The sequence below is a fragment of the Bubalus kerabau genome, chromosome 13 (assembly GCF_029407905.1).
Source record: "Bubalus kerabau isolate K-KA32 ecotype Philippines breed swamp buffalo chromosome 13, PCC_UOA_SB_1v2, whole genome shotgun sequence".
NCBI classification, from domain to species: domain Eukaryota; kingdom Metazoa; phylum Chordata; class Mammalia; order Artiodactyla; family Bovidae; genus Bubalus; species Bubalus kerabau.
The window spans coordinates 40748194-40878724 of NC_073636.1; the positions used below are offsets into that span (position 1 = coordinate 40748194).

At 43.7% G+C, this 130531-nt stretch overlaps 1 protein-coding gene across 4 annotated transcripts; it reads left to right on the forward strand.

The window, feature by feature from the left end:
• The first annotated feature begins 19999 nt into the window (after positions 1–19999).
• KIZ (kizuna centrosomal protein) lies at positions 20000–111998 on the forward strand. Of its 4 annotated transcripts, XM_055544103.1 has the most exons (15): positions 20000–20210; positions 27812–27874; positions 29918–30071; positions 34854–34946; positions 43194–43839; positions 44222–44537; positions 67888–68001; positions 74717–74867; positions 84481–84646; positions 85522–85581; positions 97004–97108; positions 99129–99225; positions 111408–111451; positions 111541–111694; positions 111850–111998. In XM_055544103.1, the coding sequence occupies exons 1-15, from the start codon at positions 20104–20106 to the stop codon at positions 111866–111868; spliced, it is 2289 nt and encodes a 762-aa protein (XP_055400078.1). In that variant the 5' UTR covers positions 20000–20103; the 3' UTR covers positions 111869–111998. The 4 variants fall into 4 exon arrangements, with proteins under 4 accessions (XP_055400078.1, XP_055400080.1, XP_055400079.1 ...); XM_055544105.1 differs by lacking the exon at positions 67888–68001; XM_055544104.1 differs by lacking the exon at positions 111541–111694 and having other exon boundaries at positions 20001–20210.
• Positions 111999–130531: the final 18533 nt, after the last annotated feature.

The window sequence follows — 130531 nt, forward strand, 5'->3', positions numbered from 1 at the left end:
CTCTACGATCCACCCTCCCCCGAACCCCGCCCCGCCGCGCTCCCCTCCCGAGACCCACTGACCTTGGTAAGGCGCGGACCAGCCTCTCGCCGAGCCTCGCCAGGCGCAGCGCGGAGGATGAGCGCGGCTTTGCGCTCAGCGGGGACCCGCTCACTCCGCGGCGTCGGCCTAGACTCCCCTCCCCCACGCCTTATAATTTAATCACACGCGATATTAAATGATCAAGCCGCTCATTAATCATCCTGCAAGTTATTGGGACCCAACACGCCGCCGCGTGTTTTGCCAGCCTAGAAATCCTTTCGCGGGGTCGGGGTGTGTCTGCGTTTGAGGGACGGGGGAGGGTGTTGAACCACTCGAGAAACACGGCGAGCCCCACGCAGGCTGGTGGGGTCTCTTGCCTGGAAAAAGGTTTGGAAAAGCACCGGCTGGCCTTCCGAGTTTGGTCGAGGGTTTGTTTAGAGCCCAAACGCAACCCTCCCGGGCCCCTTTCCTGACTATTTGGATTTTGATCACGACGATTAAGACAGCCGATGGCGTTATCAATCAACAGCATCTTAATTTGCAGTTTTTCCGGAGGGTGAATTTGACCTGAATCTGTGCATCTTCATTACCTACTGTGGACGGTCTGAAATTAATGCGTTTGAAATACAGATGAAATCATATCCCTGAAGTCATTTCAAAGAATAACTTTCTCCCCAACTCAAAGGGGGCTCTCTCTTGCTTTTTGCATGATTATAGTTGTGAAGAAAAGAAAATAAAGGATTTTTTTCAATTAAATCCTTAATTTGAGGTTTTCTTTTTAAAAATAATCCATGTGTTTCACGCTAAAGTTTTTAGAAACTGGTTTTATTTTCTAGTTTTCCTCCTTCTATTTGATGGATTTTTTTTTTCAAAAAAATAAACCAATTAAATGAGTTCATATGATTTGATTCCATACAATGAAAGAAAAAAAGGCTCATAAAAAGTTGGCCTAGTGGCACAAAGGAGGGTAATTAGTTCTCAGCATTCAGGATCAAAAACACCGCAGAACAAGAAACAAAAGAGCGCCCCCCTGCCTCTAGAGCGGGTGGTGTAGGTAGGAATCTGTCAACCAGCATTTAAAAATTTTTCAGTTTGAAACTAGTCTTTGAAAGAAAGGAAATTCCCAAATGAAGTCCTTCCCACTGTGTGAGCATCAGCTAAGGCAAGTGTGTATCAAGAGAAGGCCAGCTTCTGTAGGAAAAGGCTGTGAATATAGTTTAGTTGGCAGTTTTCTAAACAAATCTTAGATACATGAAATTATTTCCCTTTTAAAAATATAAAAACAAATATCAAACCCAGGGCATGTTCAAAATCCTTAGCAGGTAAATTGCTTTTCACCTTTTCTACCAGAAATTGTGATCAATTTAGTAAGCAAATATGTACATACATCTTGACCCTGCAGTTATGCTTTACCATAGAATATTATTGATATTATTAAATGTATCCAAGACCTTTCTTGAAATATTTTCTCTCCTGTTAATACATTGTCTGAACATTTCTACCCTATGAACACAAAGAGATAGGTATCAAAAACTCAACACACACAAACACACACACACACACACTGCTGGGTGAAATTCATAAATCTTAAAAAAATTAGTAAAGAGAAAAATGCACCATAATATGGTGTGAGTTTTTTTTTTTTAAATAAGCCAACAGAGGAAAAAATTGTCTTGAATATCTGTATCCAGAGAGTTCATGCCTACCTATATATTCTGCTATTGAAACAATTATTGTCCGGAGTGAGAGTTGACCTTCTGTTCCAGGAGCTCTTTCTAGCTACAGTGGGCCATTGGCAACTGCCTGCTGAAAATAAAATCTGAAGACTTGGTTTTAAAACTGGAGACTTCAGTATAACCTGAAATGATCCTGACAGTGTGGACAGGTGGACTGGGCAATTGACTTACTTTTGAAACACAGCAGGAGGACAAAGAGTACATGGAAACTTGTGGAAAAAAAACTAAAACACAAGTATTTTCTTGAATGGATCCACTGGAAATGAGAAAAATCAATTCCTTCCATTCAAGTATTTTTATTCACGAAAGCTAGTAGCTCGTCTGTAAGGAATCTGCCTGCAATGCAGGAGACTTGGGTTTGATTCCTGGGTCAGGAAGATTCCCTGGAGAAGGAAATGGCAACCCACTCCAGTATTCTTGCCTGGAGAATCCCATGGACAGAGGAGCCTTGGCAGGCTTCAGTTCGTGGGGTCACAAGAGTTGGACACGACTTAAGGACTAAACCACCATTCACGAAACTGTTCTTGCAGACATGATCTCATTTCAATCCCATGGGAATGCACAGATGAGACTGGATTCCTGCCCAGTCCCACCCACTCTCCAACCTCTGTGCATCCACCAAGTTCTTTCACCCAGACCATAGAAGGGCAGTTGAACAGTTTCCTTCTAAGCAGAGTCATGGATGATAAGCCCTGTAATAAGTCTTGAAATCAGCCCTACTTCAACTTTCTTCTTTTTAAAGTTATTCTGGCTATTCTAGGTCCTTTGCACTTCCATATGAATTTTAGAATCAGTTTGTCAATTTCTATTTTTTTAAAAAAAAGCCCACTGGAATTTTGATTGGGATTCCACTGAATCTATAAATCAATTTGGGGAGAGTTAACATCTTAAAATTGTTGAGCCTCCTGACCCATATTTCTCTTCATTTCTTTAGATCTTCTTTAATGTCTCCTGGAAAAATATACTGTCTTCAGTCTACGGAATTTTCACATCAATTGTCAGATTTATCTCTAAGTATTTTATACTTTTATGCTGTTATAAAATATTTTTTTCAATTTTTTATTTCCTATTATTTGTTGCTGGCATATAAAAATGCAATCATTTTTTGTTTATTGATCTTTTATTCAACAACTTTAATAAAGCTCACTTGTTAGTTGAGAGGCAGTAGAAACCAGAGATCAGACACAACCTTAATCTGATGAGAGGGTATTGTCATGTCAATGACATGTCAATGGGTGGACCTCTATTTCTCTATCAGCTGTAGGACAAGAGGATCAATCTCTTTGAGCTTCAGGATAATAATGCCTACCTTGCTATACTATCTTAGGGTCCATGGATCATGTGTGTTAAAGAGCAAATACTCAGTGCCTGCTGCATATTCTAAGCTCTCTATGGAAATTTGCTTTGTGCCTCCATGCTAAGCACTCTTTAGGCCCTAAGTAAGTGCTTGAAAAGTCCTTATTTATTTACCGATCAAGAAGTACTCTCCATTAAGAGCCAAAGGCTAAGTTCTTAGTTAATGTATATGCTGTTTTTAGACATAGAAGAGTCTGTCAGAGTCCATTTCCCCTTGGTCCACCCTGGAATTTACCTTTATGGCTTCTTTCCAGCCAAAGGCATCCTGCATCCCTTTACCTGAGGACGTTCTCTGGTTCAGGGGCTGCTTGGAAGAGCTCATGGAAGATTGGAACTAATAGGCAGCTAACATCCCAGTGGCAACTCCATATCCCCCCATCAGCATGATTTCATTCTTTTCTACACAGTCCCTTAGGAGTCCCTGCTGAATTGTGCCCACAGTGGTCACTGGCTGATATAGGCACACAGACCTGGCTTCTTCTCTCCTCTGTGTCACATCCTCTCTTTCTCAATCACTTCGAGGAATCACCTCCTCAATTAGCTATTTGTGCCCTAGAACATCACATGAGATCTGCTTTGGGGAATGGAACCAAGGCAGGTCGTTTGACAAATGATGAAGAAAGTTAGAAGCAGAGCTGGAGTTAGAACCCAGGTCTTCTGAATCTAGACTATATCCTCTAGTCCTAGCGGGTATGGAGCGATACACTTGACACAATGATAACACAATGTCAAGAAGCATTTAGCTGGACACCGACAGAGCAGCACTGACTCCGTCTGCCTGCCTCCTAAGCCTGGTTTTACCAAGTATGAGCCTGACTGGATGTGGTTTCAAGCAGCAACATAAACAGCTAACAATTGAAGGAGGGGCTCAGGTTCTGGTCACTAAAGCCGGGGAGGGAAATTTATCTAAGGTAATGGAATAGTTGTGGTAAGGGGTATTTTTAAAAACTCTGCTAAAGCTGAAACTCCAATCCTTTGGCCACCTCATGCGAAGAGTTGACTCATTGGAAAAGACTCTGATGCTGGGAGGGATTGGGGGCAGGAGGAGAAGGGGACCTCAGAGAATGAGATGGCTGGATGGCATCACCGACTTGATGGACATGAGTTGAGTAAACTCTGGAGTTGGTGATGGACAGGGAGGCCTGGCGTGCTTCGATTCATGGGGTCGCAAAGAGTCAGACAAGACTGAGTGACTGAACTGAACTGAACTGAATGAAAACTGAGAGAGGAGGCTTAAGGCAGTAGAGCGCATCCGGACATATGACTTAATAATGCAAGTTTTTAAAATCCCAGAAGTAGGTATCAGCAGCGTCTCCTGGAGTACATGTTTCCATAAGCAGGGCATGTGTACCCATCTGACCCATTGGTAATGGTGGGTGTGGAGTTTGATGGTGTTCTGGGGTTCCAGAAAGATGCCTATCCCCATAACATTATTAAGTCAATTTTTAGAAAGTAAACAGAAGGTGCTACATTAAATATCACCACTGTCAATAGCATAGTATACTAAAAAAAGCAGGAAAGAAGTGATGGATTTGCTTCTTATGCAGTACCATATGGCTGCATATAGAATGAGGTAGAACTATGGTCCTATGGATATGACACAGAAAGATCTCTAAGACATATATATTAAGTGTAAATAGAAGATGCAGAAATGTGAAAAGAATATTACCATTTATATATTAAGTGATACAGTAGCTAGAGATATAGAAATGGAGGTGGAGAATAGTATGAAAATTCCTTAAAAATATAAACATAGTTGCCATATGATCCAGCAGTTCCACTCCTGGACATATATCCAGAAAAGACAAAAGCTCAAATTGGAAAAGTTTCAGGCCCAATATTCATAGCAGCACTGTTTACAATACCCAGAACATGGAGGTAATCTAAATGTCCATGGACAGGTGAAAATATAAAGAAGACTGTATACACACACACAAATATATACAATGGAATATTACTCAGCCATTAAAAAGAACAAAATACTGCCATTTGCAGCAACATGAATGGACCTAGAGATTATCATACTAAGTGAAGTAAGTCAGACAAAGACAAATATCACATGATATCACTTATATGTGAAATCTAAAAATATATATATAAATGAATTTAATTATAAAATAGAAATAGACTCATATACATAGGAAAACTTATAGTTACCAAAGAGGAGAAAAGGAGACAAGGGGATAAATTAGGAGTTTGAGATTAACAGATACACACAACCATATATAACACACATAATCAATAAGGACCTACTATATAGCACAGGGAACTCTACTCAATATTCTGCAATAACCCACATGGTAAAAGAATCTAATAAACAATGGATATAGGTATAACTGAATCACTTTGCTGTATACCTGAAACTAACACAGCATTATAAGTCAACTATACTTCAATTTAGAGAAAGAAATACAGAAACATACATGAGTTCCTGATGGAAAGGAACATGGAGACTGTTATGGGCTGAATTGTGTCTTCTAAAATTCACATGTTGAAGCCCTAAGCCCTTGTACCTCAGAATGTGACTGTATTTGGGGACAGAGTCTTTAAAGAGGTGATTGAGGGGCTTCCCTGGTGGCTCAGTGGTAAAGAATTCACCTGCCAAGGCAGTAGACCCGGGTTTGACCCCTGGTCCGGGAAGATCCAAAGACTGTGGGGCAACTAAGCAGGTGCACCACGACTACTGAGCCTATGCTTGAGAGTCCAGGAACCACAACTTATGAGCCCATGTGCAGCAACTGCTGAAGCCCGAGTGCCCTAGAGCTGTGCTTGGGAAGCCACCTTGATGAGAAGCCCACATATGCAACTGGAGAGTAGCCCTGCTCACCACAGCTAGAGAAAAGCCCGAGCAGCAATGAAGACCTAGTTCAGCCAAAAATAAATAAATAAAAAATTTAAAAAATTGATTTAGATTAAAAAAAAAACTTGATTGAGGTAAAACGAGGTCACTAGGGTGAGTGGGGTTAATCCAAAATGACAGGTGTCCTTATAAGAAAGGAGATTGGAATACACATGTGCACAGATGGAAAATCACACGAAGACACAGGGAGACTATGGCACATCTGAGCCAAGGACAGGTCTCAGAAGAAACCAGCTCTGCCCAAACCTTGATCTCAGACTTCTGGGCTCCAGAACTGTGGGAAAAGAAAGTTCTGTTCTTTAAGCCACCCAGTCTATGGTACTTTGTTATGGGAGCCAGAGCAATTAATACAGGGCCACCAGAGAAGCCAGCTTCCACACTGACCATCTAGTCACACGGAGAAAATAATACCTTCTTCAGATAAAAGGCTCAATTCAGTTCAGTTGTTCAGTCATGTTTGACTCTTTACGACCCCATGGACTGCAGCACACCAGGATTCCCTGTCCATCACCAACTACCGGAGCTTACCCAAACTCATGTCCATCAAGTTGGTGATGCCATTCAACTATCTCATCCTCTGTTGTCCCCTTCTCCTCCTGCCTTCAATCTTTCCCAGCATAAGGGTCTTTTCCAATAAGTCAGGTCTTCTCATCAGGTGGCCAAAGTATTGGAGTTTCAGCTTCAGTATCAGTCCTCCCAGTGAATATTCAGGGATGATTTCCTTTAGGATTGACTGTTTGGATCTCCTTGCAGTCCAAGGGACTCTCAAGAGTCTTCTCCAACACAACAGTAAGCATCAATTCTTCAGCGCTCAGCTTTCTTTAGAGTCCAACTCTCACATCCATACATGACTACTGGAAAAATCATAGCTTTGAGTATATGGACCTTTGTTGGCAAAGTAATGTCTCTGCTTTTTAATATGTGATCTAGGTTGGTCATAGCTTTTCTTCCAAGGAGCAAGCATCTTTTAATTTCACGGTTGCAATCACCATCTGCAGTGATTTTAGAGTCCCCCAAAATAAAGTCTCTCAGTATTTTCATTGTTTCCCCATCTATTTGCCATGAGGTGATGGGACCAGATGTCATGATCTTAGTTTTCTGAATGTTGAGCTTTAAGCCAACTTTTTCACGTTCCTCTTTCACTTTCATCAAGAGGCTCTTTAGTTCCTCTTTGCTTTCTTCCATGAAAGAGGTAACATCTGCGTATCTGAGGTTACTGATATTATTCCCGGCAATCTTGATTCCAGCCTGTGCTTCACCCAGCCCAGCATTTGGCATGATGTACTCTGCATAGAAGTTAAATAAGCAGGGTGACAACACCACAGTTTAAAAGCATCAATTCTTTGGTGCTCAGCTTTCTTTATAGTCCAACTCTCACATCCATACATGACTACTGGAAAAACCATAGCCTTGACTAGACGGACCTTTGTTGGCAAAGTAATGTCTCTGCTTTTCAATATGCTGTCTAGGTTGGTCATAACTTTCCTTCCAAGGAGTAAGCATCTTTAGGGGGTGATAAATGTTCTAGAATTAGATAGGTGTGATGGTTGCACAACTTGATGGGTATGCTAAACACCACTGAACTGTACACTTTCAAATAGTGAATTTTATCTTCTATAAACTATACCTCAATTTTTGGGAGGTTTTTATTTTTATTTTTAACTATTTTTTCTTATTGAAGTAGAGTTGATTTGTTAATACAATGTTGTGTCAATCTCTGCTGTACAGCAAGGTGACTCAGTTATACACCTATGCATTCTTTTTTTTAATATTCTTTTCCATTATGGTTTATCACAGGATACTGAATATAGTTCCCTGTGCTAATATACCTCAGTTTTTTTAAATGGCTACATTGTCCCATCAGCCAGTATTTTGGGATGGTTCTCTGGGCTGGGTTCTGGTCCCAAAGCTGGGCTGAAGAATTCCAGAGAAATAGATGCCAATCTCTCTCTCTCTGAAGAAGACTTAAAGTTGACTTATGGTAGCGAACCATTGCTTTAAAATACTCACTGTGCATTATTTAACTAGCTGAAGGACTTCGCTAGTGTTTGAGTGGTTAAGAATGTACCTTCCAAAGGAGGGGACTCAGCTTCAATCCCTGGTTGAGGAACTAAGATCCCATATGCCACTGGGCAACTAAACCCACATGCTACAGCTAGAGAGTTCGCATGCCTCCATGAAGACCTAGCCCAGCCAAAAAAAACAAGATTCCATTTGAGTCCAACCCCAAAAAGTCCATTCTAAGAAGAAGCAATGCCTCTGTCACACCTCCACACACCCATGCCAGCTTCTGCTCCACGGGGCAGCGGCCCGTTCCCTCCTATTTCCCTGCACCCACAGACACTTGCCATTGTGAGAAGCCGGGGAAGACGGAGGCTGAGAGCTTGGGCTCTGTGCTGTCTGGTGTGGGTTGCAGCACCATACCTCCTCTCTTGAGCTGTGTGGCCTTGGCTGGATGGCTTACCCTTGCTGTGCCCCAGACTCCTCGTCTGGAAAATAGGGATGATGTACGTAAACAGCTAGGAAGAGCCTCTGTTCATTTGAACTGTATGATGCTATTTACCAGTGCACGCACACACACATGCCGGGGACCAGCCCCGGCTGATCCAGGGTATTCGAAGGAGAGACGGCTAGGCGAGGGTCAGGGAATAACTGCTTAATTACACTTTAATTAAGGATACAAAGAGTAAAAGAATAAGGATAGCTCAGTGAGGAAATTCAGTGGAGAAAAGCGGCTGAAATAAGGATAGCTCAGTAGGAAAATTCAGTGGAGAAAAGAAGCTGAGTGGCTTGGTTTACACGGAAAATCAATATAACCCGTGACACCAGGTTAGCTCTGACCACGGAGGCCGCAGGCGCCCTCTCGAATAGCGGAAGGTGCCCCACCTTAGACACCTTCTCGAGTGGGTCTTAAAAGCCAAGGCAAATAAATGGTCGCAGAGGACATCCGCGCTCCAGATGGACACTCAGCTAGAAGTTAAAGGGAAGAATGACATGGGGAGACCAAGTTTCAGTGAACAAGGCCCGCACTTTATTTTCCAAAGTAGTTTTTATACCTTAAGGTATGCATAGAGGATAATGGGGGAAGGGGTAGAGTCATGCAGCAAGCCAGGCTTTCTTCCTGCAAACTTATCATATGCAAAAGTTCAGGTGATTGACATCATCTTCTGGCCCGGAGGCCTGTTAACATTTTAAGAAACTTATCTTTCTCTAAAGGTGATTATTCCAAAGTCAGGCGCCAGCCTTCCAAAAAGCATTGGACAAAGCGGCATTTTACATTTCTATACACCCATTATATCAATCAATACACTGCCAAGGACACAGTAGGTAAGGAGTATGGAGACTTAGCAGCAAACATTGGCCCAACAAGTGAAAAACCCTTCACCAATACATTTTCTAATCAATCTTTTAACTACTCAAAGGAATCTGTGTTTAGGCAGTTTAGAACATCTCCTGCCTCTCACAGTTGGGAGGCTCTGAACAATCACATGTGGCCGGAAAAACCTATTCAGGCAGGCTAGAGGATTTCCAAAGGAGTTTGTAGGTTAAACACTGTCACACCCAGGAATTATTAACTGGAGCTGTAAGCTAACTCTTTTTCCAGAGACAGGTAGTGGGAGACAGCCCCCCGTAAAGTCAGAGGTGTAGGTGAAAGCACAAAGCAGAAAGTAGGCAGACTCTGGTTTTGGGGGTAGATGCTCGAGAATTTCCAGGGGGACTCCTGAGGCTCGATCCCGCCTTTGCGTATGCCGAGCCTCCTTCCTCATGACCTTTGTCATGGGCGGAGTGCCTCACGCTCCCGGCAGTGATAGAATTCCAGTTGAGCTATTACAGATCCTCACTCAATATGCAATATGCCGGCTCCCAGCACACACACACACACACACAAAATGAAGCAGTCGCCATTCCACTTTGGTGACATGGGAAAGTCCTAGGAAAATAGGAATGTTCTTTGTCCTCTAAGAGATGTGGGGACTATTGCTTAATGAATGTCTTCTATGGGCCAAGCCTGTTCTAAGAGTTTCTCAAATGTTACTTCCCTCTTGCCACACATATAAATAAAAGAAATCAATAAAAATTATTTAAGGGAAGCCCTAATAAATAAAACTATGTATTAATTTATTATTTATTAAGCAGAATTTTATGATAAACAATTTATTACTTATCAAACACATATTTATTAATAACTTATTATTTACTAAGTAAAACTTTTTAATACATAATATATTATTTACTCAATAAAAGTTAAAGTAGAATTTAATTTTTAATTGTCTACTTCTAGGCTATTTTTACATTAGAAATTAGCTTATTACTTATTAAATTATAACATTTATTGAATAAAAATTCAGTACTCTCACTTTAAATCAGCAAAGTGAAGTATTTAAGATGTTAAGAAATGTCACAGAGCTGCATAGCTGATAGGAAGCAGTTGTTGTTTAGTTGCTAAGCCGTATCTTTGCATCAGGTGGCCAAATTATTGGAGTTTCAGCCTCAGTATCAGTCTTTCCAATGAATATTCAAGGTTGATTTCCTTTAGTATTGACTGGTTTGATCGCCTTGCAGTCCAAGGGACTCTCAAGAGTCTGTCACTATCACCATTTTGCAAATGAGGAATTTGAAGTACAGCAGGGTTAAGTAAGCTGCCTAAGGTCACACAGCTTGTAAGAGAAGGTGATAGTATACAGCACAGAGGGGAGCCCAAACCCTCAGCCTCTGTATTCTGTGTCTTTTCTAGGACACAATAGCAAGTGTTTATTGCCTCAGGGAGGGTGTTCTGGGTGCCAGTCACCATCCAGGTGCCCCAGGAATGAATAAAGCCGACGTTTCTACAGAGACACAAGGCATGGATAATTGCAGACAATATGAAGAGTAGAGCATTCTATACCCAGTGCCCCGTCACCTGGTAAACACGATCACATAGTTATCAAACTCAATGGTAGTTATTATGGAGAATCCTTTGGTTTCAACCTGTCTTGAATTTTAAGAGCAGCGCATCCCTTTGTTTCCAATCCTTGTAGTTAGGAGTATTGTTGAACCTTGGCAAGAAGTGCATCCAAGTGGCATACAATTATGAAATCCACCAAATGAATTTTAAGGAGATTCTCAGGATTCAAAGATAGTTCACATGCGCAACCAGGGATACGGATAATCCTCAGCCAGGTGGAACCAAGCCACCATTCAGTCCTATGGTGCAGGGTTTGTCATTCCAAATCTATCGCCTCTGATGACTGCTTTGTCAACAATGGGAGGATCCTTGAAACCTCATGGAAGCACAAATTCAGGGATTTCAGGGAAACCCTAGGTTCGCAAGGGCTATGGGGCAGAGGGAGCCCAGTTCCTTTAAGCACCAAGTCTCTAGTACAGCCATTCAGTCACTCTGTTATTCTATTTTTCAGTTGTTATTTAGCTTCCATAGAATTTACATAATTTAGAGACTTACACGTTAATTGTTGTTTGACATGATATGAAGTCAAATGAGGAAATCTGTGTTTTCTTTACTGGAATTTGAACACAATTCTTATTATTTTCAAATTAACTACTACTAATGCCTTAGAACCAAATGCTCTTTCTAAGTTCATATATTGCTGTGTTAGTCAGGCTTTTCCAGAGAGACAGACCCAGTATGATAGATAGATAGGTAGATAGACACACAGACATGCCTCATTGTTCTGTGATTCACTTTATTGCAATTTGCAGATACTGGGTTTTTTACAAATCGAAGGTTTGTGGCCCCCGGCACCAAGAAAGTCTATGGGTGCTATTTTTCTAGTAGTACTTGCTTATTTTATGTCTCTGTGTTAAATTTCAGTAATTTTCTCAATATTTCAAAATTTTAAATTATTATATTTGTGATGGTGATCTGCAGACAGTGTTCTTTCATGTTACTATTGAAAAAAATTATGACTCACTGAAGGCTCAGATGATGGCAAGCATTTTTTTTAGCAATAAGATATTTTTAATTAAGGTATGTACATTTTTTTTAAGATATAATACTGCTGCACACTTAATAGACACCAGTAAAGTGTAAACATATGTACTGGGAAACCAAAACACTTGTTTGACTTGCTTTATTGCAATACTTGCTTTATTGAGGTTGTCTGGAACTGAACTTGCAATGTCTCCAAGGTGCACTTAAATCTGTACCTAGACAGAGTGAGAGAGAGATGAATATATTTTAAGGAATTGGCCTATGCAGTTATTGGGACCAGAAAGAGCTAAGTCCATTGGGCAGGCCTGCAGACTGGACATAACAACAGAAGATGATGTTGCAGTCTTGAGTCTGAACACAAACAGTCTGGAAGCAGAATTCCTTTTTATTCTGGGGACTTCAGTCTTTTCTCTGAAGACCTTCAACTGATTTAGATGAGGCCCACCCACATTATTGGAGAAGGAAATGGCAACCCACTCTAGTATTCTTGCCTGGAAAACTCCATGGACAGCGAAGTCTGGCAGGCTACAGTGCATGGGGTCGCAAAGAATCAGGCACGACTGAGCAACCAACACTTTCACCTGCATTATGAAGAGCAATCTGTTTTACTCAAAATCCTCAGATTGAAATCTAAAAAATACATGCACAGCAACATCTAGACTGGTATGTGACTAAACAAGGAGCATTATGGCCTAACCATATGCAGATATGCAGATGACACCACCCTTATGGCAGAAAGTAAAGAGGAACTAAAAAGCCTCTTGATGAAAGTGAAAGTGGAGAGTGAAAAAGTTGGCTTAAAGCTCAACATTCAGAAAACGAAGATCATGACATCTGGTTCCATCACTTCATGGAAAATAGATGGGGAAACAGTGGAAACAGTGTCAGACTTTATTTTGGGGGGCTCCAAAATCACTGCAGATGGTGACTGCAGCCATGAAATGAAAAGACGCTTACTCCTTGGAAGGAAAGTTATGACCAACCTAGATCACATATTAAAAAGCAGACACATTACTTTGCCAACAAAGGTCTGTCTAGTCAAGGCTATGGTTTTTCCAGTGGTCATGTATGGATGTGAGAGTTGGACTGTGAAGAAAGCTGAGCGCCGAGGAATTGATGCTTTTGAACTGTGGTGTTGGAGAAGACTCTTGAGAGCCCCTTGGACTGCAAGGAGACCCAACCAGTCCATCCTAAAGGAGATCAGTCCTGGGTGTTCATTGGAAGGACTGATGCTGAAGCTGAAACTCCAGTACTTTGGCCACCTCATTCGAAGAGTTGACTCATTGGAAAAGACCCTGATGCTGGGAGGGATTGGGGGCAGGAGGAGAAGGGGATGACAGAGGATGAGATGTTTGGATGGCATCACCAACTCAATGGACATGAGTTTGGGTAAGCTCCAGGAGTTGGTGATAGACAGGGAGGCCTGGCGTGCTGCGATTCATGGGGTCACAAAGAGTCAGACACGACTGAGCAACTGAACTGAACTGATGGCCTAACCAAGTTGACACATAAAATTAATGACCACACTTCCCCTCTTGATCACTATTACCTTCCACCAAGGATGGCATCTCTCCTTCTACTTCCTACTTCCTGATGAATTATGACCTCCACCTCTCCCCCACCATGCTTGACCATCTTTCTACTTTATTTCTAGATCTTCACTGTTCTGTGTAGAAGCCATCAGATACATGATCCTAAAATATTAATTTTAACAAATTAAAATAAAATGAGATTCAAATTTCAGTCCCAGGCTTGCACTAGCTACATTCAAGTGCTCAATAGTCACATGTGGCTGGTGGCTACCATACTGGACAGTACAGAGTAGAACATTTCCATCATTGCCAAAGGTCCCAATAGGCAGAGCTGCTCTAAATGTTTCTTCACTCTAGCTTTGCCTTTGCTATCTAAGCCTCTCTCCTCAGACACTGACTCTCACTGAATCTCAGAGTTCTACTTTTGCCATCTCCTTTTCCATCTGGAGAGTCCTTTGAGTGCCCTGCAAGTTTAAGCAACTGGCCTAACATCACACTGCCACTTCAATTCCCAAGTCTATCCTTTCTTAGCCTCCATTCTACATGGCCTTGAAACTCACCTTAGTTACTTATCTTTTTTAATTTTTCTTGAAAGAGATGTGTAAAGAATATACTATGTGACCCAGAAGGGTTTTTATATATACATAGTTTATTGTTTGGGAAAGCAGTATTCTATATGGCCTTGAAACTCATCTTAGTTACTGATCTTTTTTTATTTTTCGACACTACCACAAGTTTATAATTTTGACACTACCAACAGCTGGCCAAGAACATGGTGGCAGTGTGATGTTAGGCCAGTTGCTTAAACTTGCAGAGCACTCAAAGGACTCTCAATAAATTCTTATTGAGGATGTTGCAGAAAGATAGTTTGATGCATCTGTGTAATTCTTGCATATGGAATGTTTGTGTATGGGTTAGGATGAGTAATGCTAGCTGCTGAAACAAACAACCCCAAAAGATCAGTGACTCAACACAATAAAGGTTTACTTCTTGCCTAAGTTACAGTCCTATGCTCTTTATAGCCATTCACTCTTCTTCCAGGGCCTCTGATCTCTTGTTTTGCATCCGACTGGTCACCTAGTTAAAAGTGGGGAAGATAGTACAGGATCTTCAGGTCTGGAAGTGGCTGCATCTCTTTTGCTCAGTTTTATTGCCCAGATTGGGTCAAATAGACCCAACTCACTGCTAGAAAGAATGAGAAATGTAGTCTTTCTGAAGGCTAAGAAGGAAAATTAACACAATGGCAACCACACAGTGATCTATCACAGTATGTAGAAGAAAGCATTCTATGTCAAGGAATACTGCTTTCCCAAACAATAAACTATGTATATATAAAAACTCTTCTGGGTCACATAGTATATTCTTTACACATCTCTTTCAAGAAAAATAAAAAAAGATCAGTAACTAATGTGAGTTTCAAGGCCATATAGAATGGAGGCTAAGAAAGGATAGACTTGGGAATTGAAAAAGTCTGTGTTTGAATTTCGACACTACCACTAACTGGCCAAGAACATGGTGGCAGTGTGATATTAGGCCAGTTGCTTAAACTTGCAGGGCACTCCAAGGACTCTCATGGGGTTTAAATGAGGACTCTCATGGGTTTGCACTGGTGTAGGCACTCAGTGGCAGGAGTGGCTAAAGACATAAATATATATATAGTGGCTAAAGATGTATATATATATACATATATATATATATATATATATATATATATGATGCTGAGGACTTTCTCCCACTTTCTATTTTTTGAGTCATCTCTACTTACAAACTGTGCAGTGATTGCAAAATGATACTTTCCTGTGTTCATGTCTGATATGGGTTGAATCGTTTACTGTCTAACCATGCCCCCAATTTATATGTTGAAGTCACAACTCTCAGTATCTAAGAATGTGACTTTCTTTCAAAGTAGAGTCATTGCAGGTATAATTAGTGAAGATGAGGTTATACTGGAGGAAGGTGAGCCCCTAATCCAACATGACTGGTATCCTTATAAAAGGGGAAATTTGGAAACACACATACACACAGGGGGAATGCCATGTGAAAATAAAGGCAGGGATCCAGTGATGCATCCACAAGCCAAGGAATGCAGAAGATGGCCAGCAAGCCACGGAAGCTGGAGGAGTGGCATGGGATAGATTCTCCCTCAGTGCTCTCGGAAGGAATCAGTCCTGCCAACACCCTGATCTCAGACTTCTCACTTCCAGAACTATGACACAATGAATTTATGCTATTTAAGCCACCCAGTGTGTGGTACTCTATCATGGTAGCCCTGGGAAACTAATATAATGTCCAAGCAGTTATTGACTCAAATACAGAGAATTTAATTTTAAAATGTTCGCATGGTGTTCACATTTTAAAACGTATAATGTTAATTTCAGCATATTTCTGAAATCAATTTTCCATCCATTGATTCAACTGTTTCAGAGCTACAAAAACGGCAACTTCCTAAGAGTCACTCTAAGATCTATATGACTAGCAGGATTAGAGAGTGGCTTTTTTTGCTGTTTGCTTAATGGGACTATTAGGGAACCATCTTTGGAACTAGCTCATTAATATTACATAAGTGACTGACTGCATCACCTTTGCCAAGTCCCTTATCTGACCCATACCTTTCTCCACCTCTGAAAAACAAGAACCTGAGGCTACATTCCTCAACTAATTTCCAACTAAGAAATTCTGTGGCTTTCCAACAAGCCGTTCTGTGGCTTGTAAGAAACCTTGCCCATCAATGAAGACATGATGGCCTGTCATCCACATAAGCTAAGAGCAGAGCTGCTTACAGAAATCAGCTCTCCTAATATAAAGGGACTTAAGAGCAATAGTAAAGGAGAGTGCTCCAGAAAATTAAATATTCAAAGTGAAGAATGGTATATTAAAAGTCTGTCACCATTGAGAATGCATAATTTTAGCATAAATACTCTAAAAAATATTCATTTAGTTTGCTAGGTGTTATTGTTAATAAACAGATCCCACACCTAGGTTTGTCATATGTCATTAATAAATCAGCCCAAGAATGCAAATTACAATGATTTTGAATTATCTATTTACTGTTTAATTATATTTAATTTTAGACTCTCCTAAAATGGCCTAATAAAAATCTGGGATGCTAAAAGACTGCTTAACCTGCTTACTCTGTGTATTTGCTGAAAATAATTAATTATATTGTTTGGGGATTTTTTTTCCTTAAAAAACTAATATTGGTAGGGAAGGACCTACATGGAGTATTGTCAAACATGCATTTGTTTTTTGCCAGGGTTGTAGTAGAATATTGTTTGCAGTTAAATTTGTAAGGTAAACCTTTGCTCACTACCATGGGATCAACTTGGTATAATGATTTGCTCTAACAACTAAATAAAAGTAACTTCAGTACTACCCTTAGATTCAGGCAGAAGTCCCCTGCTCTGGCTTCTATATGTTACAGAGCCTGCTCTGGCCTTTGTCTGTTCATGCCACTCCATCCAAGGTGAGGAAGCCCCAGGGCCAGGGGACATGCTTTCCTGGAGGTCTCATAAACACATACACACACCCTTCTAGGACATATTCCAGGTGTCCACCACCCTGACATCTCCTGGTCAAAGGGACCTAAGCTCCCTTCCAAGGACTTAAAAGACCCTGCAGGAATTCTCCCTTTTATGAAGCCACCTTGGACAAGGTAGGAGAACATATTTTATCTACAATTTGTCATCTTGATTTATAAGTGGTTAATATTTGAACAGATGGCATGAAGGTCTCCATGCATCCTCTTGCTGTGGACCTAACATATTGAAAAGGAGGCTGAGTAACATCATCATTTTATTTATTTTTAAAATTTTATTGGAGTATAATTGCTTTACAATGTTGTGCTAGTTTCTACTGTACAGAAAAGTGAATCAGCTATACGTAAACATATATCCCCTCTTTTATGGGTTTCCTTGCAGACCTTTGAATGGTCCATCTCTTCTGTTGATGATTTATTTCCTAGTTTAAGTCACACCTGGCACACAAGTAAGTGAAATTAATGGCTGAGAAGAAAAAACACAAAAGAAGTGAAGAATAAGAGACTAAAGAAATTCTACAGCTTCTTTTTTCCTGTGGGTTTTAGAGAACAGTTATTGTTCTTCAAGAAGTTTTCCCCCAAATGAGTGATGATGATAATGATAAAAATGGATTCTTCTTCCTATGTCCTGGGCCCCCTTCTAAACACTCATACACACTAATGAATCTTATCATTATAGAAACAACACCGGCAGATCCTGCAGTAACAGCCTCCCAGTTTTACACATGAGGAACCCTGAGCATGAAGAGGTGATTTGTGCGTGGTCACACAACTGGACAGTGGAAGAAGCAGCAGGCTCCAGAGTCCCAGATGAAGTATTGTCCACCCAGCTCTGTGCAGAAATGTCAACTTTGCAAGCAACTTGCTAGCAAGTTCCCCCTCTTTACCAAACATTAATATAACCTGCAGCCTTAGCCACAGCCTGAGGGGCAGCACAGACTTTCAAGTAACAGGGTTCTACTGTCAGGGTTGAACACAGTTGCTAAGGACTGAGCATTTTGTCTTTTTCATATTTTGTTCTGCATTTAAGTGCTGGTATGGGAACAAACCCTTTCATGGATCACAGCCGTGTCATGGCAAAGGGGCTTGTGTAACTCAGTGAAGCTATGAGCCATGCCATGCAGGGCCACTCAAGACAGAGGGGTCATAATGAAGAGTTCTGACAAAACATGGTCCACTGAAGGAGGAAATGACAACCCACTCCAGTATTCTTGCTGCAAGAACCACGTAAACAGTATGAAAAGGCAAAAAGCTATGACAATTACTAATAACCCCAGGAAGAATGACGTGACTAGGCCAAGGCAGAAATGACGCTCAGTTATGGATGTGTCTGGTGGTGATAAGCAAAGCCCAATGCTGCAAAGAACAATATTGTATAGGAACCTAGAATGTTAAGTTCATGAATCAAGGTAAATTGGGTGTGGTCAGCAGGAGATGGCAAGAGTGAACATTGACATCTTAGGAATCAGCACAGTAAAAAGGACAGGAATAGACAAATTTATTACAGATGACCATTATATCTACTACTGTGGGCAAGAATTCCTTAGAAGACATGGAGTAGTCAACAAGTCCATAGTCAACAAGAGTTGACCCTCGTAGTCAACAACAGTTGGAAACGCAGTACTTGGATGCAACTTCAAAAACGACAGAATGGTCTCAGTTCATTTCCAAGGCAAACCATTCAACAACACAGTAATCCAAGTCTATGTCCCAACCACTGATGCCAAAGAAGCTAAAGTTGACCACTTCTATGAAGATCTACAACACCTTCCAGAACCAACACCAAAAAAAGATTTCCTTTTCATCACAGAATATTGGAATGCAAAAGTAGGAAGTCAAGAGATATCTAGAATAACAGGCAAGTTTGGCTTTGGGGTGCAAAATGAAGCAGGCAAAGGCTTACAGGGTTTTGTCAAAAGAACATTCTGATCATAGCAAACACCCTTTTCCGACAATACAAGAGATGACTCTATACATGGATATCACCCACCAGATGGTCAATATCAAAATTAGATTATGTTTGCAGCTGACAATGGCACCCCACTCCAGTACTTTTGCCTAGAAAATCCCATGGACGGAGGAGCCTGGTAGGCTGCAGTCCATAGGGTCGCTGAGGGTGGGACACAACTGAGCGACTTTACTTTCACTTTTCACTTTCATGCATTGGAGAGAGAAACGGCAACTTATTCCAGTGTTCTTGCCTGGAGAATCCCAGGGACGGGGGAGACTGGTGGGCTGCCGTCTATGGGGTCACACAGAGTCTGACACGACTGAAGCGACTTAGCAGCAGCAGCAGCAGTAGCTCAGAAAATGAGCTCTTTACTGCAAAATTCAGGCTTAAATTGAAAAAAGCAGGGAAAACCACTAGGCCATTCAGTGAAAAAAGAGTATTAGTTACTCAGTCCCATCTGACCCTTTGCTACCCCATGGACCATACAGCCTGCTAGGCTCCTCTGTCCATGCGATTTCCCAGGAAAGGAAAGTGGGAGAGGGTAGCCATTCCCTTCTCCAGGGGATTTTCCTTACCCAGGGATCGAATCTGGATCCCTGCAAGGCTGGCGGATTCTTTACCCGCTGCGCCCTTAGGGATGCCAACACTCAGCAAATTCTGGGAAGAAGGGAGGGAAGGAGTGTATGCACCTAGTCAAATTAAAGCAGTTTGATGCCTACCCCCGCAAAATAGACCCATCACGGGATTACTCTAGCCCAGCCTCCATCCTCTCTACCCGTGGAGGGGCGAGGATCAGGGGTCATCTTCAGACCTGGCCTGTGGAGAAGGGCCCCGCCCGAAGGAGGGCCAGGGTCTCTCCCACAAGAACTCCGAACGGTTAGAGGAGAGGAAAGCCCCAGTCTCCCGGCAGGGGTGGCGTGGGGGTGGTACAGTGAGGCCCTGGACACCAAGTTACAAGCCCCCCTCTCCACCACCCGTATGCAGACTCGGCCCGCCCTCTTCCGGGGCGCCCCGCCCCTCTTGGCCGTTTGTCCCGCCTCTGCACGGCGTCCCGCCCCCGAGGCCGTCTGCCCCGCCCCTCCACGGAGCCGAGCCCCGCCCCCTGCGCGGCGTCGGGGCGCCGTGTCGGCTCGCGGTGCATGTTGGGGCTGTCGCCTAGGACAACCTGGACCTCAACCGTCCCATGACGGAGCCGAGTGGCCGCGGCTGTGGGACGCGCGGGGCTTCCGCGCTTCCGAGCCCCGACTACTACGAGCATGTGGCCCACCTCCAGCAAGGGCTGCGGAACAGGTACGGCCTAGCTGGGGTGGGGGCGGGGAGTCGGCCGGCCCGAGGGTCCACGGGAGCCCCGCCCCCGACCACGGTTCCCCTGGGCCTGAGTCCAGACCAGCCCTGTCCCCCAAACTCCCGGAGGACGGAGTTTACCGGAGACACTGCCCTCCACCCCTCCGTGGGAGGTCCCCAGCGGGAATGTCCCTGGATGCGCCCAGGAGTGAAAGCCGGAGTCTCCTGCCTGTCACTCTCAATCAAAGCGTGTGAGTTTCTCTGGTCCCCTTCCACACTCCCCCTCCCCGGCCCTTCAGGTTGTCATCACGCCCTGACAGCTGCGCTCCCTCGGTGATGACAGGCCCAGGAACGCAGGCGGGAGAGTATGTGTGTGTGCGTGTGTTTGTCAAACATGCGCCCTGTTTAAATGCACAAGACTTTTACAGGGCCAGATTTCCAGCGGGAGAAGTCCCAACTTTAAGATGGTTCCTGATACGTTGATTAAGACATGAAAAGATGAGAATCACTGAAAACCGTTTGATCACTGTAAAGAGAGAAAATTACAAAGCAATTTACTACAAATATCTACATAAAAGATTGGTTGTTGAAGCTATTATTTAGCTGCTAAGTTAATTGGAGTTGGAAATCTCATTAGTCGACAAGAAAGGAAATAGAATTTTGGATCTCTTGATAAATAGCACTTTTAATGAGTGTTTAAAAGTTACAGAGTCATTTTACTGAAGAGGGGTGCTGCACGCGGTGATGATTCTGAAATGACAATAGTTACATGTAAGGTAAAGGCAGAAGTTACTGGTTTTGAAAAGGAATTGTATTCATCCTATGCTAAATTTAATTCCTGTCAGACTATTTATAGAGCATCTGCAGCAGACTTCCTTAATCTTCCTCACCTTTAATTTATTATTATTTATTTTGTTTAACTCTTAATCTTTCTACGTCTTGTTTTCTTTCTGACATACCACTGCGCACCCACCCACCCACTCACCTCTCCTCCAACTTAAAAAAAATTCAGTTCTTGTAGTGCCTTCCCTGTGCCAAGTATGTATCAACCAATTCCTGACTTATGTGCATTCTTCAAGACTTGTAGGTAATGCATCTAGTGACTCGTATCCTGCCTACACTGAGAATTCCAAGAGGACAGGAGCCATATAGAGCTGGACCTTCGGCTCATGTTAGAGTACCTGAAATGGCAGAGGGACTGGATACATGTTTATTGAATGAGTAGAAGTGTCAGCCAGCTAGTGTCCCCCAGCTGGTGTCCAAAGTCAACCAGCTGGTGTCCAGGAGTTGGGAATGTGGTATGTAGAACTGAGTAGCCACTCATTTACCACTAAATAGTGACCATTTTCTGGTCAATCAGGAAAACTGGCATCATGATATTTCAAAAATGGTATTAAATGCACACACCTGATAATTAAGGGACAAAACATTGCTCTGTGCATCATACACTTAAAGGGCTTGTTGACTCTATTCTGTTAAAAGAGTGGCTTCCTTACCACAGGCCTTGAGTTATTTGTATCTCTTAACCCATGTTCTAATTTTATTTTTATTTTAATTTTTTGGTCTTACCATGTGGCATGTGGGATCTTAGTTCCTGGACCAGGGATCAAACCCACAACCCCTGCATTAGAAGTGCAGAGTCTTAACCATTGGACCACCAGGGAAGTCCCCCTTAACCCAGGTTCTAATTTTAAAATGTTACTAGTTTGAATCATAGCATTAAAAAAAACAAAAACTAAGTTAATTGTGAGTTATCATTTTTGTTTCCTGTGCTCAGAACACCTGGCCGTTTATAGTCCTTATGGTATGATAACTGTGTAATGATTATTACTCACTTTATGTTTAATACTTAATGGTTGCACTGTTAAGCAAGGTGAGGCTGTTGAAATTATATAAGGAATCTGAGTCATGCTTTATAGCCTATTCATGGTTCTGCCTTGGGAGGTTTTTTTTCATTTTTGAGTCAGTATAAATCTGTTACTGTGTGTATTCATTTTTCATTTTAAAAAGTCCCTAACTAACTCTAATGCATAGGTAATAAACACAGAGGCAAATAACTTTGGATGCAGAGAAAACTGCAAGAGAAATGTAGAAACCAAGCTTCTAGTTCATGAACAGTTATGTGACCTTGAGCTGGTCATTCAGCTTCTCTGACATGTTCATCACCAGAGATAGGGGCTTTGAGGTAAAGTAAGGCCAGAGATTTTTTTTTTGTCTAGTAGAGCAGTGAGATTCTCTTTTGTCTAACAGAAGCAAAAGATATTAAGAAGAGGTGGCAAGAATACACAGAAGAACTATACAAAAAAGATCTTCACAAAGATAACCACAATGGTGTGATCACCAACCTAGAGCCAGACATCCTGGAATGCGAAGTTAAGTGGGCCTTAGGAAGTATCACTATGAGCAAAGCGAGTAGAGGTGATGGAATTCCAGTTGAGCTATTTCAAATCCTAAAAGATGATGCTGTAGAAGTGCTGCACTCAATATGCCAGCAAATTTGGAAAACTCAGCAGCTGACACAGGACTGGAAAAGGTTGGTTTTCATTCTAGTCCCAAAGAAAGGCAATACCAAAGAATGCTCAAACTACCGCACAATTGCACTCATCTCACACGCTAGTAAAGTAATGCTCAAAATTCTGCAAGCCAGGTTTCAACAGTACGTGAACCGTGAACTTCCAGATGTTCAAGCTGGATTTAGAAAAGGCAGAGGAACCAGAGATCAAATTGCCAACATCCGTCAGATCATTGAAAAAGCGAGTTCCAGAAAAACATCTGCTTTATTGACCATGCCAAAGCCTTTGACTGTGTGGACCACAACAAACTGTGGAAAATTCTTCAAGAGATGGGAATACCAAACCACCTGACCTGCCTCCTGAGAAATCTGTATGCACGTCAGGAAGCAACAGTTAGAACTGGATATGGAACAACAGACTGGTCCCAAACTGGTAAAGGAGTACATCAAGGCTATATATTGTCACCCTGCTTATTTAACTTATATGCAGAGTACATCATGAGAGACACTGGGCTGGAAGAAGCACAAGCTGGAATCAAGATTGCTGGTAGAAATATCAATAACTCACATATGCAGATGACACCACCCTTATGGCAGAAAGTGAAGAAGAGCTAAAGAGCCTCTTGATGAAAGTGAAAGAGGAGAATGAAAAAGTTGGCTTAAAGCTCAACATTCAGAAAACTAAGATCATGGCATCTGGTCCCATCACTTCATGGCAAATAGAAGGGGAAACAGTGGAAACAGTGTCAGACTTTATTTTTTGGGGCTCCAAAATCACTGCAGATGGTGACTGCAGCCATGAAATTAAAAGATGCTTGCTCCTTGGAAGAAAAGTTACGACCAATCTAGACAGTATATTAAAAAGCGGAGACATTACTTTGCCAACAAAGGTGTGTCTAGTCAAAGCTATGGTTTTTCCAGTAGTCATGTATGGATGTGAGAGTTGGTCCATAAGGAAAGCTGAGCGCCGAAGAATTGATGCTTTTGAACTGTGGTGTTGGAGAAGACTCTTGAGAGTCCCTTGGACTGCAAGGAGATCCAACCAGTCAATCCTAAAGAAGATCAGTCCTGAATAATCATTGGAAGGACTGATGCTGAAGCTGAAACCCCAATACTTTGGCCACCTGATGCGAAGAACTGACTCATTTGAAAAGACCTGATTCTGGGAAAGATTGAAGGTGGGAGGAGAAGGGGACGACAGAGGATGAGATGTTTGAATGGCATCACTGACTCAGTGGACTTGAGTTTGAGTAAACTCTGGGAGTTGGCGATGGACAGGGAGGCCTGGCATGTTGCAGTCCATGGGATCACAAAGAGTGAGACACGACTGAGCAGCTGAACTGAACTGAGAGCAGTGAGCCTTAAAGTAAAAGGAAGTTGAAAGCTGTTAGTTTTGCAAAGCAATGAGCAATGAATATTATTGTCTATATCCTATTTCAGTGTTTGGATGTACCTGTTTGTTTGATCAATCCCAGTGACCGTAAGGACCTTTGTGTCCTAAAACTGGAGCTGTTTTGATATCTGCAACCGCAGGTAGTCACAGCTGGTTTGTCAGTCTGGAAATGTCCTGGGAATGAAAGAGAAAAACAACTTGTCTTTTCTCAGTTCTCTTAAGAGGTGGGCCATCGCAGTGTTTAGTTCAGGTCAGTCGCTTAGTCGTGTCCAACTCTTTGCGACTCCGTGGGCTGTAGCACGCCAGGCCTCCCTGTCCATCACATACTCCTGGCAGTCCACTTCGTAAATGGTATATTTTTAACCCACATTGTCTTAGCTGTTGTCACATACAGATGTAATTTTATATTCTGAATTTTTTCCTTTTTGTATAAGGTGTTTTCTCCTCATTGTGATGAACACCAGTCACTGAATCTAAAAGAGCCTGATGCAGTGATTTGTTACAATGTATCTAGTGCCACAAGCATGGTAGCAACATGAATGTGGAATCAACTCTTAAAATCATATAAAAACATCCCTTTGAAAGGCTATTAACCAACCCCAGTTTTTTCAGTGTCGGTATTGATTCCAAGTGAGATACCATAATAGTCCAGAAATTGATGCTGAGATATTTGTTGAGTAAAGCTGAAGATGGTATTGAGACAAAAACAGAATAACAAGTGGCTTATAAGGAGAAAACTAAAGCTCGTGGCTGGTGCTTTGAGGACCACCCAGGTGTGTAAAACTTCAAAAGGTCAGGTCTAGGATGAGGTGATGGAAACTGGGACCTGTGAATATACATCCCAGGGCTGGGTATTTAAAGATTTTGAAATAGAGATTTAAGGTGCAGAAATTGCAAGATGATCCTCCCAATAAGCCTTTCTCTGGCTTTTTTGTTGGGGTAAATATCTTAAGGCTTAGATTGAGAAGAACAGATAGGAAAGCCAATGTCAGAGTGCTGCCGTGTGGATGTGTTTAGAAGAATGAGCCTGTGAGGAAGAGTTAATGAGATCAGCATCATTTTGTCTGGAATTAGAAGGCCAAGAGGTGTTTGACTGTGATTTTTCAGTTTTTGAAGTGTTAGAGTAGAGAAGTGTGACCAGTGGATGTCTGTGTGTAGTGAAGATAGAGTAGGAACGAGGAAGTTTTACATTCTTTATTGAAAAGAACTGGTTGTTTGAGAGCTGATAGATTTCCATAAAGACTGTGGTCCTTCCATGTGAGGTCATAGGTGAATTTTTAAAATTATTTTAAAACAAGGCCAAGCTTACAGAAAAGTTGCAGGTAAATAGGACAAAGACCTCTAATATTCCCTTCACCCAGATCTCTCAACTCTTAACTTTTTATTTCATTTTCTTTCCCCCTTTCTATTTGTCTGCCTGTCTAAAAGCACGAGACTTGTCCAAACCATTTGAAAAGTGCAGGTATGTGATGCCCCTGACATGATTACCATATAACCCTTCTTGTCAGGAAACTAACATCCATATACCAATCCACAAACTCCAATCAAATTTCAGCAGCTGTCTTAACACCTTTTTTTTCCTGGTCCAGAATTCCACCTGTGAACCTGTGTTAACGTGTCTCTCCAGCCTCTCCCAGTCTGGACACATTCCCCTGTCTTGACCTGTCTTTCGTGTTCCTCACAGTTTCATAGGCTATACCTCTCATCCCAGAGGATAACCCTCCAGCTGGGTCCGTCTCATGGTTCCTTGCAAACGGACAATGATCATGCTTTCCTGGCAGGAGCACCATAGGCCTGAAGCAGAACATCAGGGACAAAAGTCATAGCCATGTTTAAGGACCTTCTGCCCTCGTCATTTAGTGTTAAACAAGCCACTCCTTGTTATCATACTGATTGTGAAATTTTAGACGGGGAATAAAAATCTCTAACATGGAAGGCGTTATGCCATATTTACTTCAAGTTCACTCTTAGAAATGAGAAAGTAAAGATCTGTTTGAAGCTACTAGTTTAAAATTGGTGATTCTACAGTTTTTTTTCTTTTTTAAACATAGGCACTTCCCAGCTAAGGAATGGGTTGTGTTCCACAAGCAGAGATTAGGTGTTTGGGTTTTGGACACCATTTTCCCTTTAAAAGAATTTTGGCTAAATAGTGGTTTTCATTCTAGATTACGTTGAGCAGAGAAATTTACTTATAATAAAGCTAACAGTATAACCTTTGGGGGTTTTAAGGGAAAAAAATGACTGAAGGAAAATAGAAACTAACAATCAAGGGCTCCCAAGTGACCATGCCTCAGCCCTTTCCCACAGGAAGCCACTGAACCCTTCCTTTGCCAGAATCCTTGTCTTTGATTCACAGTCTTTTTTTTTTTTTAAGACATTATACGATTTCTTTTTCACCCTTAGTTAATGTTAGCTTAAATTAGCAGCATGGCTTCAGTTGAAGCTGTTACTCTGGTGGTCATGGAGCAGAGTCTGCGGCTGAAACTCCCCAGGGCTCTTTTTGAGGCTGGAATGGCTTCCTGTCCAGTGGTTTTCCTCTCCAGCCCCTGGGTTTTGGCCACTGCCACCGTTTCTGCCGCCCAGTTTCCCCTGCTTCTCACCAGACCAGGTGTGCAGGTGGGCATGCCCGCTCTGTCCTCCAGCTTCCTGCCAGCACTCATCAGAAAGCTCAGAAGCCTGCGTGGCGTAGCTCCTGGGAATGGCTGTCAGTGATCGATCATGATGGTGTTTCCAGGTTATACAGGGAAACGCCCCCAGATCACAGTCATGGTGTCAGGGACCTGGTCTCCCCTAAACGTGAGTGAGGCCAGGTCTGCTTCTTAGAGACCCCTTCCTGACTCAGCCATGAGGTCCTGCCCAGGATCATCTGGTGGAAAACAGAATGAGCCCCCAACCTGCAGTCCAGGATGGTTTTAGGGTAGCCTCATGTCTAGACCTGGCGGAATCCTCAGAGATGGATCTTAGCTCTCAGAGATGCTGGCCATGTTGTATTTTACATGTTTATCTTGTGTATTGTCTGTCCTTACCTCTTGAATGTCACTGGTTTAGGGTAGGAGCCTTAGTTGGCTCATTCACCAAATCAATCTCCAGAACTAGAGCAGAGCCTGGCTCATGAAGGCACTCAAGAAATAACACTTGGGGAGTGAATGAACCTGCTTTCTAGGCTTTGCTCACTGCATTTCCACATTTATTTCAAAAAGCTTGTTCTTTTTGCTTCATACTGGTGTCCTTTCTGCTTTTTGACTTCCCTAGTGACTGCTAAGTTCTTGTGTCTTGAGTTTCACATGCAGCTGGCATTTTCTGCTTCTTAAACCAGAGAGGGTTTCCCTAGTAGCGCAGCTGGTCAGGAAGATCCCCTGGAGAGGGGATAGGCTCCAGTATTCCTGGGCTTCCTTGGTGGCTCAAACAATAAAGAATCCGCCTGCAATGCGGAATACCTGGGTTCAACCCCTGCGTTGGGAGAATCCCCTGGAGAAGGGAGCGGCTATCTATTGGAATATTCTTGCCTGGAGAATTCCATAGACAGAGGCACCTGGGAGGCTATAGTCCATGGGGTTGCAAAGAGTCAGACATGACTGAATGACTTTCACTTTCTTTTCACTTCAGACCAGAGAAGCATTTTCAAAAAGGAGATCATGTTCTAAATTTGACTGCCTGTTACTGACCAGTGTAATTTATTCATGAAATGTTTCTTTATTATAGCGAAAAGAAGAGATTGGACCTGGAAAGGAAACTTTATGAATATCATCAGTCTGATGTATGCAGGTAAGATAGGACAGCAGAAAATTTTAAGACCAGTTTGCCTGGCTCAGATGGTAGAGAATCTGCCTGCAATACAGGAGACCTGGGTTTGATCCCTGGATCGGGAAGATACCATGGAGAAAGAAATGGCAACCCACTTCAGGATTCTTGACTTGAAGGAAAATCCTGTGGACAGAGGAGCCTGGCAGACTACAGTCCATGGGGTTGCAAAGAGTCGGACATGACTTAGCGACTAAACAACAATCAAAATTTAACCCTAATATATGTTACAAATACCATAGTTGTAGTCCTGTTATTATTTCTTATTTTTGATGTGTAAATGTTTCAAGTAAACACTGCAATTTCATATAATCACTATCAAGTATAAGAATAAATTTGATTAAAATAGATTTTTAAAATTACTATATTTTCATTATTTGGTATCTGTGTAATTTCAGGAATCTATTTTGCTTAAATATCTTAAAAATAAGACACATTATAGTCTTATCTTTTGGGTCACAATTTAAACATAGTGAATCTGTGAGTGATTAAGGCATAATTATTATAGCTGACCTTTCAACAAAATATTAGGCAGGGTTATGTGGTATCTCATTTTGGAGTTTCCAAACATTTCTTTATTTTGGGGAGCTCCAAAATCACTGCAGATGGTGACTGCAGCCATGAAATTAAAAGATGCTTGCTCCTTGGAAGAAAAGCTATGACCAACCTAGACAGTATATTAAAAAGCAGAAACACTACTTTGCTAACAAAGGTCCATCTAGTCAAAACAATGGTTTTTCCAGTAGTCATAGGTATGGATGTAAGAGTTGGACTGTTAAGAAAGTTGAATGCTGAAGAATTGATGCTTTTGAATTGTGTTGGAGAAGACTCTTGAGAGTCCCTTGGACTGCATGGAGATCGAACCAGTCCATCGTAAAGGAAATCAGCCCTGAATATTTACTGGAAGGACTGATTCTGAAGCTGAGACTCCAATACTTTGGCCACTTGATGCAAAGAACTGACTCATTGGAAAAGACCCTGATGCTGAGAAGGATCAAAGGCAGGAGGAGAAGGGGACAACAGAGGATGAGATGGTTGGGTGGATTTGATGAACATGAGTTTGAGTAGGCTCTGGGAGTTGGTGATGGATGGGGAGGCCTGGTGTGCTGCAGTCCACGGGGTCTCAAAGAGTCGGACACAACTGAGTAACTGAACTGAACTGAAACGTTTCTTCACAATTTGAGCAGAGTTACAACCCATATGCTATTATAAAATATTTTCATAATACAGTGCATTATTGCAGTTTCTAACAAAAATTTAAAATATCTAAATGAGACCTTTTGGAGCACTTTAAATTTCTAAATTTTTTAAAATGTTTATGGGTTATAGTGTATAGTTTGATTCTGTTTCTATATGAGCAGGTAGGAGAAGGCAATGGCAACCCACTCCAGTACTCTTGCCTGGAAAATCCCATGGATAGAGGAGCCTGGTGGGCTGCAGTCATGGGGTTGCGAAGAGTCGGACATGACTGAGAGACTTCACTTTCCCTTTTCACTTTCATGCATTGGAGAAGGAAATGGCAACCCACTCCAGTGTTCTTGCCTGGAGAACCCCAGGGATGGCGGAGCCTGGTGGGCTGCTGTCTATGGGGTCGCACAGAGTTGGACACAACTGAAGCAACTCAGCAGCAGCAGCAGCAGCATGAACAGGTAGTTTTGAAGCTGTCACATAAAAGCATGCTAATGGGCTGTTCACCTGCACAGGGCCACATAGACCCTGCTCTTGACACCACACTTAATTTTGAGAAAGAAATCCATGTAAATATGTGTGAATGCTGTAATGTGGTCTTGTGTCCATTTCTCAGGAGAGTTATGCCTAGAGGTGATACCTCAGTGATGTTGCATTAATTTCCTCTCTAAAGATGCATATACATTCTGTCCTTTGGGCTGCAGCATTTGGGTAAAATATCTTAAAATACACTGTCTCATTAACAGTTTTGTTAAAGCAAATCCTTAGATTTGTCCAAGTCTAACTCCATTGTTTAAAAATCTGCTTTTACTCCTCTAGAGCTAAGCTGAAGTATATAAAACTAAAGAAGTACCTGAAGGAAATATGTGAATCAGAAAAGAATGCTCGTTTTCGAAACCAAGAATATTTAAAGCAGTTTGAGCGGATCCAAGCTAACATTACTGCAAGTTTAGAGAAGCTGCAAGAACTGAAGGTGGTGTTTTGTACTGTTTTTTGTTTATGTTTTTGTTTTCTTGTCCTTTTTTGCTAAGATTGGGAATGGCGAGAATAGGTTTCAAATCTGTGACAGTCACTAACGTTAGGTTGTTTATCCAGAAGATTAACTGTCAGTTTTTTCCAGGAATTAATTACCATATGGCCACATTTTGATCAGACAGGTTGAAATTGCATGTTCTCAGATTTCTGCTTTAGTTGAGTTACTGGAATGTCTGTGCTTTGTTATACTATACAAGTGGTTAACTTAAACAGGCATGGCCACTAGCCATACCTGGCCCCTCACCCAGTACCTGGTATCTCTTGGCATCATCAGGATATCTTGCAGAGACTGGCTCCTTCTTCAGAGGGTTCTTTTTCTCTGGCGTGGGCCCCTCTGTTCTGGGCAGGCCAGGTGTCAGGAGGAAACTGAGGGGGAGAACTGGTCCAAGGAGTTGGTCCTCATGCCCATCAACTCTGAGAGTCAGAATAGCTTACCCTTCCCTGCCATCTCTCACCCTGGCTCCCCACTCCCTTAGGCTGCTTGACAAACTGTGCCAAACGTGGAGGGCGAGGCCTCATTTCTCACTGAGCCTATGCTGCTCAGGGCTTTTGCCTGACTTAACCCACCTGCTCACTGGTTACAGGAGAAGTTGGCTTCAGCATTCCTTTTTTTCCCTCTTGAACTTTCCCCCTGGTACTGCTGCTAAGTCACTTCAGTCGTGTCCGACTCTGTGCGACCCCATAGATGGCAGCCCACCAGGCTCCCCCGTCCCTGGGATTCTCCAGGCAAGAACACTGGAGTGGGTTGCCATTTCTTTCTCCAATGCATGAAAGTGAAAAGTGAAAGTGAAGTCGCTCAGTCGTGTCCGATGCTTAGCGACCCCATGGACTGCAGCCTACCAGGCTCCTCCGTCCATGGGATTTTCCAGGCAAGAGTACTGGAGTGGGGCGCCATTGCCTTCTCCGGAACTTTCCCCCTAGCCTTGTATTATAGAAGTTTTAAATATACATGAAAAGAATTATTATAATAAACATTCGTGCTATGGTCTGAACGTTTGTGTAACCCTGCCCAAATTCATACACTGAAATCCTAACCCCACAAAAGTGTATTATTAGTGGGTGGGGCCTTTGAGAGGTGCTTAAGTCACAAGGGTGGGGCTCTCATGAATGGGATTAGTGCTTCATAACAGAGGCTCCAGGGCACTCCTGGCCCCTTCCACTGAGGACACAGTGAGAAGATGGTAGCTCTGAACCAGGATGGGGGCTCTCTCCAGAAGGCCACCTTGATCTTGGCTTCCAGCCTCCACAACTCATCAACAATTCCAATTATTTATGAGCTGCCCAACCAGTACTGTTTTATTATAGCACCCTAAATGGACTGACATCTTGTGATCTATCCAGATATAAATATTTATAACAGTTATAAATATTTTGCTATATTTGCTTGGCCTGTGTCTGTGTTTGTGTATTTATTCCTGAGCCATTGAAAGTAAGCTGCAGAAACCATGACATTTCTCCCCTAAATACTTAAGTGTGGATTCTCTAAAAACAAGGGCAGTCTCCTCCATAATCATACCATTATCATATCTAATGAGATTACTAATGATTCCATAATATTTAATATTCAGTTGATATTTTAGTTTCTGCAGTTCTCTTCAAAAGTCTGTTTTTCCAAACCAAGAGCCAACCAGGGTTCACATGTTATATTTTTTATTGTGTTCTTTTTTAATCTGTTAATCTGATTTGGTCTCCTACCCCTCTTCCTTTTTTTTTTCCCCAAATGATACTGACTTTTTGAAGAAGGCAGGCCAGTTGTTTGTAGGATGACTTACATTCTGAATTTGACTTGTTATTTCTTTGTGGTGTCATTTAACTTGTGTAGTGTTCCCTGTATTTCTTGTGAACTAGTAATTCAGCCTACACTAGCACCTCCCAGTAGAGTTTTGTGGAGATGGGAACCTTCTCCCTATAGATGCTGTCTGATATAGTTGCCGCTAGCCATACGCAGTTGTTGAGCACTTAAAATGTAGCTTGGGACACTGAGGACTGAGTTTTGGTGTTAGTTAAATTTAAATAGTCATGCCTGAAGTTATATACACCCTGATGTATCCCGTCAGGAGGTATATGAGCTATGATGTCGGGTGGTCCTGCTTGAGCGAGGCTGAGTTTGATGTCTTGGTTAATACCGCAGTCTCTAGGTCTCTCTATTGTAAGGTACCTTTCTCTGCTTTGAAAATTAGTAAATAATCTGCGGAGTGGTGGCTTGGCATCTTGGGAATACCTTGTTTCTCAGCAGCCTTTTGCCTAGTGGTTTTAGGATCCATTAATGATGCCTGAATCAGTTATAGTGGAAGTTGTGAAATGTTTCTGATTTGATCTTATCTTCTATCAATACCTTTGTTAGCTGGCATTTCATGAAGAAGACCTTCCTTTCCTCCTCCTCCTCCCTCCACAATTCACTGTGGGCTTATGAATTTTTATTTCATCATTACATTATCAGTTACTGTAATTATTCTTTTGCTCTTCACATTTTCCTGTCCTTTTGATAGGATGTTCCAGGTTTACCTTCTGTTTCCCTGCCTCAGACCTGGAATTAGGCTCTTATGTGAGGAGCTGTGAGTATAGCTCACAGTGCAGCTCTGTACCCCTTTGAGTGCAGAGGGGTACTTAGAAATCAAGGTTTGGAGGTTGGCTGTGCTCAACTAATAGTCTTAACTACAGCCCTTCAGGTTTTCCCCTCTCAGTATTCAGGTTGAGTGCTTAAGGCTCCGTTCATGAATGTAAACCAGAGAATCAGCGGTGCTCTGAAGACATGCCCCACCCCTCCTGCCCCCTTCATCCTCTCCCCCAACCCCCACTCCCCACCGTGGCAGCTTGTCATTAGCATTTTTCCTCAGGTGTCCTCTGGTCTTGTCTGTTTGGCTTTTCTCTGAAGCTGATCCTGAGACAGGGTCTGGCTGTAAGTGGCTTGCATGGGAAGTGCAAGGATGCTGCAGGTGAGTAGCTGAGACAAGGAAGAACAGGTGACCGAAACGGGGTGTTGAGTCAGCTCCAGTCGGCACATGGAGATTAATCCCACAGGGACGCTCCACCGAGTGGTTCAGAGCATTTGGGAGATGCAGCTCCTGGATGCCAAGCATCACTGGTTGAGGGCTGATGGAGGAGGGGTACAGAGGGTGAGGTTTCATTACCCATGTGCTCCTGTGGGCAGAGCAGCCTCCCCAGGGGCTGAGGAGCCTTCAGCACAGAGACAGGGGCGCTGGAACCTAGGAGCACCCGGAAAGCTTCCAGGGTCATATGAGGAGCATTGCCAGCCTCCACTTTAGCCTCCTTCATTCAAGTGCCAGGCACAGGGCTGGCATGACAGGGCTCAGGGAAGGTCCCCAGGGTGGGGGAGCGAGTCCCCATCTAGTCCTGTGTCTCCTCCCCTTGAAATCCTTGAGCATAAGGAAACATTTGTAAGCCATAGGAAGAAAGAGTTTTTGCTTAAGACTTATTATTTAATAAACCTCTTTATTTTTGGTGTTTATTTTGTAAACCGCCCTTCATCTCTTTTTAAAGATATTTTCTCTTGGCATTTGTAGAGGATGCCTGCTTAAAGCTCTTGGGCTTAAAAATTAAATATCTGTTGAGTTCAAAAGAGTAGATATAGAACAGAAAGAAGTAAACTGGATTTTCTTAATTGCCTTATTTCTTTATCTTTTCTTGGCTTATTTTGTCATTTTTACTGGCGTTATGAAACTTTGATTTAGGTATCTCTTTATATCATTACTGCCATCTGTTGTGTTAATAGCACTGTGATAGAGAAAAAAGAAGTCCCTGCTTAACTTTACTAAAAATGGGGCATCATATAATACGTTTTAAGATATTTTGAGGGAGACAAGTCAATTTTGGTTATTATTGTCTGTTCACTTTTTGAGTGTCAAAAAAAACTTGGGCCCATTTTGTATTTAGACTGAGAACTGAGAAAACAGTTTTCTAATTTTATTATCTTATAGGTGTGTTTCTAATTGCAGAGCATCACTGCCTCATTTGGAAAATGTTCTGTGATGGAAAATTATCTGTGATGACCATAGTCAAGGGCTTTTTAAGGCTTTAATTACTAACATATGAATCAAAGTTTCATTATGCTTTGAACAAAGCTTTTTATGCCTTGCTTTTAAGGAAAAGTCACTTCATAATGGAGTCCTTTTCATCACTTGGAGCGTGATAGTGACACTGACATCTTGAAGTTATTAGGGCCAGAATAAACTGACGCTGCGGTGCTGATCACAGACGTCCGCAGTGCATGTGTCCCTGAGAAATGGCGTGTGTTTCCAGCTGGTGGTCTAGCAAATAATACATTCAGTGGCTGTGATGAATAGGACCGGGATACTATGTAGATATCATTCAGATAAGAAATCAGTAGGATTGCTTTCTTTTCCCTTTTTAAGGACAGAACTTTTCAGAGAACATCATCTAATGTGTTACTTTCAAGATAAAATAACTGGATTTTCATGTAGCTTAATATCATCAAGGTTTTATTTCCTGAATTGATGAAAGGCTAAGTAAAACTTCCATCAATGCTATTTTATTTAAAATATATAACGTTTTACAGAATTCAGCTCTTGATATGTGTTGTTTCTGAAATTGTGCGGTTTCTAAGATAAGCTAAATTTCTCAGCTGTATCAGCTTCTTCTGTCTCTTCACTGTTCCTTTTATGTTGTAAAGACTGAAAAATATGGACAGGTGTTGGTTGTAATAATATCCTCCACAAAATCAAACTTTGTTTATTTTTAGATTGAATTTGAGACTCAAATTAAGAAGATGCAGCTACTCTCAAAAGATAGCCTGGGGAAAAAAGGTGAACTGAAAGATGAAGACAAAGAAAAGGTAGTAAGTTAAAATGATAAACTTTCTGTTAACAGGATTTTTGGAGTGTTCATCTTTTAAGATATTGTTTTAAATAAGATCATCTTGTTACAAAGATCTTTTTGATTACACTCTAAGTGATTATTTAAAGATATTTGCTTATAGAGTATTGCTTTAGTGTATAATTCAATTAAACTTGCTGAAAGGCAGTCACTGTGGCTGCAAAAGAGATAGATCCCAAAGAAAACCTCAGTGTTGTTAGCAGATGAAATTGTGTTTTTATAATGCTTTGTAGCTGCTTTTTTTTTCATTCCAGAAATGTTTTAAATGAGCGGTAAACAAAATGGGCATTTTGCTGCTTTTCTTTGTATACATAATTTTGTACATTTTAACCTTTTCATAGATAAAGTGGAAAGAAAGGATTGCATATCTCAGCAGCAGACAAAAAAGAACGGCAAGGAATACTTAAATAAATTCTGCTATGTATCTGCCGTAATGCAGGCTTCTAATCCTCCTCCCTATCTCCATATAAATGATTCTGTTCAAGACCATAGATGTTTTCTTCACTAAAAGCAGTAAAGCTCTTTTAGATGAAATGTCTAAAAACATCTTGTAATAACTTGGAGCATGCTGGCAAGAGTAGTCACTTGTGACTATGTGTGAAACCCCCTCAGCAAGTTGATATTGTAATAAGCAAAACCGGGAGCATCACTCCATTATTCAGAGAAGCCAACAGCGTGCTTGCTCCTTAGGCTGCAGCATTCATTAAGAAAAGCTTCCTGGGCTGAAAGCTGGAAACAGATGATAACGGGATATGATTTTCATATTTAATGCTTTCCTTGGAAGAGTATGTGTGCTACAGATTGATAGAAGAATCAACTGCTACTTTACTAAAAGACTTTCAGGTTTGCCCTATAGCTACCGATGGAATCATTCAGCCAAGAAATTAACTTTTTCTCCTTTTACCTGCTTTATATATCTGCTAAGCAGGCTGCCTGGCTGCCAGTAAATGTTATTATGCAGTTAACTGTTTGGTATTTAAGACTCTTATCAGAAAAGAAACAGAGGCCACACTATTTTGTTTTTATAGTAGGAGCAAGGTTTTAGTTTTTCTTTTTTTTCTGTGCATTAGCAGGCATTAATCTGAGTTTATAGAAAGTTTTAGTTTTCTTTCCTAAAGATTAAAAAGTTAAAAAACCTAGAATTTAGAGCATTCTTTAAACTGTAGGATACAAAACACCAAGCCCCAGCAACCTTGACCTATATGAAAAGGCCTTTAATGATAAATGACTTCTCTGCCATTAAATGTACACCAAATGTGGTGTGATGTGATAGACTTCTGAGCCATTCAGGCAATCTTTCTGTTTGACATTTGGTCGTGAAATAATTGACATGTTTTTAAATCTATAATCCAGTTTGTTCTTTCTGTGCTGTTCCTGATAGTCACGTTGTTAGTATGGCAGTGTCAATGGTACTTAAGTAAAACGGGAGATTTTTTTTTCTATTGGTACTACTGATTCCTTACCTTATGTGTAGTTATACAGTTTCCTTTTCAGTCATATTTAACATTAGGGCAAGAGACATATAGCGGCCAACCCCCTAACATGTTACACAGAATAATTAGAAGTGTTTCCTTTTTACTGAAAAGTGTTACCTCCTTAAAAGCTTTGTCTGTTTGCGTATGTAAGAATCAATTAGGTAACACTTTGAGACATTTATAAGTTTCCTTTTTTCAATTTCCCATTGATGTTCCATCAATTAAAAGGTAAAGACATTACAGCAAAATCCCAAAGTAGTTCACTCAGTTCAGTTCAGTCGCTCAGTCATGTCTGACTCTTTGCAGCCCCATGGACTGCAGCATGCCAGGCTTTCCTGTCCATCACCAACTCCTGGAGCCTACTCAAACTCATGTCCATTGAGTCGGTGATGCCATCCAAACATCTCATCCTCTGTCATCCCCTTCTCCTTCTGCCGTCAGTCTTTCCCACCATCAGGGTCTTTTCCAATGAGTCAGTTCTTCGTATCAGGTAGCCAAAGTATTAAATTTCAGCTTCAGCTTCAGTTCTTCATATGAACATTCAGGGATGATTTCCTTTAGGATGGACTGGTTGGATCTCCTTGCAGTCCAGGGGACTCTCAAGAGTCTTCTCCAACACCACAGTTCAAAAGCATCAGTTCTTCAGTGTTCTGCTTTCTTCATAGTCCCACTCTCACATCCATACATGACTACTGGGAAAACCATATCTTTGACTAGACAGACCTTTGTTGGCAAAGTAATATCTCTGCCTTTTAATATGCTGTCTAGGTTGGTCATAACTTTTCTTCCAAGGAGCAAGCATCTTTTAATTTCATGGCTGCAGTCACCATCTGCAGTGATTTTGGAGTCCAAAAAAATAGTCTGTCATTGTTTCCAAAGTAGTTAATCCTTACTAAATACAAAACTAGAACAATTCCTTATCATTTGGGGGTGTGTTTTATCTTTCATTGGAAACCTGTGCACCTCTTCTTTCAGCATCATATGAGTTAGACTCTGTGCCTGGAGCACTGGTCTCCAGGGACTGGCCTGAGCCCCGTGGTTGAATTCAGTGGATCATTGTTGAGCGAGTGCTCTGTTTGAGAAGCCACAGCGGGTCCCTCTAGGAATGCCACGATGCTTGCCCTCCAGGTGTTCTCCACAAAGTGCTATTCTTTCCCAGGCCCAGGATAATGTGTGCTGAGGGCCAGCTCCATGGAGAAAGAGAGTTCACTTCCTCTGCAGTGCGTCCTCTGCGGCCGGGGGAGGAGGTGCCATGTGAGCTGACGTGAAGGGTGGGGCAGGTGCCAGTCCCCGGGGATGTGATAGACATTCTCCAGTTTGGAAATATTGTGAATGAGGGAGTGGAAGCTGGAAGCCTGGTGGGCAGCCGTCAGCCTGGCTAAGGGCCAATGTTCTTACAGGAAGTGGGAGAAGATGAGCTTGGAAAGGACCATCGTGGAACTCTGTCCCACGCTCAGTGATTGACATCCCCCGCCCTGAATCATTGTGCATGCACGTGCACAGTGGGGCAGGTGGAGGAAGCACTGGGGCGCAGAGCAGTTCCATCAGAGGTGGGGGAAGGCAGGCCTGGCAGTGTGGTGTGGGGTGCCCTGGGGGAAGGAGCTCATGGAGCGAGGAAACCAGGCTTTGTTCAGATGCAAGGAATGAACCAGAGACCCTGAGTTGGGGTGGCCATTGAGATGGAAAACACCAATGAAGGGGAGAGGAGCTTTCAAATTCATGATAATTCTGAGTTACAGAAGGATATCTTTAAAAAGTGATTGTGCACCTTTCAACCAAAAGCAGTAACTTGGATGCTCTACTAAGGAGAATGATCAGATAGTAGTCTATTTTTTCAGGGTAGAACTTTGGCTCAGTTTTATAATAGGGCACCTAGTGTGTCCGTGCATCCGGTGGCGGCTCTTCAGAGTCATGTGTTCTCTTCAGTAATCATTGGTCTGTTCATCCCCCACGCTTGTTTCTAGTATTAATCCACTTAGTAAACTCTCATTGTTGTTAATTAGCAGGAAAGACAAAGTTCAGGTCCCAGTTTGAATCCTCACAAATTTTACTATCATATAGTCATCCTGCTCTATTATACATTGTCATTTTTTACTTTGGGGTAGACTCTAATACCATTGGTCTCTAGGCATGTTCTTCTCCTTGTCCAGTTTTATTATGTATCAACAGTGACTAGGACATGCACCTAAAAACACATCAAAACATATGTTCCCAAAACATATGTACCATATGGAGATGGCATTTGTGAATGAGAGCATAAACTTTGAGGTGGGGTTTCTGAAGTTTCTAAACTGTTACACTATAAAATATATGCCCCTAAAAGCAGAAGTGAACTGGGTACTTCACAGAAAAATTATACCCTACCAGGGCTGAAGAATGTAAAGGACGAGAGAATTTCATCACAGGGCTGGTTGAGGAGTTCCACTTCCACTGTTGGAAACTTCCCTGCCAGGGTCACATGGAAAATGGCTGTGCAGGTTGTTATTTCTGCTTCTAATCCTAATAGTAAGAACAGGGAACAGTCACTGCACATCTATTTTGCCAAGGCCTTCAGTAAGTACTTTATATTCATCAACTCATTTAATCCTGTCGACAGTTCTGGAAGTAGATACTGTTGTTACCCTCATTATAGAGGAAGGCTCAGAGAAGTTGGCTGACTTGCCAAAGACTGCACTGCTTGCAGGAGCCCAAGTTCAAACTCAGACTGTGACCATCTTATTAGCTGTCTTGCTGCCCCTGCCTTCTAAGGTAGTCTGGGTGAAAGCTCTTCAAAAGTTAGGAGAAATCCCTGGGCGAATAAAAGCAGCCTTGTCTCGTGGTGCAAAATAGTTCAGGTATCCATTTAGATGCATTTTCAGCTAAGCATAGGAGAGACTGAAATGGTCTCCCTTGCTGCTGGACTAGTCCAGTTGGATCAGGTGAGATGGGATTCTGTACTGGTTGAAGTGGAGTGAGAAATTAGACATACACTTCAGATTTCATTATGAAGAATTCTTGTGTTATTGTGTAACCCAGTTTGAGTTTAACTCAGTTTTGAGTGTTGTGGCATAACGGATGGGCAATGGAATCCTTGTATCTGGGTTTGAATCCTGTGACCAAGAGCAAATTGTCTGCCTTTGCTAAGTCTTCCTGGAGTGGGTATAACAAAAATGGTTGTTTCAACGGTTTAAAAAGTAACCAATAGAAGTTGGCTTGACACCTGGTAAGTGCTTGGCACATGTCCGCTGATCCTTCTGTCTCTGTAGTCAGCCATCTTCCTGTTCCCCTGGGGTGGCCGTGCTGAGGAGTCCTGACGTCACACCACTTACTGTGGTAGTGAGGCCAGAGGTACCTACCAATTAGGAAACGGAAAGGAAAGCCACCTGGTGGTAACAACGCATATTAGATGATTTTAGCATGATGTCAGTACCAAAAAACTTACAAGATGTACCTTTGAAGCCTGAATTTAATGGACCCATTTTGAAATTTTGGTAGTTCCAACTTCTATTGGATTTATTGGCCAGAAATGTCTCCTTTTGGCTACAGTTGTGAAAATTTGGTTGAGTCTCTTATCTACCCCACTGGCAAAATGAAAAGTTAAAAATCACATTGTCATGGAGTCTCAGTCTGCCTGGACTGCCATAATAAAACAGCCCAGACTGGGTAGCTAGAAAAACAAATCTATTTTGTCACGGGCTGGACATCTGAAATCTAGGTGCCAGCTGGGGTGGTTTCTGGTGCGAGCTCTGAGTTGCAGACTATCCTCTCTCTCTGTTCTTGTGTGTCCTTTTCTCTGTGCATGTGTGTGGAGAGAGAGAGATCTCTGGTCTGTTCCTAAGCACAGCAGTCTACTTGATTGATAGACCTCATTTAACCTTTATTACCTCCTTCTAAATTCTATCTCCACATACAGTCACATTGGAGGTTAGGACTTGAACATAAGAATTTAGGGAAGGACACAATGCAGTCTGACATATAATAAAGTGAAAGAATTCCTTCAGGATTGTTATATGTAAATTTTTATTAAGGGATTTGTGGAAGTCTCACTGTGACTTAAGGACTTGTTTACATAGAAACTAAGAGCAGTAATAGTACTGTGTGAAAAGATGGAAATTAGGTCTGACAGCTCCATTTTTCTATTCTGCATTCATCATGATACTAATTTCCTTATCTGTGGGGAAAAATAATAAGAAAAATAAAGATTACTGCCACATTCTGCAAAACATGCAGAATAACATAAATATATTTTTCAAAGTGCAATAACGGTCAAGGTCCACCTGCTTTAAAAACTGTAGTTGGTGATTATTAGCTGAGACATTGTTACAGTAGTTCTAAATTTGCTGCTGTCTCCAGCAGTGTGGCCTTTCCCCCTTCCCTCAGTAAAGACGAACCCCTGGTTTTAAAAGTTACCTTCTGTTCACTAATAAGTCTTTTCAGTTATATTCATTTGCTTTGCTATAACTTTCTCCATATGCTTTCAGTTTATTTAAACTAAAAAAAAAAATTTCACCCATTTCTTCTATTCCCCACTCTTCCCTCTCTGGCAACCATCAGTCTGTTCTCTGTATCTGTGAACTTGGTTTGTATTTGTATTTGTTTTTGTTTTTTTTAATCCAAATGTAAGAGAGATTGGGCTTCCCAGGTGGCTCAGTGGTTAAAAAAAAAAAAAAATCATCCTGTCACGCAGGAGATGCAGGCTTGATCCCTGGGTCGGGAGGATCCCCTGGAGGAAGGCATGGCAACCCACTCCAGTATTCTTGTCTGGAGAATCCCATGGACAGAGGAGCCTGTCGGGCTACAGTCCATAGGGTTGCAAAGAGCATGCACGCATGTAAGAGAGATTATACAGTATTTGTATGACTTATCTTGCTTAGCATAATGCCTCAAAGTTTATTCACATTGTTACAAATAGCAGGATTTCCTTCTTTTTTACAGCTCAATAATATGCCATTGTATATTTGTACCACTTTTTTACCCATTCAGCCTTTATTGGACTCTTAGATTGCTTCTGTATCTTGGCTATTGTGAATAATGTTGCAGTGTACATGGGGGTGCAGATATCTTTTCAAGATAGTGCCTTTGTTTTATTGGAATTGCTAGATCAACTTTTGAGGTATCTCCATACTGTTTTCCTAGTAGCTGCACCAGTTACATTCCCACCAACAGTACACAGGGGTTTCCTTTTCTCCACATCCTCACCAATACTTGCTATTTCTTGTTTTTAGTAATAGCCATTTTAACATGTGTGAGGTGATATCTAACGTGGTTTTCATTTCCTTTTCCCTGATTATTAGTGAAGTTGAACATGTTTTCCTATGCTTTTTGGCCCTTTGTATGTCTTCTTTGGAAAAATGTCTATTCAGACTTTTCTGCCCATTTTTTTTGCTCTTGAGTTGTATGAGTTCTTTATACATTTTGGATATTGGCCCTTTATCAATATATCAAGACTTCCTGTTGGTTCAGCTGGTAAAGAATCCAGCTGCAGTGCAGGAGACCTGGGTTCTATCCCTGGGTTAGGAAAATCCTCTAGAGAAGGCAACGGCTACCCACTCCAGTATTCTGGCCTGGAGAATTCCATGGACTGTATAGTCCAAGGGGTCACAAAGCATCAGACACGACTGAGTGACTTTCACTTTCATCAATATATCATTTGCAAATAGTCCCTCCCATTTGATAGTTTTCCTTTTTGGTGATGGTTTTCCTTGCTGTTCAGAAGCTTTTTAGTTTGAAGTAGTCTCTCTTGTTTGTTTCTGCTTTTGTTACGTTTGCTTTTGGTGTCAGATTCAAAAATCATTGCCATAGACTTACATTAAAGAGCTTACCATCTGTGTTTTCTTCTAAGAGTTTTATGGTTTTGTAAAACATTCAAGTCTTTAATTCATTTTGAGTTAATTTTTGTGTATGGTATTAGCTAATGATCTAGGTTCATTTTTTTTCATGTGGCTGTCTAGTTTTCTCAACACCATTTGTTGACGAGACTGTCCTCTTTCCATTGTATATTCTTGGCTCCTTTGTTGTAAATGACCACATGTATGGGTTTATTTCTGTGGTCTCTGTTCTGTTCCATTGATCTATGTGTCTGTTTTTTTTTTTTTATGGCAGTACCATACTGTTTTAATTACTGTAGCTTTGTAATATATTTCAAAATAAAACCGCATGATGCTGCTAGCTTTGCTCTTCTTTCTCAAGATTGCTTTGGCTATTTGGGTCATTTGTGTTTTCACAGAAATTTTAAGATTGCTCTGATTCTGTGAAAAATTCCGCTGGAGTTTTGATAAGGATCACTTGTAGATTGCTTTGGCGATTATGGCCCTTTTAACAATATTAATTCTTCCAATCCATGAGCACAGACTATCTTTCCACTAATTTGTGTCTTTTTCAGTGTTTTTCATTAATGTTTTATAGTTTTCAACATGAAATCTTTCACTTCCTTGGTTATATTTATTCCTAGGTATTTTTATGTAGTTATGAATGAGACAGTTAATTTCCTTTTCTGATGTTTCATTATTAATGTATAGAAACCTTCTTTACAGTCCAACTCCCACATCCATATATAACTACTGGGAGAACCATAGCTTTTTGACTGTAGTGACTGAACTACAACAAAACACAATGAGTTTTATAAAACATGGTAGGTGTTGATTTCATTGGTCATGCTTCCTTACCTCATTTTGTTCCTGAAAACAACCTAAATAACCTCACTGTTCACAGACAGCATGTTTAACTCTTATTCATGTCGTTTGGGGCTGCAGGTTGTAATGCCGGCAGAAATTAACTCAGGGACAGCCATGTCAAGAGGATTGTATCAACCAGCAACCATCTTTATGGGCCGCCAAATGTCAGCTGTCTCAGGCATTGGAGATTTCACTATAGAGCGGAAATCTCCCCAACCCACAAAGAACTTTTCAATTCCTGACCCACATTCACACCGGCAGACAGCCCAGAGCAGTGATGTGACAGGCAGCCGTGTAGTACAAACTCCTGGTGACACACAGTGCTTAAATAAGTCTGACAAAATAGATGGAAAGACATCTCTTCAGATTGGTGAGAAAACGCCAGTCACAGCCAGCGCATTGTCTGAGGAGGAACAAACTCATTGCTTCGAGATAGGAAGTAACGCATGTCAGAGCAAGAGTAATTTATCTGAAGGCAAAAAGTCAGCCGAACTCCATTCCCCGTTATGGGAGAGATTAAGTCCAGAGAACAGAACCACTGATTTAAAGTGTGACAGTTCCAGGAGATCAGAGGGATCAGAGGGAGAAATACTGACACGGGAGCATACTGAAGTCGAGGAAGAAAGAGCCAGACCGCCAGTCTCTCCGCTGTCAGGCTCAGAATCCTGTGCATCTGAAAACGAGTGTCCTCAAGAGAAGCCCCCTGCCAGGAAAGCTTCCTCAGGTGGGGTGAGAGGCTAAGATGGTTTGCTGATTTTTGTCAGTATTTAGTTTTTCTGGGTGGTGATGTGTGTTAAAAATACAAAATACCATCTTGTCGTATCTGTCCCAAAACAAAGTAGTGACTGTGCCAATGAATTCCATTCTAATGCATTCTTAACTAGGTCCACAGAAGTACCTTTGCAAACAAATTCTCTGATTTTTAAACCCACTGTGATATTTTAAAAATATTTTTAATGGGCTTTAAAAAAACACCACAGTTACTTGTGGATTGTTTCTGCATGTTTCTAGCTGATGAGTAGTTCTGCTCTGAGAGGTAGAGCATCTTACCTCTCCCAGCTCCCTGAAGTCAGTGATCGGCCATCTGTTCATATTCCCTGTTACAGATCACCTTCCTTGTGAGGACTCACAATCACAGGAGCCCTTCAGAAAAAAGCAGGAAGAGCAGGAGGAGGAGAGTTTGAGCAGCAGCAGTGACCTCACAGTTTCTGTAAGTGAAGACGATCTGATTTTAAAGAGTCCAGAACTACAGACAAATCTGGGAGACACAATGGAGCAAGAAGATGGAACAGAGACCTTAAATGTAATCCACTCTGAGCAAGAAAGAGATGCCCCATCCACCAGAAAACCTAACTGTATTTTGCAAGCCCCAAGCACTCCTGATTCACCAAATGAGTCCTTCACTAACTTGCCAGCAAAGGAGTAAGTCATTCATTTTTTTTCACTGTTCAGTTTTAATTATAGATATTTTTAGAGACCATTCCACTGGGAGTATATTATTGAACACTCAGCTGTAAGTGTGTAAGTCCCTTAATTCTCATAAATAGTCTTTTGAATAAGGACTAGTTTCTTTTTTTTTTTTTTTTAATGAAATAGCTTTAAAACCCTGAGTATCATTGAAATCATGGTGACTGGCAGTTTATAATGATATCTAAAGAATCCCTGGCTAATTCATAAGTAATTCCCTCCACTTCTTACCCACCATTCTTTTAGAAAACCAGTCATTTTGGACTTGTAGTAACACAGGTGACAAACACTTAAACTTTTGGGAATTTAATTTTTGAGACTGAGAACTTTGTATCTAATTAATTAATTTGCTTAATCCTTCTATCCCTTTCCCTTGTGTCATTTTTGTGATACAATTAAATATGCATTAATAAGTTTTAATAAGTGTATATGTAAGGCAGCTTTCCTTTTCTCAGTGTAAATGTGAGGACATTGGAGACTTTAAGGTTCAAGAGGAGTGTCAATGTTATATATTTTGAGCACTTATAAAATCCAAGTCATAAAAATTCAAGTCAAAAAAATTCATTTTTTTTTTCCACGAGCTCCCCTGGTGGCCTCAGACAATAAAGAAATCCACCTGTAATGCAAGAAACCCAGGTTTGCTGTTGATTGGAGGTAGTGGAGTTGTAGGAAACATGGAAACATGTTGAGAATCAGTTCTGCAATAAGGGTAGCACTAATAGCATCAGATATCTTAGGGGTGCAAGGAACCTAAGTAAACAGCGCAGAGTAGAGCTCACCATCTGAGATGGGGCACTAGGGCTTCCCCGGCAGTGCAGTGGCTAGGACTCCATGCTCCCAAGGCAGGGGGCTTGAGTTCCCAGGGCTTGAGCTCAGTTGCTGGTCAGGGAACCAAGATCCCCATGCCACACAGAGCGGCCTAAAAAATAAAATGAGGACACCAAGGCCAGGGGTGTAAGATTGACACCTAGGCGGGGGGCCAGCCCTCCATACAGCCTCCCTGCCCCCATCCCACCTTGGAACATGTGACACTGTGATGCCATCACTCGCTCTCCAGCATTCCCGGCAACAGTGAAAAGCCAAGTGGATTTCTTGCACATGAGGGTGTATGTTTTCTTTAAACTACCATTGTAGCTTTTAATATACTGCCTCTTACCACTCATTACCAATTTAAAATGAAAAGTTTATAGTCTAATGGACTTCAAACTGATGTGTAAGAAATATTTATTAAGAGCACTTAAGTATAAAGTACTCGTGCTGTAGATGGAAGAACCATTGTGGTGCCCATCCTTGGAAGATTGGCTTTATAGCAGAGGCAAGCCCAATGGGTTTTTTCTAGTAATGGTACTTGCCTCTCATTGAGGAGGTATGGGTTATTATGTACTACATCATTAGAAACTTTATTACTAAGAAGAGAATGTTTCTATTTCAGGTGGTATTTGCCTTCTTTTTATAGCAGTTCTTGCACAAGTTGGTATTTTGGTAGGAGGAGTAGTAGACTTACTCAGGACTCGGTCCTTTTTTGAAATGAATAGGTTGAGTATGACTGTAGAATTAAGGATGTTCTATCTCCTATTCTATATGAATGACTGTTTCTTGTGACCCTAAAACCAATCTTCTTGAAATTTGGGGGTATATTTTACCAAAAATTGTTGGAAACTAAGCAGTTGAGTTGGAGAAGGCAACGGCAACCCACTCCAGTACTCTTGCCTGGAAAATCCCATGGACAGAGGAGCCTGGTAGGCTGCAGTCCATGGGGTCGCTAAGAGTCGGACACGACTGAGCAACTTCCCTTTCACTTTTCACTTTCATGCATTGGAGAAGGAAATGGCAACCCACTCTAGTGTTCTTGCCTGGAGAATCCTGGGGACGGGGGAGCCTGGTGGGCTGCCGTCTATGGTGTCGCACAGAGTCAGACACGACTGAAGTGACATAGCAGCAGCAGCAGCAAGCATTTGAGGAATTTTTGAAGGTTTATCTTAATAGAATGCCCCCAAAATGAAAGATCAGTTGGTGATGCTGGTTTTCTGTGTCCATGTTACTAAATCTGAATCTCTTGATCTTCTGTGGTGAAAGTCCTCCCCAAGCATAGATTGACAGTGGTTTTATTTTTTTCCTTACAGTGTTTTTAAGTAGTTCTTGTTAACTCGCAGACTTTCCACATCCCTCAAGACCCTGCATTCTCTTCCTTTCTCTCCAGCCTTCGCTCTTCTCCTTGGCTGAGGGTTATTTATTAATCTGAGCCTGTGGGCTTCATATTTACAGAATACCACCCTAATGTCAGAGCTTCTCAGTTTACTTTAGTATCTTTTGGGGGCCTGAGAAAAGTTACTAGAATGAATTTTAGTTAACAAAGGTGAAGAGGTGGGACAAAGGAAGACAGCAGGAATTGAACAGGAAACTGGACCCTCCGATTTGCTGAGATTGATGATGATGACTTCAGGCGTGCCTCGGAGATACTGTAGAGACACAATAAAATGAGTCTTGCAAGAAAGCAAGTCACACAAATTTTTTGATTTCCCTGTGGGTCCACGCTGCAGCATGTCTCAGAACTTTCTTTTATTCTTATGGCTGAATTGTATTCCAGTGTATGGATAAACCACATTCTGTTTATCTACTCACCTGTTGATGGACACTGGGTTTGCTTCCACCTTTAGGAGCTTCTCTGCCTTCTCTTACGGACACCTCCAGACTTCGAGCCCCATGCTGTGATTCCTGCACCTGAGCTGTAATTACAAGCTGTAATTAACCTTTCTCACAAGCACACTTACTAGAATGAAGCTGGGTAAAAGAAATGTTAAAAAGGAGGACCTTGAATCTTGTATTTTCTTAAGGAGTGAGCAGTTCGCTACAAAGTTTGGCCCAAAGCTCTAGGACTTTGAACACTAGATATTCGTTATTTGTCATGTGACAGGTGGTTGCCCTGTGTCATTTGGGGCTACAGGGATAACTTGGCCACTTGTCCCTCATTTTGGGGGATTAGTTCAGCCTCAGTCACCCTGGGAGAGGTAGCGGGGTTCCCAAGACAGCAGGAGAGAAGTCCAGTGCACAGATGCTCTTTAAGTATCTGCATCCTGTTTGCTAACATCCCATTGTCTAAAGACGCCCACAGGGTCCAGCGCAGAGTCAAGAGGTAGATAAAGACAGCCCATCTCTTGTTGAGATGAGTGGCAGAGTTGCATTGCAAAGGGTGTGTACCCTGCAATGAGAAGTTTATGGTCAGTTTTTGTAACCCACCACGGTACTTTAAGACAAATTCAAATAGAGATAAGATCAGTGTGAGTCCAAAGGGTCGGGAGAGGTTTTATACAGGTGTTGATACAGTATCTTGAAGGATGTCCAGGCTTTGAGTACAGAGGAGGAGGGTAAGGGGTGGAATGGGTCTGAAGAAAGAGCGCAGATACAGAGAACACAAGGGGTGGGGCTGGGGGGCAGGCAGAGGGCCTGGCTGAAGGCTTGTCCCAGAGCAGCTGTCAGAGTGAAGGTTTGGAATGTCACCGTGGTTGAGAAAGGCCTTCAATGTGCAGTTAATGTACATATAGTTCATCTCTATGTTCTGCAGAGCAGTTGAAGGCTATTTTGAGAGAAGGGTAATATGGCGAATCACTTGATTTAGGAGAAACAGTGTCTTCAGGATGACTTACCCACGAGCTAGCCAGAATTCTGAGATGGCCCCTGATATTCCTGCCCGCTGGTGTGCCCCTGTGTGATCCCCGTACCTGCAGTGTGGACAGGACAGTGAGGGTGGTGAAGCGCCCTCCTATGATCAGGCTGGCATACGATGGAGAGGAAGAGTCTTGCAGATAAAGAGGCTAGAGGTGTATCCAGTTTTTTTTAAGGACCAGCTTTTTGTTTTGTTGATTTTCTTTCTTGTTTTCAATTTCATTGATTTCTCCTCTAAATTTTGTGATTTCTCCTGCTTGCTTTGGATTTAATTTGTTCTTTTTTTCCTCGTTCCCTAGGGTGGAAGCTTAGCTTATTTATTTTAGATCTTCCCTCTTTTCTAAAACATCTATTCAGTGTTATAAATTTCTCCATATGCACTGATTTCACTCCATCTCATAAATTTTGGTAAGTTGTATTTTCATTCAAGATATTTAAAAATTTCTTTTAAGACTTCTTTGATTCATTTGTTATCTAGAAATGTGCCATTTGATCCCCAAACGCTTTTAGATTTCCTATAATCTTTGTTATTAATTTTCTTTTGATCTGAGAGCATACTTTTTATGATTTTTGTTCTTTATAAACTTTGTTGAGGTATGTTTTATGACCCACAATGTGGTTTGTCTTGGCAAATGTTCCATGCGAGCTTGAGAAGAATGTGTATCTTACTGTTACTGGATGAAGTATCCTGTACATGTAAATTAGATCAGGTTAATGTGCTCTCCACTTCAGCTATATCCTTGCTGACTCTTTACCTGCTGGATGTATCAGTTACTGTTGGAGGTGTGTGAAAATACATAACCGTAATAGTGGGCTTATCTATTCTTCCTTGCAGTTCTACCAGTTTCTGCTTATGTATTTTGATGCTCTGTTGTTGCACGCATACACATTAAGGATTTTTAGGATGTTCCTTGGTGTGCTGTTTTGGGTGTTTGTCCTGCTTGGTGTTCTCTGAGCTTCCAGGATCTGTGGTTTGGTTTATTTGGAAAATTGTCAGCCGTTATTTCTTCAGATATTTCTTCTGCTCCGTTCTCTGTTTCTTCTAGTATTCCCATTACTTTTGTAAGTTTTTTTAAGAGACTTCCAAACTGTCTACCAGAATGGCTGTAGCATTTTGCATTGAGTGGCAGTTCCTGTCACTGCCCGTCATCACTAGCATTTGGTGTCATCAGTGTTCTGAATCTGGGGCATTCTCGTAGGTGTGCAGTGGCGTCTTATTGTTGTTTCACTTTTGTTTATTGTTTGTTTATTGGCCATGCTATGCATCATGTGGGATCTTAGTTCCTGGACTAGGAATGGTACCAGCGCCTCCTGCGATGGAAGCTCAGAGGCGTAACCACTGGACCATCAGGGAATCCCCATCATTATTGTCTTAATTTGCATTTCCCTGGTGACATATGATGTGGGACATCTTTCCATATACTTATTTGCTATACGTACATCATCTTTGGTGAGATCTCTCTTAAAGTCTTTGGCTCACTTTTAATTGAGTTGCTGTATTTTCTTACTGTTGAATTTTGAGAGTTCTCTGTATATTTTGGATAACAGTCCTTTATCAAATATGTCTTTTCCTGCAAATATTTTTTCTCGGTGTATAGGTTGTCTTCTCATTCTCTTGACATTTTCTTTTGCAGAATATAAATTTTTCATTTTAATAAAGTCCAGCTTGTCAATTACTTCTTTCATGGATCCATATCTTTGGGTATGGAAAAGGCATTTCCATACCCAAGGTCATCTAGGTTTTCTCTTATGTTATCTCTTAGGAGTTTTATAGTTTGGTGTTTTACATTTAGAACTATGAACCATTTTGAGTAAATTTTTGTGAAGGATATAATGTCTGTGTTTAAGTTATTTTTTTGTTTTTTTGCACTGGATATCCACTTGTTCCAGCATGTTGATGAAAAGTTAACTTTTGGGAGGCTCATTTTCCTTCATTTGAAGATATTTCTATGTTTTTTAATTGAGATACAATTGACACATAGCCTTCCATTAGTTTCAGGTGTACAGAGTAGTGATTTGACATTTCTATGCATTGGAAATGATCATCGCAGTAAGGCTAGTAAGATCCATCACCACACATAGTTAAAATTTTTTTCTTATTGTGAGAATTGTAAGGATTTACTCTCTCAGCAACTTTCATATATACAGTATTCTTAACTGTTGTCATCGTGCTCTACATTACACCCCCAGAACTTGTTTTGTAACTAGAAGTTTGTGCATTTTACTGCCTCCATCCATTTGGCCTCCTCCCACCCTTTGCCCGCCTCTGGCAACCACTAGACTCCCAGTCTGTTCTCTGTATCTATAAAATTCAGGGTTTTTTTTTTTTTAGATTCTATATGTAAGTAAGATCATACAACAGTTGTCTTTCCCTGACTGACTTATTTCATTTAGCATAATGGCCTCAAAGTTCATCCATGTTGTCACAAATTGCAGGATTTCCTTTTTGTTGTTGAATAATATTCCATTGTAAATATATTCCACAATTTCTTTATCCATTCATTCATCAGTGGACACTTAAGTTTCTTCTGTATTTTGACAGTTGTAAATAATGCTTCAGTGTACATGGGGATGTGTATATCTTTTTAAGTTAGTGTTTTCATTTCCTTCAGATAAATACCCAGAATTGAAATTCCTGGGTCATATGGTAGTTCTATTTTTAATTTTTTGAGGAACTCCCATACTGTTTTCCATAGCAGCTGCACCAGTTTGTATTCAAACCAACAGTGCACAGAGGATTCCCTTTCCTTTATATCCTTGCTGGCACTTATTATTTCTTATCTTTTTAATGATAGCAGTTCTTACAGGTGTAAGAAGATACCTGATTGTGGTTTTGATTTGCATTTCCCTAATGATCAGTGATGTTGAGCACCTTTTCACGTACTTGTTGGCTGTACTTATTTTCTTTGGAAGGATGCCCATTCAGATCTTCCACCCATTTTTTTAATCAGAAGCTTGGATTTTTTGCTATTAAGTTGTATGGGTTCTTTATATGTTTTGGATATTGACCCCAATCAGCCATATGATTTGCAATTATTTTCTCCCATTCACTACGTTGCCTTTTTATTTTGTTGCTGGTTTCCTTTGCTGTGTAGAATATTTTCAGTTTGAAATAGTCCTGCTTGTCTGGTTTTGCTTTCATTGCCTGTGGTTTTGGTGTCATAACCAAGAAATCTTCGCTAAGACCAGTGTCAAGCTGCTTTCCCCCTGTGTTTTCTTCTAGGAGTTCTGTAGTTTCAGGTCTTACATTTAAGTCTCTAATCCATTTTGAGTTCATATTTGGTGTAATATAAGGATCCAGTTTTGTTTTTTTTTTTTTTTTGTCTATAGCTATCCAGTTTTCCAGCACCACTTGAAGAAGAGATTGACTTTTCCCCATTGTGTATTTTCCCTATCTTGACACTTTTGTCCAGATAAGAGTGGCTATATATGCATTGATTTATTCTGTTCCGTTTGTCTATATGTCTGTATTTATGCCAGCACCATGCTGTTTTGATTTCTGTAGCTTTATAGTATGTTTTAAAATGAGAACATGTGTTCTCCTGCTTTGTTCTTTTTTCTCAATATTATTTTGGTTACTCAGAGTCCTTTGTGGGTCCATATGAATTTTAGGATTGTTTGCTTTTTCTGTAAAAAAAAAAAAAATGATGCTGGGAGGTTGAGGAATTACATTGGATCTGTCGATCATATGGGGTAGCATATACATTATAACAATATTAGTCTTCTAATCCGTGAACATGAGTTGTCTTTCCATTTATTGGTGTTTAATTTCTTTCAATAGTGTTTTGTAGTTTTCAATGTACAAGTCTTTAGCTTCGTTGGTTAAGTTTATTTGTAAGTATTTTGTCCTTTTTGATGCTATTGTAAATGGGATTATTTTCTTAATTTCCCTTTTAGATTGTTCATTATATATAAATGCAACTAATTTTTGCCTGTAGACTTTATATCCTGCAGCTCTACTAAAGCATAATAGTGTAAATGCATTTTAAAGCCCCATGGGCCCCAAGAGGAACATTAGGAAATAAACATGCATAGGAAAGCAGCTCAAGGCCTGGCTCCACATTCAGTGTCAGGAAGCTCGGAAGGAACCAGAAAAGGTGTCTAGGGAGAGTCTGCAGTGAAGAGTGTGGAGAACCGAGGGCCAAGCTTGTGCTGCAGATGCCAAATAGAGTGTTTCACGTAGGGTTTAGAGAGATTAATAACCTTCCCAGGTCACACAGCTGGCTGGAGGTGCAGCTTACGTTCGGACTGACTGGCAGATGCCAGACTCATGCTCCTAGTTTCTGTGCTCGAACATATAAACCACAACCAGTATGATGATGTTCCCTTCAGTAGCATCAACTCTGTGCCAGGCACTGTTGTGAGAGCTTTATTTATAACAGTATATTTATTCCTGTTGTCATCACCATCTTACAGAGGTGGAAACGGAGACACAGTGAGGTTATGTTCAGGGTCAGCATGCTTTGAACTCAGCTGTCTGGGTCCAGAGTCTGCACTCATAACTGTCTGCTGATAACTCTCTCCACTGCCTGCATAACTGGAGTGTCATCAGGCATGATATTTCTTAAGGTTGAATGAGGACGCTCAAGAAGCAAATAGATTCTTTAATTAGAAAAAGAAAACCAGGCAGCAGCGTTTTGACCTTTGGCTCTGTCCATATTGATTTTGGTGCTTCCCAGCCTCGTATAAGCTGGTGCAGTGCTATATGCCTTTCTTCCAGCTTGAACGAAGTACCTGTAAAGTTGCTTCGTTCTTTCTCCCCATGGAGCATGCCTGAAAGCAAAACGTAATGCTGCCTTTTATGCTAAGTCAAATGAAAGCCTCGGTTTCTCAGGGTCAGAAAAATGCAGTCATATAGGTGGAGTCTCATCCAGTGATTTTAATTTTGCCCCTCTCAAAAGTTAAGTATAAGAAGGAAGTTCTTACATCTGAGAAAAGACTTGCTGCTGGAGTCATGTTGCCTGGAGTAATGGTTTACAACTGTTACAACTTTCAAATTGGCCCAGAGTTTACTTTAAGAGGCACTGGAAGCATGTTGTTCCTTCCAGCATGATAAGACCTTCAGATGTCTGCTCTCTGTTGCTCGTTTGTCTTCATTATGCCTTGTTTTTCCTGGACATGACCTCTGCCCCTCAATTCAGGTGCTCCCCTGAGCTTTTTTCTTGCCACTCCATGTATTCTGGCATTTTTCCTCAAAGAAAGGTCCTGCGTTACACTTATGGAAAAAATAGCCCAGTGCCAGGGTGGGGTTGGGGTGGGCAGTGCGTCCCCTTCAAGTTCTACCTGGCATTTCATTCTCCAGTCTTGCGTGTGCCTCTCCTGTTAGCTCACCTGTTTTGATCTGACATAGCTGAGGCTTTTCTTATCTTTATTTTGGTTTAAATTTTTAAAAGTTCATAACCAGGTTTTCAAGAGAACAGAAATCCCGAGACCCGATTGTCAGCAAAGTAGGCAGTAATTACAGCCACTGTCACCTGGCGTGTGAACAGACGTTGAAAAAACTGTCCATTGGCCAGCCTCAACCCAGTGTCCCACCTCTGCCAGCCGTCTCATCATAGGCTGCTGGCCTCGGTCAGAAGAGGTGGGGACCTGGAGTGGAGCCAGGGTAGGGGAGACGGAGGGCCACTTGAAAGGCTACAGTGGGAGAGCTGCTTTCACCAGCAGAACAGGTCTGCTGATGAAAGTTCTCTCCACTTTTGTTTATTTATTCTGATTCTTAAATGCTCATCTGTATGTTCAGGTTTTCATATATTCTTGAGTAAATTTTGAAAATATGTAGTATACTAGAAAGAGATCCATTTTTCTAAGTTTTCAAATTTGTGGGCATAAATTTGTATTTTAGAAATTCTGCTATGTCAATAATTATGTCCCCTTTTTTCTCTGTTCTTTTTTGGAATGACTTTTATATATATAAAATACATGAGTTTCAGGAAGAAACCTAAAGAGGATTTACATTTGCTCCTGGCAGCACCTCGGGCAGAAGCAGTCCTGGGTCACATTCACCCAGGTCTGAGGAGTGAGATGGGTTGAAGCCAGGCTTTGGTCCTCTGAGGGCCAGACTATGTCTGTTTCACCCTTATCTGTAGGAAGTAGCCCCGAGTGTCCAGTTCCAAGTATGAATCATTTATTAGGGTTCCCCTTCCTTGGTGGACCTGGACTTCTGTTTTTATTCTCTTGCTCTCTAGGGTTATCCAAAGATGACCCCACTACATCAGCTACCTTTTCAGACATTGGCACATGCCCTTCAAAGAAAAGGTACTTCAAACATTAGGGTTATCTCTCTGAATTTCCTTTTTCTCCAAATTTTGATCCTGTAGTTCTTTCCTAGAATTTCCTTTTTCTCTAAAGTTTTATCCTGTAGTTCCTTCCTACTTTGTCTCTCTAATGCTATCAAAGACATACTTTATATACACACACACACACACACACACACACACACACATATATATTTTTTTCTTAATGCAAGGATTAGCCTGCATTACCTTGATGGCACTAAATGAGGCTGAAGTCCTTCTTGTGTGTACTTTTTAAAGATAAGTGTTACTCTTGAAGTATAGCATGCACGCAGAAAAGCAAACAAATCTTGAGCATGCTGCTGCTGCTGCTGCTAAGTCGCTTCAGTCGTGTCCGACTCTGTGCGACCCCATAGATGGCAGCCCACCAGGCTCCCCCATCCCTGGGATTCTCCAGGCAAGAACACTGGAGTGGGTTGCCATTTCCTTCTCCAATGCATGAAAGTGAGAAGTGAAAGTGAAGTCGCTCAGTCGTGTCCGACTCCTAGCGACCCCATGGACTGCAGCCTACCAGGCTCCTCTGCCCGTGGGATTTTCCAAGCAAGAGTACTGGAGTGGGGTGCCATTGCCTTCTCCGAATCTTGAGCATACTGCTGGGTTAATTATCACAGTGACTACTGGTCCCCCACCCAGTCAAGAAACAATGTCAGCACCCAAGCTTGCCCCTCCCTTTCCCACTGTGTCCCCTGCTCCCGTCTTCCTCATAATCACTTCTGCTTGGCCGCTTCTTCCTTCATGAAAACCTAGGAAACCGGATCTCGTTTGGTCCCTTTCCTTTGTCATGATGAAGTGCATAGTTTTGTCCCAGTCCTTTCTCATTTGGTTTGCTCTTTACCTTTTCAATCTATTCCTGGGACGGCTTTCTCCCTTGTATATCATGTTTCTCCCCTTGTGACAAGCCCGCTCAAGCCTGTTAACAATTCGTCCCTTTAGATTGTACACAATACTTTGCTGTTTTCCTGAGTGTGATTTCTAGAAAGCCTTCCAAGCTCATGATTGTCTGCTGACACGTAGAATATGTGATTTCAGGCTGTGATTGTGTTTTGTAAACATTTAGGGACAGTTACCCAGAATACAAACCTGTTGCCTTATTTCTCGGGCTAGCCCTGCCCGTCACAGGAAACAAATCAGGAATTGTTTGGTTTGAAATGTTCTCTTGATCTCACCTTGCTCAAAACGTGCTGTGGAATTGCAGGAAGAATTGCAGAGCAGTGACATTTTGCAACTGTCATCTTGGATCTCTTTCTGGCAGGTATCACTATTGACTTATCGAGCTTGACTTCTCAGTTCTCATTTATCACCCTCATCAGATTCACATTTTTGGCACAAGCACCTGGCACAGTGGCTGGCATATGTTGGCATCTGATAACTAATTAGCTTGTGGTAATCTGATACGAGGGATTCAGAAGTCAAGAATCAGGGACGTCCATGAGGTGAGACAGAAATGGCCAGCCTTTTTCTCTTCCTTCCAGCTTTTTTGAAATATAATTGATATACACCACTGTATAAATTTAAGGTGTGCAACATAGTGATTTGACTTATACACATCACAAAATAATTACCACAGTAAGTTTAAAGAACATCCATCAGAATTAAAGAAATAGAAAAAAATTCTCCTTGTGATGAGACTGCTTCGGATTTACCCTCTTAACATAGGCTTTCATATAACATGCAGCAGTAGGCCAGCCTTTTTTTTTTTTTAAGTTAGAAATGAACTTGGCTTCTATCTCTCCCACTTCTGATTCTTGGCCATTTGTTAGATTTAATTTCTAGCATCAAAGAATCCGCATCCTGATAAAATGGGCGTTTTATTTTTCCTGGTCCTTTTCATTGAGAAGTGGTGGGTATGGTGCAGAGTAAGCATAGCTTGTGCTTTGCATCAGCACATAAGATCACAGTGAACCCCCAGAACTCAGGGTTCAGCCAGAAGATAATCATCCAAATGGATGTGATAAATTTTCCCCCCAAAATGGGATCCCTTCCAGAACCAAGAGAATTAGAGTAGAAAATGTATCATAAAGGAAAACCCTTGTCTGAAACCTTGTGGGGTTCAGGGCTCAGCAGCAGCAAGCTGATCCCTAACAAGACATTAAAGATTCCAGGTAAGCCAAGCTGCAGCGTGGCTTTGCTGTTGATGCCATTGAAGCCAGGATGTGTGAGCAGCTGGACCAAGGTCCACCTGCAGCCAGGAAGGGAAGGTGGAGGAGAACTGAGGAGTCGCATTTCAGCCCTGTTCTGGGGGGACAGGATTGAGCCCCAGCCTGGGCAGCTCCAAGGGTGTTGTCTGGGGTGGGACAGTGGTGTCTCACCACCCTGCACCTTCAGTTCAGTTCAGTCACTCAGTTGTGTCCGACTCTTTGCGACCCCATGGACTGCAGCACGCCAGGCCTCCCTGTCCATCACTAACTCCTGGAGGTTTCTCAGACTCATGTCCATTGAGTCGGTGATGCCATCCAGCCGTCTCATCCTCTCGTCCTGCCTTCAGTCTTTCCCAGCACCAGGGTGTTTTCCAACGAGTCAGCTCTTTGTATCAGGTGGCCAAAGTAATAGAGTTTCAGCTTTAGCGTCAGTCTTTCCAATGAATATTCAGCACTGATTTCCTTTAGGATGGACTGATTGGATCTCCCTGCAGTCCAAGGGACTCTCAAGAGTCTTCTCCAACACCACAGTTCAAAAGCATTAGTTCTTCAGTGCTCAGCTTCCTTTATAGTCCAACTCTCACATGTCACGCTGCAGCTTGGCTTACCTGGAATCTTTAATGTCTTGTTAGGGATCAGCTTGCTGCTGCTGCTAAGTCGCTTCAGTCGTGTCTGACTCTGTGCGACCCCATAGATGGCAGCCCACTAGGCTCCCCCATCCCTGGGATTCTCCAGGCAAGAACACTGGAGTGGGTTGCCATTTCCCTCTCCAATGCATGAAAGTGAAAAGTGAAAGTGAAGTCGCTTAGTCGTGTCTGACTCTTCGAGACCCCATGGACTGCAGCCCACCAAGCTCCTCCATCCATGGGATTTTCCAGGCAAGAGTACTGGAGTGGGGTGCCATTGCCTTCTCCAAGGGATCGGCTTAGGCTGTTCTGTAAACTTGACATGCTAATACTTACCACAGTGATGAACATCTCTGTCTTCTTGGAGTAGGGCAGGGGGTGCCTGCCTTGTTTAGTGGCCCCAGAGCTCCCCCTCCTGTTGCTCTCCCATCATCTTGACAGGTGGCCTCTTACTGTCTCTGGTCACTTCCTTCTTCCCCCTCCACACTCCAAGTAGAAAGATTCCTTTTGCTGCCCTGATCCTCTCAGTTCAGCTCCACTCAGAACTCATGCCCAGAGTTTGTCCTCAGGGCAGATGGCCCCACACCCACTTCAGTCCCTTTTCCTCACCCTGAAGTGAACCAGGAACCCCCTTTCAGGTGGGCTGCCCAGCTCAGGCAGTGCCCCCTAGTGATTTGGAGGTGCTCACACCTGGGCCCAGCAGTGGGGCTTCTGCCTCCATGGCTCTGACCACACTGTGTAGCCACACCCTGAGTGTCCCTGGGCCAAGGTAATGCCCACTGGCTGCCACCAAACCCTGCGCTTCAATGTGAGCCCCTCTCAAGGTGGGTGGGTGATGGTGGGGAAGGGTCCTTGGGGCAAAACTGGGACCTGTCTCCAGTCGTCGGGTGGAACGCGTCAACACTTGACTCCTCTCCATCTTGCCACTGTTTTTTTCCTCCTCTTCAGCTCCTCCTGGCTCGGCTCCCCTTTTACAGTCCCCCTAACTGATATTTCTCACCTCTGAAGAACAGTCTTTGAGCCACGGTGACAGGCTTCTGAAAGAAAACAAATCACTGTGAAGGTGGGATTACAGAAGGGACATTGGAGCTGAGGACCTGAATGAAAGGCTTTCCCTTGGGGGGTGGGGGGGCATCATGGGGAGTGCATGCACGTAAGACAGCCGAAAACCCAAAACGAAGCAGGAAGTGAGCTTTTAAAACATCCAAGATATGTGTTCTTGTACTTTCACACTTGATCTCACCATTTGAGTCCTTGTTGGGCGACTCACTCTGTTAACTTAACCTCTAGGAGAATCTGAACCCAGTGGGGAGGAGTCCTGAACCCTGTCCTCCATGGTGTCCAACTCACTCTCACTTTTTCTCACTGTTCTCCCTCATCAATGTAAATCTGTTTTAATTTGCTTCTCATTTTGATGGACTGAATGTGTCTGAATCTGCTGCTTCAAGCAATTCTAGACTCATTTCCTCCATCACAGTGATGCTCAGATGTATTCTACTAGAATTACCCTGCAGTGAGGAAAAAAAAAAAAAAAACTCTTCTCCAGGTCTGTAGGAAAATGAATCTTTGTGATTTTGAGAACTTGCTCAAAATCATTTTTCCTAAAACTTCGGTCCCTGCTGTAGCTTGCCTACTAGAGCATGAAAAAATGCGTGAGAACATCGAGTGAGTAAGGACAAATCTGTAGGAAGCCACTGATCTCGTTAGCTTTGATGGGTTGGGTTTTTATCATGGATGTGTGATTGTTATATTGCACATGTATATTCATCGTCCACTCATAAAACTTTTTCTGATTTGTGTGATGAAACGAAGTACATCAGCACGCTAGTGTTCTGCACAAAGTTCTGAGAACTCCAGGTGTCCTGCCACCTTAAACACTGAAAGTGAAAGGAAAGTGAGGTCGCTCAGTCGTGTCCGACTCTTTGCGACCCTATGGACTGTAGCCCACCAGGCTCCTCCATCCATGGAATTTCCTAGGCAAGAGTACTGGAGTGGGCTGCCATTTCCTGCTCCAGGGGATCTTCCCAACCCAGGGATTGAACCCAGGTCTCATGCATTGCGGGCAGATGCTTTACCGTCTGAGTCACCAGGGAATCCCCAAACAGTGAAAAACAGTGCTTTCTAGACCCTAAATGAATTTCTTATGGTATTGGCTCATGGCACTGACAGTCCTTACTGTTCAGCTGAAGTACAGATCATGAGGACACGTGCTGACCATGCTTGTTGGAGCATAATTACATCTGTCATCATGAGCATGGGCTTCCCTGGTGGCTCACCAGTAAAGAACCCGCCTGCAGTGCAGGAGACGCGGGTTCAATCCCTGGGTTGGGAGGATCCCCTAGAGAAGGGAGTGGCACCCACTCCAGTATTCTTGCCTGGAGAATCTCATGGACAAGAGACCCTGGTGGGCTACAGTCCATGGGGTTGCAAAAGAGTTGGATACAACTCAGTATACGACTAAAACAGTAAAAGTCATGAGCATACTTGAAATTGGTTTCCACTGTTTTGAAAGATGCAGTTACTCCGAATTAGGGATGTGCTTGTCTGGCATCCTCTGAAGCCCAGCACTGACAGGAGACTCTGTTTCACCTAATTCCCAGCATCTACCCAGGAGGGCCAGTTAGCATGGACTGTTTCCTTGCTCACATCCTGCCAGCCTTTCCTCCACAGTTAATTCATTTGTTCATTCACAATGATAATTTGGTATCGTCTCCTTTCTTGTTTCTTCTTGGGATTATTTTAGAAGCGTCTTGGATGATTGAGTATTTGAGTAGTAAAGCGATTTGGTTTTTTCATTGTAATACAGTATTGCGAGGGCAGGTAGCAAGCAGGCACAGTCTTTCCCATGGTGCTCTGCTCAATTTTTACTGGACTCCTGCAGGAGGGGGCAAGCATCAACAGCCAAGTGTTCAGTCCCTTCATGCTGGTCCCTCCCTGGGTGCTGCTTCTCCCATTTCAGTGTCATCACTGAGGTGGACCTGGATCACTGACTGCCCTGGATGGGACTTCCATTCATCAAACATAATTGGCATCGTAAGAACATCACCTGTCCTGGAGAAGTGACTTATATACTAACTTATTTCAGGGTCTAACCACTGCCTGAGCCTCAGTGAGCTCATGCACCACCCATCATGCCTTCTGGTCTTCCTCATGTGCTGAAACTGTGCCAGCCCAACCTGAGCCTCCTACTCTCTTCTACAGATGCACACACACATGCATGCACACACACACCCCAGTGCATGCAAACATGGAGACAGATGTGTAATAGCACAGCAAAAGTCTGATGTTTGGTTTAGGGTCCCCCATCATTCATTATGCTGCAGCAAAGTTGGTTCTACCCTGACAGTAAGATGCCCCTTTACCAAAAGCACCCGCTCAGTTTAGTTCAGTTCAGTTGTTCAGTCGTGTCCGACTCTTTGCGACCCCATGGACTGCAGCATACCAGGCTTCCCTGTCCATCACCAACTCCCAGAGCTTACTCAAACTCATGTTCATCACGTTGGTGACACCATCCAACCATCTCATCCTCTGTCGTCCCCTTCTCCTCCCACTTTCAATCTTTCCCAGCATCAGGGTCTTTTCAAATGAGTCAGTTCTTTGCATCAGGTAAGCAAAGTATTATAGTTTCAGCTTCAGCATCAGTCCTTCCAATGAATATTCAGGGATGATGTCCTTTAGGATTGACTGGTTTAATCTCCTTGCAGTCCAAGGGACTCTCAAGAGTCTTCTCCAACACCACAGTTCAAAAGCATCAATTCTTCAGCATTCAACTTTCTTAACAGTCCAGTTCTCACATCCATATATATGACTACTGGAAAAACCATAGCTTTGAGTAGATGGACCTTTGTTGGCAAAGTAATGTCTCTGCTTTTTAATATGCTGTCTAAGTTGGGCATAGCTTTTCTTCCAAGGAGCAAGCATCTTTTAATTTCATGGCTGCATTCACCATCTGCAGTGATTTTGGAGCCCCCCAAAATAAAGTCTGTCACTGTTTGCATTGTTTCCCCATCTGTTTGCTATGAAGTTGTCAGGTGAGTGTATGCTCTTCGGTTCTGTCTTGTCACAACAAAGATTTGGGGTGACGGACATTAAAGCCCCCTTGGCATGTCACAGCTCTCGGGTCTTGGACAGACTGTGTTATAGCTCTTAGGTCTCAAATAGACCGTGTTATAGCTCTTAGACAAATCAGTGTTACCCCTCTATTTTATTTAGAAGATAGCAGGAAAATCCATCTTCGAGGTGTGAGGGCATGTCGATCCAAAGACATGAAGAGAAGAGCACCCCAGCACTCGGGAGAGAGAGAGCGAGAGCCCTTTGGCTCCTCTTTTTATGTTTTTTCCTTCCCCCTGGGCCTGCCTTATGCAAATTGGGCTTAGTCAGGAGTGCTGTTCTATCTGAAGTCCTCACTCAGGTCCTCGGACCTTCCTTTGACCTTCCTCTGTTCTATTTTTGCGGGCTTTTCCCTTCCTTGTCTTTTAGCCACCGCCATTTTGGACTCCTTTTCCCTATTCTAACTGCCTAACAAAGTTACGGGACCAAATGCCATGATATTAGTTTTCTGAATGTTGAGTTTTAAGCCAGCTTTTTCACTGGGCTCTAGCGTTTAATTATAGAACCGGTGATGATAATGTCTAATAAAAATTCTTTACCGTGTTCATAGTATCATATTTTTTAAAAATTTTCCAAAATATGTGGCCTGATGGCATTAAGTTTTGCAAAGGCATCAAGTAGTCTGATAAGTCATTCACCCTGCATGTTCATCAGAGAAGGCAATGGCAACCCACTCCAGTACTCTTGCCTGGAGAATCCCAGGGACAGGGGAGCCTTGGTGGGCTGCCATCTATGGAGTCGCACAGAGTTGGACATGACTGAAGTGACTTAGCAGCAGCAGCAGCAGCAGCTGCTGCATGTTCATTTTTGCAGCAGGGATTTCAAGCCAGGCTCTGCAGACCTGTTGCATGCACCTCTGATTGGAGAGCGCAGCCAGCAGCCTAAGGGAGATACCCCCTTGGTGACATGTCAGGGATGTAACAGACACCCTGGGAGCAAACGTGTTCAGCTTTCACTGCCCACCCCCATCAAGGCAGGGCTGATTTTTATCAACCTGGGTGTGAAATTTGGGACCCACAAAAATTCTTGGCTACTAAGAACTGGGTTCTCGGTTCAGACTGGTTCTCTCTGTTGAAGGGTGAAAGGAGAACACCTATTATAAATCAAGCCTTCCAGAATCTCATTAAGGAACTTGAGAAAACAGGTAGTCTGGGAGAGGCAGTAGTTCTGAAAACTGAAGTGGGGCCAAATAAGAATGTCTGTTTGGAGGCCAGTGAGAGATAAAGGCAAAGGTTTTGCTTGTCAGGCCTCTGCTGCTTTAAAGAAAGAGCCGCCTCACAGGCGCGGGTGCCGGGGTCCCAGCTGTCAGCGCCATCACCCGGCCTCCAGGTGAAGACAAGGAGCCTTGTTTCCCGGGTGAAGAGAGGAGCCTTGTTCGTGACCCCTGGCCCGCAGCACCGCAGACCCCTGCCCCCCACCCCCGCCCCAGCCTTTGTGCTGCCGCTCCTCCTCCCTCCCTCCAGACTTTGTGCGCCTTTAAGTGGCCCCCCGGAAGGGACCACCCAGGGGGCTGCACAATGGGGGCTGAAGTAGCCCCTGAAACATAGGTTTCTTGAGACAGGCCGTGAAAAGAAAAGTACTGTTTAACTATGTACGTGTTTGTCCTTTCTACCACCGTTTTGTGTGGCTAACAAACCCCACCCCCCCGCACCGCCCCCTCGCATCCAGACTTCTCCAAGGCCGTACCCCCAGCTGTTCCGGCTGCTCCTCGTTCCTGCTCCCAAGGCGCTGCTGCCTCAGTCTGCTTACATGCACGCCTTTGGATGGATGGTCAGGAAATTGGTATCAGAGCAAACAAATGATGCTTGCCTGATGAAACTGTTTTATCAGTCATCCTCAGAGTCGGTGGCTTGGCACTGCTGCTGGGTGAGATGTGTCTGTAGGACCACTCAACAAAAGCTGGCAGCCGGAATTCAGTTCTCAATAGCCATTCACACCTCTGTAAAAGGATTAGCTCCGGCCGATTGTTAGCCTGTTTAAATCTTAATTTGCATCTTTATGGAGGTAGGGCTTCTCCGGGCCTCTCTGCTGCTTGGAGATGTGTGTGTATGTGTGTACCTGTGGGTGGGCATCCCGGGAGGTTTTCTCTTACTGGCGAAGGTGCTAAATTGCTTCAGGAGGACCTGTAAGTGACACAGATTGAAGTAGCTACTTCGGTTTTGACTGACCTTGGTTGGGCTTTGGTTCATTAGTTACATTGGTTTGGCCAAAAAGTCCATTCTGGTTTTTCCTTACAGCTTGCAGAAAAACTGACCAAACTTTTTGGCCAACCCGATCAGATCAGATCAGTCGCTCAGTCAATTGTGGGTTCAGAACATAAGGTGCATAAATGCATTCTGTTACTTCTGTTTAAACTCAGGAACCTCATGGGTCTTAGGATTTTTCAGTGTTGTTCATTGTAATCAATAAATTTCCTTGGGCATTAAATGGAGAAAAACAGACCTAGGATCTGATGGAATGATGGTTTTAAAATAATCTATTCTATCCAGACCATGTGTTCTTAGTGAAAAGATCAAAGCCACCTTATGTTTCAAAAGGAAAGTATGACCTACCAAAGCTGTGAGTTTCCAGGCGAGGATTCTGCAAGCTCTGGAATCCGATGGAGACTAGCAAGCCGTGTTGCCTTCACGTGTGTGGGTTATTTCCCCATGACACACTCACGTCCCACCGCCACCTCTGTGTGTGATGCCTGCTTGTTGTTGCTCTTTCTGAAATAGTTTCCTCCCTAAAACCTCATTCTGGATATAACCAACTGCCTTCTGAGTCTTCCATTTCCTTAAAGAGACAGTAAACATCATCCATAAAACTTTCAACAAGTAACACTGTGTTGTGTAAACTGTGTAAGCAGACTTGTCCCTGTCTGGAGTCTGGGCCCACACCATGCAAAGACTGTGTCTCCTGGAGAAAATGAAACCCCAAAGTCAGGCTCCCATCACTGCAGCTGAAGCACGTACTCACCGAGTGCCCCGAAGACGACAACCAGGGCAGATGGGAAAGTCATGTGCTAGAGTCAAGGAGAAATTTATTTTCTGTTTGCCAAGAAGTAATTCTCAGTTTGTGATACTGAAAGAAAAAGCATCTTTTCTCCCTTTATTTCTTTTTTAAAAAAAATTCTACCTTGACTGCTCACATTAGCCTGGCATGAAGTTGCTTTCTTGTAAATAATGTCCTAAATTCTGTGTGACTGAAAATGAAGCTTTCTCAGAAAGTAATTAGTTTAAATTTAGCCAAAACATAATTTATTGCGTGCTTAAGTATGACTGGATAAAATAAAATTATGTTAAAGCAGCCATTTGTGTTACTAGCAGTTGCTTGTCCTCAAGCAGGTTTGTCCTCTTGCTGGACCTCACAGAAAGCAAACGGATGGTAGGGGCCCAGTGCCTTGGTGCCCGGATACCCTCTCCCCAGGAGAGAGATGGGCTGTCAGGCCAATGCTCTTCTAGCTGAAGTGTTCTGGTAGGAATGCAAATAGAAGACACGGAAGAAATTGAGCTCTTGAATTTGAAAATGGTATTTTCATCACACATCGTCTTTTAACTCTGTACATTGTGTGAATTATTTAAGTTGTTTGCAGGCAAATGTTGATGGATATTTTGCAAACTAAAGTCTGTCCCATGGGGAGATAAATATTAGAAATCCTCAACTCAGAGCCACTCATCTTTCGGCACATAAGGTTAGGAGTTAATCTAGGGTGGGCCATGGCTCCGTGGGGACAGTGCTGGTGGCTGTCTCACTGACCAGCTTGTAGATCATTCCTTGCTGAGCCCTGGAAGCCCTGGGCCGGTGTGACACCACTGTGTAAAAACAAACTGTAACAGCACACATGTCATGAATTGTCTCATGTGGGTTTAAATCTTGTCCTGTCATTCAGCACACAGTGCCCTTAAGAGTGTCGTCAGCATCCTATGAAATCCCAAGTACCCTTGCTGTTCTCAACAGGCCTGTTAGTCATGTGGGGAAGACTTGTCAGATGGGGCATAGCTGGAGGACAGCATAGGGTGGGGTGCTATCAGCTTCATGCTGGAGGAACTCAGGGATGAGAAAGATCCCTGTGAAGGAGGCAGTTGGAGACACTGCCAGACAAGTGTGGGGGCAGTTGGTCTGAGCAGGCCTGACATCTGGACTCGGCAGACTGCTAAAGAGGGAAGGCATTTGGCGTATGATTGCTCACTGGCCCTGCCATGGTGGTACTTGGGATGGAGATGGGGGGAGGACGCTGGAGTCGGGGAGCATTGTCCGTAAGGAGTTTATAACAGTAACCAGACTCCACTGATCGGCTTTCTCTTCTCATCATTCCTAAAAGTGGCAGAGGTAAGATACTCGTCCCTGGGGGGCACTGCCACATTCCACCTTGGCACAGCAGCATGAGCCGTCTGCCAAGCTCCCCTGCTGTACTCAGGTTTGCAAGGATACAGAAGCCACATCCCTTGCTTGGGGCTCACCCCTGGTCCCCCTGGTCGGAAAGTGAGTCTAGAGGCCATCTAAGCTGGAGATTCCGAGCCCACAGCATGGCTTTGTTTATCAAGCACAGTGTTTAACATTCTTCTAAATAGTTGCCCCATGTTAAAATCTGAGAGATGTCCTATAAAAATAAAACTAGCAATGGTGAATTTCCAGCTTCTCTTAAAAACTGGAAAGATCTAGCCTCACTGAGACACTCTGCCATGGGAGCCTGGGGTGACCAGCCCTTTAAGGTTGACACGTGCCCCAGCCTTTAGCATCCTCACCCCACCAGCGGTGGGCGTGTGGGTCCTCCCCGTCTGCCGCCCACCACCATGCTCACATCTGCGAGCTCGTCCCCTGCCACCCAAAGCAAAGGGTCGGTCCCCTGGCCCGTCTCTCCCTCACCAACCCCGTCCACAGCTACAGCTGCCAGGAAACCAGCCATGACTCAAAAACCCACGACGTTTATCGCTGTTTCTTTGCCATAGTTTTATATTGAATCTTATTTCCTGTTACTGTCCAGTCACCACCCCAGCCAGCTTATCTCCTTGCTGGGTCCCACCCCCTCTTAGCCTGGCTTTCCCTCGCCTTTGCCTTGCTGCTGCCTGGCTTCAGCTATGGTCTCCCTCTGTCTGCATCCTGCTTGGCACAGGGCCCTGCCCCACCTTCCTGACCATCTTTCCCTCTACGTATCATTACTGCTCTGAAATTGGCTTATCTTTGTCTTCTTAAGGGCAGGTCTCACTCTGTGAATTGGTTGATGACAAGATACAGCCTTCTAGGGAGAATCGGGACCCAGAGTTTGCCTTTGAAAAAGCTGGTAGACATAGGTACTGCATGCACATCCCATGGGCAAGGAGGTTTGGGGCAGCCGAGGTCAGGCAATGAGGACCCAACATGACATGGGCCACAGGCTCAGGGTTTAGACAAGAGCTGGGACTTGGCCTGGAGCTGGGGGTGCCAGCAGAGGGGCCCAGAGTCCAGAACAAGGCTTGAATCTGGGGACCCGTTTCTGTTTCCTGCCCAGGGTAAAGGCCTGCTCGGGGTGGGGCGGGCGGTGGGGGGAGCCTCCAGTGTACAGGTGGAGCAGGTCTTTTTCATCCTTGTATCATCAGGCACATGGCCATCGAATAGATCCAGTAACTTAGCCCAACCATTAGATCTCTCCCAACCTTTAGACTGATTACAAATTAGTAATACTTTACTATGAACATTGCTTTATAAGTTGCTTCGTTTTCCTCTTGGGGAATGTGTTGTATATTGCCAGCTACATATATGATCAGTTTCTTTAAAGGAGAAGTATTTTGTCTTTGATATCTTCTCCCATGACTTTTTAGAATCATGCAGTCATTTTTTTTTTTTTAAAGGAATTTACTAACCAAGCTCTTTGGAGACTGTTGTGACTCTGACAGACCTAACCTACAACAATTAACACTCCACCAGTGTCCCTGTGGACTGCAAATAGATGACAAGGGCTAAATCCCTCTTTCCACTCCTTCCTGTTCTTTCTAAAAATAAAGAAAATTTCATTGCAGTGGGATCTGAATGGAGAAATAATAGTCATTTTTTTCTGCATTCAGAAATAGAGGACGTAACCTCTACTTCAGCCAGCAGTTTTCAATTTCTTAGCAGTGACAATTTAAGTAAATTTCATGTGAGTGGAGATCTAACTTTGTTATGATTGACAATGTGAAATTAGTCTTTTCAGCTGTTCCGATTATCTGGCATTCCTATCAGTCAGGTGGGATGTGCAGTGAGATTGCACAGCTGTGGATGTGAACCTCACTGAAGTCTGCAAAGGGTTAAAAGCCACTTCCTCTGATGGATTTAAAACAGCCACCTTCGCACAGACAAGTTTTTCAAACCACCCCATTTTACATCTTTGTCAAGAGACAGTCTAGTTGCTGCATCTTTATGTTTAGATTATATTACAGATATATTTCAATAAACCACAAAGAGCCACCATAGATTCTAGAAGCTGACCGTCTGGGCTCAAATAAACACCTCCTGCGGCACCTGTTTTATTTTATAGGCTCTGTAACCACAGTGACATCCTACGAGAAGGCCCTGACGCCTGCGGAACCGCTGTCCTTCACCAGCTCCCGCAACTCTGCCCCAGGGGTGGCAGTGACAAAGAGCAAGTCAGGTATGACAGTGCTCAAGTTGCTGCTGTGGTGGGTAGGCCCTTCTCGTCCCCAGATAAGGGTGGAAAAACACTGCTGTACACAGTCAGCTCTGTGCTGGGCACCAGGAGCATAGATTTAACTGTGGCCTCACCATCTACTGCTTTGTGAATGTATTTGTTTCTAATTGTTAATTGGATACATCTGCTCAATTCCTGCTCCTATATCTTGCTCAGTCCCTGTGCATGTATCTGCTGAACCCCTGCCCATAGCAACATTTTAAGGAATACTCGTGGGGAGGGACATGAGTAAGCTCAGTCTCACATGTTCACATAACTTGGTGAACACCCAGGTGGTAGTCCAGCAGAACCTCCTGCTGGACAGGTGTCCTTGCCAAATCCAAACCCCAGATGGGTCCCTGCGTTTCCAAGGTCATGCTGGTGATGCAGGCCTCTGATGAATATAGTTCCTATACCAACAGCATCAACAAATCCTGGAAGCTTGTTAGAAACGCATGTTCTTGGGTCCCACCCCAGATCCACTGAACCAGGGGTCTGTTGGTGGGGCCCTGCCATCTGGGCTTGAATGGATGCTTACCTCTGCTCCCTCAAGTGTGAGAGCGCTGCTCCAACCATGTGTCTTCAGTGGCTCAAAAGTGGGCGTGAGCGAGTGAGGTTAATTGTTGGCAGGGTGGTTGGCACACGTGAGTCATGGTTCTTTCTGAATCAGTCAGAAGTCTATCCCTCCACACACCTTCTCGGCACTCTGGGTGGCTTGTCAGGGCCTCAGAAGCTTTGCAGCATCTGGGCTTCTGAATTAAATTCACAGCATTACAGATAGATAATATGTGTAGTGGTTTCTCCAGTGCTGCCCCTGGTAGGTGCCTAATTCATGGGTGCATGAATGTTACCAGTGCCCTTACCCTGATTTTTATTTGGGGGACTGACTGAAGTGAAGTCCCCTCACTGAAGTCTGTCCCCACCGTTTTCCAGCTGAGAACAAATGGCTGCTCAGGTGTGGTCAGCCCACCTGAAAGGGCCTTGTCTGGCCGGGAGAGTGAGATGGCTTTCAGGTCTGGTTGTCTTACATCTGGCGTCTACTGTCTTTTCTGTGTGTCATGCAGACTCTTTCGTATAAGTATATAAACAGGCAGGATAACGTGGTTTTCAGAGTGGAATTCGGCATAAATCCATTGTGTATTGGGTCCCATCAAGGCGTGAGGAGCCATCCGGGTAATGGTCTCTAAAAGGACCTTGTCCCAAGAAAATGTGGCTGATCACAGGACTACATCCCACAGACCGCAGAGTGAGGGTCACCAGTGCTGAACGGAACGTGTTTACATCCGCTTCTGAATCTTGCTGTGATCTCCACACTACAGAGAATGTGGGACCTGCCCATCCTGGTCAGTAGCTTTTCAGCTTACAGCAGTGAAGGGCGATGCATGGAAATCCTCTTTCATGTTTTTATCATGCAAAGTGAAGATAAAGGCAGTCTTAAAATGCCCTTTACAAGGGTGGGAGAAGCTGGCTAGAGAGGAGTCTCTGGCCATTTGGTGATTGTGTGCAGTAAGGCTCTTCAGCTGGACCCGCCACTTCTTTCTCACCGTCTTCTTTGTCTGTTGATATACTGTTTGGCATAAACCACAGTGGTGGTATGTCGCATGAAGGCATATATGCATTTATAATTCTCTCTGTGGACTGAGTTGTTAGACTAGGTGATTCATCATGTGACTCTCTTAACCTGGGCTGCCAGACTGTGGCGTGGTGATAAGATATGCCATCTCCATCGACTCGGCCCGCGTTTGTTACAGTTTCTCAACATGCATAAATAGAGCGTCCTTTCCCATTATGAGAGGTTGCATTTTCCATGACTGTTGATCTATAGTTATGTATAAATCAGCCTTCCAAGAAGAAATGATCTTTCTTTATGACCAACACAAATTTTAAAATTAATATCTGGAGCCTTCGGAACTGTGTCTCTGCCACAGTCATTTTTTAAAGCCAGATAAAGAAGTCAGGAATGGTTCCTGAAATCACTGTTGTGGTCTGTTATAATCAGAATTACCCCGTGTCATGACTGAGGATGCTGTTCCTTGCACACTGATTGCCACTGGCTCCCTCGCTAGCCTCAGAAAAAGCCCCAGGTGTCTACCTGACCTCTGAGAGACAGGCAGTCAGGTCTTAGCTGCCAGTTCTTCCTAACAGGTCTTAATCCTGGCATCATGCTCCCCTGCCCTCTGCATGTTCACCACATCCTGTGCCCTCAGTGCCCAGGAGGTATTCCTAGTGCTGTGCTATGCTTAGTCACTCAGTCGTGTCCAGCTCTTTGCAACCCCATGGACTGTAGCCCACCAGGTTCCTCTGTCCATGGAATCCTCCAGGTAGGAATACTGGAGTGGGTTGCCATGCTCTCCTCCAGGAGATCTTTGCAACCCAGGGATTGAACCCAGGTCTCCTGCATTACAGGCAAGGTATTGCTAGGTATTTCCCTAAATGGGGTTATTCCTGTCTGCCAGGGACAGCCCTTAGACTGAAGCTGCCAGCTGGTCCTTCCAGAAACACAAATTTGAAGAGAATCATCTACTTCTGTTTCTCAATTGTTAGTGACATTGAAGTCAGCTGGGCAGAATGGGAAGGCTGTAACATCATATGGACTCCTGAAAGCCTGTAAACAGAGCCATGTTTTGTGTGGCCATGGCCCTGCTTGTGCCCCTGACCAAACCTTGGCAAGCAACATCTGTCTCTTTGCTTCCGTTCAATCCAGAAAATGGGACACCTGGTCCACAGCATAGATTGGAAAGATAGATTTCTGAATTCTCTATCACAAAATGAAGCCTCATCAAAGAAAAAATGACAGAACCATTCCTATCATCATTATTATTGTTATTACTGATTTTTGTTATAGCTGGGATTAAATGTTGTAAGACCTTCATGTGAAAGGCTTACTGTTACTAGTAAGTTGTCATTTTAGACAATTATGAGTTTTTAAAATATGATGCATGTCATTTGAGGCAGTCGATTTTAAAAAAATTGTTCTTTATTGCCTCCTGGAAAATATATTTTAACATAAAAGTGATTATTTAATCACTTTGTCTTCTATAGAAACTGTAATGAGACTACCCATGATTTTATGTCTTTTCCAGGTGCAATTAATTGTCTCTGTCCATTGCTCCTTTCAGATACATTCATCCCATTGTGCTCTCAAACTAATGCTGAAAAATTGTCAGGTTTATAGGATTTGGAGTATAGTATGTAGAATCTATTTTATTCTGCTTATGTTCAGAATAAAATTCAAGATATTTATTATTTTGTCTGCATTTAAAACTTTGGTCAGATTACCCATCTGTTGTAAATCAGTTGTAGTTAGGAAATGCTGATAACTTTGCTTAAATTGCAGTTTTCTCATTGGAAATCATTATAAGTGTATGACATTAATTATAGACTTTAAAATCTATTTTTAATTAGAGGAGTATATAATTGAGCTGACATCATGCTTTGTTTTTTTTTTTCTATGTGACATTGATACTAGAAACTTTGCAAAGTGAAGTGGACAAAAGAGGAAAAAACTCCTTTAAGTCCTCTGAACTGCTCCGTAGGTGTTCTAATTCTGTCTGTTTGTGTAGAACCAGGGGCAGGGCTCCACGCAGGGTCCACCATGGCCCAAACCTTCCTGGTTGCCAGGTGTTGGCTTAGCCACTCAGAAGTCACAGATCCTGATGCTGTTTCTCCTCCAAAAGTTCATTTGCTTTTTGAGCCTGTGGGTTTTCTCCTTTTATGAAGCAAGTGTAATAATTACAGGAAACCTCAGCTAGTGCTTTCATGCCAGGACACAAAGGATGGTTACAGTTGGAAGAGGTGTTAGTGACCAGAGTCTTGCCCTTGGCTTTGCTTCTGCAGAAACCATGTGTCTCAGTCACCAGAGAGGCTGGTGTCTGATAAGTCAGTGCATCCCAACTAACTCATCCTCATTAAACTTGTTTTCAGGTTGAATTCAACCTAACTAAACATGCTTTCTAGATAGAAACAATTGATTTTACTCATTATGAGAATATACCTGATGACTGGACTAGAATTTGACAATGGCCCATGTGTGCGTTTTCTTAGGAGGGAAATCACTGTAAACCCAGATGCAGATGCAAGGGGTAACTCATTGACATAGAACAGAACAGAGGACTTGGAAGCTTTGTGACGTTGGTGAGGTCTAGATGTCACCAGGAGAGACAAGTTGCTCAAGGGCCTTCCTATCAGACCAGCCAGGAACCTTGGAATCATCTGGGGAAGTTTTTAAATAAGTTCACGGATTCCAGTGATGCATCCCACTTTATTCAAGTCTTGGGGAAAAGCAGGGGTTAGGTCAGGCCAAATCTTATAACAATAAAGATTTATTTTCAAAGGTTCTGAATTACACCTAGACTTTTTCCCCATTTTATTATGAAAATTTCGAAACATACAGAGAAGTGAGAAAAACTGTAATGCCAACATACCTACAACCCAGCTTCTACCATTGACATTTATTTACACTCCCAAATCTATTTTCCATCCATCCATCCATCCATCAATTCCAATCTGTTATTTTTATGCATTTCCAAGTAAGTTGCACATATTAGTACACAGATTTTTAGTATATACTTTGGCATGTTTTGGAGAAGGAAATGGCAACCCACTCTGGTACTCCTACCTGGAAAATCCCATGGACGGAGAAGCCTGATAGGCTACAGTCCATGGGGTAGCAAAGGGGGGTTGGACACGACTGAGCAACTTGCCTTTCACTTTGACATGTTTAAACATCTACAGAAGTAGGTGTGAATATAATGAAGTCCCACGTACCCTCTCCCAGACCCACAGTTGTCAACATTTTGCTAGTCTTGTTTTATCTCTCTCCCTCACCCACACTTTTTCTTCAGTAGTTTAAGACAGACAACATTTTTTCCTCTCACAAATACATCTGTAATGTACAAATATTTAATACTTGACCACTTAAGAAAATTCTTTGTTACCTAGTCCTTGTCAGTTTCTTTGGTTTTCTCAAAAGCAGTCTGTCTACATTTGCAGTCTTTGAATCAGGATCCAAATGTAAACTGCTGGTTGGATCGGGATCCAGAATTGTATTCCAGGCAGGTAATTCTGGCAGAACGCAATCACAGGCAGTGCTGGTCCTTCTCTCTTCACCTCCTCAGGCAGCACGTGACTGTGTCCCTTCGTGTGTGCTCCCAGGACTGGGCTGAGGACTTGGGCACTGGCAGACGGGTGCCTCTGATTCAAAGCTTCCATCATGCAGTTTCCTCAACATTCTGATCATTTCCTAGCTGCATTCATTAATTTGGACTTAGAGAATAGTGACTTTTCTAATGCAGCCCTTTCTTTGCATCTATTAATTGAAAAAACTTCTCCCATCAACTACTTGGTAACTCTGATTTTTTTTTTTAATTTGTGTTTTTTGTTGTTGACCACAAAGGCAGGACAAATGCTTGACTCCATCCCTTTCTTTAACCAGTTTCCAGAATAACAGATTATTTCTCTAGCAGCATCCAAAGGTTGGTTTGTTGTACTTTGGTGGTAAAAACACACGTAAACATAAAATTTTCCACCTTAACCATTTTAAGTGTACAGTAGCATTAAGTACATTCACATTTTTGTGCATCAGATCTCTAGAGCTTTGTCGTCTTACAGAACTGGAGCTCTGTCCCCATTAAACAAGACCCCAATCCTCCCTCCCCTAGCCCCTGGCAGCCACCACTCTACTCTGCCTCTGCATTTGACTGTTCTCAGCATCTTATGTAAGTGGAATCATACTGTTTTTTTGTGACTGGCTTATATAATGGAGTAGAATGTCATGTTGTAGTACATCTGTGTTGTAGTCTGTGACAAAGATTTCCTTCCTTTTCAAGGCTGAATCCAAAGGTTTTTTATTATTTATCTTTTAAATGAACTCATGTATTTTTATACATGCACCACGTTCCAATCCATGTTAGTCATTGTTCTTTTGGCTCTCACACTGTCTCGTCTTTGGCCAGTGAGTGCCTCTTCGCCACAACCCCTGAGGCCTGTTCACACAACTCAGGGTCCGAGAGCTTCCTCCCTTCCTGGGACAAGGTGGTCCAGGCTCATCTGATGCGTTTCCTGTCCCCGGCCTGAAATATAGCACATTTTTCTTCCGTTTAGTATCTAAATACTATATTATAGGCAGCAATATAGGCTTATGTTGGACTTTTTCCTAATAGTAACTTATTAAAAAAAATAATGAAAGCACTGCATGAGTATAATAAGAATAAACTAATTGAGGTGGAGATATGAACTGTTGCTTTGCTTTACATTTAAGAGGAGCCTGACCACCTCTGCACTAGTTAGAAACAGTGGCCACATGTCAGAATCACTCTGAGAGTCTTAAAGAAAGTCTCAATTTGCTGGGTTCCCCACCACCAGACTAGTTTTCCTGAACTCTGAAGCAGTGGCATGAAGTACCTAGATGATGCAAAACCCCCCGGGTGGTCCCAGGGTGCAGACAGAGTTGAGAATTCTCATCTATCAATGATATTGTAACTAAAATAAAATGAAAGTTACCCCCCAAAAAGAAACCTGAACTCTGGAAATGCCCTTATCCCAGATTATATTAGGTTCCAGACTTTTCTGTGTAAACTGTCTTCTGCTATCATGATTGTGGGGACCTTTAACAATATAGGAGACTCATAAGTCACCCAGCATCGCACATGTCTAATGGACTCCTAATTGTGTCTCATAGGTTTGAACAAGCACCAGCCTCAGGCTTATTAAGGACACGATCGGGTCAACATATTGCCGCCCTGAAAGGACATGATACTTTTGTCCAAGAAGAGGAAGTAGCGAAGCTGTCTGAAGTTTTCCTGGTCAGTAAACTGGACCAGAGGACAAAGGTTAATACTTTTTATTCTTTAAAATAAGTTTCAAATTGTACAAGTTAGTCATTTGAGAAAATAGTTAACATCCTTAACAATGATTAACATATTTTAAAAATGTAAATTGTAAGTGAGCTTTTGTGGTTGGTTGGATGAACTTTGATCTCAAACCTTTTGCATAGTGTTTTGTGTATACATTTCAGGTCCTTTCTTACAGAAGGCTAGTTAACTCAGGGCCTGGAGGTAACCTATTTAAACATACCTACTGCAACATTTGTCCAGGGAGTTCAGGAGCCTCTTGGAGAATTCTGGTTTTCTTTCTCTACACCATCCTTTAAACATACTGTGTGGCCATTTTTGTCAACTCAGCAAATATGTATTTGTCCACTTCTGTGGATTAGGCAGCAGCCCAGATCTATGAGGGGGAGAGAGAGAAATCCCATGCAGCCCCTCCTCTGGGGGATGGCAGAGTGGGTGTCTGCAGTGGGAACATGGCAGAGGGCTTAGACCCTCCAGAAGGGGAGCCAGGCATCTGGAGAAGCAGGGAGGGCAGACCTGATGACTGAGGGAGCCAAGGGGCATGCAAAGGTGACCCTAAAAAGCCAGGCAGGATTTCAGTAGGCTCTGAGGGAGTGGGTGACGGACTTAGGGGCCAAAGAACAGGTCGAGAAAGTGCACACTTTCCCGGGAAACAGAGCTGTTGTTGTGGCTGAGGAGCAGACGACACCTGGGGACAGGGAACAGAAGTTGTACAGGGTCTGGCCCAGCTCAGGAGAGGTGTTCATGGGTTCAGCAGAGTTTGGGAAGCCACAGAGCCCCTTAAGCTGGGCTGCAGGAGGGGCCTCAGGGAATTTAGTCCCTGGGGACTGGGAGGGGGACAGCCAAGGATGCACCCAGCCGTGGTTTAGCGGGACAGTCGGGAGTGGACTGCGCACTTGCACTGGTAGAGCGGGTCATGCTGGAGCAGAGGCATGGAGCCAGGTCCCAGGGAGGTGCAGTGGGTGGGGCTGGAGGGCAGAAACTCAGGTCCAGAGCAGCCCATCTGGCCAGTGGATCTGATCCCTAACCAGGGATCCAGCTCAGGCCCAAGGCAGTGAGACAATGGAGTCCCAAACATTGGGCCACCAGGGAATTCCCTCCAAGTATGTTTTCACCCTTACACATGCTTAACTCTCTATATAACATAGAGTTTTCTGGTTTTAATACTTCTTTATTTTGATTATGCACAAAGTTCAGGATTCCATAGGAGCCCCCTCTGGAGGCAGTCCTTGCCCCTCTGTCCCAAAGCCACAGCCTGTTTTGCAGCCCTGTCCAGAGCCTCTGTGTTGCCCTCCAGCCTTTCAGAGCACCTTCAGCCCTGCCCAACACCCCCTCCCCCAGTCCTCTAATTAGAAAGGAGTAGAAGGACTTTTTAAAAAGCATTTCACACATACACACATGGAGCGGCACAGTGAAGCCACCGACCCACGTCTGCATGTGTGTTACCCCTGCACTCTGCAGTTCCCCACCCCTTCGCCCTCCCCTCTCTCCTCTGCTCCTGCCTCTGTTCCTACCCTTGCTCTTCTCTTTCTCCTCGTCTCCTTTCTCCCCATTCTCCTTCTGGAGTGGATTATTGCAGGTAGAGATACAGCCCCTGGGTGCCCCTCACAGATCCTGCCCTTTTCAAAGGTAACCTTGTGCACATCCTTCCTGAGCACATTTTCATTTTACTGCGCTGCATGTGACTCAGTAACCCTCAGTTTTGTCTTGTTTGCGGTATGGCATTGTCCGTGTAAGTGTTCTTGAAGAAAGAACTGTGTTCTTTACGAAGAACAGAACCATTGCTTTTTAGATTCTTTTTCATATCTGTTGATAAATGTAGATCCTAATAAGGATTTTGTTTTCAGGTTTTATTATCCATTGTATTTAGTTCTGTTTTGTAACAGCATTGTTCTCCATTCATACTCACTGCAGATACACCATATCTCAGTCACATCAAGGGCAAAATAAGCATTGGTCTACAGTATTGCCATTTACCATCTCCTTGTCTTTTTTTTAAGGTGGTGTTTATATTAGAAAACATATTTCAAGTTCCAGATAACCAGTTCACTCATAATTTTTCAAATAATAATTCCATAATTAATAGGAAGAGGGGTGCCCAATTGATAGCTCATTAGTCAAATAACCTTCTACCTACCCTAGTAGGTATTTTGTTCCTTTTTAAATCACCATCTAGTGACAACCATAAAAATTACCAATAAATAAATGACAAAACCCATCCTTATAAATAGAAGCAAGCAGGCAGTTTCTAAATAGGTTGTGACCGAAAAAAAGCACAGCCCTAAAGACTCGCCGCCCGAGTGACGTGGGCAGGACAAGCCTGGCAGATGTGAGGACAGAATGCTTTTCTGGGCTCTGGGACCATTAGAGTCACAAGTCAGCACAGTCAAGTGTCTGAGTTGTCCTGTATAGACCGTATATATATTTAGTAAATGATATGGTTAAATATTTCTCTGTAGATAAAAATTTTAAAAGTAAGAGATTTTCAAAATTTAAGAAAGCTGTAGTAGAACTCACTTGATTAAGAGTCTAATGAAGCTGAGAAATATTTACTTTGATCTCTTGGGTAAATGGCTAATTAAACAGCCACATGTAAATGATGTTTACCTGTGGGTCCCTCGCCGTCAGCTGGAGTCAATCCCGTCTCTTGAGTAAATACATCATTAAAGCCGCCAAAACTCGGATTATGTCCCCCTGAGACCAGATAAGATCCACAGCACCCGCATAACCTATTAGGCAATTACATAATTGAGCTGCATGCTTTTAAATCAGGAAAATCTGTAATTACTCTATGTGGAAAAAAAAAAAAAAGAGTTGGGTGCTTCATTAAAATACCAAGTACCTTAATACTGCTTTTCTCCTAAGTGGTGCCTGCTTCCACCCAGGGAAGCGTCCACAGGCAAAGCAGCCCAGCCCTCCGGTGTCATTCACAGAGCAGGTGGAATCAGCCTTGGGAGTCCCCGCCCCCTCCCTAAATGGTGACCTGGGGTGCCATCCTCCCGTCTTGACTGCTTGGTCACTGGCTCGTGTGAATACGTCCCCTTTCTTCTCATTGCTACTTGGACACCGTCTCCTTCCTCTCCCATAACCCGCATAGCTTCAGTGATGACACTTGTACTCCCGTTTGGACACTGGACATTGCTTCTGGTCTGCAAGGCTCTTGAGGAAGGGTCACTTACATCTGTGTATGAGGGGAATAGCCATGCTGTCAACATCCCTGGTTTTTCATTCTCTTGCTCTTCTGTATCTGCATTAATAACACTGATTTCCATATGAAGGTTTTTTATTTTATTAAGTGTTTTCACATTCATTTTCTCTCTGTACCACCATTGCAGAAACCGTATTCTTGTAGAGCTAACATATGTTTTCTTTTTCTGAAAAACATAGCAGGAAAAAAACAAACTTGAAATATTAAGGTAAACAGAAAGAAGACAAGACAACTGCCTGTTACCCAGCTCTCTGTATAGAACTTTGTTGACACTGAGATGTGTGGTCTTTAGTATATTGACAAACATGGGTTGTGCTGTGTATGTGGATGGCCTCTGTGACCTGCCCCCCACACCGTGTCACAGGGGAAACCTCCTTTCACACCATCACATGCTCTCCATCCTTTCTGACCGTTGCACAGAGAGAGACCCCTGTGTGGCCCTTCCACTGTCTCTTTAACCAGGCTCCTGGTGTTGAACATTTTAAGTTGTTTTAAATTTCTTCTCTAGTGAAAAAGTTTCAAAGAATATTTGAGAGCTCAGTTTTTTTTACAGAATCTCATGCTGTTTCCTGAGAATGAGTTCCTAGATGTAGATCTCTTAGGTCAGAGGGTCTGTGCATCTCCCAGGCTTCTGCTCTGCACTGCCAGAACTCACCCTGGCAGGGTCATCGCTTACTAGGAATGGATGAAAATAACAGTTCTCTGCACTGTTTATGAAACCGGATACCATCAACCTTTTTTGAACACCAAATTTAGAAGTGCAGATGACAGCCAGTTTTTTTGTGTGTTCATTTGACACAAATGCAGTGACAAATAGATTCAAGGGATTAGATCTTTTAGGCACAGTGCCTAAAAAACTATGGATGGAGGTTTGTGACGTTATACAGGAGGCAGTGATCAATACCATCCCCAAGAAAAAGAAATGCAAAAAGGCAAAATGGTTGTCTGAGGAGGCCTTACAAGTAGCTATGAAAATAAGAGAAGCAAAAGGCAAAGGAGAAAAGGAAAGATATACCCATTTGAATGAAGAGTTCCAAAGAATAGCAAGGAGAGGTAAGAAAGCCTTCCTCAGCAATCAGTGCAAAGAAATAGAGGAAAACAATAGAATGGGAAAGACTAGAGATCTCTTCAAGAAAATTAGAGATACCAAGGGAACTTTTCATGCAAAGATGAGCACAATAAAGGACAGAAATAGTATGAACCTAATAGAAGCAGAAGATACTAAGAAGAGGTGGCAAGAATACATAAAAGAACTATAAAAAAAAATCTTCACGACCCAGATAATCACAATGGTGTGATCACCAACCTAGAGCCAGATATCCTGGAATGTGAAGTCAAGTGGGCCTTAGGAAGCATTACTATGAACAAAGCTAGTGGAGGTGATGGAATTCCAGTTGAGCTATTTCAAATCCTGAAAGATGATGCTGTGAAAGTGTTGCACTCAATATGCCAGCAAATTTGGAAAACTCAGCAGTGGCCACAGGACTCGAAAAGGTCAGTTTTCATTCCAATCCCAAAGAAAGGCAATGCCAAAGAATGCTCAAACTACCATACAATTGCACTCATCTCACACGCTAGCAAAGTAATGCTCAAAATTCTCCAAGCCAGGCTTCAACAGTACTTAAACTGTGAACTTCCAGATGTTCAAGCTGGATTTAGAAAAGGCAGAGGAATCAGAGATCCAATTGCTAACATCCATTGGATCATTGAAAAAGCAAGAGAGTTCCAAAAAAACATCTATTTCTGCTTTATTGACTATGCCAAAGCCTTTGTGTGGATCACAACAAACTGTGGGAAATTCTTCAAGAGATTGGTATACCAGACCACCCTACCTGCCTCCTGAGAAACCTGTATGCAGTTCAAGAAGCAACAATTAGAACTGGACATGGAACAACAGACTGGTTCCAAAGTGGGAAAGGAGTCCATCAAGGCTGTATATTGTCACCCTGCTTATTTAACTTATATGCAGAGTACATCATGAGAAATGCTGGGATGGATAAAGCACAAGCTGGCATCAAGATTGCTGGGAGAAATATCAATAACCTCAGATATGCAGATGACACCACCCACATGGCAGAAACCAAAGAGAAACTAAAGAGCTCATCACTCTTTAGTGATCTTTCATCATTTTGTTGATGAAAGTGAAAGAGGAGAGTGGAAAAGTTGGCTTAAAACTCAACATTCAGAAAACTAAGATCATGGCATCTGGTCCTATCTCTTCATAGCAAATAGATGGGGAAACAGTGGAAACAGTGACAGACTTTATTTTGGGGGGCTCCAAAATCACTGCAGATGGTGACTGCAGCCATGAAATTAAAAGACACTTGCTCCTTAGAAGAAAAGCTATGACCAACCTAGACAGCATATTAAAAAGCAGACACATTACTTTGCCAACACAGGTCTATCTAGTCCAAGCTATGGTTTTTCCCGTAGTCATGTATGGATGTGAGAGTTGGACTCTAAAGGAAGCTCAGCACTGAAGAATTGATGCTTTTGAACTGTGGTGCTGGAGAAGAGTCTTGAGAGTCCCTTGGACAGCTAGGAGATCCAACCAGTCCATCCTAAAGGATATTGATCAGTCCTGGGTGTTCATTGGAAGGACTGATGTTGAAGCTGAAATTCCAATACTTTGGCCACCTGATGCGAAGAGCTGACTCATTTGAAAAGACCCTGATGCTGGGAAAGATCGATAGTGGGAGGAGATGGGGTAACAGAGGATGACATGGTTGGATGGCATCACTAACTCAATGGACATGAGTTTGAGTAAACTCTGGGAGTTGGTGATAGACAGGGAGGCCTGGCGTGCTATAGTCCATGGGATCGCGAAGAGTTGGACACAACTGAGCGACTGAACTGAACTGACCTTTATATTACAACTGAGATCAAACTCTTTCCTCTCCCTGTTTGTTAGCCTTTTGTATTTCTTCTTTTATAAAATTTGCCAGTTCACGTTCTTTGTTCATTTTTCTATCAGGTTAGTCATATTTTTTCTTACTGACTTTTGAGAACTCCCTATATAAATTTTTTCTGTTTGCTATAATAGTTTGAGCAGTTTGATTTTCATCCCTCACTTTTCTTAATGGTGTTTGGATGCAAGCCTCTTCCATTAATATCTTCATTTATCAATTTCTGCATTTGAATATCACAATTGCTAAGTTTGGGGATATAAATTTAGAATTAGCCTAGGTGACTTTTAGGGTTCTAGACTTAGAAAGATCTGCATTTAAACTGAACTTTAAGAAAATCCTAGAGAAATCGAGGCAATTAACTCTAGGTGTCCTGCTGAATGTAATTCATAGGATGGTTTATGTTCCATGAGATCTGAAATATGGAGATGTCTTCTTCACTCATCCTGCAGATAGTGTATACTTTGGCATTGAATTTCTAAGTGCTTTCTCCTGGCTCCTGGGAAGGTTAGAACAGTGAGGAACTAGTTTGTTGATATTGACTTAGGCTGCAGACTGCTGAAAACCATGAAACAGTATCCAGCCCCCCACCCCACCCCTCCTCACTGTACCAGACTGGCTCCAAATGTATGAGAGGAGAAAAAGCCTTTATTGCCTAACGGATCAGATGGAACCCAAGCATGGGCCATTCATAAGCACCATCAGAAGGTCCATCTTTGGTGAATTTTTCAGATAGAAGGTCCCACTTTGCAAAGCCCTTCAGTCCCAGGTGGCACATGCATGGCAGCTTGCTCTGGGATTTGGTTCCTTTGCAGGTGTGGGTTCATGTTGTCAGCATCACTCTGCAAACTCCTTCCTTCTGGGGTCTTCTTAGAAATGCACCCTTTCAAAGATCTGCACACATCTTGAGTAGGTATCACAGCTGTTCTTTATGATTCTGCGTAAGTTGTTTTTGACTGATCCTTTGAATGGACCTTCTGACCCATCCTTAGCTGAGGCTGACTTTTGTTTCTGTCCCAACTTGTCATGACTCTTTCCCTGTGAGGGACTTATCTTGTGAATTCCTCTGCAGATGACCCACTGGGCAGATCTGCTGCCCTCTCTGTTGGCCTCATGGTCCAGCAGAGTCAGATCAACCATTCTCATGCTGTGATTTGACCATCCATCGAAACCCGTATAGATATAAAGTACTTATCTCTGAGGAGTTACCTCTAGAATTATCTTTAATGTTCCTATCAAAAAGCTAAGAGAAATCCCAGAGACATGAGTATTAAGTAGTAACGATAAATGGGATAAAATATACAAAATAAATGAAACCTGTAGAGTGCCCAACACTTACCATGGTAAAAATTTTATTTTGTTATTTTTTTTTAATCTTTTTTTTTTAACTTTACAAAATTGTATTAGTTTTGCCAAATATCAAAATGAATCCACCACAGGTGCTCCAGGTAGAGATGGTGGCATTGGTGGTACTCTCACCAAGCTTACAGGGGTTGTTAGAAAGACATTTGTAGCTATAATACTTTAGTCTGTGTTCTTTTGAAGCCCAGGTGGAACCCAGTTGAAGCAAAAGAAGTTCTTGTAGGAAAGGGACGTGTAAAACAGATAGCTTATGTGTCATCACCAGGGACTAGTGAGAAGTTGTCTGAGTCACTGACCATCCAGGACAGTCTCCTCTGTTTGCACATTGCACAGTAGAAAGTGTAGAAACCCTCAACAGGCTTTTATCAACTTTATTCTTAAACCATGGGTTCAGACAGTGGCTATTGTGAAGTCATGCTAAGAAATTATCACTTATAGCTATTGTATGAGATAATACAAAGGTGCTTTAGGTGAAGTTGCTCAGTCGTGTCTGACTCTTTGCGACCCCATGCACTGTAACCTACCAGGCGCCTCTGTCCATGGGATCTTCCAGTCAAGAGTACTGGAGTGGGTTTCCATTTCCTTCTCCATGGCATCTTCCCGACCCAGGGGTCAAACCCAGGTCTCCTGCATTGTAGGCAGACGCTTTACCGTCTGAGCCACCAGGTAAGTCTTATGATAATACAAATAAGAAATACATATTTGAGGCCCTGTCAGAATGCTTGGATTATTTTAAATATCAGGAAAAGGAAATTACAGCTTTAACTGCAGAGACCAGGCCAATTCTTTTCGTTCATCTTCTGAAATGCTTTCTATATAGCCAGGATTATTGGGTGCACAGAGGAGGCTCCTGCTCTCTACAGGAACAGATTCAATTAGACCAGGATGGGTGGAGATCTCGAAATGAGGGGAAAGCCAAAGGCAAGCACCTTGCTGGGATGTCCAGGCCAATAACAGTGGCCTTGGCCAAACTCACCAGGCTCAGTCATTGAGCTTCCGCCTGAGTGATTCTCCCTGTCAAAGCTTCATGTCCTTTCACGATGACAAGCAAAGAGTAGAATCTTCCCCTTTGTTCACTTGACACTAACCTTGTTACCACTTCACGCTTGGATAGAAGATGGCCGGGGAGGCTGTGCCCAGCTCCCCTTCACATTCACTTGCGGGTCTCAGGTCCATTCCCTACACGGTAGGTTTACTGCTGCCATCATGTCCCAGGGAGAGGTCGGCACCACTAAGCAGTCTTCCACTCCAAATGGGGGAGAGAGAGACATGTGCCTTGGCAGCCAGACAGTGACACTGTGTTGATTGTTCAGCTCTGGTCACCAGTGTATTTTTAATTCTTGAGGGAAGAATGCTGACCCAGACGTGACGTGTCACAGCTATTAACCTATCCTATTAATTGCCACATTTTCTCTATGTCTCACATTGGCTGTGATCAGATCTTCACCCACCTCCCTGCCCAGGACACTTGGGGTGGCACAGGTAAGACCGTTCCATGCCTGGAGGAAGCAGACAGGCTGTGTGGCCACTGAGTTTCCTGAGCTCCCTGGCCGACTTGGTGGCAAAGTGCAGAGTGTCCGTATCCTTGACTGAAGGTTATGGTTTCCAGTGAGGTCAGGTCTCTCTTTGCTTCAGTGTACTCTCCTCAGCCCCCAAGTCCTTCCACAGTCCTCCTTTTGGGGAAAGTTCGGGGGTCATTTGAAGAATGAGGATACTGTAAGGTCACATTTTTCCAAATCTCCTCAAGCCAAACCAACTCTGTCTCATGTGCCTGAAAGACAGAATTCAGGCCATGAGAGAATGGATCTGGGATGTACCACCTGGGTTAACAGAGTTAGTCATGGCTCACACACATACTTCCCAAGTAAAAAGATACCACACTACAGTCCGCAGAAAACATCTCCTTGTGAGTGTAAATTATCATGAAGAATTAAATTATGCTGGTAAATAGCCTAGTGTTACTTTATCTTGAAGACATTTTCATGTAGGTTAAATGTCAGGAGACAAATCTCAAGTAAAGCTTGACGTAAAATAATATTTGAAGGCTGATCTCTGAGACCAAGGGGAGTGTGACCACAGTTTGTTAATTTTTTGTGCTTTCTTTTAAACGCTATAGGCAACTGCGTTATTGAAAAAAGATCTCGCAGAAGAGCATGACAACAGGTCGGCTGTTAACAGCAGCAAGTCATCTTGTAGTTTGCCATCTACTCCTAGTGATGAAAGTGAAATAAGGAATGGAAAACCCACTCTGTGGCCCAAAGGTGTTACTACAAGGGAACAAGGTAGCTATTGTTAAGGGTTCATCCACAGCAGAACTGCATTCAGAATCAGCGTGCCACCCTCTTTCTCAAAGTGTGCCCATAAAATAAAGCTGCTAAGCAATGCCTGTGATTCAGTATGCGTGATACATTACTAGTTTTACACCACCTTCCACTTCAGGAAAATACCTGAAGTCCGAGAAGAATGGGAAACCTAATTGTAGGTCTTCAGTTCTGCTGAATTTCCAATGGAATTAGTTTTTATAAAGCTATGAAATATTAACAGAATTAACAGCTGGCATTAGGTACTTTTTTGATCATCCCGTAACGATGGAGATGATTCCATTAAAATGAAGTCCATGAAGTACTTTGAAGTTTTTTATATCACTTAATAGAATTTACTCATAATTAATAAATATTCTTTTAAATTATAATATAGCCTTATAAAAGTCTAAACAAATGATTAGGAATCAATGAATTTATGACCCCCCCCCAAATTTTATTACTAATTTTTAGTCTCTAGAAATGGTGATTATTTTAGTGTTACTGGTAAGATGTGTCAGGAAACCACTGTCAGCTGTCCGGGACGTGAGCTGCCCGGGATGAGGTCGGAAGTTGATGACATATGCTAGACCTGAAGCCCACGTATGTTAAGCCCCACCCAAATATGATCAATGTCAGGCTAAACTATTTTGCATGAAAGCAGCGTAGAGATACCTTAGCATTTGAATAGGCTTTCTTCTAGGCACAGTGTATTTCAGACAAGAAACAAACTAACCAAAAAGAGAAGGTGGGGAGCAGTGCAGTTAAAAGGAATGGCAATTAAAAAACCAAACAAAGGCCAGTTCCATCAGTATAACCTTGAAATACATTGTTATTATCACTTGTTCCATTTTTAGAAGACGAGAGCAGAGAAGAGAGCACAGAAGAAAGCATGGCAGGGAGGATGCCCATCACAGGTAAGTTGATGGCTGCCTGAGGACCTGGGATTCTACTTTCTTCTGTAAGCAGAACAGTTTAGGTTAGTGTTTGTGGACTCCGCCAAGAGCAGGCAGATTCAGTGACCATGTGCTGGAGCAGGAGCTCCAACCTGAGAGTGTGGTGACCTTAGGTTAACACAAACGGAGGTGGAAAATACTCAGGTCTGCTGAGTCCTTCAGAATTGTTGCACATTTATACTTGCGCGTGTCCCACCCCCATGAGCCTTTCAGCGCCTGCCTCTGTGTGTAAAGGCAAGTCCCCATGGGGACACCAGTCATTATATGGCCAACTACAGATGTGTCTGATTTCCTCTATTCTTTCCTATAATAATTGACTGTATCATTATTAAAAAAAAAAAAAAGGCAGGAAAAAATGTGCCAGACAGGAAGCTTGCTCATTTCTCAGTTACAAAGCCCATCTGATCAATTACAAATTTTAGCAGTAAGGTTTCATTAAGATATGTTAAGGTTTCTGCACATGTATTCGGCTTGTTTAGATGAAATCTGAATGTCATTACTTTTTTTAGTTTTAGAATATCAACAGCAGCAATTAGTATTCTGATCAGAATTCTATTTGTCATACATCTAAATTTACTAGTACCTTATTTTGTAAAGTGGTGTGCTACTTCATTATAAATTCAAAGGTCTGACTTTAAATATTTATACAAGTAAATACACCATTGCACCAAGGTACTGAGGCATGCATCTGCATATGAGTTAGTTTTGTTGTTTATCAGCAAAGAGAACAGTTTCTTTTATGGCAGTACGATTCATGGCCTGATGATGAATTCTGAACCCATGTGTCTGCAATGAACTCCGATTTTGAAAAAGGAGTTTATAGTGGAGCAATTATTGTATATGTTCTGCATCAGATAATATTTCACTCCAAAATACAGAGGTTTTCTTTTCCTTGAAATATTTTCCCAGTGGTATGTTTATTGGATTTTTATTCTTCATTTTGAGAAAACTCTGATAGAGTTCCCTGTTTGTTTTTTTATTAGTAAAATTAATAAAAGTGTAGATGTTCCCAGACTACAGACATCCAGAAGGTCATTTGGGTGCTTTTCTTTTGTATCTGCCTTTGAGTGCAGGATATCTAACGACCTCTGAATTTGCTTCAGTTCGAATCACAAGGGCTTGTTGGGGAACCAGGAAGTCCCCTTGTCTCCTATCTATCCCTGTCTGCTCAGCACTCTTTCCAGACGCCCCTGTGGTGAGTCGGTATCCCCACATTAGTACAGGTGTGATTTTCCCAGAGGACTTTTTAACTTAGGGCAAGCTGGCATGGGACATTATACCGTGTCAGGTGCGCAGCGTGATGAGTCACTGTGCGTAGACACTGCAGGATGTTGGGCACAGTCAGCCTCGCTAGTGTCCGTCACCACATGTAGTTACAGGTTTTCTTTCTTTTACTGAGAACTTTCAAGGTTTCCTATCTCATCAGTGTTTAGGTACACAGTGCTGTGGTGTTAACTATAGTCACCTCGCTGGCATTCAATCCCCGGGACTTACTGATTTTAAAAACCAGAAGTCTGCGCCCTTTCACCCCATCGCCCGTGTCACTCAGCCCCACCCCCGTAACTTCCAGTGTGTCCTCTGTATGTCTCAGAATTTCCTAATAAGAGAGGAGATACTTAAGTATCAGTGTTTCAAATCTTTCTTCTCTTCATGCAAGAAGAGGTGTGATGTGCCTCAAAGTAATACAGATTATTTTCCATGAAGATTTTTTTAAATTAAATTATAATTCCAACAATCTGTCATTGACCTGTCACTAGTTGGCAGCTAAAAAAAAAAGAAGCTTTGTGCCTATTATAGGCCAAAGAAGTAGACATAAAATAACCTGGAAAATGTCAAAAAGCTGTCCAAAGCATCTTCTTAGAGGGAACATCATGGTTCTGCCCCAGCCACCACCATCCCCTCCTCGGCAGCTCCCAGCATGTGCCTGCCAGAGGCCTTGGGCGCCTCAGCTCTGCTCTGCTGTGGTTGTATCTATTGTTACAGCTGCTTTGATCTCTGAGTTCTTGATCTTGATCTCTTCATTAATGTTTGTGTCTTGCCATGATTATTTGGAGATTTGGCCTTTGGTAAAGTAAGGCATTGGAAGGACTGATAGTGAAGCTGAAGCTCCAGTACTTTGGCCACCTGATGAGAAGAGCCAACTCACTGAAAAAATCCCTAGTGCTTGGAAAGATTGAAGGCAAAAGGAGAAGGGGTGACAGAGGTTGAGATGGTTAGATAACATCGCTGGCACAATGGACATGAACTTGGGCAAACTCCGGGAGATAGTGAGGGACAGGGAGGCCTGGCCTGCTGCAGTCCACAGAGTCACAAAGAGTCAGACTGAGCAGCAACAAAGTAAGGCAGGTATATGAATTAAGACAGAATCCTCCCCCTTTGTAATAGTTCTGTTGAGGCTTCCCCATCTGTACAGGCTGCAGTCCTTCTAGAATATTCCAAAGAAAAGGAACATTTTCAAGGCTGCCCTCGGAGGGTTAAGAAAATGTGGTAGTCTTTGGCATCAGCCATTGCTGTCACCAGCTCTTTACTTCCTGTTCTGTTTCTTCACCCACTGAGCCTCTGACCTGGGAAAGCAGACCTCCTGCCCAGCCAGGTGGTGTGTGAGGTGAGCTCAGGAGTGTGAAGGCACTAAGCCTGTACTGGACACGCAGCCCACGTCAGCTGTGGTTTACGTCGATCTTTGTGTGCATCTTATGTTGGTCTTCTGCACCGGCCCCACTGGCTGTAGCATTTTCATCCCTGTACATCTAGTTAAAAGGAACCTCACACGTGAAACCCAGAGGGGAGAAGTGGGAGGGCTGGGGCAGTGCCACAGAGGGAGTAACCCTGAGATGGTCCCAGAGGAGCGCCCGGGCACCTCCGGCCTGGGATCCTGACAGCAGCTCGCTTTCCTGGAGATACAGTAGCTACTCGTAACTGCCCAGCTCTGCGCTGGTCCTCATGGACAGCATCTCCCACTGAATCCATTTCTGCCAGAAGTTTCCACATCAGAAGGCAAATGAAGATTTCAATCCAAAGGACATTACCTCATCAGAGAGGAATCTTGAAGAGAGCTTCACAGACTTTGGGAACTTCTCATTATATTCATGAAGAAACCCTCCAAGAAGAGGCCCAAACGGCAGCTGCAAGGGCTCCTGGTGACCTCTCTGGTGAGGGCCCCATGTCCCCGTATGGTGTGTGGTGGGTGCCTCGTGGTGGGGGCCAGGCACCTCCCCTGGGGAGCTAGGAGCTGGTGCGGAGCTGCACCCAGAGAACACAGACCCTTGGCTGCTCGCACAGCACAGGCACCTGCTGAGGACTTGGAAGAGACATCCATCTGTGAATCATGGATGAACAAGAGCAAACCTTTGATCTGTTTGCTAACACAGTCCACCCCTTTCATTAGTGTAGTTGTTCACCTTAAAGATTCCAGGTCGAAATCAGAGGTTAAGGGGATTATCTATGAGTGTGTGGGTTTCTGTATACAAGAATAGTATATAATCTGCATATATGTCACACCTCTACTTCGGCTGAATCCAGGGACGGCCAGAGACAGCCAGAGACTGGGTCCTCACCCTCCTAAGCCTCTAACATCTCTAACCGTCATAGCAACCCTGGAGGAACACAGACAGTTCTCCAGATGGCCCAGCAAACTTGGAAAGATTGAGAGTCCTTTTCAGGGCCATCAGATCAGATCAGATCAGATTAGTCGCTCAGTTGTGTCCGACTCTTTGCGACCCCATGAATCACAGCACGCCAGGCCTCCCTGTCCATCACCAACTCCTGGAGTTCACTCAGACTCACGTCCATTGAGTCAGTGAGGCCATCCAGCCATCTCATCCTCTGTCGTCCCCTTCTCCTCCTGCCCCCAATCCCTCCCAGCATCAGAGTCTTTTCCAATGAGTCAACTCTTTGCATGAGGTGGCCAAAGTACTGGAGTTTCAGCTTTAGCATCATTCCTTCCAAAGAAATCCCAGGGCTGATCTCCTTCAGAATGGACTGATTGGATCTCCTTGCAGTCCAAGGGACTCTCAAGAGTCTTCTCCAACACCACAGTTCAAAAGCATCAATTCTTCAGCGCTCAGCCTTCTTCATAGTCCAACTCGCACATCCATACATGACCACAGGAAAAATCATAGTCTTGACTAGACGAACCTTTGTTGGCAAAGTAATGTCTCTGCTTTTGAATATGCTATCTAGGTTGGTCATAACTTTTCTTCCAAGGAGTAAGCGTCTTTTAATTTCATGGCTGCAGTCACCATCTGTAGTGATTTCGCAGCCCAGGGCCATATAGCCACTAAAACTTCAGTATTTAAGCCCAAAAGTCCATCCATCTCGCCAGCCAGCCTCTCTTGTTATATAAGAGAGACACCTGCCTCAGGGCATCTGGATCAGTTAAATACCAGCTTGTAACTTAACAAAAGATGAGCCCTGAAAGGCTGTTCTTGAGAGCGATGAAGAACAAAGCCTGGAGAGGTGGGCAACTTGCGAGGATTTCTGAGTGCAGACAGTCCCGGGGTGGCCCTTGTAAAGCAGGGTGAGCCTGTACCCCTAGGTGAGCCTGAGACCACAAGAGGTACAGGACCATCAGGGCAGTATCTCCCTGGAGCACTTAGGCCAGGATTGAAGCCATGCTTGTCTAGATTAAGAAAGTCTTCCTCTGAACCACTCACACCCCCAAAAGGAAGTTTCCCCTATTGGTAATTTTATTGGTATTTATACTCAATTTACCTTGAGAATTTGGTGACTTTTAATTTAGTAAATGATGCGGCTTATGCTAAGTGTCAGAGAAAACGGAGCCCCTGACACAATATCTGGCACACAGTGGGCACTCATTTTGTCAAACAAATGAATGAAAATGAGAATGTAAAGGAGTTCCCTTAAGTGCTTGTTGATTCAGGCCATCACACCGTCTCTTTCCATCAGTCACTCCACCAGTACTTTTCCCACCCACGTGCCCATCCTGGCAAAACTCATCTCCTTAAGCTGCATGTGAAAAGGGCTCTCAGCTTTTATCTCAAGAGGATTAAGCCTCTAAGAATGTCCATTCAGCCTCTCATTCTTTTGACACCAATTCTCTTGGTCAAGCTGTGTTGAAAGTGGTTGCCTGACTGTGCCATTTCTCACTGATATTCTTTGGCAAGCTGAAATATTCCAGGTCAGTCTGTGGTCCTTTCCTTTAGAAGCTCTGTGGGAGGTCAGCCTAGGTTTGAAGGGTGCTGTCAGACTCTGGGCAGGGCTTCCCCAAACATCATTGCTTGAGCTTTACCACAGAGTGGGAGAAGGCTGGAAATGGACAATGGCCACATCGTCACAGGAGACTGGATCTATCCTGGGGGAGAAAACTGCGGTGACGACAGGACTGTGAAGGCGAATGGCAAAGCGCTTGCACTCCAGAGCCTGTCTTGAGTCTGCACCACACCTGTTCTGTCCTGGAGATGCCTAGTCAGGTCCAGATGCCATGCCTGGGGCAGCCAGGAAAGCACTGTCTGCTGCTGGGTTGGCCCTGGCCCTGCCCAGGTGGCCCTGTGTCTGTGGTAGGAGTCAGGCTGCCATGGCTTCACCGTGGGGCCTGCTGCTCATGAGAGCAGAGAACTCCTCACTCCAGATGCTGCAGGCTGGCAGCACCTGTTCACTGTGGCTGTGGAGGAATGGAGGGCGCCTTCTGGAAGAGCTCCTAAGCGGATACATTCCCAAGAATGAACTCAGAAGTGCCTGAGAAATTCTGCTCAGAGGCTGCCCAGCAGAATCCCACGTGGACCTTTAAAACCAACCCGTGCACCAGCCACATCCTGAACTGGGTACCCCAGGACCTCCAGGTGTAAGCCTAGGCATCAGTCTGTATGTAACACACCAGGCAACTCCCTAAGCCTGAGAACCATGGAGCAGGGAACCTCCGAGCTGAACCCTCCTTGTAGATTATCCTGTGAAGCACACTTCTTTTATGCAAGAGACCCCAGTGGAAAGAGGGGGAGGTCAGGCTCTAGATGCTTCGATGCAGTCAGGGCTCAGGGAGGGTGTGACTTTCCAAAGGCTGCTGTGACAAAGCATCGCAGACTGAGAACCACAGACCTGCCTGCTCTCACAGCTGTGGGTGCTAGAAGTCCAAAATCAAAGTGGCAGCAGTGCCCTGTGAAGGCGCCAGGAGCATCCTTCCAGGCCTGCTGCAGCCTCAGGTCTGTGATAGCACAACCCCAGTCTCTGCCTCCAGCCTCGTGTCGCTGCCGTCTCTGTGTCTGGGCTTCTGTGTCCTCTTCCCAGCGGGAAGTGCCTCCCAGTCAGCGGAGTCAGTGCCCAGAGTGAATCCAGGATGACTTCACCAAGTGCATCTGCACAGATGCTGTTCACAAAGCAGGTCCCCTTCTGAGGTACTGGGTGGACGTGAATTTGGGAGAAGCACTATTCAACCTGGCAGGGGAGGGACTTCATCCTAGTTTACATTGTCACCTCTGGTTCATCACCTACGTGATCGCTCCTGGCCCAACTCTAGATGATGATAATGCTGATATTATAATATCATGATATTAGGATAATAAAGAGTCTTCATTCCAACTCTTCTCATCTTATAAATCACTGAGTGCAAATGACTAAAAATATTGTTTTTAAGGACTATTAATTATGCCAGTAAGATATAGCTTCCTGACCAAATGACTCAAAAGTTAAATATTCCATGACCTCAAGAGTTGAAAATTCACCTCCCGTGACTGAGCAGTGTTACATGGCTGGCACTGTGATTATGAATTATTGTGTGAAGTAGCATCAGCAAAATGGTTTCAGTTCGGTTTTTAAACATTCACTAAAGGTCAGTTACCAGCCTGGCACTATTTTCAGGTGTAACCATTGAATTGTCCCATAGAAATTCAGGATGTGATGGAAACACCTCTTTTCTGAAGCATCTGTAGGCAACGGGTTGGAAGGAGGAGCTTTTCCCTTCTCTGAGCATCAGCCATCTCGTGCGAGAACAGAGAAGAACCCCGGGTTGAGAGGTGCCCTGGCCCAGGACTGCTGGCGGCGTGGCAGTCTACATATGACAAGTGATTTTGGTTATGGAGCCAACCTGTGTACCTTACGTTCACATAGACAGGTGGTGGTCTGTTGTTTTTTTTAAAATCCCTAAATATAGATGAGTTTTCTGTATTTTCAGAATTGTGAAAGCACCCTTATCCTAATATTTTCTTGTTTTAATTTGAGATTACTGGACAAGTGATTCCTGGGTTTTCAGTAATAATGTTTACCTTTAGAATTAATTTTACTATTCCATCCCACAATTTTTGTCTTATTTAGCAAAAACAGCTGGGTTTGCTGCATCTAGCGCTATGTGACTGAAAAGTCGGCCTGGATGCAGAAACACATGAAAAGCAACAGCACTGGGAAACCCAGGAACATAAAATATTTTTTGAATTTTAAGTTTAGAATTTCTGCACGCTTCCTGCAGGAATCGCAATTATCCTCCCTGGCTCAGAGATGCCCGGTTCTTTCTCGGTTCAAGGTTGCTTTTCTCGCTACGCTAATAGCATTGTTCGCATCTCCTTTTGTTATTCCCTCTCTGGACCCAGCTCTTTCTTCACCAGGGATTTCCTGGAAAGCCAGGCCGACCCTCTGCCTTGGAGACACCCCTCAGAGGCTGGGGGACCAAGTGTTTATCTGGCTCTTGTAATGGGTTGTTAAAAGCACTTGTTCATCAGATATTTTCCTTTTCTTTTTATTTGTAGATTTAAAAGTATTTTAGCAGGTGTACATTTGCATATAAAAGAGAACGAAAGATAAGAAGTTGGGGCTTTTTCTCTCTTCCTCAGCGCCATCTCTCTCCTGCCTCCCTTTATTCAGCACATTTTCATTTTCTTTCTTGGTTCCCATTTTCTAGACACAAAATGAATATCAAAAAGAAAAAAGAAAACAATCTCAGGGATCCTTCACCACTTTGCAAGAAGATAGAAGATTGGGTTCAGCCAGCTTGTGTGACCAAGTAGGGAAAAATAATATTTATCTCGTTGTGTCATCAGCCTGGAATTGATAGCCAGGGATAGATATTAACCCCCTGGACCCCTTGCCTTATTTTGTATTTTAAGCTGCAATATTTTCTACTTTTGAAACTCCCCATCTCAACACAACTTTGAGTATATGAGAAGCCTGACTGAGCAGCTCAGAGCTGCAAGCTTGTGCATGCATGTACGCTATTTCTGTGTGCATCCGAGCATCGTTGTGTTTTTAGAAATAGTTGTTTTATAACTGTTTGCACTACTCAATATTTTTTGAGAGTTTGATATTACTGACGGGAAGAAGTATCTCTCTGGAGTTGGGAGTCACAGGCTACAAAGTGAAGCCTTAAGGGGCCACCCAGTCCTCAAATTTGTAGGCTTACAGTGTCCGTGCAGTGGTGAAGACTCAGGTCTCAGGTCTTTGCACCTTGAAAAGGTGCAAAGGACCCTTGTCCCGACCTTATTCATAACAGGCCAGCTGGAACCTCCAGCTTTATTCCCTTCCCTGCGTCTGCTCACTCATTCATTTAATAACTGAATATGCACGGCTGCAGTGTGCAGCCTTCAACTGATTGATTCTTCACTGCCTTCTTCCAGAAAAACCTGGACTTGGATTGCCACAAATTCAAGTCTGTAGCTTTGCCTTACTATGTTGAAATCCTGGCCAGGTCTTCTAGGCTCTTCCAGAAGAGGGTCTGAATTGTTTGAGCACCACTAGCAAAAATAGTCCTCTTGCTTCCAAGGATTCTGAAGTCTGGTTTGTTTGATATGGACAGCGCCTTCGAAATCCCCAGGGGACTACTGCAGCCTCCCTGCTGCTGTGTTGTGGGCTCTGCTGGGTCCTTCAGCGGGGAAAGCTGGCCCTGACATCCAGCTTGTGTCCCATGGCTGAGGTTTGTCTCTAGGGGTGCTTGTGCCTCATTCAGTGAACAAAGAAACTTTCTCCCTGCCCTCTGGTTTCAGGGTTGCAGGTATGTTCTGAGTGGCCTGGGCAGTGTTTTAATTTTCTTAGGGCAGAAATCTGGCAAGACTAGGTCCATTTTCTCACCTGGAAGCTGTTGGCTGTGGCCACAAGACAGGACGCAAATCCCCTCCTGTCCCCTTGTTGCCCTGCAGCCACAGGACCCAACCTCCCTCCCCTGTTGTCTGGCTAGAGTCACATGTGTGGTCCTGCCCGGCCCCCAAGAATCTGCACGTATACCCTGCCCCATCCTTGCTGTCTGCGGCAGAATCTGTGATCCAGGTGCTGAAACTTCTCGGCCCTTATTTCTACAGGCTGCATAGCCTTCAGCCTCTCCTGGTCATTTTTTTTAAAACCAAACCTTGATTCTGTTTTTCCTTTCTGGGTCATCTCTCAGTGCTTGGTGTGCTGGTTTGTGCAGCTCTTCTGACTATAGAGTGAGGGGAGAAGGACTGGCGTCCTGAGCTCTGCTCCAGCCCCTCCAGCTGCTTTGGGGGCGCTGGTCCTGCCTCAGTTAGTGTCTGTTCCTCCAGTGAGTGCAACTAATCCTTTCACCTTTAGATCTCCCTCTTTCACCAGAGGTAAGGGCAGGCAGTGCCCCTGGAGGCTCTCAGCTAGCTTTGCCAACCCTGTATTACTCAGGTCCAGGCCACCACATCCCAGATAAAAACTGTCCAGGGGCCACCAGTGACTCTCCTCGGAGAAGGACCCCAGGAGGTCTAAGGATCAAATGCCAATGAGGAGCTGGGTTAGGAAGGAGGGAAAGGCTCAGGCTGAATGGGTGGGAAACGTTAGCTTTCTCCCTTCAAACTGCTGTATGTGGACAGTGGACACAGCTCAGGGAGAGATTCTGGAGTCCTCCACGTAGGACAGGCAGGAAGCACCCGAGGGAGATGTGGGGCGTGTGACCGTGGCCCCTGATTTCCAGGTGCTAGGATGGTCCCTGCACCAAGGCTGCTCGTTGCCCAGCCCTCCCAGGCTCAGACGAGCGAGGAGATCCATTCTGTTTCATATTTGGACAGAATGCTTAATCCCCACCCCACCCGCCAGTCTGAAATCACCTCACAACGAGTAACGTGAAGTTTTGCACAAAAATTCTCTCTGGAAGATAAATAACATGTGTTCTTGATTTCTGAGAAACCTGAGAGCCGGCTCACTGGAGTGAAATGATTCCTTTCAGACGGTAGACAGACGAGCCCAGCTTCCAGCTCCAGCCACCAGGGGCCTTTGTTCACCCAGAGGCTGCTCTCTTCTCTTTCTTCCTTCTTCTTTCTTTCTCTTTAAAAAAAATTCTTTCCATCTTTGCTCTCTTTTCCATGCCCAAATAAGTTTAAATGAATGCAGAAATAGCACATGGTCATTAAAGTCTGGACTTGTATCATAAAAGCTGAAAAACTTTTTGGTTGATCTTCACAACTGCATGTTCATCTCATTTACAGTGATTCTTTACCTGTTCAGAAATCAGACACCCGACCTTTGACTTCGTTAACACCTTACCCGCGCCCCAGGTTGCCTTACAGGGACTCTGAAGTGACAAGAACGTTAGAATCAATCAGAGTATTATGATGCACTCCTGTCCGAGTCGCCCTGGGACAATGAGCCAGGCCACTTCTACACACACACACACACACACACACACACACACACACACTTACTTTTCCCTTCTGCATACTTTCCCCTTCTGCATGTGCTGCATCTGCTGTTTTCTTTAGTAAAGTTTTCAGAATACTAGTTCCAGTGTGCACTGATTTCACAACCCAGCAATGTTTTTATTTTTTAAAAAGTTTCCTTAGAATTTATTATTTTCAAAATAGAATCCCTGATCTGTACTTTTTTTAACTTAGATAGCATTTACTACTCCAAAATAGGATGCTCATTTTAAATGCTTGTTTTTTATCTCGAGTGATTCTGAGTAGGTAAGTTATGTTTTTTCTTCTTTCGGTAATTTTTAACCAGTAACAAGGGCCTCATGGTTCAGTTCTTAAACAACCAGCAGGAGCAGGAATGCAGCCCATGGCCAACCCCCATGGTTTGTGGCCCTGTGGGGAGCATGGGGGCTGTTTTGCTGTGTCACTGCTGAAACTCTTAAGTCTCCTTTCTCCACTTCACCCACGAGGCCTTGAGACCTGAGGCAGCGGGAAAGCCTGCATCACTCAGGTCCTTCACGGGACCTCTCTATAGTGCTTTTCCCAGCAGTCTTCCCCACTTAGAGGACCAAAGGGTCTGTGGGTTGTTTCCTGTTTGTCTGTATTTTGTTGACTGTGCTTTTGGTGCTGTATCCAAGAAATCACTGCCAAATTCTGGAGCTCTTCTCCTACCCTCTCGGAGCCGAATAGTTTTAGGTCTTACATTCAAGTCTTTAATCCTTTCTGAGTTGATTCCTGTGTGTGATGTAAGGTAAGGGTCCAACTTCATTCTCATGCCTGTGGGTGTCCTGTTATCTGTGCCTTTTTCTCACCTGTAGAAACGAAAGCCTACCAGAGGCTGAAGCAGTCTGCCCTCCAGGGCAGCACGCACCAGGCCAGAGATGGATTCCAAGAGGCCACAGCCCCCACGTCACAGCCGCCAGGTGAGCAAAGCGACACTGGGAGCCCGAAGCCACCACTCGGGCTTGTGCAGGGAGGGGTGTGCCCTCTGGAGTTTGCTTTGTAACAGGCTGTCACCACCTTAGGATCAGCCAGGGCTCCGTCCTAAACAGCAGGCGTTTGGAAGCGGCTTCCTTCCAGGATGTGTGCTACCAACAGCCAATGGACCCTTGGAGTCATGACAGTGCCGTCAGAGACACCCCAAACTCCCTTTCTTCTCACACCTTCCAGTTTGTTAACCAGCGGTGGGGTGTGTCATCCAGGCTGTCTCCCTTGTTTGAATGTTGGGGGATTTGAGCTCCTTTAAGTAAAAAGACATAACCCCAATAAAAGCTCAATTTTTAAGCTTAAATGTAGTTCCTTCAATCCAGGATTTTTGTTTTAATTGTAGTCTTCCTTAGTTTTCTTGAAGGGAAAGGCTACCCACTCCAGTATCCTGGCCTGGAGAATTCCATGGACTGTATAGTTCATGGGGTCGCAAAAAGTCGGACACAACTGAGCAACTTTCTCTTTCACTTAATTTTCTTACATGTTGTCATTGTATTTTTATTATTTTTCAGTGGTTTCTACTTTATTACATTTTATTTTTTAATATAAGTTCCTTCAGCTCCTATTGTGAAGGTAATGGATTAATAACAGAAGGAAGTGTACTTTAACGACTTTATAATTTTGGGGGCTAGGGGTAGGTACGAGCTGCATGGCTCATGGGATGTTAGTTCCCTGACCAGGGATCAAACTCGGGCCCTTGGTGGCGAAAGCACGGGGTCCTAACCACTGGACTGTCAGGGAATTCCCTCTAATTTTTATATAAACCAGCACACTGGAACTTCACCTGTAAGAATGATTTCTTAGCATCACATAATTCCCAGTCCATATTCAAATTTCCCGGTTGTCCCAAGGATGTCTTTATCAAACAGACATTTCGAGGGGAATGTCAGACATGGTCCCAGGCAGTGCTGGGCATGCGCGCCGATCTCAGAGCCACCGCAGATTGAATCCTGGACGTGTCACGTGTCGGTCGGTACACCCGTCTCTACAAGAAGCCACTTTGTTCTCGTGTCTGAAAAGACCCGGTTCATTTAAGCAGGTGCAGACCGTCTAGGGGCTGAACGTGGGCACTTTGTTAAGAGAACTGCTTTGCCTCAGAGGTTACGAGCAGACACACAGGTTACAGGTTAGGAAAACAGCACACGCCTTTTGAGGAGGTGCTCATGCACCCTGTAGCCACAATCTTAGGTGACTGCCAGGCTCAAACTGGTAGTAGAAGCATCCAAGGCTGAGGGCACCCAGGAGGCAGAGGTCAGGGATCACCCCGGCCAGCTCCAGGGAAAGGGCTGGACAGTGTGGGTTCCCCATTAGCCTTTTCAGGCTAGTTAAGGAGTGGCCTCAGTGGTTCTCAGTTCAGTTCAGTTCAGTCGCTCAGTCATGTCCGACTCTTTGCGACCCCATGAATCGCAGCATGCCAGGCCTCCCTGTCCATCACCAACTCCCGGAATTCACCCAGAGTCACGTCCATCGAGTCAGTGATGCCATCCAGCCATCTCGTGTTCTCAGTAGAGGTTTATTCTCCTCTGCAAGAAGGAAAAGTGCAGGGTCTGGCAGAAGGGCTTAAAGGTGGGTGGACAGGCACTGTCATCTAGAATACCAGTTAACGCACGAGACTGGTTCCCAGCTCTCGCTGTCTCAGTGATCTGTTGCTGCCCAAGTGTTACAACAGCTTAATCGTCCGGAGCTTAGGGCCACTGTGGAGACTCTGCTCACACGTGCCTCGTGGTCATTTCAAATGGTGCTGTTTGAGTGGCTTCGCTTTCTACTCGCTCTGTGTCAGTATCACAGGAAACCACCTGTGATAGCAGGTTATCGGGGGAACTCCTTCCCTGTCATTCCCCGCCTTGCATTCTGTGAACAGCTCCTTCTCTGTTGACGTTTGTTTAACAGGTTAGGGCTTCTTCATCCACCGCAGCGGCCACGCTCACTCTCCACATTTGTGCTTGCTCCTCTCAGGTTTGAAAACCGGCAGTGGGACATTCAAGACAAAGACAACTCACAAAATCGCTTCGGAAGCAAGTTTTTCATCCAGCGAAGGGAGTCCTTTGTCAAGGTAAAGTCGTGGAGCCTTTCTGAATCGTGCCAGCAAGACGAGAAATGTCAGTCCGCCCAGGGTGAAACTCTTGCTGCAAGTAATTTTGTTGGGTGACTTGATGGAACATTATGGTTTGGGTTTTGTTTATCTGAAGTGACAGTTGAAACTTTAGTCTACCTTTGAAAATATTTGCCCCTGAGCCAAGTATTGTTTTGCAGCTGTTATTTCCTTGGTTTAAGACTCCATTGACACCTCAGTGAACCACAAATTAGCGTCTACAGCTGCTCGCAGTAGGGCTGCTTAGAAACCACACAATGGAGGGTGTCGGGAGAGGGCAGAGAGAGAACGCAGGGCCTTAAAAGAAATAAAGTGGCCTGTTTCTTCTTTCGGAGACAGCGGGTATATATACAAGCAATTGCTGGATATTTGTTTTTGTATTCCTCTTTTTTTTACCAAGTATTTGGGCTGGACTATTATTTCCCTTTCTGATATTTTCTTGCTTATTTTCAAACATGAAAATTTATCTTTTCACATTTTTTAAACTGTAGTTTAAAACTGTAAGTTTTTGGAGCAGTGATAAGCCAGTTGTGTGCTAGATTTGCAATCAACATAAAATACTGATTGTGCAATGGCATTGAGTCACTGAGGAAAAGTTTATGGGTAGGAGTAGAAGCAGTTGTCTGATGACATACCTACCTTTTCGCTTTGAGCTAAATATCATTTAAAATGACATACAATTGCCTTTGCAACAACATTTCCCCTTAAAAGATGTCCTATAGATGATTACGTTACATTTGAAATAATTTCTTGCCCTAGTGAAATTTTAAAACAGAAACTTTACATTTCTGAATTCCATAAGATTAACTTTACTTGTTTAGAAAGGTAGTATTTTTACAGTGAAAAAAAAAATCATTTTCATATATGTTTTGAAAACTGTACAGTATTTTTAGGACCTGGAATATATTTAAATGAGGTTGATCTTCTGAAATTAAGTTCTTGATTTTAGAAACTTGATATGTTCAATTTTAGGGAATCACTCTTAATTTTTAGAAATATTATTTTTAATACCTGTGTTTTTATCTATGTTTTTGAAGGAAGTGAGAGATAATGAATTATGGGATAAGAAGAGTTTTAAAGTATATTTTTATGATTTGACTATAAATTCAAGTTCTAGGTCTCCTGAAAGAAATTTTAAAAGATAATAAATTCTACAGGCAGTTTTTAAGGATTAATGTCACCATTTGGCTTAATAATACATCCCTTTAGTTTTTAAAGATTGTTAGAAGTGTTTGTTTTAGAGGTCCTAAAAAAAAAACAATTCTTCTTAAATTTTTCTTATATATTCCCTACTTTGGGCAATGTTTAAACACATTCAGAAAGCAGTCAGATTCTGTAGAACATTTTCTCAGTCTGATCATTTGACATTTCACAGCTTGCATCAGTATTTCATTATAAAATCAAACTTCTTTTCCCTTCAGTTTGAGGCAGGGCCTTTTGTTATTACTGTCATTTCTGCATGGAATTTATTTCCTAAGTTACAAGTAATCACATCATCCCCTTTAAGGAGGAAAAAAAAAAAAGAGCCCTTCAAGGAACCCTTGGTTCTCCACACTTGATAATAATCCAGTGATGAAAGTTCTGGGCTTGAAGTGTGTGGGTTTGGCTCACGGTTGGTCACGGTTGGTTCTTGTGCTGGGTTTGGTGTTCATATGCCTCCCCAGGCTCGCTTTGTGCCTGGACTCACTGAAATTTCTTAGAGGCTACATTTAAGGACCGCACTTACTGCAGTCATTCCTCGTGCTTTATTGCTTTTACAAGTGGTCTCGAAGCCCAGTGCTCGAGAATAAACGTAACAGCGCAGCGCTGCTGCAGCACTTGTAAAAATTCTTCTTTGCTCTATTTTGTCAGTGAGCTGATGAGCAACCTCAAAAAAAAAAAAAAAAAAAGACCTTGCTGGACCTTTAAAAAAAAAAAAATGGCTTCCTCTGATGTCCTAGAGACAATAATTATGATGTGCTAGTTAAGCCCAAACTACAGCTGAGGGATTTTACTTTAAAGCAGCGGCTTGGGCGCAAAAATGCATTTATAGCTCTTTGTCTGCACCTCATTATGTGTGGGCCTGATTCATTAAGTAATTGGTTTGCAGTTGTTTACATGAGTATTAAGGCCTTCCTTTCAGCTGCCTTTGAGAGATACATTGTGCAAATGTTGCCTGTGATGAATGCAGAATGAGGGCCAGAGGGTCCGTCCTATTGGCTAAACAGTGTGCTCTGTTGAAAAGCCAGAGAAAGGGATTGGGCGCTGCTTTGCATAGCAATGACTTTCTTAATAAGCGTTACAGATTAATACACACCAGCTATAAAAGATGCAAAGAGATACTCTTAGCACATTTATCCCTGCTCGTTTCATTGTGATGGTGGTGGGGTCCCTGTGCTTTCATATTCGGTTTTCCCTAGCCACGGCTTCAGTGCCTGAGCCGTAATAGAATCCGATGTTTATTGTATTATAAATCACGGGCAAGTAGGCAGATCGGCAACAGTTTATTATTAAAGATTCTTTCAGTGTAAATCTTTTCTCCCATTGTATTTGCCTGAGCAAAATCATTTTGTGGTTGAGTGGGGATGAAAGGCATAATGTACGAAGGAGTGAGTCCTAATAGGAAGCTGTTCTCCGAGTAAAGACCACTTGTCCCCTTTTGTTCAGGGGTGCATGCCGGAGCTTCCTCTCCTCCTCAAACATTGTCTCTCCCCACCTTCCCCAGGAAGCCGTTTCCACTCTCCTAGATCCATGTATTCAACCAAAGAGAGTATTTTAACCGCCTACCACGTTAACTGCAGTTTACTGCCTGGATCGAGATAACCTTTACCGAAAGAAAAGGAAGTCTGCTTGTAACATAATTGCCTGGGGAAAAGGTAGCAGAAGTCACCCGGCCACCCCACCCTGGCAGGGCCCGCTGTGGGTGGCTTTCAGGGCCAGCCGTGCGGCCCCGGGAGCGGCCGGTGGAGGGCGCCAGGCAGCAGTCGTGCTCCAGTGGGGCCATCCTGGCTCTGCTTGCCTGGCCCTGGGGCCACTTCCCCTGGGATCATCTGAAGATCACAAGGAACCCGTAGTCCAGAGAAATAAACACGAGGTTTTCCTGGATGGCCTTGAGGTTCTAGGGTAAAAGCCCCGCGTCTCTGGCTTAGCAAATCTACATTCTCCTTAAATTCTACCAAAGTAGCAGCTTCCTAAAGATTCCACATGCTTCTTGTCATAAGCCCGCCTACTTTACCCCCACCCCCACCCCGCCATAGCCTGAAAGAACAGTCTTTGCTTGATTGGCTGAAGGGAAGGAGTAAGGAAATTGATCCCTAAAAATGGCATCTGCTGCAGGGCCCCTGGTTGACCATCAGGGGGCGCTCAGACTTTGTCTAATTAAAGCTTTCCGCCTTCAGTAGACCTCGGAAATTTAAAATCAAGGATTCACAGTGGTTTGTTGGCACGCTGATTGTGAAATTTTTTTTCTTTGTTTCTGAATTGTCTTTTTGCCTTATATTTTTCCAGAAATATGTCTGGAGGAAAATTCTAGGTGAAGACGCTATGTGAGACATTTTAATACTGATTTTAGCCAGTGGTCAAGATCATTAGAGACCATGTCTTCTCAAAAGTCAGTTATTCTTTGCTGGCTTTTGATCAGACCCTAGAACTGCAAGGACTCTTCCCATGGGGGGCCCTTCCTCATCGTCCCCAGCACCAGAGGCCAAGTTCTTGGCAGGACCCTTGGAGTCTCACTGCCAGACTTGATGGACGTGGCCTCAAAGCCACAGTAACTTGGGTATGTTTGTTAATGGGCTATACATACATTTTTCTTTCAAAAATATGATACTGACCATGAGGTTGAGAGTCAGTGTGTTACTAATATTAGAACCTCCCCAGCTCTGAGGAGCTCCTGGGGCCTGCGCCACCCCCGCCCCGCCCCCCCAAGCCTGGGCCTGCCTCCCGGGACCCTGTGCTCACCTGACAGCCCTGACACCCCTTCACAAGCACAGCGCGTCGCTGCTGTGACTTAATAAGCTGTAGAACTTCCCCGGTGACTCAGATGGTAAAGAATCTGCCTGCATCGTGGGAGACCCAGGTTTGATCCCTGGGTTGGGAAGATCCCTTGGAGAAGGAAATGGCAACCCACTCCAGTACTCTTGCTTGGAGAATCCCGTGGACAAATCCATGGGGTCACAAAGAGTCGGACACGACTGAGCGACTAACACACTCTAGGAACCCATGAGTTTTTCAGGTCTCCCTTCATCTCTATTTTCTGGCCCCACAAACCTGAATCCTTACAGATGTCCTTGCCACCTCATTTTGTACCTATATTGACTCTGGTGACTCAGCTGGTAAAGAATCTGCCTGCAATGCGGAAGACCTAGGTTCGATCCCTGGGTTGGGAAGATCCCCTGAGAAGGAAAAGTCTGCCCACTCCAGTATTCTGACCTGGAGAATTCCATGGACTGTATAGTCCACGGGGTCACAAAGAGTCGGACAGGACTGAGCGACTTTCACTTTCATGTTAACTATGTAGACTATTTCTAGCAATGTTATTACCTTTTGTTCATATTAACATGAACAGTCGACACTGTCAATTTCAGCTGTTTTCTCTAGTTACCCATGTCAGCAGGATCACATCCTAGGTGCTCACGAGATGCTGTGCTTAGAATAAGACCTGCTGTTTAAGACCCTGGTCAACCTTAACTTCTTACATGTAGCAGGGCTGAGAACAAAAGTGATTTTGATGAGAGTTGTCCCAATCGTGTGTCCTAATCCCTTATCATCAGCAAGGGAATGTATAAACAACATGGGAGACTGAGATGGCTTGATGGACAGACAGAGGGAAGATGTGCGATGAAGCCTGAGTGGTGGAATGTTGACAGGTGGGCACACGGTGCTCCCTGTGCGGAAGGGGAGGTGCCACCCTGCCGGGACACTGTGCAGAGACACTGTCCTGTTGGAATGTGACCAGTGGGGCGCGGCCACACCTTAGTCTAATCAGCTATCCTGCTGTTTGACCTGAAAGAGCTCTGTTTGGAAATAGGACCTCCAGTCCAATGGTGAACTTCTAGGGGAAAAAAAAGAACCCACAAACCCTGCCCTCTTGGACTGCAGGAGTCACCCACGAGGCCGGGGAGGGCGGACTCCCTGGTTTACTGCCTGGGCGTGAGGTGATGGCCCTGCTTCATGAAGGCCTCAGTGGACCCAGCCCTGGGCCTCTGTCTGGTTCTGGGTGCAGCCTGCAGGCTGAGAGAGCTTTTACATTTTTTAACAGTTGGGAAAAATCCAGAGAAGAATAATGCTGCCTGACACCTGAAAGTTATATGAAATTCAAGTTTCGGTGTCTCTGCATCAAGTTTGATCAGAACACAGCCACATCCACTAGTTCACAGACTGCCCGTGGCTGTCTTCGTGCTGTAGCCAGAGTCGAGTAGTTGACAGAGACCACACACCTGCGCTGTTTACCCTCCACAGCTCACCTTTGCTGCCTCTGCCGCATAGACCGGAGGTGTGACATCCACACCATCGGGGAAGTTCAGGCCGTTGGGGTCCAGATGCATTACATCTGATGGAACACAGGGACCTAGCCCATGGCCTGTAACCTGAACTCTTGTATTCTTATGCTTTTGGGAGTGTATTTGGTTTGAGTTTTTCTCTTACGGTACCTTACGGTAATAGGTGCACAAGATGGCTCTGTCTACACCCAGGAGATTTCTCACACCATCCCCACTGACCTTGACTTAGCTTTAGATGTTAGATGTGACCCAGAGAAAGAAATATTGACCCTGCAAATCACATGTAATGAAAACCAACCTTGCATTGCAGTGTCACGTTGACTTGCAGGGATGGCTTCCCAAAGGGAAAAATACTTGCTCCTAAGGGGTGAGACGGAGAAGGCAATGGCACCCCACTCCAGTACTCTTGCCTGGAAAATCCCATGGACAGAGGAGCCTGGTGGACTGCAGTCCATGGGGTCACACAGAGTCGGACACGACTGAAGCGACTAAGCAGCAGCAGCAGCAAGGGGTGAGAATGGTGTCGGAAACACCCAGGAGCATCTTCCACCTTCCTTGGTGAATACGGATGTTTAGTTTTGAAATATGTTTCTGGGTAGACACTTGAACAACCTGATCTGAACTCAGATAGAAATAGAAACATGCAGATTAAATAATCTAACATCAAATGTTGATCAGGTAAGTGCCTTTAAGCAAGGCCCTGTGATTATTGAGGCTCACCTGTTCCTCCTGCATGTATTGCTGAGCACCTGCTAAGGGCGGGACACTGGGTACCCGGGCACTGAAACAGGTATAGTGGATGTTCTCGTGGAGCTGACAGCCTAAGGGCAGTCACTTGTCAGTGTGTAACAGAAATGGCTGTGAAAGAGCAAATTTGATGAAGACTTGGGGATGGAGGATGGGGTGGAGGGGATGGGGAGGCTATAGCAGGAAGCCCTATGAAGTCTAGGCATCAACCTTGGAGGTGCTGTTCAGGCTTCTTTTTCCAAAAGCAATGGGAAGGCATTGAAGAATTTTCATTTTCAGCAGGGAGGCAGAGTAATCAGAGTTGTGTTTCAAAAGCTCACTCTTACTGCCAAGTGGAAAGTGGGCTGGAGGGAACAAGGTGGATGTGGTGTCACCAGTTAGGGGGCTGTTAAAACGCAGGTAGAGATGCTACTTTGGCCGACCAGGTAGTAGCGGTGCCCGCGGATAGGGGACTAGTGAGGATTTGGGAAGTGCAGGGAGGTAAGCTTGGTAGGACCTAGTGACTGATTGGGTGTGGGAGAACAGAGGAATTGCGAAGGGTTGGGAGGGAATCAAGGCTTGGGGTGCCGTTGGCCAAGACAGGAAAAGGGCCCAGGTTTGGTGAAGAAGCATGAGTTTGGTTGTGGGTGGACATGCTGGCTGGCATGCTGGCCATGAGATGCTTCGGAGGCAGCCAAGTTGAGCCAGCCAGTGAGCTCTGGACATGCGTGTGGAGCTCAGAGCAGGGGCCAGGCGGTAAGGACCTGGCGTGTGCTTACCTGCCTCTGTGCCCTTGTCTTGCCCTGGCCTGGAAATCCCTTCCAGCTGCCACAGTAGAGTCCAGGGGGCGCCTTGCTTCCCTGGGATCTTGCAGCCACACTACCACCTACCCCATCATCCACCTGTTCTCTCAGTCCTCCCTGTAGTGCTCCTGCCAGCCCCCTGCCAGCCAGGTGACTCTAATTATTTGAATATCAACTGGCAAATTAGTCTCTGCATCTTTATAGCATTGTTATATCTGCTGACCCCTGCCCCAGAGTAAGCCCCGTGTCCTCGTGAAGTGGGAGCTGGATAAATCGTAGACACAACCCACAACAATATTTTTTTTGGATGTGTCTTCTAAAGGAAATAAAAGCAAAAATAAATGGAACCTTAAAAAAAAATTAATGGGACCTAATTAGACTTAAAAACTTTTGCACAAGAGAGGAAACCATTGACAAACCAAAAGACAGCCTACAGACTAGGTGGAAATATTTGCTAATGATATAACTGATAAGGGGTTAATATCAAAAATAAAGAGCTCATACAACTAAAAAAAAAACCCTATTAAAAAATGGGCAGAAGACCCAAATAGACATTTTTTTTCCAGGGACATGGAGATGACCAACAAGAACACAAGAAAGATGCTTCAAATTGCTAATTGTTAGAGAAATGCAGATCAAAACCACAATGAGGTCAGAATGGCCATCCTTATAAAAGACCACAAATAACAAATATTTGTGAGACTGTAGAAAAGAGGTAACACTTCATACATTGGTGGGAATGTAAATTGGTGCAGCCACCATAGAAAACAGTATGGAGGGAGGTTTCTCAAAAAAACTAAAAATAGAGCTATCGTGCTGCTGCTGCTAAGTCACTTCAGTCATGTCCGACTCTGTGTGACCCCATAGACGGCAGCCCACCAGGCTCCCCCGTCCCTGGGATTCTCCAGGCAAGAACACTGGAGTGGGTTGCCATTTCCTTCTCCAATGCATGAAAGTGAAAAGTGAAAGATACAACTCAGTTGTATCTGACCCTCAGCGACCCCATGGACTGCAGCCTACCAGGCTCCTCCGTCCATGGGATTCTCCAGGCAAGAGCACTATCATATAACCATTTGATAACTATCATATATAATATAAAGAGGTATCATATAACCCAGCAATTCCACTCTTGGGTATATATCTGAAAGAAGTGAAAATACTATTTGAAATGATATATGCACCCCGATGTTGCCAAGATATGGAAGCAACCTAAGGGCCCACCAGCAGATGAGTGGATAAAGAAGATGTGGTCCATGTGTACAAGGAAACACTGCTCAGCCACAAAAGGATGAAATTTCGTCGTTTACATCAACACTGGTGGACTTGAAGGATTTTACACTAAGAGAAGTAAGTCAAAGAAAGACAAATACTGTATGATATCCCTTAATGTAGAATCTAAAAAAAAATACAGTAAACCAGTGCTTGTAATAAAAAAACAGGCTCATAGACACAGAGAATGCTATCAAGGACATACTATATATAGCACAGGGAACTCTACTCGATAATCTGTTAACGACCTATATGGGAAAAGAATCTAAAAAAGGGTGGTTAGGAACTTCCCTGGTGGTCCAATAGGTAAGACTTTGTGCTTCCTGTGCCAGGGGCCCAGGTTTAATCCCTGGCCAGGGAACTAGATCCCACATACCTCAACTAAGAGTCCACGTGCCGCAACTAAGAACTCGCGTACCACAGCGAAGACTGGAGATCTCACGTGCTGCCAGTAAGACCCAGCACAGCCAAAAAATAAATATTTTTAAATAAAAAGAGTGGAGGTATGTGTATAACTGATTCACTTTGCTATACAACAGAAACTAGTACAACATTCTAAATCAACTATACTCCGATAAAAAATTTTTAAGATACAATGAACAAACTAGTGGTTACCAGTAGGGTGGGCTAGGGGAGGAGATTAAGAGGTACGGGTTTTATTGTACAACACAGGGAATATAGCCAACATTTTATAATAACTATATATGGAATATAACCTTTCAAAATTGTGAATCACTGTGTTGTATACATGTAACATATAATACTATACATCAGCTATATCTCAAAACAAAGAAACAGGTACCAGGTTTAAAGGGAACATTGACAGATGTTGAGCCTAGAAAATTATGCCTTCATGGAGCTTCTTTTCTGGGAAAAAAAAATGTAAATTATGGCAGCTGTGGCAGAAGGCAGATTTTCAAGTCCTAGGTTAGCCCAAAGGAACAGAGGTGAGTCCCCAGGGTTTCTGGACTCACTGCTGCACAGTGGTCCTCACCCTTTCTCAGCCCTCTTCCCAGCTAAAGGCCAGAATCTGCCTTCATGGAATAATCTCCAAATGTAAACTCGAGTGAACACATCAGCAGAAACATGAGAAAAACGTCGGAATGTCAAGCCATACACAAGCGACTATTTCTTTTTTAATATCCCCTTGACCGTTTACTAGATAGAGTGCCTGATGAACTATGGACTGAGGTTCGTGACATTGTACAGGAGACAAGGATCAAGACCATCCCCATGGAAAAGAAATGCAAAAAAGCAAAATGGCTGTCTTGGGAGGCCTTACAAATAGCTGTGAAAAGAAGAGAAGCGAAAAGCAAAGGAGAAAAGGAAAGATAGAAACATCTGAATGCAGAGTTCCAAAGAATAGCAAGAAGAGATAAGAAAGCCTTCTTCAGTGATCAATGCAAAGAAATAGAGGAAAACAACAGATTGGGAAAGACTAGAGATCTCTTCAAGAAAATTAGAGATACCAAGGGAACATTTCATGCAAAGATGGGCTCGATAAAGGACAGAAATGGTATGGACCTAACAGAAGCATAAGATATTAAGAAGAGGTGGCAAGAATACACAGAAGAACTGTACAAAAAAAATCTACACAACGCAGATAATCACGATGGTGTGATCACTCACCTAGAGCCAGACATCCTGGAATGTGAAGTCAAGTGGGCCTTAGAAAGCATCACTACGAACAAAGCTAGTGGAGGTGATAGAATTCCATTTGAGCTATTTCAAATCCTGAAAGATAATGCTGTGAAAGTGCTGCATTCAATATGCCAGCAAATTTGGAAAACTCAGCAGTGGCCACAGGACTCGAAAAGGTCACTTTTCATCCCAATCCTAAAGAAAGGCAATGCCAAAGAATGCTCAAACTACTGCACAATTGCACTCATCTAACACGCTAGTAAAGTAATGCTCAAAATTCTCCAAGCCAGGCTTCAACAGTACGTGAACCGTGAACTTCCAGATGTTCAAGCTGGTTTTAGAAAAGGCAGAGGAACCAGAGATCAAATTACTAACATCCGCTGGATCATGGAAAAAGCAAGAGAGTTCCAGAAAAACTTCTATTTCTACTTTATTGACTATGCCAAAGCCTTTGATTGTGTGGATCACAGTAAACTGTGGAAAATTCTGAAAGAGATGGGCATACCAGACCACCTGACCTGCCTCTTGAGAAATTGGTATGCAGGTCAGGAAGCAACAGTTAGAACTGGACATGGAACAACAGACTGGTTCCAAATAGGAAAAGGAGTACGTCAAGGCTGTATATTGTCACCCTGCTTATTTAACTTCTATGCAGAGTACATCATGAGAAACGCTGGGCTGGAAGAAGCACAAACTGGAATCAAGATTGCTGGGAGAAATATCAATAACCTCAGATATGCAGATGACACCACCCTTATGGCAGAAAGTGAAGAGGAACTAAAAAGCCTCTTGATGAAGGTGAAAGAGGAAACTGAAAAAGTTGGCTTAAAACAACATTCAGAAAACGAAGATCATGGCATCTGGTCCCATCACTTCATGGGAAATAGATGGGGAAACAGTGGAAACAGTGTCAGACTTTATTTTTTTGGGCTCCAAAATCACTGCAGATGGTGACTGCAGCCATGAAATTAAAAAATGCTTACTCCTTGGAAGAAAAGTTATGACCAACCTAGATAGCATATTGAAAAGCAGACACATTACTTTGCCAACAAAGGTTCGTCTAGTCAAGGCTATGGTTTTTCCAGTGGTCATGTATGGATGTGAGAGTTGAACTGTGAAGAAAGCCGAGCGCCGAAGAATTGATGCTTTTGAACTGTGGTGTTGGAGAAGACTCTTGAGAGTCCCTTGAACTGCAAGGAGATCCAACCAGTCCATTCTGAAGGAGATCAGCCCTGGGATTTCTTTGGACGGAATGATGCTAAAGCTGAAACTCCAGTACTTTGGCCACCTCATGTGAAGAGTTGACTCATTGGAAAAGACTCTGATGCTGGGAGGGATTGGGGGCAGGAGGAGAAGGGGACGACAGAGGATGAGATGGCTGGATAGCCTCACTGACTCAATGGACGTGAGTCTGAGTGAACTCCAGGAGTTGGTGATGGACAGGGAGGCCTGGCATGCTGCGATTCATGGGGTCGCAAAGAGTTGGACACGACTGAGTGACTGAACTGAACCTGAACTGACTGTTTACTACAAACCTTAAAGAATTTAAGTGTAATTAAAAGCTTGGATGGTGCTCCCAGAGATGACTCTCACATGCATGACAATTGGGAAAGGTGACAGAAGGTGTTGGAGGTGGGCACCACCTCTTACAGAGCCACCTTATTGGGCCAACGGCTTCAGTAAGCATGTCAGCCAGCGTCAGATGCGTCCTTGGACCCTCACATTTTCGAGTATGTGACGCATGGAAACCTGAACACAGGTGACAGGACACTTGAGTTTTTCTCCACCTGGAGTCAGTGTCCTTAATTAAGCACACAGAGTTTATTGTGAACTCCTTGTTAAACGATTGAGTGTTGGTATCACGGGCTTGATGGAGGTAAGTTTTTTAACCTCCTGGCTTACTTCTCGCTGCTCCCGGGTCATCTACTTCCAGCTGGGCTGGCAGTGATGAGTTGTGCCCGCTTGTGTGCCCCTGGGGCCTGCCTCCTGCCTTCCCAGCGAGCGGGAGACCAAGGCTCCTGGGACCCTTCCACCAGAGAGCATCAATCAGTAGGTGCCTCTGGGCCAAGGGGACCCTGACATTTGCTTTCTGCTTTTAAAACTTGGGGAGTAAACATAAACTTTCTGGCCTCTCAGTGAGTAACAAGTGCCTCTTTCCTCACTTACTTGTGTAAGACTATTAGTCTTTTTTTCAAAATTTAGGTTCTATTTCTTTATTTTACAGGCATGAAAATGAAGGGAAGCTAACTACCAATTTAAAGTCTAAAGGTAAGAGAAACAGTTGGAGACCAGACTGTCATTTTGTGTTTTAACGAAAAGGGTGGTTTGTGACGTGTGGTGTCATCTGCACCTTTAAGGGAGATATGAGGGGGTGGAGAGCCTGCCTGTGATCACGGGCCCGAAAGTCTCCCTGGAAGGACCCGTGGCCTCTACAGAGAACAGGAGGCTTCTCCCTGGGAAGGACCCAGAGGCTTCTCCCATGGCCAGGGGCCACACCGTTTTAACTTGCAGGTATGAGTTTGCCAGGGATCCTGGCCTGTGCTCTAGGCACGTCTGCTCACAGGCACCACATGGGGTCCCCAGGAAGCCCTTTGTGGGCTGGGTTGGTGAAGTCGAGCTAATCAGACTGTAGAGATGCTGAGCTGCTCTCTGGTTTTCTCTTCCAGCCTTCTGGAGCGAGTCTGATGAGAGTAACTCAGAAATCGAAGCTGCTTTACGTCCCAGGACACCATAACACATCCACCAATGATTTTGATGATTTTTATGACTTATAAGCTGTAATATCTGTTAGAAATAAAGTCTCCAAACAAGCTAAGTCCCTGTGTTCAGATGTAATGTCCAAAATCATTGTGCGCTTTTAAGTTTTCTAGTTGTTTAACATGAAAAGTTGGTCCCTAACAATCTTAGGGACCATGTTGTTATTCCAGTGGAATTTCATGATGTAACTATAAAGTGGCATATCTGTTTTGAAGCGTTATCAAAAAGCACAGTGATGAATACAGTGCCCATCAAAACCCAGTTGGTTTCTTTGTAGAAGTTGACAGGCTAATTCTAAAATTCATAACAAAATTCAGGGGACCCAAAATAACCAAATCAGTCTTGAAAAAGTTGGAGGACTCGCACTTTGCAATTTTGAAACTTAATAAAATGCTGCAGTAAGTAAAGATAGGGTAAGTAAAGATGGTATAGTAGCTCAGATGGTAAAGCATCTGCCTGCAATGCAGGAGATCTGGGATGGATCCCTTGGTCAGGGAAATCCCCTGGAGAAGGGCCTGGCAACCCACTCCAGTATTCTTGCCTGGAGAATTCCATGGACAGAGGAACCTGGTGGGCTACAGTCCTTGGGGGCAGGCTACAGTCCAAGAGTCAGACATGACTGAGCAACTTAACACACAGTTAAGACCGTGTGGTGCTGCGTGAAATACTGACTTACATGTAATCTAGAATTGATGATCCAGTCATAGACTGCCAAATTTAGGATCAGTTGATTTCAGTAATGTTGCCAAGACCATTCAGTGGGGAAAGAACTGGTATTTTCAACAAATGATGCTGAGACAACTGGACAGTCTAATGCGAAGGGATGAAGTTGGATCTCTACCTCACACTGTGTACAAACAGTAACCCAAAATGGGTCAAAGACCCAATGTAAGAGCTGAACTATCAAATTCTGAAAAGGAAACATGGGTAAAAACCCTTGTGACTTGAATTAGTCAAGATACCAAAAGCACTAACAACAGAGAAAAACACAGTCAAGATGATAAAGACGAACATAGAAACGGTCACAGACCAGAGGAGACAGAGGAGATATGACAGCTCAGTGAAATGTGGGACCCTGGGTTGGATCCTTGAACAAAAAGAGTGGACATTAATGGAAAATTTGGTGAAATCCAAATCAAGTCTGGAGTTTAGTTGATAAAATAGGGATTCCCTGGTGGCTCAATCAGTAAAGAGTCTGCCTGCAATGCAGGAGACCCAGGTTTGATCTCTGGGTTGGAAAGATCCCCTGGAGAAGGATATGGCAACCCACTCCAGTATTTTTGCCTGGAAAATCCCATGAAAGGAGAAGTCTGGCAGGCTACAGTCCATGGTGTCGCAAAGAGTTGGACACGACTGAGCAACTTCAAAGCACAGCTTAGCTGATAGTGATGCCTGGTGTTGGTTTCATAGTTCTGACAAACGCACCACAGAAATGTGAGATTAGGGGCTTCCAGGGTGGTCCAGTGGCTAAGAATCCAAGCCCCCAAAACAGGGAGTCCAGGTTCCATCCATGGTCAGAAAACTAGCCCACATGCCACAACTAAGACCCAGGGCAGCCAAATAAATAAATAATGAATATTTTTTTAAATGTGGGATTAGAGGAATGTACCACTCTAGAGGAAACTGAACCTGAGTGAAAGGTACATAAGAACTCTGTGATCTTTGCAGCTTCTCTAAAAATCTAAACTTAGTCCACATACACACAAATCCAGTGGTCAACATTATTGACGTTTGGGTGATTGCTTCTAGAGTTTTTCTATGCATATAAAACCCTTTAAAAACTCTTGTAAACACTTTTAATTTTAATTCTAGATTTTACCAAGTTTAAACAGCTTGCTTATACCCACTAAAAAAATAAAACAAGCCCTTCAGCCAGGACGCTTCCTGGATATTGTCAGGCGTGCTGATGGAACATACAGAGTCCTGCCTCTGTATACCTTCTACTAGAGGCCACACATGTGAGCACTGATGCTGGTCCAGAGCAAAGCCTCGGTTGGTGCTGGACTTCAACACGAGTGTATCTTACATTCAGTAGTGGTAGGGAAGGCCTGGGGCCCAATGCCATTACCAGGCGGAATTTTCCATCGAAAATTAATGCATTTTGTTTTCAGTTACTTTCTATTTATCTCCAGTGACCCTGGTTTAAAAAGAAGTGGTATAAATTTCCCTTTTCAAATACTCTTTAGGGGAAAGAAGATAATTGACTTTTGAAAATATACGAAGAGGGGGCGCTCTGCTCACTAACAACTTGCTGACCTATTTTGGGGTCTCTGCCGGGGTTAAGCTCCCAGGGAGGCCGTGCACTGGGCCCACAGCTTGTCTTGTTTCCCAGGTAAGAGCAGAATCACAGCCTAAGTTAACAACCTGTGTTTTCTTTTGCTCTCAAACAACTGCCACGCTCAGAAGACTGGCCCCAGGCGTCGGCGTTTTTCCCCTACATCAGCCCGTGCTCTGACACTGGCTGCAGGTCCTACAAGTCCGTTCCATTCTGATAGTAGCTGGAGTTAGTGCAGACCCCACAGTTTCCTGGCTCAGTCCCACAAGGCTAACCTCTACTTCAGACGCCAATCAGAGGTTGTAGGGCCCCAGATTCTCAAAATCTCCATCTGATTGCTCTGTAAATTGAGGTCCCCACAACTTGAGTCTGATAATCTGTCAGAATGGCTCACAGGACCCAGTGAAACCCTTCCTTACATTTACCAGTTTATCATGAAGTACAGCGGAGACCATCCAGGTGCAAAGATGTGTAGGGTGGGATCCGGGGAAAGGGCACGGAGCTCCCATGTCCCCACTGGATGCAGGTCGCCTCCCGGCACTGCCACGTGCTAAGCAACCCAGAAGCATTGTGAATCTTTGGTGATTTTATGGCAGCCTCATGTAGGCATGATTGATTATTAACTCCGCTTCCAACAACCTGATTGTCCATTGACAGATGAACGGGTGAAGAAGATGTGGTACATATATACAATAGAATACCACTCAGCCATAAAAAAGAACGAAGTAGAGTCGTTTGCAGCAACATGGGTGGACCTAGAGATTATCATACTAAGCGAAGTAAGAGAAAGACAAACACCATATCACTTTGATGTGGAATCTAAAATATGACACAAATGAACCTACCTATGAAACAGACTCACAGACATAGAGAAGAGACTTGTGGTTGCCAAGGGGGAGGGGATTGGGAGAGGCATGGAGTGGGAGGCTGGGATTAGCAGATGCAAACTATTACACAGAGAATGGATAAGCAACAAGGTCTGCTGTAGAGCACGGAGCTATAGTCAATATCCCGTGATAAACCATAATGGAAAAGGATACAAAAAAAGAATGTATGTATGTATAACTGAATCATTTTGCTGTACAGGAGAAATAAACACAACATAGTAAATCAGTTATACTTCAATTAAAAAAACAACACACCTCTAGCCCCTCTTCACTCTGCAAAGAAGGGGAGCCTGGAGCTGATAGTTTCAAGCTTCTAATCATGGCTTTGTGTTTTCAGTGTCCAGCTCCGTCTCCTGCAGCTCTCCAGGAACCCCCACCCCCACCCCAGAGCCACCTCATTAGGAAAAAAAAAAAAAAAAACTTCTTTGCCCAGGGAATTCCAGGGGTTTTAAGAGCTCTGTGTCAGAAACCAGGGGCAGAGATCAATACATATTTCACAATCTCTTATTTCACCCTAGTCAAAGAATCAAACTTTGTGAGCTTGGTTAATATGATGAAATCAATCCTGGGAACCCACAGTGTTGAGAATTCAAATCTAGATCTGGAGTGACCACCCTCCCAACTCTACCAAGTGAAGTTCGGATACAGCTTGATCAAGCTGCGTATCCTGACACTTCCTGTGTGTCAGGCTCTGGGGGGCTAGTCTTTGGGAGTACAGGGCTGGATCTGATATAGTCACTGACCTCGGGCGCCCTCACTCCAACAAGGGTGAAAGAGCCTGAAGCTCAGCACATTGTGTACAGCCCCTTTGGTAGATGCCTTTGTCCCTGAAGCTCTGAGGAGCGAAAACACTATTCCTCCTGCAGCTGAGTTGGGGAACTTTCTCGTGAGAGGTGACATTAGCACAGGACAGGCGGGGCCTGGAGGAACAAGAACACCCCAGGCAGAGAAATGACCCCAGCAAGGCCCAGAGGCATAAGAGAACTGGTGCAAATGAAACGGTCCTCACGTGAAACCAGTGCAGGACATGTATGGCAAGGATGAGGGCTGGAGGGGTGCCCGAGAGGAAGAGGGGCTACAGACTGTGGGAGCAAGGTGGGAGGCTACAGAGTGTGAGTGATTGATGCCAAGGTTGTCTCCAAAGAAGATCCAGATGCTGGAGAAGAGCATTAGAACCAGTAAGAGTTTTGAGATAAAAGCAATTTCAACAACTAACAGTATAGGGACTTTCCTGATGGTCCACTGGTAAAGAATCTGCCTTTCAATACAAGGGACATGGGTTCGATTACTGGTCAGGGAACTACGATCCCACATGCTGCAGAGCAACTGAACCCAGGTGCCACAATGAAAGATCCTGCATGACTCAACGAAAATGCTGTTTAGTGACTGAGACTCAACACAGCCTAATAAATATTTTTTTAAGGTAAAAAAAATAATCAACAGTACAGTGATACACCCAGAAAGCCAGTTTGAAAATATTTTTTAAAGATGCCATTTACAGTAATCAAAAATTACATGTGAAAAATCTTAAAAGTTTTTAAGCCATCAGTGAAAGACGAAATTTAAACATCTATTGACAGTAGAGAACTACACATTTATGGATGAGAAGATTCTGTTTTCAAAAGTACAAGTTCTGTCTAGATTAATCCCAAAAGTCAATGCCATTTCAATCAAAATCCCAACAGGTCATTTCCAAGAAGTTGACAAGCTGGTCATTAAGCTTGGAAGGAATTTAAAGGTTCAAAATGGCCAAACAGTTCTTTGAGAAGAGAAGATCTTACCATAGCAAACATCAAGATTTATTATCAAGATCATCATTAGGTCTGTGTTCCAGGCTCAGGGCTGGAAACTTGGAGCAGAATGTTACTTAGTTGCTCAGTCATGGCCACTCTTTTTGCGACCCCATGGACTGTAGCCCGCCAGGCTCCTCTGTCCATGGAATTCTCCAGGTAGGAATACTGGAGTGGGTTGCCATAGAGGCCCCAGAAAAAAACCCAGGCATGAGATCTGGGTTTTTCAGAAACCAGATGTTTCAGAAACCAATGAGGTGGTAACAGACTTTTCAGTGAATGATGCTGGACCAGTTGGTAATCCACATGGCAAAACACAAAATTAAGTGTGTTATGCTTCAATCATAAAGTATTTATTTTGCTTCAATTATCTCTCAGCAGATAGCAGCATCTGTAATGACCTTTTGTCAGTTTCTGAAGGGAGCAGCCCCACACCCGCTCCTCAAGCCTCAACCTCCTCCAGCTCAGGATGTGGCCTTGCCCCTGTTCAGCAAAGACTGAGGTCGAAGCGTCTGGCATCCTTCCACTGCCATCTCTTAATACTTGGCATCTTCTATCCTTCCCTCACTGCCTTATTTCTCCCCTACCATTCGTTCATTCATTCTCTCATTTATTCACTTACGCATTCAGGGTACATTTGACACCATTTTCCTTAGTACACTTTTTCTATTTTTTTAGCTGGCTAAATGTACATAAGATTTGCCATCTTAACCATGTTTTAAAAGTACAGTTCATTAGTATCACATACATTCATAATAGTGTGCCAATTGTCTTTTTATTTAAAGATAAAAATATTTTTCATTTTTAAATAAACTATTTCCACAACTCATCTCATCTTGTAAAACTGAAACCTGTTCCCATCGCACAGTAACTCTCTGCCCTCCACTCCCCCCAGCCCTGACACCCATCCTTCTACTTTCTGCCTCTGTGATTTTAACTAGTCTAAGAACCTCACATAAGGGAATCATACAGTATGCCTTCTTGTGACTGGTTTATTTCATTCAATATAATGTCCTTAAGCTTCCTTCACGTTGTAGCACACATCAGAATTTCCTTTCTTAACACTGAATAATATTCCATCATACAATTTCCCAGGTGGTACAGTGGGAAAGAATCTGCCTGTCAATGAAGGCGACATGGGTTGGATCCCTGGGTCAGGAAGATCTTCTGGAGAAGGAAGTAGCAACCCACTCCAGTATTCTGGCTTGGAAAATCCTGTGGACAGAGAAGCCTGTCAGGCTATGATCTATGGAGTCCCAAAAGTGTTGGACATGACTGAGCGACTAAACAACAACAATATTCCATTGTAGGTGTATGCCATATTTTGTTTCTCTGTTCATCCATCAGTGGACACCTGGGTTGCATCCATGTTTTACTTATTGTGAATAAGGTTTCTTATTCACTTATTTTTATGAACATAAAAATTACCTCTTGCCCTGCTTTCCATTCTTTTGGGTATGTCCCCCGAAGCAGAATTGCTAGATCATGTAATTCTATTTTTAATTTCTAGAGGATCTGCCATCCTATTTTCCACAGTGGCTGCACCATTTTAAATACATTCCCACCAACTGTGCATAAGGGTTTGAATTTCACCAACACTTGCTATTTTCTGGTGTGTTTTTATAGCAGCCATCCTAATGGGTGTAAGGGGGTAAAATTTATACATCACACTTAACACAGAGGAAATTCCAACTAGAATAAAGAACTAAAGTGAAAACAAAGACTTTAAAACTCGTAAAGAAAAAAATAATAGGCAAGTGTCTTTATGACTTCCAAGCAAGGAAGAATTTCTTAACACACATAGAAAATGCACAAACTCATAAAGAAAAATATTAATAAATATTACATTGAAACTAAAATGTTCTGTATGAGAATGACACCAACAAGATGCAAAGACAAACCATGGACTAGAAAGTGACATTTGCAGGATGCGAGTCCATCAGAGCTCTGCAGCTAAAATACATAAAGAACCACACATCAACAAGAAAAATGTGACACAGAAAGATGAACAAAGGATTAGAATGAGCAATTCATAGGAAGAGTAACCTACATGGGCAGTAAACATGAAAAGGTACTCAAACTTACCAGAAAAGCAAACAGCAAAAGGAGAGTACAACAAGGCGGCTTTCTATACCCAGAGGACAAGGCAAGGATGGCAGGCAGATCCCTCTGCGCGTCAGGAAGGGCACCAGGAAAGAACTTGCACACACTTTGAAGAGCACATTTATATCAAGCACTATTGCAGATGGTGTCATAACCTGTGATGCTATGGTTCTGTAACCGGAAGTGGGGTCTGGCTGCTCACCGCTCAAAAAGCAATGAAAGAGGCAAGGTTGGTGGAAAGGAAAGTTTGCTTTATTTCAGATGTTCAGATGCTGGCCACTTGGAGGGAGGGCAGACATCAGTCCAAAGGCTGACTCCCTCACGGACAATCAGTGTACAAGAGCTTTTATAGATGGATGGAGGGGCTGCATGTAGAAACAGCACAGTCAGCTCTTGAAATTGGTCGTTGGTGGTCTGACCAGCATCATCTTAATTATTTTAAGTACAATTAATCTTCAGTTCCAGGGTCGGTTTGTTTCCATTTCTTGAGGCCAATTCTTGGAATTGTGGCAGCTCATGTCATGGCTGGGGCTTCCCAGGTGGCTCAGTGGTAAAAAATGGAGACCTGGGTTCAATCCCTGGTCTGGAAAGATCCCCTAGAGAAGGAAATGGAAACCCACTCCAGTTTCCTTGCCTGAAAAATCCCATGGACAGAAGATCCTGGTGGGCTACAGTCCATGGAGTCACAAAGAGCTGGACACAACTTACCAACTGAGTAATAACAACAAATGTCATGGTGATAGTCTGCTCATCATGTAGTGAACTTCTCCATCTGGTGGGGGTTTCAGTGTCTACCAGACAGCTCACAGAATATGGCCCAGAATATTATCTATAGCCCTTGAGAAGGAACTAAAGGTCCTTGTTTATGCTTAATGACTAAACTAATATTATCTTTCCTTTGTTTCTGCATGTTCTCACTTCTCTGATTAAACTTATTCTTTGGCTGAATATTTCCATAGGCAAAAAGCAGCAGAGGGCATGGGCGGCAGGGGGGGGCCGGCGGGGGGGGGGGGCGGGGGACGGGTAGAGAACCATGGGGTCCTATTCCATTTCAGTTCCATCTCTAAATATATACTTGACAGTCACATTGTCCGTACACTCATCACCAGTTTCTTGTGACCCCTGAGAGCTTGAAATGTGGCTCATCTAAACCAAGAAATTCATATCGGATTTGAAGACTTTGTATGAAAGAAATACTATAGGGTGTTTCACTAACATATTGGTTATATGTTGAAATGGTATATTAAACAAAAATACGTTAGTAAGATTAATGTTATCAATTTGTATCTTTTTTTTAATGTGGCTACTAGAACATTTTCAGTTACATACATAGCTCTCGTCTATGGCTTAATTATATTTCTAGAAACAAAGTTTCTGTGGAGAAACTCTGTTGTAAACACAAAGAGACACGATCAAAATGTTAATTGTTCTATTGTTTGAAATGGCAAAAATCGGGGCACATTAGTGCCCACTGCCAGGAAAACAATGAGAAGCACATGTTGCTGAAAGATTTAAACTGTGAGTAAAACCCACGTTAAAGTGAAAGACACAGAACAATTCAGTGTATCATTTACAGGGAAGGAGAGGGGCATTCAGATGAAGTGAAAATGTAAAATGTGGGCAGAAGAGACATAACCAGATCCTGCAGAGTGACCGGCCCTGGAAAGAGGACAGCAGGGTGAGCCGTACGTACAGAGATGATGCACTCAGAACAGCTTCTTTTAGTTTAAAAACCAAGTGTGCTAGGCAAATGTGGCTAAGTGCCAACTTTTGTCAAATACTCATTGTCAAATACAAATCTGGTGGTGGCCCCGTGACATCTATGCTATGCTCTTCTCTACATGTTTGCATGCTAAAAATAATTTATCATTTTTTAAAGAAACGGTCGTGAAGAGATTTGTATCTCATGCAGAGGGGTTTGGACTTTATTCTTTCGGTCAACGTTCAGAAGCCGTAGAAGGGTTTTAAACAGGGGACAAGATTTCCTTTTGGAGGAAGCATTTTGGCAGCCTCATTTTAGGCTCACCCAGTCCAGCTAATAAAAGTCAAGAAAAAGATTTCATTGCTTCCGACACATACTTTTCACCTTGTTTAAACAGCTCTGAGACTTGGGCCACCTCGTGTGAAGTGTTGACTCATTGGAAAAGACTCTGATGCTGGGGGGGGTGGGGCAGGAGGAGAAGGGGACGACAGAGGATGAGATGGCTGGATGGCATCACTGACTCGATGGACGTGAGTCTCAGTGAACTCCGGGAGTTGGTGATGGACAGGGAGGCCTGGTGTGCTGCGATTCACGGGGTTGCAAAGAGTTGGACACGACTGAGAGACTGAACTGAACTGAACTGAGACCAGGCTGTGCCGTGCTGGCCAGTCAGGAGTCAGGGTGCGGGTGTTGCTGACGTCGGCACTTGCAGGATGGGCAGCGGGCCCCTGCGTGAGTGTCCTGGGGACGATGGAGCGGCCTTAAATGCTGCCCAGGCTTGCTCCTCAGGGTGCAGAGAGCAGCAATGCTGACAAACATCAGTATCAGCGACTCTGAATCAAAGCGTGATCTATGTGATTTACAAGGATGGGTTCTATATGTGTAGGACTTTTAAAACAGTGTTAACTTTCTGAATTAGTTCATAGTTTCCTTTTTATGTGTGCATAAGAATGGAATTTTTAAAAACTTTTTCTTTTGCATTGGGATAGAACTGATTAACAATGTTGGGATAGTTTCAGGTGAACAGCAAAGGGACTCAGTACATATATATGTATCCATTCCCCCTGAAACTCCTCTCCTATGGTGGATTTTTTTTTTAATTAAAAGAACTTTTTTTTTTTTTTTAAAAAGTTCCTTAGTGGTCCCTGGAGTGACTGGGACTCCAAGTTTTCACTGCCAGGGTCCCAGATTCTATCCATGGTCAGGGACCTAAGATCCCACAAGCCACAAGGTAAAAAATAAAAATGAAAATTTTAAAATCATGGTAAAATTCACGTAATGTGAAATTTACCACCTTACCCATTTTCAAGTATTAGCTCAGTGGCTTTAAGCACATTCACCTTATGCAACCATCACCACCATCTGTCTCCAGAACTCTTTTTATCATGTGCAGCTGGGATTCTGGCCCCTTTATGCAATAACTGAGAAGGCTGAGCTACAAAGAACTGATGCTTTTGCATTGTAGTGTCGGAGAAGACTCTTGAGAGTCCCTTGGACTGCAAGGAGATCCAACCAGTCAATCCTAAAAGAAATCTATCCTGAATATTCATTGGAGGGACTGATGCTGAGGCTGAAGCTCCAATACTTTGGCCACCTGATGCAAAGAGCCGACTCATTGGAAAAGACCCTGATGCTGGGAAAGATTGAGGACAGGAGGAGAAGGGGACGACAGAGGATAAGATGGTTGGATGGCATCACCAATTCAATGGACATGAGTTTGAGCAAGCTCCAGGAGACAGTGAAGGACAGGGAAGCCTGGTATGCTACAGTTCATGGGGTCCCAAAGAATCAGACACAACTGAGCAACTGAACAACAAATGCAATAACTCCCATTCCTGCCACCAGAACAAACCAGTCTCCAAGTCTCACACAGGTCCGTCTGATCAGTAGGGGCTCCTGAAATCACAGCAGAACTTTAGTCCAAGGAGTCTGGAGGGGGTTGTTTAGCGAGGTGCCCTCAGGGGCCTGGATGGAGGTGGGGACCACTCTGCCATCTGTGCTGTCAGTGCCCACCAGCCCCGATCCAGGAAGCCTGGGGAGGGATTGTTCGAAACAGAGAAACCTGAGCAGAGGCGAATTCTGTGACTTGGAACCACAAAAGTTGACCTTGCTTGAACTCTGTCCCTAGGGACCCATGCCTGTAACTCCCAGTAGAGTCCTCTGCAGGGTCCTGATGGCAATGGGACACCACATATCCTCCAGGATGAGACCCTGTCAGGGCCAGTCCAGGCTGAAGACCTTATGAAGACCTTCTGAAAGGCCCATGTCCTGGAACTTCTCATCTCAGTGAATTGCTCCTCTAATGCGTTTCCTTTCCCAACCACCCAGGTGCCTCTTGGGCTCCCCTACCCCAGGCTTTCCCAGTTGCCACGTGGTCTGAGGGTTGTGCTGTTGACGGGTGGGGTTGTTTATGCCCAGTTCTCTGTCTGGTCAGCTTGTGAGTTCCCTCCTTCCTTTCCTCAACCAAAAAAAAAAAAAAAAAATGAGGAAAGCAAACAACTACAAATCCTAACAGCTTTCATCCAGTTCTCAAGCTTTCATGCACTTTCAGTGCTCCTGTCTCCAGCGGTTGTGTCATCAGCAGAGTGCTTTGGGGACAATCAGATTTTGATGCATCAAACTGGCAAAAACACATTAAAGGAGATCTCAGTAATTCCAGCCCCAAATCCAAGCAGATAAGGATTAGATTACTCAAGAACAGATGCCGAGTGACAGAAACTGAACTCGTCCAATGAGAAAGCTCATTAGTATTCAGCACCCAAGACCCCAAGTCTAACCGCTTTGGGTAGTGGGTTTTATATATTTATTTCAAAATCATCTGGAAATCTCTGGCTCCTGGAGGTAGCTCCCTTTAAATCTTTTATGAAAGACACGGTGCCGCCATTTGCCTGCCTCCACTGATGTTTTCCATTTCCTCAGGCCGGTCCAGCCTTTGACACCAAGACTAATATTTGGTGACAGATGGCTCTGTGAGCTTCTGGTAAGGCCATATCTCACTTTTGGAATGCAAGTGATAACCGGGTGCCTCTAGAGACTTATTTATTATACTATTATTACGTGCAAACTCATTTGTTGTAAAACATTCTGCCAGTCAACTTGAACCCTCTCTTCCCCAGCTGTCACGTTGGCAGCTCAAAGGACAGCAACAGCTGATGCTGATGGACAGGACGTCTGCCATCTCCTGTCTTCCCAAATTTAAAGCCGGATGCTTCCCGATCGAGGGAACGTGCTAGAGAGGGAATGTGCTAGAATGTGCTGGAAAAGACTCTGATGCTGGGGAAGATTGAGGGCAAAAGGAGAAGTGGGCAGCAGGATACGAGATGGTTAGATAGCATCACCAACTCAGTGGACAAGAATTTGAGCAAACTCCAAGAGTTAGTGCAGGACAGAGAAGCCTGGCGTGCTGCAGTCCATGAAGTCACAAAGAACTGGACACAACTTAACGACTGAACAACAACAACAAAGGTTACCAAGCGCCGTTTGCAGGGTCCTGTTGCCAGGCTTCCTAGCACTTGTGAGCGTACTTATGGCAACGGTATGAAATCAGCTGAAAGCAGACCACCTCGCTCTCTCCAGAGTCACGGGAATGCTGTCAGTCTTCCATCCTGGTCCCAATTCTTGCCAAGGACCAGTTCGTCTCCTTTTCAGAGATGCCAGCATCCAATCTCCAAGCTCAAACATTTCTCATAGACACCTTGGCAATAATATAAGAAGTAACGATTTATTCAGTCACTCACTTAATAAAGGCATGCAATAAATACTAGCTAATGGTATTATTGGGCTTTCCAGGTGGCACTAGTGGTAAAGAACCCACCTGCCAATGCAGGAAGCATAAGAGACATGGGTTTGATCCCTGGGTCAGGAAAATCCCCTGGAGGAGGGCATGGCAACCCACTCCAGTATTCTTGCCTAAAGAATCCCATGGGCAGAGGGGCCTGGCAGGCTACAGTCCACAGGGTTGCAAAGAGTCAGACATGACTGAAGCAACTGAACATGCATGCATGCAATAGTGTTATTACTTGCTGTTTCCTGATGGCTTCGCTGGTAAAAAATCAGCCTGCAATGCGGGAGATCTGTGTTGGGTCCCTGGGTTGGGAAGATCCCCTGGAGAAGGGAACAGCTACCCACTCCAGTACTTTGGCCAGAAGAATTCCTTGGACTGTATAGTCCATGGGGTTGAAAAGAGTCAGACATGACTGAGCAACTTTCACTTTCACTTTTCTGTGGAAACACATGTTAAGGACAGGATAGACCTCTGTGCATGGATTCAATCAGGAGGTTACCTTTGGAGTGAGTCTCAGAGGACTAATAGGAGTTTGACAAGTGGACTACTGGGGGCTTAGTAGTTCTGGGCATGAGTGTGCCAGGGGAGGTGTTACCTGAACAGGTAACCATTTTTACCTGTGAGCAATTAGAATTTTCTTATGTGAAGAGAGCTCATGTTAGGCTCCTGAGTCTCCCATTTTAACCCCATGGCGATCTTAAACCTCAGCAAGTCCCCTTGGGAGAATGTGGGAGAGGAACAATTAATATATTGGATTGGCCCAAAAGATCATTCAGGTGTTTTTTTTTTCCATAAGAACTTACAGGAAAACCCAAATGAACATTTTGGGTTTTCACATGAAGAAACAGGTATATGCACAGTAATAATTCTCAGTTTGCACATTATCTTGCCTGAAGTTGAATAACTTCACAAGTTTCTTCTTCATTTTTCTCTGTTTTACTTTTACTTATTTATTTATTTGGCTGCATCAGGTCTTAGTTTTGTCATGTGGGATCTTTGGTTGCTGCTCACAGACCCTCTATTTATGGCTCATGAGCTTCAGAACTCGAAAGCTCAGTAGTTGTGGCTCCTGGACTTAGCTATGGCATGTGGGATCTTAGTTTCCCCACCAAGGATTGAACCCACGTCCCCTGCATCACAAGGCAGATTCTTAACCACTGGCCCATCTGGGAGGTCCCACACAAATTTCTTGGTATAGTGCGGAAGGATTCTGAAGGTTCCTGGGGCACTTATTGTCATGGCCCATCTACAGGTTGGAGAAGAATTTCCAGACATGAAGCAAAATAAAAGAAAAATAAAGTTTATTAGAGTGGAAGACACTGTTAGAACAGCGGACTGGTTCAAGGGAGAGCTGACCTCTTACGTGGGCTAGTGCTGCTGGCTGCTGCTGCTAAGTCACTTCAGTCGTGTCCGACTCTGTGCAACCCCATAGACAGCAGCTCACCAGGCTCCCCCATCCCTGGGATTCTCCAGGCAAGAACACTGAAGTGGGTTGCCATTTTCTTCTCCAATGCATGAAAGTGAAAAGAGAAAGTGAAGTCGCTCAGTCGGGCCCGACTCTTAGCGACCCCATGGACTGCAGCCTACCAGCCTCCTCCATCCATGGGAGTTTCCAGGCAAGAGTACTGGGGTGGGTTGCCATTGCCTTCTCTGATGCGGGCGAGTAGCCAATTTTTATAGCCTCAAGACAGAGAAAATTCCTACTGGAATGGTGGCATTAGGTGATTGGTTAGAATGCTATAGAGTGGTAGCAGGGTGGGTATTTTACCTAACATGGGATCAGGCAACTGGCAGGTTTAGATCCAGAGGCTCATGGCAACAGTTGCCATAGGGCTTGGTCAGTTCCAGAGATTTTTGTCCTGTTACCTTGATACAGGGCTCCACACATAATGTTGTCCTCACGTCACATGGGAGAGTCTGTTTTATTCTAATAAATGAATATTTAACAAATGTTTACAAGGACTTTCGAAGGTTTATTTGTGACCTGAATCCTTTAAGGTGTAGTGCCTTTCCAAGAGTCCTCTGCCTAGACGGAAAGGACCAGGACCCTGGTTTAGCCAGCTCCCACCTCCAACCCTCTCCCCCAGGAAATCTCCAGAAACAGAATATTGCAGGGACCCCATGGGCAATACAATGACCTGGGAAATCGAATGTCTTCCCTGTTTCTTCCTATAGAAGCAGCTCTGCGAGAACTGGGTAGGGACAGATTGCATCCCATCTTCTCTGTGGCCTCAGGGGAAGAACTGCTGATTAAAAACGGAAGGTTGACATCATTCCCGCTGGGCAAACTTGAGATCCTTGAAGAGACTCTCAACCCAGTAGGACTCTCAAGCCCTGCTCGGAGCGAGCAAAAGGAGACTCAAAGCTTTCCCCTTGGAGGCCCATCTTGGCCTGAGCTCATCATCAAATGAGGAGCGTCTGGATGTTTATTTGGCCAGTGCTGCCCAGGTCAGAAAAGCAGTCATCACAGCACCTCGCTTTATCACTTCCTGCAGAACCTAGATTCCAAGTCAGAACAGGGGAGATGACATTGGCCCACGTGAGTCTAGAGTAGCACACCGGCTCTCAGTTGCAAAACTGGTCTGTGGCCTTACTTGACCCCTCCAGCCTAATGCTGCATCCATTTGCCAAACCCAACAAGCTCCTTCAGGGCAGCAGAAAGCTGCTGAGATTTTAAATAGATGTCACATATTATTATAGCTGCCTTTTAGGGTCATGGCCATCTTTCTCCATTCTGGTGATTATAGGCAGGGACTCTGACCTAGCTATATTCTCATGGCGGGGGAGAGGCGGGGTGAGGGATGATCCCTGGCCCATAAGAAGCAGACCACAGGCTGGGGAGAGGCCCCTTGCCTCTTATCCCTGTCCACCAGCGCTCTGACCTGGCCTCCAACGCTTTCCCGATGAGGCTGTCTCTGCCTGGGCTTCCCTAAGTCCTGCTTGGGTTCCCCACCTCCTCGCCTAGCACACGCAACTTGACAAGGAGAAAACCAACATCTCCAGGCCGGGACCTCAGCAGGAGCTGTTGGCCAGAATGGCAACACCTGGCCTCTCCATGTGATTTCTTGGCATCCTCATAACCTGGTGGATGAATGGAGAGAGAGCAAGAGACACTTTCCCTTCAGACTGGAAGCTGTATTGCCTTGTCTAACCTGGCTTCGGAAAGGCAATGGCACCCCATTCCAGTACTCTTGCCTGGAAACTCCCATGGATGGAGGAGACAGGTAGGCTGCAGTCCATGGGGTCGCTAAGAGTCAGTCACGACTGAGCAACTGAGCGACTTCACTTTTCACTTTCATGCATTGAAGAAGGAAATGGCAACCCACTCCAGTGTTCTTGCCTGGAGAATCCCAGGGACTGGAGAGCCTGGTGGGCTGCCGTCTATGGGGTTGCACAGAGTCGGAGACGACTGAAGCAACTTAGCAGCAGCAGCAGCAGCAACCTGGCTTCAGGAGTCACATACTTACTATCCCTTCTGCCACATTCTGCATTGGGATCAAGTCAGTCAGGCCAGTCAAATTCAAAGGAGGGAAATGACGAGAACATGCTACAGCAGGTTCAGACCTGTTGTAACTTTACCATGCATCTGCACAATTGTCAAAGTTCACTGACTATTTAAGAACTGTTCACCATATGGTTGGTTGTGATATTATGACTTATCATAAGAAATATATATATATATTTGGTCTTGGTCTCCCAGTTCCTGGCACAGAGCTCCTGAAACTCAGGGGATTTTCCAAGTTCTGAGAGCGAGTAGAGATTTCTTTTGTGAGGTTAATGAGGCTGGAGAACCAGCCTTGATTGGATGGTTGGGAATTTCAGTTCCACCCTCTGGTTTCAGGGGAGGAGAGAGAGTCTGGAAATGGAGTCAGTGATCCATCATGCCCACCAGATGAAGCCTGCAGAAAAGCCAAAAGTGTAAGTTCGGAGAGAGTCCAAGTTGATGAACATATTGAATTGGAGGGAATGGTGGACCCCAGAACAGGAAAGCTCCATGCCCCTTCCCACCCACTAGCCCCATGAATCTCTTCCATCTGCCTGTTCATAGATGAGGTCCTTTTATAACAAACTGATAAGATAGTAAAGAAAGCTGAGTGCTGAAGAATTGATGCTTTTGAACTGTAGTGTTGGAGAAGACTCTTGAGAGTCCCTTGGACTGCAAGGAGATCCAACCTGTCCATCCTAAAGGAAATCAGTCCTGAATGTTCATTGGAAGGACTGATGCTGAAATTGAAACTCCAATACTTTGGCCACCTGATGTGAAGAACTGACTCCTTGGAAAAGACCCTGATGCTGGGAAAGATTGAAGGCAGAAGAAGGGAACGAGAGAGGATGAGATGGCTGGATGGCATCACTGACTCAGTGAACATGAATTTGAGTAAACTCTGGGAGTTGGTGATGGACAGGGAGGCCTGGCGTGCTGCAGTCCTTGGGGTCGCAAAGAGTCAGACATGACTGAGTGACTGAACTGAACTGAACTGATAAGCTAGTAAGTAAAATGTGTCTCTGAGTTCTGTGAGCCACCCTAGCAAATTAATGACCTCCTGAGGAGGAGGTCATGGGCACTTCTGATCTACAGCCCCTGGGTCAGAAGCACAGGTTATGGCCAGGCCTTCAGGTGGTCTCTGAAGTCTCAGAGGAGGACAGTCTTGGAGGACTGAGCCCTCAACCTGTGGGACTGTAACCCAACAGGGACTGTACCTCCACAGAGACCCTTCATTCCTTTTCTTGTCCAAAACTTGCTCTTCTCAAGATTGAGGAGTGTCAACTTTTAAAAAATGCACAGGGACTTCCCTGATGGTCCAGTGGCTAAGACTCTGTGCTCCCACTGCAGGGGTCCCAGGTTCGATCACTAATCAGGGAACGGGATCCCACATACTGCAGCTAAGAGTTTGCATGCTGTAACTAAAGATCCTGGGGCAACCAAATAAATAAATCAATGTCTAATAATAATTTTAAAAGGCTGTTAAAAAATGCACAATGTGAGAGTTACAAGCTAAGTTTTACTTGAGGCAAAATGCGCTGAGAAACTGCTCTCAAGAGGTTGGGGGGAAGGTCAGTAAAAATGTGACCTTTGGTGAAGGGGGAAGCACATACCATCAAGTGTATATTTTTCCAGAAGATTTCTACTGGTCTCATGAAGCCTTTGCTAGTTGCAGGGAACCATCTTCACCATGGACAATTTCAGTGCTTTTTCTAGATATCGGGAGATACAAAAATTGGGCTCCTAAAATCAGCTCCTGGAAATATCTGCCTGAAGACGTGTCCTGCCAGTCCCCACCCGCCCCCAGGACTGAGGGCCTCATTTCTGTTCTCCACCCTGAACTCCTTTCATGGGGAGTTGAAGGTCAGCAGCTGCAGCAGGACATGATTTAATCTTTGTAGAGGTAGATAAGTAGATAAGTATTAGTCCCTCAGTCGTGTCTGACTCTTTGCAACCCCATGGACTGTAACCCACCAGGCTTCTCTGTCCATGGGATTCTCTAGGCAAAAATATTGGAGTGGGTTGCCATTTCCTCCTCCAGGGGACCTTCCCAACTGTACATAAACGGGACTTCATTAATGGGCATTAGAGGATCCCCCAGGTTAACCTGTCATAGAAAACTGTCTCTTGAGCCTTTAAATTCTATACCAGTTCTACACCTCTGGTTGGCTTATCATTTCTTCCTTTATTTAGGCTTTAAGGTGAATGACCTGGGGCTATTTGTTTCTATCAACCTGATTTCAAATCTAAAGGCACAGTTGAGATGTCTATTTTTCTTGCTATCCTCTGAAGATATTGCTGCAAATCTATTCTGATTCTCATTCTGTTCAGCTTACAATACAAATAGCTTATTATTTTTTGCAACCTATGTCTTACAATAAAGCAGTGCTGAAAAATTAAATAGAAGAAAGTTCAGTTGCCATATAGGCTATGAAAATGATTTGCTGGTGGTAATTTTTAAGCCTGATTCTAAATAGATTTTCTGAGAAGGGCACTTGGAAAATGTGGTTCAAATTTTGCTATTTAAGGTATCTTGAAATTAAAGGTTCACTCTCCCTAAAATTTC

Excerpts from the sequence above, each read along its gene's own strand:
- KIZ (XM_055544103.1), top strand. The coding sequence starts at position 20,104 with ATGACGGAGCCGAGTGGCCGCGGCTGTGGGACGCGCGGGGCTTCCGCG. Across the intron at positions 20,211-27,811 it reads CAGCAAGGGCTGCGGAACAG|CGAAAAGAAGAGATTGGACC; the intron begins GTACGGCCTAGC and ends TCTTTATTATAG. Across the intron at positions 111,452-111,540 it reads TACCAATTTAAAGTCTAAAG|GGAGATATGAGGGGGTGGAG; the intron begins GTAAGAGAAACA and ends TGCACCTTTAAG.